We start from the raw sequence: 144,179 nt of genomic DNA, 5'->3' as shown, positions 1-144,179 counted from the left end.
AGATACGTTGAAATGCTAGTAAGTTCAGAGTTACAGAATTTTAATTAAATGCGTCTTATAATGTCGTATTATGCGGTTATCTTCTTGCTTGTATCAGTTTGCAGACAGTGTTGACTTTGTTTCCTATTGTTCTGTTTTTTGATCTCTGAGTCCTCCAAGGAGATCTTAGGAAATTAACAGATTAAAGTTGAGCTGTGTGTGGGGTTTGGGGTGGGACTTTGGGCGGTTTGAAACCTCTTAGCTAGCTCTCTCTTCTAAGACTCCGGATGCCCTGGTTGTTTATTAGTGACCATTTCCTCAGGTACTTCGTAAGTGTTCCAGGTCATCCGTCCTAGGCTGGACCAGAGCTCACACCACAGAGGTGGGGGTGGGGCGAGCTCAGGGTAGATGTAGGCTGGGGATGAGTTAAGCACTGTTGTATGGTCATTCTGTCTTGGAAAAGATTTTAGAACCATACCAATATGGTGGTTTTGTATTTAATATAGTTTTTAATTCACCTGCCTTTGCCTATTAACTAGTTTGACTAGTCAGTACCTTTTCTGATGGATGCGTCCAAAAAAAAAAATTAGAGTTACTATTTTGTTTTGTTTTGAGACAGAGTCTCAGTGTAGTCCTGGCTGTCCTGGAACTCACTATGTAGACCAGACAGACCTGGAATTCACAGAGATCTTCCTGCTTCTGCCTTCGGAGTGCTGGAATTAAAGGCATGTGCTACTACACCCAGCTAAACACCGAATTTTTAACAGTGCTTTTATGTTTAAATGATTATTAGAGTGGGTTAAGCTGTATGTACCTGTGATCCTATCTACCTGAGATTACTACCTGCAGGAGGATTGCAGTCTGGAGTCATAGAGAGCCCCTCTGAAAAATTGCAGAAAAAGGGGCGTGGAGGTTCAGTAGTAGAGTACTTGCCTAGCGTGCATAAGACCCTTGGTTTAATATCCAATATTAAATCTTAATGTTTTCCTAGAATATTATGAAGTACGGTGTATTTTGAAAATGCTGACTAGTATGCACATGGTATTTTTTTTTATTATTTATTATGTATACAATAGTCTATCTGTGTGTAGGCCCAAGGCCAGAAGAGGGCACCAGACCCCATTACAGATGGTTGTGAGCCACCATGTGGTTGCTGGGAATTGAACTCAGGACCTTTGGAAGAGCAGGCAATGCTCTTAACCACTGAGCCATCTCTCCAGCCCTGCACATGGTATTTTTAAAATAAAAATTAGGTTAAGCTTTAACCTTTACATAACGTCTGGTTAGGGAAGCCTTTGCAAGTGTAACATCACAATAAGGCTCTAAGGAAAAGGCTGGGTGTGGTGGTGGTCCATGTCTTAAATTCCAGCACGCCAGTGGCAGAGGCATGCGGATCTCTGATCTAGTTCCAGGACAGCACAGTAAGGCCCTTTGGAGTGGCTGGCCAAAGAGTGGAGGAGAAGCAATTGCTTCCTCTGACCAGGCCCGGCTGCTTTTTTTTCCTTCACAGTCTGGCTGCTTTGAGGGCTTTCTAATTATTGTTTATATCCTACTACTACTTTAACTTGAAAACTTGAGCATATTTCAGCCTGTTGTCATGAACATGCTCTTTCCTGAGAAACAAATTATCTAATACCCACTACGCCTGGCTGTAATACTACAGTAAACTAAGAAACAAGAGAATTGCTTGACTCATTGCTAAGTCTCCTCAGGAAGGAAGACTGTTACAAGTCTCTTCTTGCGCATCCCTGCTCTCTAGATATACCAAGACCCCTTCTAGGAAGTTGGCCGGTCGCTGGGATCTGAGAGCCAGCTAAACTTCCAGTTCCATACTGGAGTGCTTCATTTGGGGGATCTTCAGTTGCCCTGCTAGTGTGCTCCAGGAAGCCCCTATGTGCTAATGCCTGCAATTCTCAAGCCACTTAGGCGGGATGGAAAGGAACAGGGTTTCTTGACCTCAGCACAAATGACGTTTGGGCTGGGTCTATCTCTGTACTGAATGCTTCTAATGTGCACTATAGGACAGTTTCCCTGGCTTCTGCCCACGAGGTGCCAGAGCATGTCAGCTGTTGACTGTCAAAATGTTTTGTATTGCCAAAAGACCTCTTAGGGGCAAATCGCCGGTTGAGAACTGTTAAGCTAAATTGTCTCACTGTCTTCACCAATATTTCTTCACAAAATAAAAGGGACTTTTGAATAGGAATTTATATGTAGAGTTATCTTTGCAATAAGAAGTTGAGCTAGTCTGAAGAGGCTCTCCCTCTAGCCTCTTTATTGAATTTGGTGAATGGTTGTAGTTTAACTGGTTTTTTTTTCCTTCATTTTTTTCTGTAGCTGACGCATATGGGTGTAAATCCGCTAGAAGCTGAAGAAGTCATCCGTGATGAAGACAGAACTGACATTGAATTAATTGTCTATGACTCCTGGAAAATATCAGGCAAAACAGCAGAAAACACCTTTAATAAAACCCATACATTCCACTTTCTGTAAGATTGTTTTCAAAATTCAACAGACCAGCCATTTGTAAACCTTAAACCGTTTTTTTTTTGTTTGTTTGTTTTTTTGTTTTTTTAATTGTAGGGACAAAGATTGTTAAGTAGTAAAGAGGTCACTGTCCTGAGGCCGTTGTTCAGAGACCACCCAAACTTGAACATTCTTCCCTAAATGTCAACATACCCGGAGGCAGTGGATCTCTTTCTTCCCTTAGCAGGGAGGCTGTGGCCAGGACCCTCCCTAGAAGCCCTCTCTGCTTGTTTGCTTCCCACCTCAGGAACTTGGGGTCTGTAGCAGGTTTCTGATTCTGTTAGACCCCTGCTGGCTCCCTACTGAGAGTATTTTGAGCTTATGGCCGTTTAGGTCTGGGGCTGTTTATTACAGCATCCTTTACACGAACACTTACTTGCTGTTGGCTAATCTAGTCCCAGTTCTGTGGGTCTGCAGCCAACAGGGGTGGCTCATGCCGTTTCTTTGGAAACAGCATTTAATTGTCCAGCCCTTCTTCCCCAGTAGGTGCTTTCCCTGGGGCAGCTGTCCAAAGTGTTCCCTGTCCTTTCTTCCCATAGCTCCAGGCTACTGGTTTCAGATCCCTTTAAGCCTGAGATTGGTAGAGTCTATGTTAGAATGCTTTGGAGCTTGGGTTGTAGCAGGGCTGTGTCCTGGCCCAGCATCTTTAACATGCCTTCTGGCAACTCAGATGCCCAGAATGATCGTGGAAACTGTAAAGACCACTCTTTCCTTAATTATGTGATAAAATCCAAGTCTGTTTTTGGTTCAGTGTTAATCTCTAAGTCATTGTCCAGCTCAGTTTCTAGACACAGGGAATGTTCACAACTCTCTCCCCATACTTGTGTTTCCCTCTTTCTCTGACGTCCTTTCCCTCATCTTTCTGGTGAGCTTTACTCACCCACTGCTCCCAACCTGGAGGCCTCTAGTAACTTTTCCAGAGGGAATACCAGTAAATGATCAGCTTTCGCAACCAGATCTCGTCTGCGTTTGGGTAGATATTTCCGCCCAAAGGCTCTCATAACAGCATACTGTAGGAGCCGTCACATTGAGATGATGTGCGCATTAAGCTTGCTCCATCTATATTATATGCTCTATACTGTATCCTACATCTATACTATATCTCAAGCTTGCTCCATCTATATTATATGCTCTATACTGTATCCTACATCTATACTGTATCTCAAGTATAACAAGAAAATGGAACTAGATTCCAGGGGCCTTGAGCTCTTCATGATACACCTATTACTGCTGCTTAAGGCTGTATTAGGGTTAGTTTCTGTTGTTGGTTGCAGTTTTTTGTTTTTGTTTTTGAGAATAGAGCCTTAAAAACAAAGACTCCTGTCACGATGGGTGTGTTCAGTAGTCCTTAGCTGTGAACTGCTACCCTGACATACCTAGGCCCACGTGCTCATCTTTCTGACCTTAAAAGTTGCCTTTGAGTGACAGGTAAGAGGCTAGGTGCATTCAGGGGCTTACGGCAGTCCAAGTGGGAGAGAAGGTATCTGGCTGACAAAGCTCAAGGCGTTCTGGTAAGAATACAGACGGATGTGAGACGTCACAGCCCGCATCTCATCTGATGCCTGGTTTGAATTTGACTGAACTTACACCAACTGCTGTTAGTCCGTGGCATGGGTTCTTTTTTAAAGGAAACAGTGAGGACATGAAAGCATATTTTTCATTAGGTTGGGTTCAATCCATGGAGACTTTCCTGTGCCAAAGCCACGAAGTGATCGTCCAAGACAGCCTCGCATGATAGAAGAGCAGCGGGCAATGCCTGCTCAGGTTTGATTTCCAAACACTGCCTTTGAGACTAACCTATACCTAATATACATGCAGTTGGGTGTGGTGGTATAGAGCTTTAAGGCGCGGGGGGGGGGTGGGGGGGGGCTCTGGGAGGTGGAGGTCAGCTTGACTTCCACAGCAAGTTCTAGGCCAGGCTAGCCGGAGCTACATAGTAACACCCTGACTCCATAAAAAAAAAAAAGTCATAAATATCTAAGTGTTAGGGTCTAGAGTCAGGTTCTGGTCATTTAAATATTTTATTTAAAATGTCTCAAACATTTTGTGGATTGATCATTTTAACTCGTTTTCTATGTTTTTAATAAGTTCTCCTAAACCGGAGTTTCTCACCCTTAGTGCCCTCAGCATTTAGGGCTGTAATTCTTACCGTGAGGGGATTGTCCTGGGCACTGTAAGATGTTTAGACTTCATATCTCCAATATTGGCAAGTGACCCCTGTGGGGACCCCGCTGGGGCAAGATCGGGTCCAGTCAAGAACTACTGTCCTAAACTATATATTGTGACTTTATGTATCATCTAAAGACAGGATATAGCGGTTTGGTAACATCCTTCTACTAATAAGAATATAAGAATGGGGGGCTGGAGAGATGGCTCAGAGGTTAAGGACACTGACCGCTCTTCCAGAGGTCCTGAGTTCAATTCCCAGCTACCACATGGTGGCTCACAACCATCTACAATGAGATATGGTGCCCTCTTCTGACATGGAGGCAGAACACTGTATTGTATATGTAATAAATAAAATCTTAAAAAAAAAAAAGAATATAAGAATGTTACTGAGGTGAGAAGACTTTGAAACTAAATTTTAAGGCCTGTAAAAAAGCTGGCAAGCCTAAGCGAAACTTGGAAGCTCGGGTGTGCAAACAGAGAAGGGAAGGTCAGTGATGACACGTGAGGGTGAGCCGGTTTGATGATGCCTTTCTTTCCCAGTTGAAATGCATGGAGGAATCCCATCAAGAAGCAACTGAGAAGGAAGTAGAAAGGATCTTGGGGTTGTTGCAGACCTACTTCAGAGAAGACCGTAAGTATGGCACCGAGTTAAAGGGTGCGGCCGTTTGTGTTGATCGAATGTGCACTTTCTGCAAGGTTATTTCGGCTAAAAGGCATTTCAGTTTTATATACTTGATATTGTGATTCCCCCACTTCCCCTTCTCTTCTAAGTAGTCTGTTGCCCAGGCTGGCTTCCAACTCATGGTAATCTCCCTGCCTTAGAGTCCTGAGTGCTGAAATTACAGGTTTACGAAACAACACCTGTCTCATTTTGATTCTTTTTTTTTTCTGTCATATGTATTTATTGAATCTTTTCCCCCCTTAATACCTCACATGAGGATGTTGATAAAATTACTTATTTTAAGCCGAGCGATGGTGGCGCACGCCTTTAATCCCAACACTCAGGAGGCAGAGGCAGGCGGATCTCTTTGAGTTCGAGACCAGCCTGGTCTACAGAGCTAGTTCCAGGACAGGCTCCAAAGCCACAGAGAAAACCTGTCTCGAAAAACCAAAAAAAAATTACTTATTTAAAAAAAATCATTGTTTTTTTAAAAAGATTATTTTATGTGTACTGGTGTTTTGCCTGCTTATGTGCTTTTATTCAACATACATGACTGGTGCCTATGGAGGCCAGAGAGGGTATTGGATCTTCTGGAAGCAGAGTTATAGGTAGTTGTGAGCAGCCATGTGGGATGCTGAGAGTCCAACCCTGGTCCTCTGGAAATGCAATAAGGAATGACTTTTAACTGCTAAGCCATCTTTCTAGTTCCTAAATTTTTTTAGACAGGCTTATGTATATGAGTGTCTGCTGGCATGTATGTAAGTGTACCAGGTTCATGCAGTGCCCTAAAAGGCCAGAAGAGGGTGTCAAATCCTTTGGAACTGGAAACTGCCTCTTATGGGTGCTAGGACCAAACCCTGGTTCCTCTGCAAGAGCAGCCAGTGTTCTTAACCTCTGAGCCATGTCTCCAGCCCCGATAAAATCAAAGTATCATCTGCCTTCCTCTTGTTTCCCATGAGGGTCCCTTGTCAAACACGAGATGCCTGTTTTTATAGTGTTTTCTGCTGGTTTTGGGGGTTATTTTCATTTTCCTTTTCATTTTTCCAAGCTAATCATGATACACGCTTTCTGCACTGTGACCTTTTCCTATAGACCTTCTCTATCATACAACTTTTCCTGATTTTCAGGGATTCCCATGGTTTGGCTCAATCATAAATAGTGTTAATAATCCTTATCACTAGGGGCTGGAGAGATGGCTCAGAGGTTAAGAGCATTGCCTGCTCTTCCAAAGGTCCTGAGTTCAATTCCCAGCAACCACATGGTGGCTCACAACCATCTGTAATGGGATCAGGTGCCCTCTTCTGGCCTGCAGACATACACACAGACAGAACATTGTATATATAATAAATAAACAAAAAAAAATAATCCTTATCACTAGAAAGACTCTGTTGCATTTTACTATTGTACAAACTGCTGAGGTGAAAATCTTTGTGTAACTTGGTATGTCTGGGCCCTTATTCTTTTTTTTGTGTTTTGAAGATTATTATTTTTTCTTTTTTTCTATAGCTGATACGCCAATGTCCTTTTTTGATTTTGTGGTTGATCCACATTCTTTCCCCCGCACAGTGGAAAACATCTTTCATGTTTCCTTCATTATACGGGTAAGCTTTTACAGTTCTCTAATATCGTTTTAAATTTAAAAAAAAAACCCTTCTATTTACCGAAGTACTTTCTTAAACAAGGGCATGTTTGCCAGTGGCCCCAATGATAGACTTATGTGTAATAAAATGTGGGCGGCATATGATAGACTATGAATAAATGGTTAAGAACAAGGCACTTGTTCCTAAGAGTCTCTCAGGATTGAGGGCTGATGCACTGGCACAGCGGGTAAGAGCTCTTGCCAGTTCTGACCTGAGTTTGATCCCCAGGACCTACAAGGTGGAATGAAAGAACCAACATTTACGAATTGTTCTCTGACTTCCATGGGTGCACCATAGTGCCACTCCATTCCCCAAAAGAATAAATGGAGGAATAGTAATAAAGTCAGTATGGAATCTTGTAGTGATGAGGGGGCCGGCTTGTTGGGGTTTCTGCCCTGCCCTGTTCCCCACAGCCGGCAAGCCCCAAAGAAAATCACACAGTCTCTACATTAGGTTATAAACTGATTGGCCCATTAGCTCAGGCTACTTATTAGCTCTTGTAACTTATATTAACCCATTATTCTGATCTATGTTAGCCATGTGGCTCAGTACCTTTTCACAGCGGGGGCAGATCACATGTTGCTTCTTCAGAGTAGGGGCAGGAGTGGGAGGAATGGGCTTCCTCCTTTCCAGAATGCTCCTGTTCTTATTGCCCGCCTCTACTTCCTGTCTGGTGACCTGCCTATACTTCCTGCCTGGCCAATCAGCATTTTGTTAAAAATACATGATTGACAGAATACAGATAATTCTCCCACACCAGAATCTGTGTCCAGTAAAAGTTCATTCGGAACCTGAGCAGTAATCTTTTGTGAAGAAAGATGTGAGAAAAGTCTTGTTTGGAAGTTAGGATTCATTGTGGCTGTTTGAAGTATAGATTTTCTGACTGATGAAGCTTTTTCATGCAGTAGATTTTTTTTTTTTTTGGTTTTTTCGAGACAGGGTTTCTCTGTGGCTTTGGAGCCTGTCCTGAAACTAGCTCTGTAGACCAGGCTGGTCTCGAACTCACAGAGATCCGCCTGCCTCTGCCTCCCGAGTGCTGGGATTAAAAGCGTGCGCCACCACCGCCCGGCTATGCAGTAGATTTTGGTGTTTGTTTCAAACCATGTTTTTATTCTAGGATGGTTTTGCGAGAATAAGACTTGACCAAGACCGACTACCAATAATAGGTAAACTATACTATGTTCATAGAAGTTAGTTTTAGAAAATATTAAGAGTTTATGAGATGTATTTTATATTTTATTTGACTAAATGTAAGGTTTTCAGTTGTTTTTGTGTGTGTGTGTGTGTGTGTGTGTGTGTGTGTGTGTGTCAGTGTGAGATGATCATACTCCATGGCTCAGGCTAGTCTGGAATTTGTTATGTAGTCCAGGCTTGCGTTTGAACTCCCAATCCTCCTGCCCCAATCAATCATGGTGCTGGAATTACAAGCTTCTGTTTTTTTTATTATTTTCTTTTTTTGAGACAGGCTCTCTAAGTATAGCTCTGGCTGTCTAGGAACTTGATTTGTAAACCACACTGACCTCGAACTCACAGAAATCTACCTGCCCCTACCTTCCGAGTTTGGGGATTAAAGACTCATGCCACCATGCCTGCTTTTATTATTTTAAACCGCAGAAGTTGTGTGGCTGAGACAGTCTCACCATATATCCCTGGCTTGCCTGGAACTCTCTATGTAGAACATGATGGCTTTGAATTTAGAGAGCCACCCGTCTCTGTCTCCTAGGTACTGGGATTAAAAGCATGTGCTACCATGCCTAATAACTTCCCATTTTATTTTTGGTTGTTAGCCTAGCCTTTTATGGCTGAGCCATCTCTCCAGCCCAAGTTCCCATTTTAAATAAGATTTATACAAACAAAAATTCAGTCTATCCCTCCTGGTTGACTGAAAATATAAGCATGGTTTAAAACTGATGGATTAATCGGTATCATTAATTCACTATCTGATGTAAAGATTGATAAATGCCCCTACATTTCAGTAGTGTTTGTAGTGGCAATCATTTGTGTGGCTTCCTTCTTTCTGACCGGCGCTCTCCATTGAGGTTCTGTGCCGTTTCATTCTTACCTACACACGACCTCTCTCTTACTCATGCCCTTGCAAAGTCTTGTGGAGCATGAAGGACTTTGATGGCAGTTACTTATCACATGTTTCCTGTTGGGCTGAGTTTTAACTGAGTGGAACAGTTGTGCATGGGATTCTAGGAAAGACATACAAGTCTCTTCTCAGTAGAAACTTCACACCTATTATCAGTTGCTCTTCAAGTTACCTGTTCCGATTGATCGTGTTGGAAACTGTCTTTCAAACAGAGCCAGTGATTAATGAAGAAAATGAGGGAATTGAACAGAACACGCAAATGAGGAGCCAAGGAATTATAGCCCTGAGTTACCATGACTGGGAGGTAAGGCCCTGCAGGCTGCCCAGTGCAGTTCTGTGACTTCGTCTGCTGTAAACCCACTGCCTGAATGTTCCTGTTTCCGACCAGGAGATTGTGAAGACCTTTGAGATTTCTGAGCCTGTGATCTCTATGAGTCAGAGCCAGCAGCGCCTAAGTGCCTGATGCCAGCTGAAGGTAACATTTCCTACACCATAGCCACACAGTTGTGTTAAAATTTTATTAGGCAGCTTAAACCATAGTGTTTTCTCATTCCCATGAAATTTGAGGTTTGCCTCCCTCTAGTGTTATTCCTAGAACTGTGCACCTAGGAAGGAAGGCAGAAGGCAGGAGGCCGATGGCTGTCCCTCAGGATTCCTTACTTTGGTGTGCTTAAAAGATCTGTAGATAAAAGTAGGACAACTCTTAATTGGTTTGTTTTCACCTAACGGCAGACGAGTGCTCGGGACGCCTCCCCAGTGTAGTTGACTGTTCTGGTCCGTATCTTTAATAGACATAAAGCAGAGATGAGTATAGAGTTGTCTTGGAGCGATGCGAGTAAATGGACATTTCTTTTTTTTTTAAATTTATTTATTATCTATATAGTGTTCTGGGCACCAGATCTAATTATAGATGGTGTGAGCCATCATGTGGTTGCTGGGAATTGAACTCAGGACCTTCAGAACAGCAGTCAGTTCTTTTAACCTCTGAGCCATCTCTCCAGCCCAAATGGAAATTTCTAAAAATGAGTTATGCTATGCAAAATTTGATTTATACAAAGGGGAAGAGCTCTGGAAGGAAACTGTAACAATGATATGGTGATATTCTGTACTGAAGACAGCAGCGGGTGGAAAGGACCAAGTACTGTGTATAAACTCAGTATGTGTTTCTATCAACGGAACTTATTTTGTTTCAAGATAGCTTACCTCTGTCAGACTCTTGAGGGAAAGGGAACTCCATGAGGAGTCGAGTGGCTTACCTGGCCCTGCGCTGACAAGGGGCTAGTCACTAGCTGTATGTGTGTATAACATGTCAACATGTCAGCTATTAACCAGCTATCTTCCTTTCATTTTTTTTCTTTTTTTTTTAGAACTGGAGGCAATAGTGAAATCCTGAAAAGAAAGAAGCATATACTGTATATATGTATGATTAAATGTTTTTTAAAGATGAAGATTGTTTTTTGTAAAATGTAGCTTTTGATAGTTAATAGATTTGTCCTGGTTGTCTTTAATTAAAAGGAAATTCACTGCCATATTCACAAATGATTGTTTTTATTGTCTCTTGGGATATGGTCCTTCTTTTTTCTAGTTTTAATTAGGTTGTCAGTGTGTAATTATTATAGTTTTTAAAAAATGTTTCTTTAGTTGTAAAATTAGCTGGCCAAGCTAACAGACAGCTTGTGCCAAATGAAACTGGTTTTTTGTAGATTAAAAACAATCAAATAAAGCCGTACGGTGGTGGCGCATACCTTTAATCTCAGCAATCCGGAGGCAGAGGCAGGCGGATCTCTGTGAGTTCGAGGCCAGCCTGGTCTACAAGAGTTAGTCCCAGGAGAGGCTTCAAAGCTACAGAGAAACCATCTCGAAAAAAAAAAAAACCGATCAAATATTTTTTATTTTTTTGGATTTTCGAGACAGGGTTTCTCCGTAGCTTTTGGTTCTTGTCCTGGAACTAGCTTTTCTAGACCAGGCTGGCCTCGAACTCACAGGGATCCGCTTGCCTCTGCCTCCTGAGTGCTGGGATTAAAGGAGTGCGCCACCACCGCCCGGCCCGATCAAATATTTTTAATGTGACTTGGCCTATGCTTCTTTATACCTAGGAAGCTGTTCTATCTTCTGGCAAGTGAAGCTGTACTGTGCTCCTGGCAGCAGCACCAAGGGTGGGCTTTTCATAAAAACTAAGTCTTTCCTCTTTAAATAAGAATCACTTATTTAAGTGTGGGGTGTGGTGGTGCACGCCTTTAATTCCTGCACCCGGAGGCAGAGGCTGATGGATTTTTGTGAGTTCACGAGGCCAGCCTGGTCTACAGAGTGAGTTCCAGGATAGCCAGAGCTGTTATACAGAGAAACCCTGCTTCAAAACAACAACAACAAAAAAGTCACTTGGTGGCTGGTGAGATGGCTCAGGGAATGTATGTTTCATACTCGTGTAAAGGAAGGAGAGAATCAACTCTACAACTCTGACCTCCACATGTGTGTTGTGTGGCATGCCCCCTTCCCATGATAGGCACACGCAGTAATACCTAAGAATTTAGTAAGAGCTGGGCGGTGGTGGTGCACACCTTTAATTCCAGCACTCGGGAGGCAGAGGCAGGCTAGTTCCAGGATAGGCACCAAAGCTACAGAGAGACTTTGTCTCAAGAAAACAAAACAAAAAAACAAACAAACAAACAAACAAACAAAAAGAATTTAGTAAGAATCACGTGGAAATCTGTTTCAAAACCCTGGCAGAGTAGCTCCTTTCCCACCAATCTTCGGAGTTATGCCACTTTTCCCAGTTCCTTTCCGAATTGACTCCAATGGATAATACTGTGTATTTGATGTGAACTTCTATACTCTAAATCTACATTCTTGGTGTTTGTCTCCCTGGCTCCCTTGTTATTTTACTCCTTTGGTTTTTTTGTTTGTTTGTTTTTTTTTTTTTTTTGATTTTTTTTCGAGACAGGGTTTCTCTGTAGTTTTTGGTTCCTGTCCTGGCACTAGCTCTGTAGACCACGCTGGCCTCGAACTCACAGAGATCCGCCTGCCTCTGCCTCCCGAGTGCTGGGATTAAAGGCGTGCGCCACCACGGCCCAGCTTTTCCTCCTTTGTTTTATACTATAATGTGTTTATATTGGGAATAGTTTCAAAACTTTGTGTTTACACTTAAAAAGACTAGATCTATGTTAAGTCTTTGGTCATTTAAAAACACAAACTATTTCTCAAGTCTTAAATATCTGTAGCAATATTATTTTTGTAAGCCCCTCCCCTTCCCCCATCCTTAACCAGTCACTACCTTTCCTGATAGTCTTTCTGTCCATCTTGATCAGGCTGTTGTCTGTACCCGTGTCGTAGCCATTTTGTCTGTTCAAACCACTTGCTGTTTCCTAGTGATTATCGCTGCTTTCAAGATTTTATTTACGTTTGTGTATGCGTGTATATGATGCATGTGTGTATACACGTGCATGTTTGTGTTAGGAGCACGCATGTGCCACTGCACATCTGGTGGTTAGAAGGTGGTCTTTGGTCCCGGTCCTCTCCTGCCACCTGTTTAAGGCAGTGTCTTTTTTGTTAGCTGCTGCACTGTGTACTACTTACTGTCTCTGTGTTTCTGGGGACTTCATTTCCACCTTCCATCTTGCTATAAGAGTACTGGGATTACAGACATGTGCACCCATGTCTGGCTTTACATGAGTTCTGGGGATCTGAACTCAGGTCACCAGGCTTTGTAACTGCCCAAACCTCTCCCCTGCCCTGCCTTCAGGCCTTTAAAAATGTAAACCTTCTAAGGATGTTCAGAACCTTGCAGGACATTTGGCCCTTTATCTACATTCTCAGGATTACTTCTCTGAACACTAGCAACCCTTCCTTTTTGTCGGAACAGCTTTGCCGCGAGTTCACCCACAGTCCAGCTCATCCAATTAGGGTATGATTCAGTGCCTTAAAATCAATGGGGCATGCAATCATGACCAAAAAATACTATAGAGCACCCCTCCCCCATCCTATGCCATCAGGGCCATTCTGTCCTCATTTAACTTTTCTACTCCTTAGCCCTAAACTCAACACCATGATTTTTCAAGTACATATGTCTAGAGCTTCTGTTTTCCCCTTTGATGTCTGTTTTCTATGACCTTATTGTACTAATTACTATAAATTATGCCAATTAGGAAGAAATACAATAATCAAGAAAATAACTTAAGCTTTTTTTTCCTTGCTAGTTGACTTTTCAAAAACGGTGGTTTACTCAAGAGCTCTCTTTGGCGTGGTTTTTGCACTTTATCCACTTTCGACTTTTCCATCAGAATAGTCACCTTGATAAGTTTTTCCTTGGAAGGCTGGATGATGGGGTACGCTGTTACCCTTTCAAGCTCTTTCTCTTCCTCCTCCTTCACTTGGGGTTTTAAGAGTGGACGGATGCGGCTGGTGAATGTTTGAGTCTTTCTTTGCTCTTTCTTCTGCTCTGTGAGTTCCCTCACTTGCATCATGCGGTCTTTATGTCGCTTCATCTGTTCCTTTGCCCATGCGACTTTGGGCTTTTGGGGTACAGTTTTATGTGTTTTCTGGATAGTTTTATTCTTTTCATCTTCTGGTATTAGTGGTTTTGGGGAAAGGGTTTCATTTGGAATTCTCTGAGGCAGTAGTCTGTATTTGCTGTCCCTGAGGCCTCTTGCCCGTTCGGCTCTCTTTATGTGTTTTTCTATATGATCCATTTCCCTCTTAGACACTAGATAATCCCATTTTTTAGTGTTGTCTGGTATTTTGCTTCTTGACTTCTTCTCTTCCTCTGGGTTACTGGCCCATTCTGAATCTGGTATATAATTCCATGCCTCTTTGATCATTTCCTTATGTTGCTGATAGTAGTAGGAATCTGCCTTAGCAAACCGGAAGTCAAAAGACCTGGTCTTAAGTTTATCAACTGTTTCACTCTCCTGTTGGAACTCCTGGACTAACAGTTTTCTCACTCGTGAAGAATGGGTGCCACCTAAACTCTTGTCAGAGGGAGTAATCAGAACTTTTAAGTTGGATGTCCTGTATTCTAGTTCCATAGTAGAGCCCTCAGTGGGCTATTAACCCTGTCTGGCACACCTATACCACACCCAGTTTAGATCTAAGTTTCTCTCCCTTTAAGCCTCCTACACTTCTCCCCTGGACCATGATCTGTCCTAGGACTCCCTTGAGAAAATGGAAGCACACAATAGACACCCCCACCACCACCACCAGAGCCACCACCCATCTATCCCAGACTCTACCTTCCTGCTTTTATCCTATCAAAACCTAATTCTTCACCTGTGCTTGTTGAACTTCAAGGATTTCACTTCTCTATCATCAAAGCTGCCTGCCGGGTCACTTAAATAGGCATAAAGTACACCTCAGCACAAATGATCTTCAAACAAAAGAGGCTCTTCCTTACTTTTACCCCTCTGCAATCTCATTTGCTGAATACCCCTAGGATTCTCCCCCCCCCCCCTCCACGCACACACCGTATGGCTACCCTTATATCTGCCTTACTAGTCTGTCCTTAAGATACAGAGTGCTCATACTGAGCCCTTCTTATGTGGATGCTCATTCAACAGGGTCCTCTTCCTTGGGTTGGTCCATCACTGATTTAGGCTGAACAGGATTTATAAGCCACAGTGATGATCATATGGAGTACTTCCCTGCTCTCACCTCTCAACTTCAGTCCTGGTTTAATTCATTTATTTACTGTTTTTCTTTTCCAAAACAGGGTAGCCCTGGCTGTCCTTGAATAAGGCTGGCCTTAGCTCAAATATCCACTTGCCTCTGCCTCCCAAGTGCTGGGATTAAAGGTGTGCACCACCACTGCCTGGGAGACTTGGTTTACTTGACATCTCTGCTTGCTTCTTTCTCCAGTTTTTACCTTTTCAATCCTATCACTTCCAGCTTTCATCATGTTTTCCTTTAATTCTCCTGCCTCTACCACAAGGTGTTCGCCCAGTTAGCTCCGTCTACACAGTTGTCCTGTCTTCCCAAGCCCGTCAAACTAATCACTGTAGGCAGAGTTACCTTTGTATTACATAAATCTGAGCATGCCATTTCATAAACCTTCCTGCATAAACCTTGGGAAGGAAGCTCCTACATTTAGGAGAGAATCTCACTTTCCGGTATAGTGTGCACAGCCTCTTATTAATCCTCAAACCATGTTTTCGGTTCACTGTATATTCACTAAGCTTCAGCCACACTGAATTCTGTTCCCTAAGACAGTATTCTCTGTCCCATGTGAATACACCCCCCAAATACACATCAGTAACTCTGATAAACATTTTTACAGACTTTAAAATCTTGGCTGGCATACCACTTCCTTCAGCCTTCTCAGAGAAAACCCAGTCAGTCCTTTAGTGACATCACAGTTTGTGGGAACTATTTCTGTGTTGTCTCTTACTTGTACAAGTCCTGTGAGTACAAGTAGCTGTCTGTTCAATGCTGTCCAGCCAGCACTGCTGAGAACCAAATTCAGAACTAAGCACGGGTCAGGACATTCTCCCCTAAAATGCTGGGGCCCTCTTACCTCCAATAAACTTTATGACCTTATTACAGAATCCAAAGTTCATGGCAAATGCATTTCCTCACCTTAATTTTCTTTTCTAGTGGGGAATAGGAACCTACTGCAATCCGAGGGTCTTGAGAACTCCTAGCCCAGGCCAATCTAGGAGAGAAGAGAAATTACACTGGGACCGGAGAAGGATGTCAGGGAACGAGCTCTGGAATGAGCTGCAGAAGGGAGTTGATTGGGGACCTGCTTTTCATAGGTAGCAGAAGGCCCTTCTCTCTGTCAACAGGTGGAACTCTGTGTATGTTTAGCTTCTGTCTTCACCAAAATGAAGGCATGTTTGTACTTTTGATTAAAGTCTACACAAGGAGCCATATTTTGCTAGGGGTTGTAACTGTCAGAAACAACCTTAACGCTGGAAAGACTGAGTTGCTGTTGCTGTTTCAATTACCACAAAGCACTGTACATATTTTAAGTAGAAAAAAATGTTTTGATATGAAAAATTTCAAATATAACTTTATTTTAATTGAAGCTGTATGTAAATATATAATAGATTTCCCACAATAGTTACCTAACTATAATATTTCGTGATTCTTACCATTTAAAAATAAATTATTTTGGTTGTGAATCTTGCCTTTAATGGCTGAGCCATCTCTCTAGCCCATCTTTCTCTCTGTCTGCCTCCTGCCTCCCTCCCTCTCTGCTCTCTTTCTCTCTTTCTGTCCCTCCCTCCCTCTCTTTTTTCCCTCTCTCTCCTCCCTGCTCCCCCCCCCCCCCCCCCCGTTCCTTCAGACAGGTTTGTAAAGAAATGGCTCCTTTAGAGGCAACTTTCTGGCTTAGTCCTAGTGGCAAACACAGGCGCGGGCAGCTCTTTTAAGAGGCCTTGCTACTCAACACTTGAATGGGGTTCATGAGCAATGGGTGGTTTGCTACTTGGTGGCAGTGTGAACCCAACAACTTCTGCTAGCTGGGCGGTAAACATGGCTCCCGTGGTTGATACCTCCATAAGGCTAAGCAAGGTGGGAGGAGCCAGGCCAACCACCACGTGCACCGCCATACACTAAGTTGAGCAGTGCCAGTGACTAACATACCAGTTTAACATTCATTCGTCTCATGCCATCCAAAACCAACACGGATGCTCAGTAAAGATAGAGCCCTCTAACTGGGTTACAGTGTGATTAAAAATGTACACAGGCTTGGGAGAGAAAAGAGAAATGGTGTAGACAGTCACAGAAAAAAAATAGTTTAAAAATAATAAAGTGTTTAAAGAAAGAATAAAGTAATATAACTTAAAAAAGCCACATAAAGATGGAAAATATATGAGGAGTCTGAATCCTGTATGTTCTTGTGTTGTCTTAGGATCTTCTGTTTGCTGATGAAGGAACAATAGCTGCTAAGATACAATGGACTATGAAAACTGCTGGATTAAATCAGTTTATTTCTTTTAAAAATATCTTGACTTCAAAGTGGAAGTCAAATGTGTGTTGCTTTGGGAGAACGTTTATGCTTTTATTTCCACAGAAAACAAAAGACTATGTATTCATTCAAGGTTAAAGATGATCAGGCTTGATCAAGGAAGTTCCCCCCACTGAAAATCCTGACTACAGACATAAAGAAATAGAAGAACTACAAGATATGTGATGTATATTTTACCTGCTCAAACAAAATGAAAATCATTTTTGGCTAACTTGTGTACAACACACAGTCTATACCTGTATTAATGCAGACATGTATGTTACCTATAAAAGTTTATCTATTTTCAGAACAAGGGGACCAGGTACCAGTGAAAATGGATGGCCCAGGTGATTCAGCATCTCGAAATACTTCTGTTACAGTCTCCTCAGAATCCAAAACAGCTTCAAGGCTGCTGGCTGATATGGTCGAGCCTCACAGCCTTCTCCAAGACTTAGTCATTATCCTGATTTTCTCAAGGTTCCCCCAAAGATGCCGCACCCCCAAACGACAGGAAGCAATCTAGAAAAAAACTATGTCCACATTCCCAAAAGATGGATTATGGATATTTGTTATCATTTAAGGGGGTTGGTTTCAACTTGTTATTGGTCATAGGAAAAAAAAACTAGACAAAGAGGTTAAATTCAAAGATCTCTTTCTAAAGGAAAAAAAGGGGGGATATGCTATAGGAATGACAGGAAAAGGTAGATTATTGAATCTAATCCAAAAAGGAGCTATTAATTTATTTTACACTGGTATGGATTTTGATTTATTGATACACATTTAAAATCAATTTTGTTATACTATATATGTTTCTACTCTTATTTGGGGTATTATGTGCAGATAAATAGTCATTTATAATAGTCAAACTTAATAGTCATGTTAGGTATGTTTTCAAGGTCATACACAGATATGGCAGTGAGACATATCTGCTTCTGACAGCACCTTCAAAAAAAAAAAGATGATGGGCATCAAAGAACCTCCATATGAGTTTAATTTCTTTATGGCAAAAGCTAGCCATTTGGGCAAAGAAACCGCCCTTGCCTCAAGTGCTGATAGTATACTGTTAAAACTGGACCAGCAGGATGCAAAAGAAGTGACTGCCAAACTTTGCTATGACAAAATTCTCTGCTTCTCGCTGGGCGATGGTGGCGCACGCCTTTAATCCCAGGACTCGGGAGGCAGAGGCAAGCGGATCTCTGTGAGTTCGAGACCAGCCTGGTCTACAGCGCTAGTTCCAGGACAGGCTCCAAAGCCACAGAGAAACCCTGTCTTGAAAAACCAAAAAAAAAAAAAAAAAAAAAAAAAAAAATTCTCTGCTTCTCAGAAATGTCTGTCAGATATACTAGGCCTGTTGGCCAAAGTTGGATGCCTCATTGTTATAGAAGAACTTTGGGTGACTGTCCCAGTCATTAGGTAACATTACACCCTTCTGGGGTCTTTTGAGGGAATTAGAAACTAAATAAAGTTTTCCTTAATTATGATAAAAAGCAAATTAGGTATAAAACTTTAGACTCACAAAGATAGATAATAGAGTGTTTCCTCTAATTTTGTCATATACAAACAGACTGGATAGTGTAACTAATTCTTACTTGAGAATTGTTTTTGTTATATATAATTTTACTGTGTTAAAGTTAAAACCTTCCTTTTTATTTAGACAAAAAGGGGGAAATTGGCCAATAGCTAGGCAGGGTTTTCAGGGCAGAGAGAATTCTAGGAAGAAGGGCAGAGTCTGAAGAGTCACAAGCCAGACACAGAAGAAACAACATGGAAAAGATGAATAGAAATGGGTTAATTTAACTTGTAAGAGCTGCCTAAGCTATCAGTCAGTCGGCTTTTTATTAACAATGAGAGGAACGTATTTTCATAGTGTACAGAAGGGGTATTCCACAGCACAGGTTCTCACTAGGTAGTCCTGTAACTCAGAGAGCTGCCTACTTCTGCCTCTACTATGCCTATTAATTTTTAAATAGATTATAAAACAATTGGAAGACACATTTTAAAACTTAATGAAGGAAAATATAGCAGGAAAGATTGTTCTTTAGGATGGAGTAAAGTCACACTAACCAGACGAGTAAGCAAATTAGTGCTATGTTTGTCAATTTACACATAAACACTGTTGTTTATTAGCGACAGAAAGTTTTTATAACAATTGTACAAAACCTTCGTATCTGTCTTTAATTTCATTTCCACTACTTCTTTAAGAGTTTGTTTCCATAGCAACATTCCTTGAATTTACACTAGGTATTGTTATAGAAGCCTACATGGAGTTATTTAATCTTCCAAACAATCTTAAGAGATTAGTATTCATTATTCACTGTATGTGGCAAGGAGAATGGAAGCCATGAAAGTTGATGACTCGTTAGTGGTCCTCGTGTTAGTTTCTTAGGCCCGTGAATCCCATGGGGCTCCATTTGTAACCATACATAGACATATATTCTTTTGCCTATATCCCAAATGGAGGGAACACTTACTGGTCCTCTGCGCTCATACCGAACCATTCTGAGTCTGTCACCATGGGTGGCTGTGAGGTGACAGCCCTCAGTGTTTCTCCGTTCTGCTGTAGGAGACTTGCACTGCATGTTCTCCACGAAGCCCTTGTGTTCCCTTGTGCTGACTCTGTGGTTTGGTGTGCTTTCTCCGCAGCGTTCTTGGCTTCAGCCATTGCCCTGCTCTTTGCTAGCTTCATGAACAGCATCTTTGCTCTCCACCTCGCCTCTCACGCTCTTGTCCCCCGAGCTCTTAATTTCTCATTCTCTAGTCTACAAAGAACTGCTCTCTAGCCACTGACTTTCTGCCCTCAGTTCATATTTTCAGCTGCCCCCTGTTGATCATGGAGGATGCCTTGGGTTGATTTCTAAGGTAACGCAAAGCAGTCACAGGTTTCTGTGTCATCACTACCCCAGAAGGAGCCCACTATGAGGTGGTGTATGACAGAATAGTCTGTAGGCAGGAAATGGACCATCCTTTGGGTGAGCTGGTCAGCAACCAGAAGGAACCATTCCTTAAGACAGGGACTCAACTACAGAATATGTGGTCAAAACCAATCTCTAATAGCACTGAAGGCATCTTTTCACTTTTTGTGCTTTATAACATAAACCGTACACACTCCATGTGAATGGATCATACCTATCTGTGCTGTTGAAGGCTAGATATGTACGCTGATTGTGCAGTCATGTGGTCTCATTTAGCAGTTATATCACTCAGCTAAATACTGCTTTGATAGTTTGATAGAGGTTTTTTTGTTTTAGTTTTATTTTTTGGTTTTTTAAAGACAGGGTTTCTCTGTAGCTTTGGTGCCTGTCCTGGAACTAGCTCTTGTAGACCAGGCTGGCCTCAAACTCACAGAGATCCACCTGCCTCTGCCTCCCCCGTGTTGGCACTAAAGGTGTGCACCACCCCCCCCGGCTCACAGTATTTAATTTATACTCATAACTGACCAGCTATGAAACCTTGAGAACAATGTATTCACTCTGCTCTCATTGGATGGATAATTTATAGGTGTCAATTAAGTCCAATTGATTGATTATAACATTCAATCCGAGTACATCTTTACTGATTTTCTTCTACCTATTCTCTTCTGGATCTGTCAGCCACTGAGAGGCAAATACATCTCCCACAGAAAAGTGGATTCATGTGTTTCTCCTTGCAGTTCTGTCAGTATATACTTCATGTACTTGGGCATTCCTTTGTTGTGTGCACACACGTTTAAGACTGTTATGCCTTCTTGAAGAATTGGTCATTTTATCATTCTGTAATATTTCTCTTTATCCCTAATTTGTATTGCTATTGAGCCTGGTCTATGAAACTGATTTAGTTTAAAGTTTCTCAGAGCAAGACGTTTTTACTCATCGTTTCTATCCACCTATTTTTGTTCGGAGTGAGTCACCTGTGGAGAACATTTGTTATTATTTTGACAAGGTCTCACTATGTAGACCAGACAGGCCTCTTAGCTTGATTTCCTCCTGCTTCCACTTTCCAATGGATGGGATTCCTCGTATGTATCACACCCAGTACTGGGTTTATTTTTGGTGGGGGTGAGTAGTATATCCAGAATTGAATTTAGAGCCTCTTGTATCCTAGGTAAGAACTCTGTCATGAAGCTGTGTCTGCTCAGGGACAGTTTGTTTTTTCAATTGGTGTACTGAGGTCACTGACATCTAAAGTAATTATTGGTTGGATTGGTGTCATATTTATTTGTTTTCTATAAGCTTTTTTATTTTTATAAAGCTAGTTTTTTTCTTATGTAGCACTGACAGGCTTTGACCTCTCAGTGTGGGTCAGGCAGGCCTTGAGCTCACAAACAATGCCTGGGCTTCCTGAGTACTGGGATTAAAGGCATAAGCCACCATAGAAATATATGTTTATCATCTTTCTTTTCCTGCATTTTTAAGTTTTATTACTTAATGATTTCATTTTCTTCTTAGCATATCGACTACACTTATTTTTTAAATAGTTACCCTTGAATTTATAGTATATGTCTACAATTAATACAAGTTCTCTTTCCAATTCAATATACTACTTTGCAGGTTATACAGTACCTCATGATGGAGAATCTGCAGTTCCTGTCTCTCATCCTCATAACCCTACTGCCGTTCATTTCCAAAGCTGTAATTATCAGATTACTTATCCACAAACTATAATTACTGAATACAAGTTGCTATTATTTCAAATCAGTCATTGTGTCTGAGCAATTAAGATTTAAAAACAAGTTATTTTACATCCATTTTTCTTTGTCTAGGGTTTTTTCTTTCTTTAGAACATCTGAATTACTTGTTTTCCTTTTCCTGAAGAATTTACATTTGATGCAAAACAGGCAGACTAGAAACACACTTCTTTATGGGAAAGTCTCGATTTTTCTTCCAGTTTTGAAGGGTAAATTCTCTGGACAGAATTCTAGGTTTTGTTTTTCTTAGAATACTTAGAATATGTCATTCTTGTTTTCATGGTTTTTGAAGAGAATTTAGATATATAGGATATAGTTTTTCTTTTCACTTTCTGTATTATTCCATTATTTTCACGGATTTTCTGCATTTTGAGTATGAAAAACCTCTGGGTTGCTTTGAAAAAAAATATTTTATATGTGCTTGTGTACACAAGAGGGTACTTTTTTTTTTTAACCACTGTGCAAGTGTGGAGACCAGGGGATTACTAGTGGGAGTCAGTTCTCTCCTTCTACCATGTGTGTCCAGGGATGGATCTGTGGAAGATGAGACTTTGCAGTAAATGCCTGCACCTTCTGAGACATCTCACCAGCCCTATGTGTAGCTTTTTGGAGGCATTTCCCTGCTTGGTATTTGATAACTCTGTTCGGAAAATTCAGATTTAAATAAAACTAAAAATTTTGTTCCTCAGTGATATAAGCTTTATTTTAGGTGGTCAGTTGCCTCATGTAGCTAGTTAGTACATGCCAGCCTGAAGAGCCAGGTCTTGACAAGATGGAGTTCAGTCTAGGTCTCCTGCGAGTGGTGCACAGAGGAAAGCGTCTTCTAGGAGTCTACTGCTACCAGCCCTCTTTCCTTTCCCACCTTGTTGAGTCCACTTCCCCTGGAGAATGCTTTCCTTCTCCACCCTCAAGTTAGCTGTTTCTGTCTCTGGCTTTCCTTAGGTCGCATCTACTCACAGAATCCTCTAGGGTTCAAGGAGAATGCTTCACTTATGTCCCTTTAATTGCACTCTGGGCCTGCTACTACCATGCACAAATCCTTCACTGTATCAGTGCGCAGCGCTTCACAGACCAGATGCCACACCTGTGTGCTGAGCTACTGAAACTGAGCGGCACAACTTGACTGCTGTGTCCTGTCAAGAAAGAAAGTTAAAAGCAAAGACAACTCTTCCTTACTCCTTTAATAGAGGGAACAAATTGAGCTTTGCTTTTCCCTCCCCTCATTTGGGTCTAGAATAGAAAACAACAACAAAGAAACTGCCTTTGGCTTTTTAGCAAAATAGTCATCCAGAAACCACTGATTCACACAGGTCTACGTTAGGACCTATTGGTTTTTTTGTTTTGTTTTGTTTTTCTTGATAGGATCTCATTGTGTAACCCTGACTGGCTGGAATTCCTTACGTAGATCAGGCCTCAAATTCAAAACAATCCATCCTGCCTCTGCCTCCTCACTGCTAAGATTAAAGGCATTCACTCCATATGGGGCTTACTGGTTTCTTTTCATTACTGTTACCCCTCTTGTATGCCCCTTACTAGTTGTATACATTCAGCGAGTTATTCCGCCTCTCTGGCTGCTGTCATTCATCTGGTGATGTTGCTGTAATCAAGGTGAATTAACATACATGCCCAGGATTTTGGACATTCTCATTATTATTGTTCAAGGTTGGAATATTCTAGAGCTCACTGGCTAAGGCTGAGGCGAAGTGACAGAAGAGTTTAGTAGTTTCCTCTTATCTGCTGTTATATCTACATTTTCATGAACTCAAGACTCCCAGTAGGTTTTGGGAACTGTAGATGACAGAAGTTGAAGGGACCCTACCAGCTTGAGCTTGGCAAACATGGCTCTGGCAGGCCTTGCCCTTCTCCCTGGCTCCATCTGCCTTGCTAAAAACTGTTAGATCACACTCCTAAAACTACTCCCTGCCGTCTATTCCCTGTTTGCCCACCCCTCCTCTTGAGGCTGACTGCTCAGATCCAGCTGTGAGTACTGAAGTCCACTATTTAAAAGTCCTGTCTTGGCTCACCTAATTAACACGTCCAATTAAAATTAAACACCTCACCCTAATTTCCCCTTTTACCATTATAAACGACCATTTTCCTATAGGCTATGTTTGTCTCCTCTCCATCCAGAGGCAGTCCTTTGTCATGTCCCAGACTCCCCTCTCCCTCTGCCCCCCTCCCCTCGGACAAATAACCCCCCCTTCCTTAAGTCACCAGGTCATGAACTTTCAACCTTAACTAGACACATAGCCAGCACAAACAACCTTAGGTCCTAAGGTCAAAAATATTAAAATTTACTTGTTTATATATTTAATATACATTTAACTGCAGGTGCAGGGGTGCACACCTGCACAGTGGACCCTGGGGCAGGAGTGTCCAGGGTTCTAGGCCATCCTGAGCTCCATTAACAGTCTAAAAATAGTTTATTCACGGGCAGGAGAGATAGGGCTCAGTGGCAGAAGACGCAGGGCTTTGCTCCCAGCAGCACTTATGGTAGCTCAGGACGGTCTGCCAGTAGGGTTTCAGCGGACCCAATGCCTTCTGGCCTCCTCTGCCATGGGATGAAGGGGGGACCTATCTCTGCTATTCGCAAACAGGACAGGCGCAAACAGAATTTTTCAGAGATGTTTCATGATTTTATTTTCTCGACACTGCACAAAGGTATTATTAACGTTATGGTTGCCTATGGAAATTACGGTGCCACGGACTAAAAAAACTGTTGCACCCAGAGGGAAAGGCTCAGGCGCATTCCCTTGGCAGATGTTATCACGCTCTCATTCCCTAAAACATGCTCTTTAAAACTGGTCGCAAATTGGAGACCCATGGGATAAGTTCAGCCTATATAAGTGTTTGGCTTTTTATAGAGTTAGACGCCCTTTCTCAGTGATATTTAAAGATTTTGCGCATACACCACCACCTGGGTTTCTACCTTCCCTCTTAAAAAACAGGTGGCACTTCATCACTAGCCAATTAGCTCCCTCGCTGCCCGGGATGTTGCCCTCTTCTACCTCTACCATTTAAGCCAGCTCGTTTGGAAAAGACTCCGGCGGCTCATGACTTACAGGCGGCCTGGCGCAGCCGTTGTGAGAGGGTAACTGACTTCCATCCAACCGGAGTCCTGCGGGAAGAGGCTGGGTCAATCACTGGAGCCTCAGTTTCCCTAGCCATAAAACCGGCCGATAACTCAGCGTAAGCGATCAGGAATGTTGATTGAGCAATCAAACGGCTGGGCACGAACACGGGGCCCCGAGGCGCACCCCTGCGACCGAGGCCGGCGTCCGGAGGCCCCTCCAGGCATCCGGCGGGGAGTCCCGAACCCGGCACCCGCCGCGCTCTCGGCCCTCCCGTCGGGGGCCCCCGCGCCCTGCCGAGGTTGGCCCCTGCCTGGCGCAGAGAGGCGTGGCCGGCCCTCGAGCCCGCGGCGGCGGCCATGGCCTCGGTGGTGGAATACAAGGGCCTGAAGGCCGGCTACCACTGCGGCTACTGCGCGTCCAGGGAGGGCAAGACGTCGTGTGGTGAGTGTCCCGCCGTCCGGGTGGCCGTAACCGCCTCTCACCAGGCCCTCGCCATGTCCCGGCGGGTCCCTGGCCGGGGGGGGGGGGCGGTTTAAGGCCGTAGGTCACCCGATTCCAGCTTCCCGGGCTCATTCGTCTAAGCCCAGCCTGCCCCCTCCTTCCCGGCTGGGTCTTCCCGTTTCACCCTCACCGTTGATAGCCGCCCCTCACAGAGGAGGAACGGAAATAGCGAAAGGCTGCCCTCAGTCAATATGGCGCGGGCGGCGTCAGTCACGCAGGTTGCCAGGTCTTTCCGGCCCGCGAGCTCCCGAGTGGCTTCGCGCGGTCTTCGGAGGCGCGCGCGCTGCATTGTGGGGTGGTGGAGGCGGCGACGGCGGCGGCTGCGGCTGGCTGGGTGGCGCTGAGCCGGCGGGGGCCGTAGCGATGGCTTCCTGGAGCGCGCCTACTTTCAGCCTCGTAGAGTATTTTGAGAGCCAGACCGCGTTCCAGTGTGGCTATTGCAAGAATGTGGCGTGCAGTGTCTCCAACGGTGAGCGAGCCGGGCCGGCGGGCGTGGGAAGCCGGCAGCCGCGGCTTTGGGGTGGGGTGGGGGGTCTGGGTGGTGACGCTTGAGGAACTTGGGCGCCCACTGCCTGTGGAGCAGCGGGAAAAACCCCGGGGGTGCTCCGCCCGCCCTAGCTGCAGTCCACCAACAGCTGCTGGTCTGTGCGAGAGGGAAAGGAGGAAGGAGATTGGGGGCTCCTAAGAGCTGACCGCGGTGGGTGCTGGACAGCCGGGGATCCCCGCTGCTGGTGTGGAGGGGCGTGTGCGTGAACACCTGCGCACTGTCAACCTTGGATAAGAGTGTCTGGGAGAACATCCTAGAAAACAGGGTCTCTAGACTGATTGTCCCCATCTGCTTGATATTCTTTTATCTGGGGTTCGTACCATGCCATTCTGTCAACCCACCTCTAGGACCACAACAAAATCAACACACAGTGTTCTGTGTTGTCAGGATTCAGGTTTCCTTCCTTCCCTGTTTCCTCTCTTGTTTCCCCTCCCTCCTTCCTTTCGTTTTTCGAGACAGGGTTTCTCTGTGTAGCCCTGGCTGTCCTGGAACTCACTCTGTAGACCAGGCTGGCCTCTGCCTCTCAAGTGCTGGGATTAAAGGCATGAGCCACCACCGCTTGGCTAAGATTCAGATACCTTAAGATTTGTTTGTTAACTGAACATCGTACTGTCTGATGTGTCATGATTGACAAATCCAACAGGTGGGAAACAAGATAACTGTGAAAATATAAATTTAGGTTAGACGTTTGTGCAGTTTCAAAGACTGTTAGTGATTTGGCCGAGTATGATTGTACTGGTTTACAGATTTTCATTAAATGTGTTTGTTAGGTAGCCGGGCATGGTGGCACTTGCCTTTAGTCCTAGCACTTGGGAGGCAGAAGCAGGTGTATCTAAGGCCATCCTGGTCTACAAAGCGAGTTCCAGGACAGCCAGGGCTACACAGAAAAACCCTGTCTTGAAAAACAAACAAAAAAAGTGTTTATTAGGCGAGCTGTGGTCTTAAGTAGACAGTTACACAATCATTAAAAGTACCGTTGTGAAGAACCGTTAAGTGGAAAAATGCTTACAGCATAGAGTTAAATAAAATAAACAGGATGCAGATGTTCTATTCCTCCCAGTGACAGCTGGGAGGAATAAGGCCCAAAGAGAAGTATATCAGATAGTGACAGTGGGTGCCTTTGAGTGACAGAGAATTGGATAAGAGAAAATTGCCCACTATAAATGTTTTGTGTTTGAAGATTTGTGGAAGAACAGTCGTTTCATGTAGAGAAATAACTATGAGTTTTTAATGTTTCGGTTTTAATATTCACTGTAGGGCACCCTTCTGTTGGGTGACTGATATTCTACTGCAGGTCTGAGTGGCCACAAACTCAGAGGATTCTTGTGAGCGTCAGATGATTAGCTTGTTGGTATTAGTGAGTGACTACCATTTGAAAGTTGCTGTTCGTTTGTCTTCTATTGCTGTGATGAACACCTTGACCAAATGCAGGTTGGGGAGGACAGGGTTCATTTCATCTTCCAGTGTACAGTCCCTCATGAAGGGAGGTCAGGACAGGAAGTGGAGGCAGGTGCCTCGAGGCAGGAATTTGGGGGCAGGAAGTGGAGGCAGGTACCTTGAGTCAGGAACTTGGGGGCAGGAAGTGGAGGCAGGTACCTTGAGGCAGGAACTTGGGGGCAGGAAGTGGAGGCAGGTACCTTGAGGCAGGAACTTGGGGGCAGGAAGTGGAGGCAGGTACCTTGAGGCAGGAACTTGGGGGCAGGTAGTGGAGGCAGGTACCTTGAGGCAGGAACTTGGGAGCAGGTAGTGGAGGCAGGTACCTTGAGGCAGGAACTTGGGGGCAGGAACTGGAGCAAGGAAGAACTGGTTTACTCACAATACTATTGAACCCTGACATACAGGGGATTGTGGGGAAGAGGCACATACAGTGGGACGTGCCTAAAGGCAGAGCTGGCCAGTGGTGAGGGACTAACCCTGTCAACTTCAGTATTTGGAGTTCAAATGTCTGTGAGTTTGCTTCAGAGAGGCTACAACAGAAAAATCACAGACTCATTCACAGGGCTTGGGGTAAAAAAAAAAAGAGTGAGAAAGAAAGAAAACTAGTCCTTAGGCGGTGACTTTGGCCATGCGCAGCTCTGGCCTGTACTGGTGGCTACAAAGCCACGGGCAAGCAGCTTTTTCATGAATTTGTGCCCCAGAGTTAGATGCCAGATGAAGTGCGATCCTAATTAGTCTTAATAATAAAATCCCAGAGCCGGGTGGTGGTGGCGCACGCCTTTAATCCCAGCTCTCGGGAGGCAGAGGCAGGCGGATCTCTGTGAGTTCGAGACCAGCCTGGTCTACAAGAGCTAGTTCCAGGACAGGCTCCAAAACCACAGAGAAAGCCTGTCTCGAAAAACCAAAAAAAAAAAAAAAAAATCACAACAGTTTTATTGTTGAAGCCTATGCTGTACATATTATGCATATCAATGATTAGAATTGTTAGTTTTGTAGAATTGTTAGTTTTGTAGAGTTGCTAGTTTTGTAGAGTTGTTAGTTTTGTCAGCTTGACATATGCTAGAGTCATCTGGGAAGAAGAAACCTCAACTGAGAAAATGCCTCCATCAGATTGGCCTGTGGGCAAGTGCGTTGTAGCATTTTCTTGATTAGTAATTGATGTAGGAGGGCCAAGCTCTCTGTGGCTGATGCCACCTCTGGGCAGGTGGTACTAGGGTTTACAAGAAAGCAGTCTAAGCAAGCTGTGGAAAGCAAGCCAGTAAGCAGAGTTCTTCCATGCCCTCTGCTTCAGTTCCTGCCTCCAGATTCCTACCTCGAGTTATCTGCCTGTAGGTTCCTGCCTTGAGATGCTGCCTCTTGAGTTCCTTCCTCCAGTTCCTGCCAGACCTCCCTTCAGGAGTGTTCTAAACTGTAAGGTGAATAAACCCTTTCTGCCCCAAACTGCATTTGGTCATGGTATTTATCACAGTAACAGAAAGAAAACAAATGGCAACTCTCAAATAGGTGAGACCAGTGTGTTCCTCATTGGAGATATTAATGAAAGTTTGTGTCATAATTGTCCAATCCCAATGAAAATCTAGATTTTTGTCATAGATACTGTTTATTAATCTTGAATTAAATTTGAATCACTTTTGATGTATTTGATTCTTTAGTTCGAGTAGATTTTGTTGGTTTATTTTGAGACAAGGTTTCTCTTATGTATCCCTGGCTAGCCAGGTCATCCCCACGTAACCAAGGATGGCCTTGAACTTAGAGAGATCTCACCGCCTCTGCCTCTTTGAGTGCTGGGTCAAAGACATTGTGCCACCACACCTGACTTGACTTTTTTTGGATAAAAGGTCTTATGTTACCCAAACTGTCTTCAAATTTATTATATAGTTGAGGCTAGTCTCTCTCTTCTCCACCTGCCTTTACTCACTAAGTTCTGGGATACAGGTTTGTGTCACTACTTTTATCTTAGAATAATATATCTTATTTTCATTTGTGTTGTCTGTATTATGTTCAGGATGAAGTACGTATAAACTTTATTATTCCAGTATGAATGTTTTAGAATTTTTGTCTAAATTTGCCATTTTCATTTTTATTAATTTTTTACATAGGGCCTGGCTGGCTTGGAATGCACAGAGATCCACAGAGATCCCTCTGCCTCTGGAGTACTGGAATTAAAAGTGTGCATTAGCGCACACCTGGCCTAATTTACCTTTTTTTTTTTTTGAGCACTTAGAATTGTAAAAAGAAGACCATAGGACAATGCAGAGTTCTGGAATTAACGTGTTACTTACTTTTTCAGGCATGTGGGCACACTCTTTGACAGTACAGGATTATCAGGATCTCATAGACCGAGGATGGAGAAGGTAAAGCTCTTTAGCACAGATTCTTTTTGCTATTGTTCAGTTGTGTCTTATAACTGCACAATGAAATCACCTTCAGAATACCTGAGGTTGTAAGAAAGTTTAAGAAAATGTTTATTATATTTTTTTTGTGTACTTTGTTCTCAGAAATTTATTTGGGAAGGTAAAAATGATGCATAAAGCCAAATACATTATAACCAACCTTGTGTGCTTATTAGTAACCTTTGACAGCTACTGGAATTGTTCTAGTCTTTCACTAATTCTCTATGCTGTCTGGCCTCTGCAAAATATTTGACAGCAAATTACATGCTAATTATTGTAGAAAGCATATTGGTAAAGCTAAGGTAAGGAGAGATGGTTTTCCTTTTAACTTATCTACCATACCTTTATCTTACAAAATTAATACTAATTTTTCTGCTGAGTGTGGTATGTCATGCCTGTAATTCCAGCACTGGGAAGCAGAGGTAGGTGAATATCTGTAAGTTTGCGACTAGCCTGGTCTACGTAGTGAGCTCTAGGCCAGCCAGGGCTACATGGTGAGACCCTGTTTCAAAGAAATAAAACAAAAACCAAAAATTAATATAATTTTTTGATGGTACTTGGCACTCATTTAAAAAATTGTTTTCAACAGATCTTATTACTTTGTGTGTATATGTGTGTGTGTGTGTGTGTGTGTGTGTGTGTGTGTGTGAGAGAGAGAGAGAGAGAGAGAGAGAGAGAGAGAGAGAGAGAGAATATGCAAAAGCTCATGAGCTTGTGCGTGGTTGGCAGCAAGAGCCTTTACCTGATGACCTGTTTTGCTGGCTTCTTCCTAAGTTTTGATTGTTTTCTGTTTCTGTGTGTTTTGCTGGCTTCTTCCTAAGTTTTGATTGTTTTCTGTTTCTGTGTGTTGTATGGGTGTATCTGTGTAGAGGCTGGACTGAGACGTTCCCCTTGATTGCTCATCACCTTATATACTGTAGCAGGGTCTCTCTTTAACTCCAGAGTTAGTGCAATTTTGACTAGTTGGGCTAGCCAGCCTAATTCCAGGGATTCCCTGTCTGTGCTTCCGGCAAGCCAGTATTATAGATAGCTGCCTGGTTTGGGGGAATCTGTACTCCAGCCTTATGCTCACACAGCTAGGGCTTTTATTACTGAGCCATCTTTCCTAGATTGCCTTTTAAAAAAATTCATTTTTTTCAAAACATTTACTTGTGTTTGGGTATTGGCTTCTGTGTGCTGCAATGTCTATGGAGTCAGAGGACAAGCTGTGGGAGGTTGATCTTTCCTTCTGTGTGGGCTCTGGGGAGCAGAGCAGGTCTTCAGTCTAGGCAGCAAATGCCTTCGTCCACAAAGCTATCTCGCTGACCCAAGATTGACACACACATGCACACAGATACACATTCACACGCATATACACACACACACACACAGTTGATCAGTTGATTCTGTAATTGTTCATACATTGTGTTTTCTTGGTAGTTTTTGTTGTTTTTTGAGATAGTCTTTGCTATGTACCCCTGACTGGTCTGGAACTCTTTATGTAGATCTGGGTCTGCTTCTTGAGTACTGGTGTTAAAGGTGACGGGATAACTATTTCTAAGTAACTTTTAGGAAAGTTTCTTTTTTTTTTTTTGGTTTTTCGAGACAGGGTTTCTCTGTGGTTTTGGAGCCTGTCCTGGAACTAGCTCTTGTAGACCAGGCTGGTCTCGAACTCACAGAGATCCGCCTGCCTCTGCCTCCCAAGTGCTGGGATTAAAGGCATGCGCCACCACCGCCCGGCGAAAGTTTCTTATGTAAATGTAAGCAACATGAAGCATTAAGTACTAAATGCCAGTATTTAGCGGAAATTGAGCATGCCAATTAAAATGTTAACACCTATTAAATTTAATGAGTCTCAAAATGTAGATGCAAGTCAGATGTAGGGTTTTAGATGATGTCATAAGGATCCCCGTTACAGGGGTTTTATATGAGAGCAATGTGAGGAAATTGTTTTAGAATGGTTCATTTATAAGTCAGAGGTATTTGAGAGGGCACTCCTGGAGGCAGGAAGAAGAGGACAAAAATGTAAGATATATTTAACAAGTAGAAATCTTTCTGGTAGGTTGTGGAGGTGAGTTTGAGACATGATGTCCTCAGTATACAATAAGGTAATAATAGTCTAAACGGACTCTCAGGTTCCTGACCTGAGAAATGAATCCGTGGTTCTGCCAACAGGTCTACAGTGCCTATAAACGAGGCTTGTGAAGTGGTACTTTAAGCTCGTATGTGTGTCACCGTGAGGAAGTCCGTCTGTCCAACAACATCATGGGCATTTTTTTTAATGTTATAAAGAATTTTATTGTTTTTAAAATTATGTGTATGCATATGTACCTGTATGGTGCCATGTACATGAGTATTGGGGCCTCTGGAGCTGAAGGAATGGGGTTTTGAGTGCTGGGAACTGAACTCAGGTCCCCAGGAAAAGCGGTGCATGCCCATAGCCACTGAGCCAATGCTCCAGCCTCGTCACACACAGGTTTATTACTTTCTCTCGTGCTGATGTGGTAGCAGATGGAGACACTGAAGGAGTGGAAGGTACTGATGAGAATGTGGTGCATCTGTTGAGGTTTAGGAAAGGAAAAGTTGGTTTTTTATGCTATTGATTAGATTTTACCCTTAGTTTTTCTAATCTATTTTGGTACATGTGAAAGTATATAAGAAACTAACAAACTGTTTTTATAATTTTAGAAGTGGGAAATACTTGTATAAACCTGTCATGAATAAAACATGCTGTCCTCAGTACACAATAAGGTAAGGATCTACAGTACAAAGATTGTGTGTATTTAAAGTAGAATCTTAGGATTTTAAAATACTGTTTCTACTTTAGACAGACATTATAAGGAAAGTAAATAAATTGTCTTTTCTATGTACTGATTTGAAATCCACATATTGATAAGTGGATTCTTATATTGTTTAGTTAGTCCTGGTATGAAGATGATATGAAAGATACTTTGTTAGCTAGTGGAAATTACTTTTTTTTTTTTTTTCAAGACAGGATTTCTCTGTGTAGCCCTGGCTGTCCTGGAACTGGACTAGGCTGGCCTCAGGATTTGCCTGCCTCTGCCTCCCAAGTGCTGGGTTTAAAGATGCACACCACCACTGTCTGGCAGAGTCTAGGTCTTCTCCCCACCCAAGATAGGGTCCTCTGTAACTTTAAAACCTGTTCCAGAACTCACTCATAGACTAGGCTGGCCTCAAACTTGTAGAGATCCTCCTGTCTCTGCCTCCCCAGTGTGTGCCACCACTGCCTGGCTAGCTTTTTTGTTTGTTTTGTTTTTTAATGAAAAAAGTAAACTAATTTTTTTCTTTGAAAGTGGATGTCAGTTGCACATAGCTTCTTGGTTAGGGGTGGGAGTTCATGTCCACTTTTCCTTCTGGGTGCTGGGACCCTGTTTTAGTAAGGGTTTCTATTGCTACAGTGAAACACCATGACCAAAAGCAAGCTGGGGAGAACAGGGTTTATTTGGTTTATACTTTCAGATCATAGTCTGCCAATGGAGGAAGTCAGGACAGGAAATGAAGCAGTGATGGGACCCAGAGGCAGGAGCTGATGCAGAGGTCATGGAGGGGTGCTGCTTCCTGGCTTGCTCCTCATGGCTTGCCCAGCCTGCTTTCTTACAGAAACCAGGACTACCAGCCCAGGGATGGTGCCACCTACAATAGGTTGACTCCTCTTCCATCAATCACTAATTAAGGCAATGCCCTACAGCTGGATCTAATGGAAGCATTTTCTCAATTGAGGCTCTCTCCGTTCAGACAACTCTAGCTTGTGTCAAGTTTACATAAGACTGCCCAGCACAAGTGACGCCTTGACAGCATGACACAAACACATTACTGTTAAGCCACAACCTTTCTTTCTTATTCATCCCAAGATTATACATTAAAATCCAAATTCTCTGTAAATACCTGAGGTCTCTGTCTCTCTCTCTCTCTCTCTCTCTTTTTTTTTTTTTTTTTAAGAAAAAAAGTTTATTCTCTCAACTGTGGGCTCTTGTAAAATAAAAAAAAAAATAAAGTCCATTCTTGAAGAGGGAAAAACCAGTGCACAGTCACTATCTGAATCAGCCTCCAAAAGTGTAAATGACTCAGTGAGCAGTATCTGTGATTCGCTCACAGCCTTGTGGGCTCCTCTAAAGGGCTTGGGTCACTTTCCAGGGTCTGCTCTCTATAGTACACACGACCTGTCTTCTAGGCTCCGGCTGGCTCTACTCCACTGCTGCTGCTGTTCTTGGTGGTCTTCATGATACTGGCTTCTGCAAAATGCTGGCGTCTTCTGCTGCAACTAGCCTGCACTTTCTCTAATAGCTTCTGCTAAGCTCTCTTCATGGTGCCAGGCCTCAGCTTTTCTGCATGACCCTTTCAGTCCTGGGTCTTGAGCGGCCTCTGAGGCTGTTCCTTCACCCCTTCTGGCATTTCACAGTGCCAAGCCTCAGCTGTTCTTCATGACCTCGTGCCTTCAACACCAGTACCACTTGGATGACTTTACACTACCAAGTTTGGCTCAGTGTGAGGTACAACCTTGGCTGCCTCTGTAACACAGCTTGTGCATTGACTCCCACGAAACACTTCAGATTTCACCTCAGTCAGTCATCTCTAATATCTCGGCACTGCTGAGCAGCACTGGCTGACCAGCAGAGCAAAGGTTTTACTTTTAGCCGTTCTGGTGTCTTGTTAATCACAGCTGATTCTTCAGCCTCAGTGAACCAGAACCACATAATTTTTTCTCTTCCCCCCTCCTCTTTCTTTGAGACAGGGTTTCTTTGTATAGTCCTGGTTCTGGAGCTTGCTTTGTAGACCAGGCTGGCCTCAAACTCACAGAGATCTGCCTCTCTCTGCCTTCCGAGTGCTGGGACTGTAGGCGTGCGATAACTCCGTCTGGCAAGAACCACAGAATCTTAATTCAGAATAACAAATGGCCCTGACAGAATCTTTAAACTTCCCTCTGGAACGTCACAAGTCAGGCTTCCATCTTCTGCATTGCCTTCAACATTACTACCTTCCAGGCTCCTACAGAGCAGCTCACCAAGCATTGAACACTCAGTGACTTTCCTTGACCACAGTTCCAAAATTACATGGTCAGGCCTGTCACAGCAATACCCCACAGACTTTGTGTGGCCTGAACCTGTGCAGGCCTGGCGGGTGCTGCCACAGTCTGTGAATTCATATGTGTATTAGTTCTGTTATATTTAGAAGACACTGTTTCCTTGGCTCCATCCCCCTTTGGCTCTTAGATTCTTTCTGCCTCCTTTTTGGCATAGTTCCTGAGCCCTCAGGGGAGGGATTTAATAAAGACTTCTTATTTGGGACTAAGTGTCCCCAAATCCCTCAGTCTCTGCACATTGTCCAGTTGTGGGTTTTATAGAGTGGCCTTCAGGTCACAGTGACTGGAAGTGAGATGCAGAGTTGGTGAGAAGAGCACACAGACTGCTTTCCTGAGGGAGGAAAGCTTCTTGTTTCTTTGTTTTTCACACAGTGTTCTTATATTCCCCACATCAAGTCCATTTCAAAGAGGAGGATTTTTCCCATAACTACAAGTTTCACAGTTACTAATAATCACAGCCAAAACATTTTTTCTGGAACAAGCTCACCCTAATACATTTGTTTGTTTGTCTTTTTGATACAGGGTTTCTCTGTGTATCTCTGGCTGTCCTGAAACTCACGCTGTAGACTAGGCTGGCCTTGAACTTGAAGAGATTGGCTTGTCTCTGCCTCCCTGAGTGCTGGGATTAAAGGCACGTGTCACCATCACCCAGCTCCCACTATATTTCTTAATCAGATCTTTATACATTTTCTGAGAAACTCCTTTTACACTTCTCACAGACCAGGCAGGACCTTTCCGCCATAACCGTTCACATAGGCAGTAGTTTTATAATTGCCAGAAAAACAGGTTACTTGTTTCATTTTTTATATTTTAGAGTTCTGCCCAATTATCTTAACTGACCATCCAATTCTTTGTTTTCTAGTTACATGAAGTCAATTGTTTAAAGCTTTGTTTCAGCTGTTATGTACACTGAAACCTGTGAACACATTTCCCAACATCAAAAAGAACTTGAGCTAGCCTAATTCTTGAGACTCAGTTGTTTTCCTTAATCATTAACCTAACCCATAGTCTATATAGCTTCTCAAGTGAAACACAGAAGTCCTAGCCCTGTGATACTTCCTTGTTCCTGTTTTCTATCCTCTCCAGTCCCTGCTTTCTACCTTTGTTTATATTAATTTTCCCACTAAACTAATCTCTATCATAATTCCTTACTATATTTGTTAGAAGTTCTTAATTGTTAAAATTCTGTTTTGTATTCTATTATTGTATAAACTCATTACTTCAGTTAAACAGTACAGCTTAAGAATAAATCATCTTCATAATGATCCACAGGTAAAAATCCCCAGTAGAATGGAGTATTTCCATGAGATAGTCACACAACATTAAAGGCAATGGGAATCCTCCCACACCCATTCACACCATGCCAGATACAAGAGGAAAATGGCAGTGGCAAACATTTAAAGGCACAGCAGTAGTAAGAGACATTCTGAAGCCAAAGCCCTTGGGGCCTTGCCTATCTGAGATTCACTCACAGAGCCTGGTGGGCTGAACTCCTGAAGCTCAAGTGCCACCTGTTGGTCGTTCTTCTGACATGACCACTGGGAGAGTCTGCTCATTTATCATATATTGCAAGAGGAAGCTTCTCTGATAATGGCTCACTGTGACATTGATTTATGGGGATAGCAGAATGTTGTTAGGACTCAGTTTATCGATATGTTCTTTCAGCAGAACAAAACTATTTGATTTTCCCTTAGCCCATGACCTATCCAGTCAGATTCATGACCACATGAGCAGTGTCAGACGTTCCGTCTCATGGAGTGGGTCTTCTATCCAAGCAGAGAGTGGTTGGTTACTCCAACAGTGTTTGTGCCACAGTTTCACCGGCATAGCTTGCAGGCAGGTCACTGTTGTGGGTCACAGGGTTTGTAGTTGGGTTAATGGCTACCTTTCTCCTCTGGTAGTGTGCAGAGTACTTTCCAGAACCATGAACACTAGTCAGTAGATGTGAAGGCTCTAGGTAGGCACCAGCTTGACTTCTCTGCCTTCAGTGAGATATGTAAGTGTTATCGTCAGCAAAGAGGCCTTAGCATTGGTTTGTGGAGAGCAGCCAATAGCCTTGGCAACAGCTGGGATGTTTGGGGGCCTCTGTGGAACATGTCTGGTCAGTGACTCAACTCATGTAACCCACTCCCTGGCCTTGGATGTTTCACTTGGTGGCAACAGATACTGGTTGAGACTTTGTCTCTTCCATTATTTTTATTTCTTTTGTCCATCTATCTATCTACTTGTCTGTCTATCTATCTCTATAAATATACATAAATATATGTAAGTATATTAATATATTTAGGAAACTTCTAGAGTAGGAGTTTTCCATATGACCTCTCCAATGGCCCTTAATGTTAGTTGTTCCCCCACATTCCCTTTCTTAACCTTATTATCCACCCTCTTTTCTACTTAATCCTATTCCAGTATCCCCACTGTCTCTCCATAAGTATTTATTCTATTTCTCTTTTGGGGGGGGGAGACTCTCTTCCCTTTGTAGTCTGTTTCTTGATACCTAACCTCTGTAGTTATATGGATGATAGCATGCCTATCGAAGGCTTAAAAGCTAGCATTCATGTATAAGAGAACACACACACACAACACAGTCGAAAACCAGCTTTGACAAAATTTGAACATTCCAGGGTAGGAACGTGAGCATTAGAATTATTAAGCAAAAGGAACAGAGATAGAAATAAGAAACAAAAACACAGAACAACATCAGGAGGGATGTTGAGTGAATAACTGATTCACCTTGTTTATTTTTCACACACTTGTATACTTCACTCCAAAAGGGGGGGGGTGTGGAACAGACTTCATTAGCATGACATAAGGAATAAACTTAAATTTTCTGACCTTTGGTCCAGGTGGGGTGGATCCACCTCTACACTCAAAATAGTAATTAATCACACCCTAGGTCAGAATGTCTCGTTTGTAGCCACACCTGCTGTCAACAACTTTGAGAGAGCAAAAATAAGCTCAAATTCTGACCTCCAGTCAATTGTCCCACAGGCTTCCAACTGTGGGAACAACACACACACAGAGGAGAGACAGACTTCAGTGAATCAGCTCCACTTTATTTGGGGAGTCTGGGGATAAGTCCTGATTTGTATTAAGTGGCATGCTCTTATCACAAGACTTAGTACGCGACAGTAGGGTCCTATTGCAGAACTCCTAGCACAAGTCGTCTTAGCAGAGATCTGTGCCAAGGGTCAAGCTAAAGAGGAGTCAGGCACCTGGTTTAGAGATTGCTTTTAGATAAGGTGCGTCCTCCAGGCCCAGGGACACCCTCCATGTAAGGGCAGACAGAGAGCAGGAAGCCTTGCTCAAGAGAGAGGGAGGTTCCCATATTCTGGTGCGTAGAGAGAAAGGTGCTAGGGCACGGCAGACTGCAATCAATGTATTCCAAAATTTCTCTCCTTTTTTCTTTTCAGTTTTTCATCTATTTTTTTTTTTTGTTTTGTTTTGTTTTTCGAGACAGGGTTTCTCTGTGGTTTTTGGAGCCTGTCCTGGAACTAGCTCTGTAGACCAGGCTGGCCTCAAACTCACAGAGATCCGCCTGCCTCTGCCTCCCGAGTGCTGGGATTAAAGGCGTGCACCACCACCGCCCGGCTTTCATCTTTTTTTTTTTATTGACTCTTTTGAGAAGTTGCCCCGTCCCGCTTTTTTTAAACTCTCCTACTTAAAAATTTTTACCATCAGACTTTACTACTGAAAACAGTTCTTTCCCTTGTCTTTTTTGGGAGCGGGTAGGGGTGCTGCTGTAGTTGTCAAAATTTTAGAGCTGGGGTGGTGGCGCACGCCTTTAATCCCAGCACTCGGGAGGCAGAGGCAGGCGGATCTCTGTGAGTTTGAGGCCAGCCTGGGCTACAAGAGCTAGTGCTAGGACAGGCTCCAAAGCTACAGAGAAACCCTGTCTCGAAAAACCAAAAAAAAAAGAAAAAAAAAGAAAAAAAAAAGAACTAGTTCCAGGACAGACTCCAAAACTGCAGAGAAACCCTGTCTCGAAAAACAAAACAAAAAAATTTAGAGATTTTTTTTCCAAAGAAATTTTCAATCTTTTCTTCTTGTAGAGTCTGTTCTTTTTGCAGTTTGTTTGGCACCCATCTTTGTAGGAGAGACTAAGAGTGTGGTGATTCCAGTTTTCAGTGTCCCAATAAAAATGTTATGCATCCAAAGAATGGGTCGTTTTTTTTCTGTAGCTTTTAGGTAAATTGCTTTGGCTTGGCTATTGTGTTGGAGATTCTGTGAGGTAAATATTTTTAGGTCTGAGCACTGTTTTGAGAGAAAACACACAATGCTGGTGGTCAGGGGTGAGATGGAGTTGTCAGCATTCAGTATAGACTTCTTTAGCTCCCTGATTTAACTGTTTAACTGGAGGTTTCTCATTCTTCCTGGTGCCACAGCCACTTTAAAAACAACCACTCAGAGGCTTAATATTAATTACATACTGTCTGGCCTATTACTTAAGCTTTTACAACTTAAATTAACCCATTTCTGTTAGTGTATGTTTTACCACAAGGCTTGTGACTTGTTACCTCACATCTTGCTCTTTTGGCAGCTGCTTGTGTCTCCCTCGACTCTGCCTTTTTTATTTTATTTATTTCTTTATTTTTTTTTTCCTGCAGCTTTGGAACCTGTCCTGGAACTAGCTTTTGTAGACCAGGCTGGTCTTGAACTCACAGAGATTCGCCTGCCTCTGCCTTCCCCTCCCAAGTGCTGGGATTAAAGGCGTGCGCCACCACGCCTGGCCAACTCCGCCTTCTTTCTTTCTGTATTCAGTTTGGTTTTCCCGCCATAGGCTAAAGCAGCTTCTTTATTAACCAATGATAATAAAAACACATTCCCAGCATACTGGGGGCATCCCACATCATATGTATATGTGACATGCAGAAGACTGTCTTTTGCTCTTCTCTAACAGCTGCATTGTATGAGGAATCAACTATATGGGGTTGAGAAGGCGGTCTGACGTGGGACTGTCTTGAAAACAGATTTCGAAGGTGTCCTCCTAATTTTAGATGCAGCTTTGCTTAGACTTTCAGATATAGCCACATGTCAGCAGTAGCTGGATTGTTAGGGATAAGAAAGAGCAGTGATCTCACCCTTCTTATCGCTGTGGCACTTTAATACGATTCCTCATGCTGTGCTGACCCCAACCATAAAATTGTTTTCCTTGCTACTTCATAAGTGTAATTTTGCTACTGTTGTGAATCATAATGTAAATGTCTGTGTTTTCTGATGGTCTTAGGTGATCCTTGGGAAAGGGCCGTTTGACTCCCAAAGGGGTCACAACCCACAGGTTGAGAACCACTGATAGAGAGGAAATTGAATACCTTACTGGGTTTTTCATTGTTTAGTTAGGATTCATACCTCAGTCAGTTAACTATTTATAAATCTGTTCCCTACCTTCCAATATTTTTGCCTTTTCTTTTTCCTCTGGTTTATGTGTTTTTCTCTTCCTCATCTTCTTTCTTCCTTTTCTTAAAATCTCTTAACTATAACTGTACTTACAGTGAATTTTAGTTTTGGAGTAGGATTAGAGGCTGCTTTAAATCACATCTTACAAAAAAAACCCAGACATGAAATTTGCTGCAGTCTACAATGTACTATCCTAAACTGACCTCATTAAAAGCTTTTAAAATATTTGCTTGCTTTTCTAGGTGTCGCCCTTTACAGTTTCAACCATCAAAATCTCACAAGAAAGTTTTGAAAAAAATGCTGAAGTTTCTGGCTAAAGGGGAGATTTCGAAAGGCAGTTGTGAGGGTAAGAAAAGATCTGGTCTGGAAAGTATTTTCTCTAATGTTTCTCTCCAAGGCTCCCATTTTCACATGCCTCACTCAGGTCAGGTGGGGAAGGAGACTGGTACAACGTAATCCTGTAAAGCTAATGACACTGGTGACACTGGCATTTGTCTCACTGGACCCTTCAGGTGTAGGAGTACAGACTAGGAGAGTCTGTCTTTGAGAGAAAATTGAGGATCCATGGGAAAGATGTTGTGACTTTTTAAACTGAAATATTTGTTATTCAGATGCTTTGACAACACATCTGACTTGCTTCTAGTGATGTCCTTGTGACAGATGTAGCATGAATTCTGATTGGTCTTAATAGTAATAAAAATTCAGAGTCAGCTATTGGGTGAAAACTGAAGGATCAGAGGAGCAGAGCAGCCAACCACTAGAGAATTCTTACCTCTACCAGTGCTCAGTCTGAAGGGCGATCCTGCCTCTACGAATCCTCAGACTGAATTTTCAGACTGCATCTGTTTCCACAAAACCTCAGAGTGCACTGAGCTCCTGTCTCCTCCTGCTTTATATTTCTCTCTCTGCTCAGCCATATCATTCCTGTCTCTACTTCCCTAGTGCTGGGATTAAAGATGTGGCATCCCAAGTGCTGGGATCACCTTTGTGTGAGCTGTTTCTCTTTTAGACAGATTCAATCTCATGTAGCCCAGGGTGGACTTGAATTCCCAGAGGTCTGCCTGCCTCTGTCTCCTGAGTGCTGGGATTAAAGGTGTGTGTGCCCTCACTACGTGGCCTTTATGGCTAACTAGTGGCTTAGGTTTGCACTCTTCAAGCTTTATTTGTTAGAAACCAAACAAAATGTCACTAGAGAAGCTTCTAATCCTGGGAATCTTAGCTATTCATTCATTCTTAGCTTATTCATTCATTCCACAAGTAGGTTTTTTTTTTTAATTTATTTATTATGTATATAGTGTTCTGGGCACCAGATCTCATTATAGATGGGTATGAGCCATCATGTGGTTGCTGGGAATTGAACTCAGTACCTCTGGAACAGCAGTCAGTTCTCTTAACCTCTGAGCCTTCTCTCCAGCCCCACAAGTAGGTTTTGAATATGTCATGGTCATGATCTTAATCACTGGAGAGACGATGGTTGGTCTAGCAGGTAAATTCTTTGGCGTCATGCATTGTCCTGATTAGACAATTTAGAGTAGAATTGGCTTAGCTGGGGTCAACAAAGAGGCTAGAAGGCTTGGTTTTAGAGGTTAAGAGCTGATTAGAGCCTTGGAAATAGTTTTGGTATATCTCTGGTGGAATATTATATGTACCTTATTATAAGAAATATTTTGGTGTCTAGAAATTACAGTCCATATGTAAATTGATGATTGCCTATGTTTTCATGTGACCTATACATTTGGCTCTTTGTTTAACTTGTTATGTGCTTCTGACTTGTATCTAAAACTGATTTCATAGGAGGTGACATAATCACCAGGCCAAGGGGAAAGGGTTGAAATTTTAGGTCACAATTTTCTTAAAGACAAAATTAGGTAGCCCAGTTGGATATCCAGCATTGGGAGCTTGACCACAGCTGGCACAATTCCTGGAGGTACATTCTTCTGCTAGAGTAGTTTGTCTCAGGTGTAGCTCCCTTGCTTTGGAAGGCACGAGAGTGGATTTGGCAGACACACTGCAGCAACCCAGTTACTTAACAGTTATACTAATCTAAAATGTGTTAAATATTGTAGCTGATGATGGGCTTTCATTTTTTTCTCCTTTGTAGATGAACCCATGGATTCTACAATGGAGGATGCTGTTGCTGGTGACTTTGCATTAGTAAACAAGTTGGATATAAAGTGTGATCTTAAAACACTCAGCAGTGACCTCAAAGGAGGCATAGAGAGTGAAGAGAAGAAGAAGGAAAATAGTTTAAAGAAGGAAGGATCTAAGGAATTAATTCATCCACAAGCTATAGAGGAGAAGTTGGGTTCTGGTGAACCATCACATTCAATCAAAGTTCATATTGGTCCTAAGCCAGGTAGTGTATATTTTGTATAAGTTGGTAGTTATGCCTAGAGACCAATTAGGTTTTCTTGTGTTGTTTTGGGGGAGGTGGGCAGTATATAAGAGTAGTCCTATGAATATATTAGTGTGAAGATGACATATATGGTCATTCATAAAAACCTGAAAAGAAATACAAAACCCTAAAAATTGGTTTCAGCTTATTCTCTTTTCTTGTTTTTATTCTTTGAGGATTTTTTTACACTGCATTTTGATCATACTCACTCCTCCCCTCCTCTTCCTCAACTCACTCAACTGTGCCTCCCCTCTTTTAAACCCACCCAATCCAATTTGTGCTGCCTATATATTCTTGGATGTGTGCCTTTCACTGGAGGTGATCAACCCAACAGATGCACATACCTTAAAAGCGACTTTCCCACTCCCAGCAGCTATCAGTTGCCAATAGCTCCTTAGCTTAGGATGAGACTTTGTGTCCACCTCCCTTCCCTATGTGGAAATTCTCGTGTGGCCTGAGCTTGGATCGGTCATGCACATGTTGTCTCATCTGCTGTGCATTCCCCTGTGTAACTGCCCTGCTATGTCTGGAAAACAGTTTTCTTGTAGTCATCCACAGCCACTGGCTTTTTAATGTTTCCAGCCTCTTCCCAAGGATTTGTAGGCCTTAGGAGAAGAGGGTGTGCTATGGAATTCTCCTTTATGGATCAGCATTCCACTGTCTTTTATTATACCTTGATAGTAGTGGGTTCTTCCTCTACCCCTTTTCAGACATGGTCTGACCATGTAGTCCTGGTTAGAACCCACCATGAAGAAGGGGCTGGCCTGGAGCTAACATATCCACCATGTCAGCCTCCCAGGTGCTGGACTTAAATAAGGGGTGAACTATACCCAGATAGTTTTAAAGAGCTATCAGTTAATTACATGTTCTTTTAATTAGAACAAAATTCATTAACCTGAACTTGTGAGCACTATTTGGAGTTACAAATATGTTACAATGAGCAAGGACTCTTCTTAATTAAAAGAAACAACATGCCCATCACTCACCAGAATTTGTTCTAGATTAAAAAATGTCCCTAGAAATGTCCCAGCGAGGCAGAAGATCCTTCACGTAGTGATACCTATTGCAGAAGCAGAAAAATGGGCAGATACTTACAATATGAAAATAGATGGAGGAGTGAATGAACAAATGCCTTTACTAACAGAGCTGTGCTGAGAAGTTTGTAGACTGTTCTCCCTTTTTGACTGCCCCAGTCTCTAGGGTAGAGTTTTAATGATCCTGGGAAACTTCAGTGTGAACTCTGGACCATGTAGTCTATAAGACGGGAAAAAACTTTTCTAGGGTCAAGTGTATTGCCCTAATATTTTGGCATTCTTTTTAGGTAAAGGGGCTGATTTGAGTAAGCCTCCGTGCCGAAAAGCAAAAGAAATGCGGAAAGAAAGGAAAAGGTTAAAACTCATGCAGCAAAACTCAGCTGGAGCCTTTGAGGGTTTCCAGGCTCAAGGTCAGCCAGCATCTTTGTTACCAAAGGCTAAATCCAATCAGCCCAAGTCACTTGAAGATTTAATTTTTGAATCTTTACCAGAGAATGCGTCACACAAGTTAGAGGTACTTGGAGGGGTTTGTGGCTGTTGTGTTGTGTTGAATATTTATTTTCTTTGTACTGATAGTTACCTGTTGAGATTTTATTATTTAGCATTTGTGTTACAGTAAATCAACTGCTATTTGAGAAAAATTCTTTAAGACCTTTAGAAAATATTTTAGGCAACTATTATTAAAATTGTTTAAAAAAATTTCAGTTGTAGCATGTTATTAATCAGGGTACTCTGGTCTTTTGTGTTGTTACTTGGTTGCAGTTAAGTAGTTTAAAAATACAAAAGCATTTTAAAATTAATTTTATTTTAGAAGTTAAAATGGTAAAAGTTTCTATCATAATAAGTAAATGAATTTTATTATAATATTCCAACCTAGGTCTTGATCCAAGGTAGCACCAGTGTCACCCCTGTAAACCTGAACCTACTGACACTACTGTCTTAGTTAGGGTTTCCATTGCTGCGGAAAACACCATGACCTAAGAGCAAGCTGGGGGGAAAGGGTTTGTGTGGCTTACCCTGTTCATAATCTCTGTTCATAATCAAAGGAAGTCAAGATAAGAGCTCAAACAGGGCAGGAACCTGGAGGCAGGAGCTGACATGGAGGTAATGGAGGGGTGCGGCTACTGGCTTGCTCCCCATGGCTTACTCAGCCTGCTTTTTTATAGAACTCCAGGGAAGGCACAACCTGCAATGGGCTGTATCCTCCCTCATCAATCACTAATTTAGAAAATGCCCTACAGCCAGATCTTTAGAAGCATTTTTCTCAATTGGGGTTCCCTCCTTTCAGATAACTTATGTCAAGTTGACATAAAACTAGCCAACACAACTACCAGATCCTTTCTCATTAAGAAATCCCAGCCAGCCTGGCTATAAAGTGAGTTCCAGGACAGCTAGATCTGGTACACAGAGAAACCCTGTCTCAAAAAACCAAACCAAACCAAACAAACAAAAATCCTAGCTTTAAAAATTTTTTATGCTGTACTCCCATTTTTCCCAGATTGTTTCATATTTCAACAACAAATTGGAACTTTTAATATTAATTATATGTAATAGAATTATTTTCTAAGACATTAACCATGATATTAAAATATTATTATTAATATTTTAATTTAAAATACCCTTATACTTGATTGAATTTTTAGCTTAATGTTATCTAAGGATATTAATGCTAATCTTGATGGGCTGGAGAGATGGCTCAGTGGGGAAGAGTGAAGACCTGAGTTCAAATGTCTAGCACCCTTGTAAAAAGAATGGCTGTGTATGCCTGTAACCCCAGTTTTGCGGGGTTTAGGCAGGCAGAACCCCAGAGCTTGTTGGCTAGCCAACCTACCTAGCCAAAGTGGTGAGCTTCTGGTTTAGTGAGAGGCATTAAGATGTGCAGCAACGGAGCTGCATTTGGCCTGCCAAACATAGGCATGCACTGCACACGCACAGACACACAGAAATTTCAAACCGTTCACTGTAGATGTATTTCAGACAAATTTTAACAGCTTTGATTATTACAACTGCTTGCTACTTTGATATAGGTTTTGAATTTCCTCCTCCCTGAATTGTAGAGAATTGATTGTACTACTTAAAATACTTTAAGAAGAGGTTTTAATCATTTGATCATAAACAGTTTATTCAGGGAGCCAACCACACCTCAAAAATAGTTCTGCAGGTATCAGTATTTACATTTTTAACATGGTAGTACCCAGGGTGTGAGGAGTTTGTTATTTGCTGGGCATCACTCTTCCCTTTGCCAACATGAAGTGCCCAGTTATGCCCTTATTGTAGTACATTTAGTTTCCTTTTGTTACTGTTTTATTAGTAACAAATTTTCCCAAATTTTGGTTAGTAATTAATAAGATAAATGTCAGCTAGTCTTGTGCACAGTTCCCATTTTTAACTTATTTAAGGCCCAGAAAGTTTTATTTTTGACATGATTACAGCATAAAGGAAACCTAAGAGAGTCTACGTATACTAACTGTATAGTGAAGTACACACACTTTGTGAAAGTTGCCTCTCATAGTTATAGGGTTAGTTGTAGGTTTATAGTTTATAATGATGAATAAACTTGCCCTAAGGTCTAGTTACAGTTCTTAGTAATTCTGACTGATTGACTTTTATTAAGTTGTGGACAACTAAAATTAAAGAGTGCTTGTGTTGTCAGTGCTAGAAGGACCTGTCAGTTCACAGAAGAGATAGACATATGTAATTAGTCAGAGATGAGACTTAAATATACAGGATATCCTCTGTTGCTTCCTTTAAGTAGACTGGATATTGTAGCAGTAACTTTTTCTTCATTTACTAACAGTTGATTTTTAATGTTAAAATATATGTTTATGCTTTAATATTTGTTGAAACATAGTTTTCTGATTGGGAGTTTCTGTTACTTCATATTCTGCAGAAGTGAATCAATGAATGAATTAATAAACATTGTTTTTTAACCCCTTCTGAAGGTGAGGGTGGTGAGATCTTCTCCACCAAGTCCTCAGTTCACAGCCACATTTCAGGAGTCTTACCAGGTCTATAAGCGTTACCAGATGGTTATTCACAAGGACCCACCTGATAAACCAACTGTGAGCCAGGTCAGCGGGCCAAGTGTGAGGTCTTGGTTTAATTATACTTTATTTCTGTTTATATCCAGTTTGTAGCTCATCTGCACAAAGATAAGACTGAGTGAGTGGACATTCTGTAAATGTGAATTCGCTGTTGTCATGTTAAGTACCAGTTATACATAATTTCAAAGTGGAAAGTCACATGTGAGGTTGCTTTTATTCAAAGCTGCTGTGTATGAACACATTTATCTATAAATAGTGGTGGAGTTTCAAGTTCAAGACGTAGGAGAAAAGGTGTACTTGGCCTGGTGTGTTATTATGCTTAATCCATGTTAGAAAGTTCTAGAAAGAATTCATAGCAGCTCAGTTATTCTTTCTTAATGGAATACCTTACATAAAAGATGTGTAGGAAAAGGAAGACTGTAGAGACGTTTAGGAGGATCCTTGTCCACTTTTAATTTTATATAACAGATGATTAAAAAAAGTGTGGGGGATGAAAAAAAGCCTAAAGCACTTCATTCAGAAGAGGTGGCAGAAGTACTGGCTAAGACCAGTTGGTAACAGTAGCGACTAGTGTATGTGACAGCGCAGCTGATTGGTAGAGGAAAACCAAAGCAGAAACAAATTGGCTCTTAGGAGTTTAAGGTTTTTCCATGAATGTTGGTCGAAAGTTGGCACTCAGGCCTAGTTCCACTTAGCTCCATTCCTGCTATTTCATGGCAAATCCTGGGCTGAACTTTGGAGGTGGTTTGTGGAGATCTTCCTCTAGCCTCATCTTCAGAAGCGTGTCGACAGGTAGCGTTGGTTCAATAGCATTGGCTTCTATTTCCCTTGCTCTGAAGGTGAGGCTAGTACCCGCCTCCTTTGAGGATCCAGAGTTCAAGTCATCCTTCAACCAGTCCCATTCTTTATATATCAAGTACCAAGTGGCCATTCACAAGGAGACACCTGTTGAATGTGGAAAGTCTGAGGTACTGTCTCTTAACCATTTTCCTTGTATTGACAGATTGTAAAGAAAGACAATGTATTTTAGCTGCCAAGTAGAGCTGATAACTCTTAAGTGTCTTTTATTGAGCTTTTGTGGAAAGGATTCAGACCTTGCATTTTTAATCCTTTATAAAAAAAAATTGTAAATTCAAGAAGTTTTCTTACACAGTTTTCTCACTAGAAACCTGAAAACAGGGCTGGAGAGATGGCTCAGAGGTTAAGAGCATTGTCTGCTCTTCCAAAGGTCCTGAGTTCAATTCCCAGCAACCACATGGTGGTGGCTCACAACCATCTGTAATGAGATCTGGTGCCCTCTTCTGGCCTGCAGACATACACACAGACAGAACATTGTATACATAATAAATAAATATTAAAAAAAAAAAAGAAACCTGAAAACAGGGTTATTAGGGGTTTGTTTTCCAGTCTAAGTCAGCAGGCATTTACTGCTTATCCCTTCGAGATTATTGCAGATAGCATCATCTAACAAGCACTTGTTGAGAGAGGCTCCATTTCTCAGGCTGTGGGTATTAAATGAGAGAGAATCTACAGTGTCGCAGTGGAACAGTGACGTGTTGGAATAAAGGCACAAACAGGTGCAGAAGTGACATTGAACCAAGCTCCGGCAGATGAGTAGGAGTGTATCTGGACTGAGAGAGGAGAGAGAAGGGTGTTCTTGGCAACAGTTCGAGCATGATCAACTACCAGGGTGCCTGAGGACCCACTACTTAGCTTGGTATGGTCAGAGCATTGGCTGTGTGTCAGGTGACAGAACGAATGAGCTGTGTAGATTTAGTTAGGAGCCAGACTTCTTTTAAAAGTAATTTTGGAAGCACTAAACACCCTAATGCCATTCTCCATTGCAGCGGTTCTCAGCGTGCTGCCGTCTTTATTTTTGTCTCCCTTTCATGCCTTTGCTGTTCGTTTTGTTTTGTATTATTTTGTTCCAGATCTCAGCCATTGTGCCATTTTGTCTGTCAGTGCTTTACTATGTATGTGTCTTGACTTACTAAAAAGTTTGATAATGAGCTAAGACAATCTAGGAAGAATTAAAAATATGTATAGAGTAATTTAGCTACTTAGAAAAATCAGCTTGGTAGGCAACAGAAAACAAAGCCCAGAAGGCTTGATAGAGCTGACCTGCATTTTTCATCTCTTTCCATCTCTGTCATTTTGTTCCTCTAATTCATTATTGTTTTCTTTTGTAATGCATGATTATTTTCTTGTATAACATTTAATCCTTTTAAGATTTTCAACTTAAATTTCTGAGTCATAAAAATATCTTGAAAGTGCCTAATCTAGAACTTATTCTGTGGATTTTACTTTACAGGGTCTATTTCAGATTTATACTATCTTCGTTCCTTGTAGATACAAAAAAAGTATTACCTCTGTGTATCTCTAGTTTCTCTTGTCTATTCCCTTTTTGTGCAGTTACGTTACTGTTAAAACATATTTTATGTGTGTTATAAATCAGTCATATTTTATATGATTTTGTGTCTTGGGGCTGAAGGGATAGCTCAGTGGTTAGGAGTAAGTGGTCTTCCAGAGGACCTGAGTTCAGTTCCTAGCATCCATATAAGGTAGTTCAGATGGAACTGTAGCTTTAGCTACAGAGGATCCAATATTCTCTTCTGACCTCCTTAGACAAGCACATGCAGCAAACTTTCATGTAGATAATTAAAAATAAGAATAATAAACCTTTAAAAATGTTTGTCTTTTATAAGCTGAGAAAAAGGATAAGAGTAAATAAATATTGGGGCTTGAGAAATGGCTCAGCAATTAAAAGCCCTGGCTTCTTTTCCATAGGACCTAGGTTTGATTCCCAGCAACTGCATGGCAGCTCACAAACATCTTTACCTCTAGTAGAGGAATTTGATGCCCTCTTCTGGTCTCTGTAGGCTCTGCATGCATCTGGTACACAGACATGCATGCAGGCAAAACACCTGTAGACATAAAAACAAATGTTTAAAAAAATAGCTATTTATAATTTGTCTTATTAAACTTACTTGCTTCTTCTGGCTTTTGTTTGTTCCTGCTGATTTATGATCACTTAGACTGGTATCACCTCCTGACTCTAGTACAGTTTTCCCTGTCCACTTCATTACAGCCTCACTGTCACTGCATTCATTTTCTATGTGTTACCGCCCCCCAAAAAACAAGTATGCACTCACCGTTTTTACAGTTGCTTTTTTTGGTTTTTCGAGACAGGGTTTCTCTGTAGCTTTGGAGCCTATCCTAGCACTAGCTCTTGTAGACCAGGCTGGCCTCGAACTCACAGAGATCCACCTGCCTCTGCCTCCCGAGTGCTGGGATTAAAGGCGTGCGCCACCACCGCCTGGCTTTACAGTTGCTTTTTAAAATCAATGAAGCAGAGAAAGGCGAGTATGCTCTAGTAGTTGAGAAGCCTCTGTGCCATCTCTTTAGAGGCCCAGCCTTGGAGAATGCGATGCTGGCTTCAGTAGTATTCTGTCTCTTCCCTCGATCTTCCCAAACGTTTGCTTCTGTTGGCTTCACGTGCAGCCTTCTGTGCTCTGCTGGTGGTTTGTTTTCAGCAGCACTCGGGTGTTTGTTTCTCTGTAGTCAGATGTAATTAAATCTCGATTTTGTGGGGGGGGCAGTTTTTGAGGGCAGTCATTGCGATTTGCTCTGATCTGAGAAGATTCTTTCTCCCTTTGTCTCCCTTTCTGCTTTTCTCTGGTAAGTCCCTGGCCCACAGTCTAGCTGTTGCTCAGAAGGAACTTCTGTATCTTCTTAATTGCTTACCACTATACTCTCCGCTGTTGTCAAGAGAATTAGAATTCATGCTTGGACTCCCCCATAATTCGTTCCAAATATAGCCAGTTCTTTGGGCAAGTAAAGCATCTCCCTTCTTCTTTTCTCAACATTCATTTGGCCTGTGTAGAGTTGTTCTGGGTTTTTTTTTTTGGTTTTTCGAGACAGGGTTTTTCTGTGGCTTTGGAGCCTGTCCTGGAACTAGCTCTTGTAGACCAGGCTGGTCTCGAACTCACAGAGATCCGCCTGCCTCTGCCTCCCGTGTGCTGGGATTAAAGGCGTGCGCCACCACCGCCCGGCTGTTCTGGGGTTTTGTGTTTTTATTTTTTGTGACTTTCCTGCATAATTTATCTTAAGGGTGCTGTACATAGTTCAAACCTTTGATCTTCTTCTCCTAAGATAAATAAATTGGAACTCCTGACTCCCAGGACCTTCCCACTTCCTCCATGATAGTTCTGTGTCAGGGGTGGTTTCTGCTGTACAAGTGACCCTTCGCCTGCTGTGCTCCCATCCTTGTCGTCCCCTGTCTGTGGGGCATCTGCTCAGAGACAGGGACTTGGGCACGCTGCTTTGTTCTTCCCAGTTGTGAAGTGTGTTTTATATGAGGGGGTGGGGATTAATTTTGATATGGACTTCAAGAGAAATTCTCCCTATATGATTTTCAGTTTTCTCCATGAACAAATAGTTAGTGTTCTTATGCTACATGAGACAAAAAGAAAAGCCAAAGGTGTTGTTTTTTTGAAAAGCTTCTCTTGCCCTGACTTGGTTTTTGAGACTATAGTAGCACATTGTAGTGTGTAGTTTTGTCAGTGTACAAAATTCATTTTGGCTATGTCATTAATCATAAAATAATCCTTTACATTCCTTAAGGTTTTTTTTTGAGAAATTTGAAAAAAAGGATATGTATAGACACCTTAGACATTCTTGATAGCAAGTCAGTATTTTTTTTTTTCAGTAACATTTTGAGGAAAGTATCGTGTAGTTACACATAAAAAGAGTATATAGGATTTACAGAGTACTCTAGTATGTATTTCCAGTATGATTTTCATTCAGGCAGGTGTCAGATTTTTCAGAAAATAATATTTATAAATCAATAGGTGATTTGTGGGTTACTTCATGTATAATACAGCGTAAAGGCAACATTTAAGAATATTTGCTTTCTAAAAGGCAATAGTTTTTTTTTGTTTTTTGTTTTTTTAAAATTTGGTTTCTTTTTATTTTTTTTAATTTTTTTAAACATTTATTTATTATGTATACAATATTCTGTCTGTGTGTATGTCTGCAGGCCAGAAGAGGGCACCAAACCTAATTACAGATGGTTGTGAGCCACCATGTGGTTGCGGGAATTGAACTCAGGACCTTTGGAAGAGCAGGCATTGCTCTTAACCACTGAGCCATCTCTCCAGCCCCAGCAATAGTTTTATATAAATATAAATGTGATATTTTGCTGAAAATTTGATGTTGAATTCTAGAAAAATGCTATTGTTTAATAAAAATTATTACACGCCAGTTTCTTAAAATAATTGCAAGAACCCTCTAGCTCTAAATTGTCTAACAAGCTATAGTTGTATCCCTGACAGCCTCAGATTTTGTGCTTGCTGATTGTTTTCAGAGTTTGTTAGCATTATCTGACACAAAAGCTGAAAGAATGGTGGCCTCATACTTGTGTGTGCGTGCTCTAAGTTGAACCATGTTAGTTTTTTCTTTGCTTTATCTTTTCAGGGTGAAGCATTCTAACTTACACATCTGACATTTCACTCCTAAATTCTTCAGTATGTATTTTCAAAAAGGGAGATATGTTTCTTTCTTTTCTTTTTTTAAAATTTTATTTATTATATATATAGTGCTCTACCTGCATGACAGAAGAGGGCACCAGATCTCATTACTGATAATTGTGAGCCAAATTTTGAGCCACCATGTGGGTGCTGGGAATTGAACTCAGGATCTCTGGAAGAGCAGCCAGTTGCTCTTAACCTCTGAGCCATCTTGCTAGCCCGGGAGATATGTTTCTATGTAACACAATATTATTATAAACCTAAGAAAATTTACTTTCATTTTTAGGAGTGTAGGTGTATGCCTGTAATTCCAGTATTTGTGAGGCAGAGGCAGGAGGATTGTCTTGAGTTTGAGGTTAGTTTGGTCTAGAGCTCTTAACTGAGCCTTTTCATTCTTCTCCGTACTGCAATCTAGGAGACCAGTTCCCAGGTCTGCACCGGGTAGCATAAAGAATGTCTCAGAGCATGCGGGTTAGGAAAGTTTCTTCTGAGGACTAGACTATATCTGAGGGTAAATAAACATATTGTTTCTTTTTTTATAATCATTTATTTATTATGTATACAATATTTTGTCTGTGTGTATGCCTGCAGGCCAGAAGAGGGCACCAGACCCCTCTACAGATGTTTGTGAGCCACCATGTGGTTGCTAGGAATTGAACTCAGGACCTTTGGAAGAGCAGGCAATGCTCTTAACCTCTGAGCCATCTCTTCAGCTCAAACACATTGTTTCTGATGGTAACTTAAGAAAAAGAACAAGCACGCGCTTTCCTAATGGCAACCTTTTCTTTTACTTTATCTTGAATAGTCTTTCTTTCTTGATAATCTCTCTACACAGTTACATTTCTTTACATACAGTTACATATCTCTCTCCTGCATAGCCGTAACATGCTTACATACAGTCACATCTCTGTTCCCAGCTACATCTACCTTTCAGGATACACACAAGTCCTTCTCTCACATTTCTCCCTCTTCTCCTCTTAAAGCAAAGCCTCTGGACAAATATGATTCACATTTTCAGGGTCACAGAGCTCTTCTTGAGTAAGCAGTAAGAAACAGAGCCAAACTGACCACACAGTTTCTCTCAGGCTGGGGGATGTCACACTGATCAGCCAGTGAGTAACGCTTGACCGTCCACGTAGCTTTAAAGTGGTCAGAGTTCCCAGACAGAAAGAGGACTTAATTTAGGACTTAATTTAGGACTTAAACAAAAAAACAGTTAGTTGGCTGAGCCTTGAGGTTGGGAGTATGTGCAGAAAGTCTGTCGCTGAGAAAGTTATATCTACTTAAGTTGCTTTATGCCTGACCTTGAGTCAGCAATAAACACCTGGGAAATTGTTTTTGTGTATCCATTTCCAGCTGGAACCAGTTTGCTTCGAATTTATTCTGAAGTCTAAAATTAGCTGTCTCTGTGACTGAGAATACTATTACTTTATTGTGTCAATCTGAGTAATGAAAAATATCCTAGTATTTCTATTCATCAGAATTATAGGGTGTAATCAGAAGTCATCTTCCTGACCATCCACAGCTGAATGTGTGCCCAGTGGATGGAATTTATACATGAGATAAACAAGCGGGCAGTGGGGACAATACCATAGCTGTGGCTCATGAGAAAACTTATAGACAGAGACAAAATTATACATAGGCAATGGTCTCAGAAGTCTTGCTTCACAAAACTGTCCTCATCAGCTAGTTGCTTGTCTGCTGGGTCTACCTTGTGTATATCAATTGTCATCTGCTGTATATTCTCGGTGGCCTCTGGTAAAGCCATTGGTACCAGCAGCTCTCAGCACCTCCATTATGTTGCTTTTTAAAAATTGTGGGTTTGATGACTTTGACATTAAAAAAAAAAAACCGGTCTGAGTATTAGCTGCTCTTGCAAAGGATCTGGGTTCTATTCCCAGCACCCACACAGTGGCTCACGACTGTCTGTAACTCCAATTCTAGGGGATCTAATGCCCTCTGCTGGCCTCCATAGGCACCAGGCACCCATGTGGTGCATAGACTTAGATGCAGGCAAAAAAAAAAAAAAAAAAAAAAAGCTCAAACACATAAAAGTTTAAAAAGTGTCTAAGCCAATCGATCTTTTTTAGAGTTCTGTATTTAGGATTTATTTACGAGTAATCATAGTCTTCATATTAAATGTTCTTATGCGTTAAACTGTCATTAGTGAATTTATTTAATTATTTAATTTAATTGAGAAAGGATATCATGTATCCCAGGCTGGCCACAACTTGCAGTGTAGCTAAGGCCAATCTTCAGTTTGTCATTGTCCTGCTGCTGTCTCCTGATTATAAGATTATAGGTGTTAACCCCCCCCCCCATTCCTCATTTGTGTGGTTTTGGGACTTGAACTCAGAGCTGTGTACATTCTAGGCAAGTCCTCTACCAACTGAGCTGCATCTCCAGCCCCTGTAGGTGTCTTGAAAATATTGAAACATGTATATACAGAAAAGTACACATAAGTGCATACACATTGAACTCTTATGAAATTGGTTACTAGGTCTGGGTGTGGTGGCTCACGCCTTTAATCTGAGCACTTAGAGGCAGAGGCAGGCAGATCTCTGTGAGTTTAAGGCCAGCCTGGTCTATATAGTGAGTTCCAGGCCATTCCATGGCTATGTAGAGAGTTTCTTTCTCAAAAACACAAAAAAAAACTAAACAAAAAACAAAAATATCAGCCAACCAACCAACCAAACAAGAAACTAAAAAGACATGGATTACTTCTGGCTCATCAGCAGCCCTTCTCCTTCCAGTACAGTACTTGTTTTCAGAGATTTGTTTTGTATTTAAGTTATGTGTGTGAAGGGGAGGGGATATGTACTGTAATTTCAGGTGCCTGCAGAGGACAGAGGTATTGGATCTCCCTGGAGCTGTTGTTATAGGCAGTTGTTCCATCCAGGTCTAGGAAAGTGAGTATCCAAACAGACTAGGTTCCCACAAAGCCAGTACGTGCAGTAGAATCAAAACCCAGTGCCCTTGTCCTTGGCTTCTCAGTCAGCCCTCGTTGTCAGTCAGCCACGTTCAGAGAGTCCGGTTTGATCACATGCTCCATCAGTCCCAGTCCAGCTGGCCTTGGTGAGTTCCCATTAGATCAGCCCCACCGTCACAGTGGGTGGGTGCACCCCCACGGTCCTGACTTCCTTGCTCGTGTTCTTCGTCCTTCTGCTCCTCATTTGGACCTTGGGAGCTCAGTCCAGTGCTCCAGTGTGGGTCTCTGTCTCTATCTCCATCCATCGCCAAATAAAGGTTCTATGGTGTGGGAATACTTTCTTAAGGAAAAGTTATTTATATTCAAGTACACGTGATTGGGCAGCCAGTGTGCAAAAGGGGATCAGTCCCTCTAGTCCCTTTCTAACCATCAGAGACGCTGATGGCGCTGCAAAAGGGCTGGCTGGTGGAGTGTTGATTTGCTGCCTGACTCCGCCACCAGGTGGTGGTCTAGGTCTGAGTCACGTTTGCTCTTCCCTTTGTGCTCAGTGCTCTTCCTGTGTGATGTGCACTTGATGTTTGCAGCACAAGTATGGAAAATGCTGTTCGTGTTTGTTAGAGTTAGACACACTTGCTTTGACTAAAGTGCAAGCACAAGTGGTTCATCACATGTGAATGGTTTAAATGTCTTGATGTTATTTAACTCAGAAGCTTTCAGCTTTCTTTTCTCCTGGTAGTTCTACTCTATTATATTTAGAAAATTACCCAAGGTATCAAAGTAATGCAGAGACAGTCACATGGAGTCACATATTACATTATAGAGACTGTGCTCTACCTTATAATTAGCTGAATTTGAATGATGGAGGATCTGAGGGTTCTGAATTTGGGGGAGGTATTGGGATTGAATGTACCCTATGCATGTACCCTACCATTGAATTATATCCATGGCTTCTAGAAAAACACTTAAAACCCGAGTTAGCTTGAATACAGTAGAAGTCTTAGGTAATTTAATTAAACATTGCTTTTTATGAGCAATTTCAGAGTTAGGATTCAATGGTATATTATAGTCGATCATAAACTCTGTAAGAATTTAGAATTTGAAAGTTGTTGAAGTTTCCAAAGGGTTTAATTCATTTACTGAAATTCTTTAGTGCAAAGGTAGTGTTGAATTCCATCTTAATGTTATTAGTTATCGGGGGGAGAAACGAGGAAGGGGAGTTCAGGCTAGTTCAGGGGAAATTTTTGCTTACAGTTTTGTTTCTGTTGCTTAAAATTTCCTGAACGTTGTTTCAGATTACAAGTTAGCATCACATATAACATTAGTGATAAGAGGATCTTTATATGTAGCTTAACTTTTTCTTTCTTTCTTTCCTTCCTCCCTCCCTCCCTCCCTCCCTCCCTCCCTCCCTCCCTCCCTCCCTCCCTCCCTTCCTCCCCCACCCCCCTTTCTCTCTCTCTTTCCTTTTTTGTTTTTTGAGATAGAGTATCAGCCCTGGCTAGCTTGGAACTCTGTAGACCAGGCTGACCTGGGACTCACAGAGATCTACCTGTCTCTGCCTCCCGAGTGCTGGGAGTAAAGGTGTGCGCCACCACTGCTCAGCCAAACTTTTCTTATATAATAGAGAATTACAGAATTTGTCCAAAGAAACATAAGTGGTTAGTGCAGGGCAACATGTAGAAAAGTTAAGTACTTTTCATATCAGATCATGGGACTACCATATTGGAGGGCTGAAGTTGGCCTAAATAATTAATATAGAATAACATCAGTGAAGGGAAGTATTGAAATAAACAGATTTTTCGAAGAAATTTTTTCCACATTCTCAGAAAATTTAAAATGACAACCGTTCCACAGTGCATTTTGTTAATGTCTATTCTCAAACAGGACTCTCGGCAGAACTTGTCTGTTGTACTGGCTTTTGTGTGTCCTCGGGAATATTATTTTGTTCTTGCTGTATTTCAGCATCCCCTGTCCTCACCATTGTCTTTCCCACAGAGTTGCTGGTCTCTGTCACCTCTCCTGTTTCTTACTTTTAGTACTTGTATTAGTTTGTCTAGTATTCAAATTTGTTCCCTTTTTAATTTTGTGTTATATTTGTTAAGACACATAAGGTACTGTTTCAGAGGCCTTAGTACAGTTAGCAACCCAGTGAATAGATGAAAGATCCTTTGGTTTTGTGGAGCTTCCATTGGGGGAATAGGACTGGAAATGGCTAGAGGCAGTCATTAAATAGCAAGCATAATGGAGTAGTAGTTTGCAGGTTAGTAGGTGTTATTATAGAAAAGGCAGATAGAAAGGTGGTTTAGAAATATTGGTCATTACTGGAAAGCCAGGTTACCAGGTTTATTGTAATAATTTAGAAAATGGAAAAAGACGCTTGAGAGATGCTTTGGTAAAATAATTTAAAATTTTTATTCTCTTTTAAATTATGTGTGTGTGTGCCTTTGTGTGGATATGTGAGCACAGTGCCAGCTGAGGCCAGAGGTTTCAGATCCCCTGGAGCTGGAGGTAGATTCATTTGTGAGCTGTGTAATGTGGGCTTTGAGAATTTGAACTCTGGTCTTCTTCAAATGCAGTACATGCTCTTAAGCTATGAGCTGTTTCTCTAGCACCCAGGCACTTTTTGTTTCTCATGTTAACCATCATTGTTTTCTTCAGGGACTTTGATTGAGATCCTGAAGTTCTGGAATAGGTTTGTGCCTGAGCTCTATCTAGTTAGGTATAACTTACCTAAGTACAGTAACTATTGCAAGTAGTTGTACATGCTTCTGTTGTTTTCTGAAAGTTGAGGAAAGAAATGAAATGAAAGATGTGAAATAGCTTGTTTGATAGATGATAATTCTGTTTTTCAAATTTATTACATTTATTCATTTATTAGAGGCAGGTGGGAAAGAGGAGAGGATAGATTGTAGTGCATGAACTGTGATGTTTAAGTAGAGTTCAGAGGACAACTTGTGGGAGCCAGTTCTGTTTTCTTTTAGATTTGTTCATTTTATCTTATGTGAGTGTTTTGCAGGCCTGCATGTATGTGTGTGCGTAATTGGTGCTCATGAAGGTCAGAAGAGGGTATCAGATCCTCTGAATTGAAGTTATGCATGGTTGTGAACCACCATGTGGGTACTGGGAATTGAACCTGGGTCCTCTGCAAGAACCTTCCCAGCCCCTGATAGTAATTCTTTTTTTTTTTTTAAATATTCATTCATTCATTTATTATGCCTACAATATTCTGTCTGTGTGTATACCTGCAGGCCAGAAGAGGGCATCAGACCCCATTATAGATGGTTGTGAGCCACCATGTGGTTGCTGGGAATTGAACTCAGGACCTTTGGAAGAGCAGGCAATGCTCTTAACCTCTGAGCCATCTCTCCAGCCCCTGTTAGTAATTCTTGATGAACCATGTTGTCTGAGAGTAAATGTGTTCCGTGAAAACTTGTTTGGGTTGGTGGTATGAGGTGGTATCAGTTATAATTCCATGTGTTTGGGTTAACATGTTGATGAGCTGAGGAACACCGAGGGTAAGGTGTAAACTGCTCAGTTTTTTGACAACACTGACTAAACCATAGCCTCCACTCATTTCCCACGTGGCTCTAAGAGATTTCCCAATCCTTGAGCTGTGTTTACTTTAAGTTCCCTCCTTGTGCAGTGTGGAGGAGGGAGTTCTGCAACAGTGTTTATTGTGAGGGGTAAAATAAGATCGTCCCTGTAAAGCTGTGGATAGATGATGACGTACATCTGTACTAGAAGGAGTCATCGGGATGTCACAAATATCAGGACCACTGTTTTCTCCCTGAGTGCTTTACAACTTGGCAACCACCGGTTTTTCCTCTCTCCAGTTGTTTCTTAAAAACGGTCTGCTCTGCTGCTTACTCATTTGACAGGAGCTCACTGGCCTTCTCAGTAAGGTCAGGAGCAAATAAATGAGGCTTCTGGTCAGTTCAGTCAGCATTGGCAAGTAGAATTAATTTCTTGTTGTTTTGTTTTTCCATTTACATTAATGTATTCATTTGAATTGAAAGGTCACTTGTTTTATTTTATTTGATTACTTATTTTGTTGTAGTGTTGAGAATTGAACCCAGGACCTCATGGAATTTAGCTAAACCCTCAGCCCTAGTTTTGAGTTTTAGTATTAAATTATTTGTTCTGGGGGGGTATGATTCATCACAGGTAATTTTGATCTTTAATTTTTATGCTATTTTGACTCATCCTGTTATAGCACATGAAACATGTAAATAGCACCATTTGTGAGCTTTATTTGTGTATTATTTTTCTTTCCTTGGTCTGGAGGAGGAAGAATAGGCATCTCTGGGTGTCCACTAGTGGCTGAACTTGCTTAGACTTGTACTAGTTTTTTCCTTTTGATAAATTAGCTCTACTAGGTTACTAAAGTCTGTCACATACTTTGTGTTTGTTATTCCAGTTTAGAAAATTGTTTTGCCAGTCTGAAGAAAGGCACAGTATTGAAGGCCAGGGAACTTTGGCCAATGAATGAGCCTCAGAGTTGACAGTTTTTAAGAAACATTGGAGAGAGAATTTAGTTGTCAAATTGTAAACTACTCAGGAAGAAAAAGGAAAATTTTAATGATGTCAAAAGCTCTTGACAGTTGTCTTCCTATAATAAATAAACTCTGCTTTTAATTTTCTGAGCCAGCATTAAGATATTTACCTATAATGAGTTAAGCACATTTTAGCAAGTGCAAAACCCATGCAATAGGAATACTCACTCTTGTTGCAAGTACCAAAGATAAAATCTTCAGGCTTTCTGTTTAGATCACTTTTCTTATCAAATCTGAGGAACTTATCAAGTGAACATCACTACCTACTGATTCCTAGTCTAAACAGGGAATGCTTGTGTTTTTGCTGTTCATTGTGTATGCCAAATAATTTTAGGCAAGTGCTTGCATGATTTATAGTAGTTGATTTTTTATAGTTTTTAATTAAAAAAGTAAAGAAATATCCAGAGAGTAATTCTGCCCTAAGTATGTCCAAATACAGAATATTTGTGTTGGTTTATAAATATTTGTGCATATTTTCTGTACTCTTACATAACAGTTGTTCTAGAAACAGCTCAAAAATTTACAGTTAGGATAACTTCCATATTTCTTTTCCTGGCTTATAGAAGAATGTGATTCCTTTATTTACCAAATCATAGGAACGTTTTAATTTCCTGTGTGTTTCTGTTCTTATGGTATAAGATGCTCAGTGAGTAAGGCAGAGTCTTGCACATTCTAGCTAGGAAATAAGAAAAATGAACTTTAAAATGGTGTTGCAGTAAATGCTGATACCTAAGTGTCTTTGCCATATGTTTCTTCGGAGTCCCTAACATAAATGTGATGTATTTCTTGTGGGTTTGTTGTTGTTGTTTTTCACAGGCAGGGTTTCTCTGTGTAGCCCTGACTGTCCTGAAACTCACTCTGTAGATCAGGCTACCCTTGAACCCAGAGATCTGCCAGCCCCTGCCTCCCAAGTGCTAGGATTAAAGGCATGTGCCACCATGTGTGACTCTTTATTTCTAGTTTTTTTGAGAAATGTCCATACTAATTTCCACAGAAACTGGACTAGTTTTCATTTCTACCAGCATAGAAAGACCACTACAGCTTTAAAATGTTGGTGACAGAAACTGAAGAAGGTACTATGAATCAGAAAGGCCTCCTGTTCATTGGTTGGAAGAATTAAAATAGTGAAAGTATCTGTATTAACCAAAAGCAGCCTACAGATTCAGTGCAATCTCCATCAAAATTCCAGTGCCATTATTCACAGAAATAGGAAAATAAATCTTCAAATTCATTTGGAAGCATAATGATAGCCAAAGCAGTCCTAAGGAAAAAGAATACTGATGATTTCAAATTATATTATAGAGGCATAGTAAGTAAACAGCATGATACTGGCACAAAAATAGGTCAAGTTGGTCTGTGGAACAGAACAAAAGGTCCACATACATCAGCACAAGCTCAAATCGTCTGATTTTTGACAAAGATCCGAAAATGCATATTGGAGAAATGATAGCTTTGTTGTTAACAGTGTTGTTGGCAATTGGATATCCCTAATAGAAGAAAGAAATTAGTGTGTTACCTCTCACCCTTCACAACAGTCAACTTCAAATGTCAGAGACTTCAGTGTAAGACTTGGAACTCCAAAAGTGTTATAAGAAAATATAGAGAAAATACTTCCAGATAGAGGCAGAGGTAAGGACTTTCTGAACAGAATCCTAGTTGCCTTGGAAGTAAGGCCATCAATTGACAAATGGGACTTCATGATAAAAAGCTTCTGTACAGGAACGGAAGTAGTTAATTGAGTGAAGAGGCAGCTCATAGAGTTGGAGGAAGTCTTTGTCAGATATCCATCTGACAGAGAATTAATATCTAGAATATACAAAAAAGACCTCTAAACAATATGGAAACAAACAACCTAATCAAAACATGGGCTGAGGAGCTGACAATTTGTGAAAAAAGAAACACAAATGGCCAGTTAACATGAAAAAATGTTCCAACCTCACTATCCATCAGAGAAATGTAAATAAAAACTATATTGAGATTTCTTACTCCAGTCAGACTGTCAGTCATTAAGAAAATAAATAATAACAAATGCTAATTTTGATTTGTAGGTTTTGTGGTATTTTCTGGTTTTCCTCAATTTATTCTGATTTTTGGAAGGTATCTCATTTTTCAAGGTTAATTTGAATTTTGTGTGTGATTGTACATGTGTGTGGAGGAGCAGTTGGTGTAGGGCATCCTCATTCACACCAGCAGGTGGTTTGAATTCTCTCTCTGTGTACGTGTGTGTTACCTGTGTGTGGAGGAGCAGTTGGCGTGTGGTCCTCACACTGCAGCAGGTGGTTTGAATTCTCTCTCTGTGTACGTGTGTGTTACATGTGTGTGGAGGAGCAGTTGGTGTGTGGTCCTCACACTGCAGCAGGTGGTTTGAATTCTGTGTGTGTGTTACCTGTGTGTGGAGGAGCAGTTGGCGTGTGGTCCTTACATTCCAGCAGGTGGTTCTGAGATAGGATCTCTCGTCTGTGGTTTTCATGATTTATTTGGAGCCTCTCTAGGAGGAATTTAGAAGTAATTTTCCTTGTAAAAATTAACATAAATCTGACAGATGTGGTTGCACAGATCTTTAATCCCAGCACTTAGGAGGCAGAGGCAGGTAGATTTCTGTGAGTCTGAGGCCAGCCTGGCCTAAAGAGTGAGTTCCAGAACAGCCAGGGACAAGACAGGGACAAGAAACCCTGTCTTGAAAAACAAACAAAAGAAACAAAAAAAGAACAAAAACAAAACATAAATTTGAGCTGTATAACATGCTCTGTGCAGTGTTGATAGGGCTTACATGAAATTTAAGCAAATACAAGTTCCTTATGTAACTTTGCAAACACTATCTTAAATGAAAGTCAACTTTTTGTAAACGTGAGAGTCGGAAGAGTCCTTTGTCTGTACTCCTTGTAGTTCTGGTAAGGCAAAGGGGAGGTTAGGCGGCTGTAGCTTACAGCATTACTAAGCGTATTTGGACCTGAAATCACAGAAGTAAGTGTCTTTAGGACTTGGCATTCATGAGGCACAGCTTGGGAAAGTGGTGGGCTGAAGTTGGTTTACAGATTAAAAAGAAAAGAGGCACAATGACTTAAGTGACTCATGAGTATGTAGAGTCAATGAGATCCCAGACTACTCAACTCCCAGCTGACTGAAGTGGAACACCTTCACACTGATGGAGAGGAAGCATTTTTGAAATCTTTTTCATGTCCTAGGAATAGTATGTATGTGTCTTGTGGTTTATTATTCAGTTTTTACTGCTTTAAGGTTGAAAACTTACACATTTCATATTTTGGCAGTTTAACCATGATGAGCATTTCAGGTTTCTTATTTTGAAAACTGGGCATCACTAATGTTAACTGTACTTGTTACAAATACACATGCTAGGGTGTGTGTGTAAATTGTTGGGCCTCAAGAAGACATTAGCTTCCTTAAACAGCCTTTACATAGTTCTTGTTTGTTATTTAAACTGACTGCTATCTTGGTTGATGCATCAGTTGCTACTACACTTGGGTGGGGTTGCTTACAAATTGCCAAAATATGCATATAGCATAGTTCTTATAAACAGAACTTGGTCTACATTTAGGATCAGAAAGATTGTTGATTCCTTTCTTACTGGTTATTTTTGTTTGTTTTATGTTCAGAGGTTGTGAGATAAAACTTAAAAATGAAACCATTTTAGGACTAATTGTCCTGTATTTGCTTTGACACAGATATTTAGGGTTGTTTATGGAAACTAATTCAAATAGTTGAGTACTTTTTATGGGCTGAGTTGAACTATCTGTGCTCTGGATGGGTTATACATTATGGAAAATATTACCTTTGTACAGACTTTGGCTTCAAATGCTCTTACTGGAAAATTGTATGATGTTTTTTCTTTTTGTGTTCTTTCTTATTGCCCCTTTCCTGGACGAAATTGATCCTGTTCATACTGGACTCTGCAGTTCACAAGATTCCTTATTGACTCACCATTGGAGGTAAGAGACTGCTCTCAGGTCTGCACGTTAGCATCGTCAGTAGAGTAGCTCTGCTTGGTCTTCCATCAGGCATTTATTTGATAATTTAGGAGTGATTTTCTAAAGCAATACATTTTTTCAGTAATAGTAATGGGATGAGCATAGCCATTTTTTTTGGTAAGAACTATTCACCTTTGTAACTAGTTACTGTCCCTTTAGGTACATTTTCTTTCTCAGTAAATAGAGAGGATTCAGCCCTAGATTCTATTTCTATGATCCCTGTGTTGCTTCATCCCTGCTTAAATCACTGTCATGCTTCAGCAGAGGTGGGTATGCAAGAGCTGTCATCAAGGAGGCTTCACCTGGATAAGAGACCAGAGGAGCAGAGGACCCTCCCTGGCACTGAGCACTCGTTTTGTTGCAGGCATTGTTCTTGGTGCTTGCTTTGCTTCTCATTTAGTCTTCATCCTGGTTCTCATTTGGAACTCAGACAGGGATAAATTGTGACATTAAAAAAAAGTTACTAGATGTACAGAGAACCAGAATCATGTGAGCTGTGGTTGCAAAAAAGCTTGTAGATGATTGTGGAGACTTAGAAAAGGCAGAGCAGAAAAAGCAGAGCACTATGAGTTGAGGCTGGCCTTGAAGCCAAGCCAGTATTTACTATGTATCTTTACTTACTAGCCACACTATAATTAACAATCAACTTTCCAAAGCCATCCTTTCAGATAAGGCAACAGATTTCTGAAGAGAATTGTGCTGTTCAAATCCTGCAATATTTTTTAATCTTCTTTTAAGATAGACTTTTCTTTTTGCTCCAATCTTAGTATTTTTTTTTCTTTTTGGTCTTACGCTTGTCTTTCTCTTTGCTTCTGTTGTTTGTTTCACTTTAAGAGCCCCCTTTCTCAGTTCCCAGTCTCAGATCATACTCTTCCATTTTTTCAGAGTTGAGCCACTGCCTTAATTTTTTGTTTGTTTGTTTGTTGTTTTTCTAGATAGAGTTTCTCTGTGTAATGCGCTGACTGTCAGGGAACTCCCATTGTAGATTAGACCAGGCCGGCCTCGAACTCACAGAGATCCACCTGCCTCTGCCTCCTGAGTGCTGGGAGAGCCATAGTGCTGAGTGCCGTAGCCTTATATTCTTTATGAGACCATCTCTGATCTCCTTATACACTGAGAGTTGTTCTTTTTTTAATGGTTTTATAATAATGATTTCATTTAATTATTGAAATTATTCTTCTTAATGATGAGTGATGGCCTATGACTAGTTTGAATCATCACTAGGGGAAATGAACCAGACCAGAGAAGCCTGTGTTAACCTGGTTTGGCCACGTTTTCTAATCGCTCAGTCTTAAAATGGAGACAGAGAATAACAGTGGAAGGGTGCTGTGCTGTGAGTGAGAGGGACATGAGGGGCCTGCGGGCAAGTCATTTAATTCTGGGCTGCAGCCGCCAAATCTGAAAATGGCAATAACACTTACAAGGTTATTATAATTAAATGAAGTGATTTGTGGCCAACACTGAGCATAGTTCAGGAAATTTTAAATAATAAAGTAGAAATCAAAAATCAATAAGAAACTTAGAGACAATATTCATTTTTTTATCTGCTGAAGTTGAGGAAGTACCCTTTGGTCATAGAAATGAGAAGTATGAGCCAGAAAAGGCTAGAAAATTTTGTTTGGCTATGTAAAGAGACATAGTTTTGTATATGAAAACATAGTTAAAGGTAATTCAGGGCCTAGAGAGATAGCTTACTTGCTGCTCTTACAGACAACCTGGGTTTGTTTCCTAGCATTTGCATGGTGCTCCCAAACCTGTAACTCGAATTCCAGGGCATCAATTATCCTTTTCTGTCCTCTTTGGACCACAGGCATGCATGAAGTACACATACATACATGCACACAAAACACTCGTACACATAAAAATGAATAAATCTTTGAAAACTAAGGCAGTTTGGAGAAAGTAAAAGATTTATTTAAGATATTAAATCTCTTTGAATAGATAAACTATCTTTTCTATTTCTTTTGCAAAAAATTGTGTTAAGTGCTGTAAGTAGTTGATAAAATAAGTGTAAGTGATACAAGATAATGCAATTGTGTATTAGTAATGTTAGAGATGCAGCTTAAAGCAGTAGCATTAGGTCGAGCTGCTTCCATGTGGAGTGTTAGTAAGGAAGATAGAGTTAGAGGTCCACATCACTAACCAAATAGCATTTAGAGCAGTGGTTCTCAACCTTCCTAATGCTGTGACCCTTTCACACAGTTCCTCATGTTGTAGGGATCTCCAACCATAAAATTATTTCATTGATACTTTATATTTGCTACTGTTATGAATTGTAATGTAAATATTTGATACATAGGATATCTGATATGCGACCCCTGCGAAAGGGACGGTCAGCCCTCAAAAGGATCATGACCCACATGTTGAAAACCACTGATTTACGAGTAAATTTCTATTTAATTTAAGTTCAGTGAGAAGAGGACCTTATTTTCCCATGTTACTATTTTTAGTGCAGTAAATTGTACATACATAGTAGGCACCACTTTAATAAATATTTTTTGGGTAGATGCGTTGGTGGGTGAATGGATGGAGAGATTACTGAATAAACTTGATGGGGCTGAGGTTAGGGGTAGAGGTCTTTTATTCATAATTTGACAGGGCTCAAGCGACAGGAAATAAAGCTTACTGTTTGTGTTTTAATGTGCTCAACAGTCTTCCTAGTTTGACCGAACCCACTTAAGGTGGAAAGCTTTGTTTTTGCACCTTTGAATGCTATCAGTTGTAGAAATGGCTTAGAGTTTACTAACTACTCTGGTTAAATATTGGGGCTGAGTGTATGGAATCTGTCATCTTTGGTGAAAAGTTTAAAGGAAGAATATCATGATCAAAACTGAGTGATTGTTATTTTCTGTTAGTTTTTTTCACTCAGTGATTTGAAGTTGTGTTGTATCTTGGCCAACTTTATTTTTAAAACAATTTTATTATTAAGCTTATTGATATAAGGAGATAAAATAATTAAAGATGGTCACTACCCCTTTTTCTGGTAGGAAATACCAGGAGGGTTTCTGTTGATTTTCTTTTAGGTTGGAATACCACAAGTGCTGCCTGATGGTTTGCTGAATGGCAGCCATTCCCAAATCTCCTTCTGTAGGTCAGAGCTCAGTCAGTTTCATTTCACTACACACTGCCTGAGAGGCAAAGCAAAGCCAAGGCAGGAGGGTGCTGGAAGCATCTGCATGTTTAATTTTACTATGAAGCTTATGTTTTAGCCAGAGATAGGTATGTCACCTTCCAAATTTTAGGAACAGAAAAATAATTTTAGTAGAGACAGTAAGATATGGGAGACTTGCAGTTGACAAAGCTGAGTTTAAACTTCACTTTTCCCGTAATAAGTCCCATGAATGAGCCGGGTCCCTTTGTTGTAAGTTTTAGCCATTTAACTGCCACATGAATCTAATGAAATTGTCAGGTTATAGTAATTACGTCAGTAATCTGATATGTTGTCACTGAGTGGACCATGTGTGCAGAGTCGGTTACTTCTCTCTGTGGGGCTGACCCCTTTTCATTCCTGAAGACTAATAGCACTCATTAAGCTTTATGGGAAAAGAACTTTTATCACTTGTCAAGCCAGGCAGCGTATTTCTATTATATTTCTAATTTTGTGTGGCTCTGTGTAGCTGCTGATGTATATATACTTCCCTGCTAGGTTTAGTGCTACTTCTGCCTTAGAGACATTTTTATTGACATTTCTGAGTCTGAGTTACATTTTGTGTGGCACCACTTACAGATGTCTTCAATTAAATGCAGGTAAATAAACGGGATTATGTATCAGAGGTCAAAAGATTCCTGACATTCTCTTTAGAGTCAAACTTTGCCAGCCAGTCCAGTAGGCTGTGGTCTCCTTGTCATGTTTGGAGAACAGAGGCAGCTGCAGCACAAGTTAATAGATATCAGATCATGTGTCAGTGTGGGGACTTGGGCTTCTCTTTAGGTGTGTCCTTCTGTGCCTTCATTTTAGATTAAATCCTTTGTCTTAGGAGTTATAATAATTACCTACTGAGAAGCTAGCATCTCTAATATCCAGGGTTATGCCTATCCCACTTCCTGTATTAATTGTCACAGAATATCTACCTCTTACAATGAAAACTGAGCCCAGAGAGAGAGATCTGACTAGGTAGATGCTGGGAACCACAGCCAACAATATGGGACAAGAAAAGCAAGGTAGGAAGGATGAGATAGGATGGCACTGCTATGAGATGCTCACATTCGAGGATCTTACTTGAAGGAAGCTGGCAATCAGAGGTGGATTTAGTGAAGTTCAGAACAGGATTTATGAACCTTTGCATTGTGGGCATCTTGTGAGGATTGGCTCTAACCATGGTTGGGAGCTCAGCTGCATCTCTAGCCTCTGCCCACTAGATGCCAGTAGCACCCTCTTCACCAACATGGAAAAACAGAGCCTTAGATGAGACTTTGCCAAATGTCCCTAAGAGGCAAAATTGTTCACTCTTGAAAACCATTATGGGATGTGTATAGGGAGAGAAGAGTTAATGAGCCAATGGTGGAGATAAGATATAGTGGTAAAATGTTTTCAGTTCAGTAAAAATAAGAAAAGGTAGGAAAAGTGAAACAAAAAGGTTAACAGGACAAATACATAATACTATAAGACCAATGGCAATATGGGTTTCTTAAATCTTACTGATTATTGCATTAAATATAAAAGTCTAAATCAAACTTGCCTGCATGGGCATTTTTATCTTTGCAATGTTCCAAACTATCCAGTGACTATACATGGCCATGGTATTACATTTGAATTGTTCAGAGTTTTGTTTTCATTAAATACCAATAGCTACACTTGGGCAGTGTTTATACTGTTATACACTGTCGGGCTACATATTCCTGTTAAAAATTAGAAATTGTCAGACTAGGTAAAAGAATACAAGCAACTTTACCCTTAATGTATGAAGATGTGCTTGACTTAGAGGTAAAAGACTACAGTAAGATGTTCCCATGAATATTTACTGTAAACACATTTGATAGGCTGTCTTTAAATCAGACAAAATAGTCTTCAGGATGGAAACTGAGGACAGAGGATGCTTCATAATGAGAAAAAATGTCAATTATATTCTAAAATGTGATCCACTCACAAATAAAAGCCTCAAAATAAAAATTAATAGAAGTGACGGGAGAAATAGTTAAATTCAGTAACAGTTGAAGATTTTAGTATAATTTCTCGATACTTTGAGAAAACATTTAGACAAAATTAGAAGTAGTCTGGAAGACTTATATGTTGTGGTCACAGTTTTATTTAATGGATGTCTATTGGTATTATATCCTTCAGTGACAAAAAGTCATGTTTTGAAGTCAACCAAGACATAAACTAGATAGCATAGATAGCATGGTTCATTTGTAAAGCTTTCCCTGCTTTAGCTGGCTTCCCAGCTGCTCCTATTGTTTTTGTTTTGCCCAGTACTGAGACTAGACCCAGGGCATGGAATAGCTTAGCCCAGTAGTCCATTACAGAGCTATAGCCCCTTTGTTGCTCAGATTTAAAGTTTTAAGATAGCATACAAAGTGATGGGTTTCATTGTAACATTTTAAAATGGTTGTATTTTTCAAGTACATAAGGATATTCACCAAACCAGAGCATATTTTGGATTATTTTACAAAGTTCACTAAATTGAAAAAGAGTTGAAATTATAATTAAATTAGTATTAAGAACCAGCAGCATGCTTATAGCACTTTAATAATAACAGGAGAGCTGAGTTAAAAGTGGGTAAGTGGCGCTTCTCCAGAGCAGATCTGTCTAGAAAACTAAGGGAAAATGTCCATTGATACTCACGTTTGAAATGGAAGTTAAAACCACAGTGAGAAATCACCATGAACTCATTTAATGGCTGCAGTGAAAAGATCGATGGAGATCGGCATGATGTGGAGAAATCAGAACTCTTTTACTTTGCTGGAGGGAAGGTGAAATGTAGAACCATGGTTTGGCTGTTTTTTCAAAACATTACAGTTACTATATGGACCAGAAACTCACTCTTTATGATTATGCCTAAGTGAAATCAAACTATTTATCCTCATAAAGAACCATGCATGAATTAACACAGCATAATTATTCATCATAGCCAGAAACTAGAAAAATTCAAACTCTGTCAGCTGGTGAATAAATACAATGGAATAGTAGTCAGCCATAAAAAGGGACATGGATGAATCTTAAGGAGATTTTAAAGGATGACATAAGTCAGACACAGACTATATTGTGTTCCCTTTATGTGACTTATACAAAGGAAATTATAGTCAGAAAGCAGGTCAGTGGTTGTCTGATATTGGTAACACGTGTGGAAGGCTGACTGCAGGTAGGCTTGGGAATTTTGCAGGGTTATAAAAAAGTACTAGGATGCTGGAGAGAAGGCCCAATGAGGAAGCACTAACTTTAGTTCTCAAACCATTGTTCCAGCTTCAAGGGATACAACACCCGCTTCTGGCTTCTGTGCACAGCTGCCTTCATGTTCACATATCCACGCAGACAGACAGATACATACACACACACACACACACACACACACAAACACAGACACACACACACACACACACACAGTTTAAAAAACAAGTCTTAAAAAGTTCTAAAGTCAGATTATGGTTATTGTTTCAGTTTCATAAATTTGCTGCAAGTTCATAGAATTTTGTACTTAAAGTGGCTAGTATGATACACAAAGGTATCAGTAGAAGTAGATGTATCATTTTTGAATTCTCAAAGTATTAAAGAAAGATCATGTCACATGACTGGGCATGGTGGCACACCCCTGTAATCCTAGCAAATTGCAAGTGGAGTTAAGAGGATCAGAAGAAGTTCAAAGTCATCCCCAGGTAAGTAGTGAGTTCAGGGTCAGCCTGGGCTACATGAAAACAGAGAAGAAGAGTAGATTTAACTCAGTTTGGTATCCTCCCTATTATATCCTTCAATGTGGAATGTTATTTACAGTTTTAGTGTTCTTTAATATAGTAGTATTGGCATCAAAATCAGGCACTAAGATAGTGTTTTCTGGCTCTACTATCAGCAAAGGCCTTCCCTGATAAAATAGTTTCATCATGGTTATTACCTAAATAAAAAATTAAAATATAACATAGTAAATACTACAGCTTTAATTTTTAAAGAAAAGAAACCTGTTTTGGAGAATGGTTAGTAGATAATGTCGTGAGGTGTAGTCTACACAGTGAGATTCAGGGGGCTTCAGACATGTATACTTCTTGTGAGGCATTGTACCACTTTTGGAATATGGCAGCTAGAGCACCATCTTCGGGCAAGGCCCATCTATCCTGCACTTCCATAGCTGTGAGCCACAGTAAGTCTTCTCAGAAAACACCTCGTCTGCTGAGCCAGCAACCTCTGTAGGAGCAGGTATGAGGGAGCGACCTCTGAGGGACCAGGCCTGAACCAGCGACCTCTGTGGGACTGGACCTGAGCCAGGGACATCTGGTGGAGCTGGCCCAAGAGAGCAACTTCTGCTGCCTCAGACCCAAGCCAGTGACCTCTGCAGGAGCAGGCCCAAGCAAGCAAACCCTGTGGGGGCAGACCTGACTGGCCTCCAGGATTGCAGAGCGACCTCTGGGAGAGCCTAACAACCTCCAAAAACACTTGAGTGACCTTTGGCTTGAGTGGAACCATGGCCCCGACTGCATCACAAGGAACAACCATCTGAGCTTTGGATCCACTGGCACCTGGAAGAGTTAGCATCAGAGTCATAACCCCAGCTATGCCAATCAGAGGAAAAGATGAGTAGACAAGTAAAGAATACACTCAGCGCCGGGCGGTGGTGGCGCACGCCTTTAATCCCAGCACTCGGGAGGCAGAGGCAGGCGGATCTCTGTGAGTTCGAGACCAGCCTGGTCTACAAGAGCTAGTGCCAGGACAGGCTCCAAAGCTACAGAGAAACCCTGTCTCGAAAAACTAAAAAAAAAAAAAAAAAAAAAAAAGAATACACTCAGCACTACAAAGAATAACATGATACTATCAAAGACTAGTGACTCGAACAGCAAGACTTGAACACCTCAATACACATGACACAGAAGAAAATGACCTAAAAAATAACTTTAGGAGAATGTTTTAGGCCCTTAAAGAGGAAATGAAAACTTCTCTCAAAAAAATGGAGGAAAAGACAAACAAAAAATTGGAAGAAATCAACAAACCCCTTAAAGAAAACCAAGAAAAAGCAAACAGGTGAAAGAAATGATTCAAGACTTGAAAACCAATATAGAAACAATTAAAAAAAACCACAAACTGAAGGAATTCTGGAAACAGAAAATATGGAAAAACAGGAACCACAAGTACAAGCATAAACAGCAAAATACAAGAGATTGAAGAGAGAATCTCAAGTGTTGAAGATACAATAGAGGAATTAGGCTCATTGGTCAGAGGAAATTAAATCTAACAGAAGTTTAATACAAAATATCCAGGAAATAGGGCTGGAGAGATGGCTCAGTGGTTAAGAGCATTGCCTGCTCTTCCAAAGGTCCTGAGTTCAATTCCCGGCAACCACATGGTGGCTCACAACCATCTGGAATGAGGTCTGGTGCCCTCTTCTGGCCTGCAGGCATACACACAGACAGAATATTGTATACATAATTAGTAAACAAATATTTAAAAAAATATCCAGGAAATATGGGACACCATGAAAAGACCAAACCTAAGGATAATAGAGATAGAAGAAAAAGAAGTCCAACCCAAAAGCACAGAAAATATATTCAATAAAATCATAAAAAAAGATTTTCCCAACCTAAAGATATGAATATGAAGATATAAGAAGCTTACAGAACACCAAATAAATTAAACCAAAAAAAGTCCCCCTGCCACATAATAATCAAATACTAAACATACAGAATAAAGAAACAACATTAAGAGCTGCAAAGGAAAAAGACCAAGTAACATATAAAGGCAGACCTATCAGAATTATACCTGACTTCTCAATGGAGACAGTGAAAGCCGAAGGTCAATCAAATGAGCCTAAGAAACAAGTTGGTGTAGGTATCTTAATATCTCATAAAATAGACTTCATACTAAATCAATCAAAAGAAACAAGGATATTTCATATTAGTGGAGAAATCCATGAAGAGGAAGTCTCAATACTGAGCATCTGTCTATACCCCAAATACAAAGGCACCCTCATTTGTGAAAGAAACAGTACTAAAGCTTAAATCACACATTAAACCCCACACACTAATAGTGGGGGACTTCAACATCCCACTCTCATCACTGGACAGGTCTGCCAGACAGAAACTTAACAGAGAAATAAGGGAACTAACAGATGGTATGACTCAAATGGATGTAACAGACATCTGTAGAACATTCCATCCAAACATAAAAGAATTTCCTTTCTTCTCAGGACCTCATGGAACCCTCTCAACAATTGATCACATACTAGATAGCAAAGCAAACCTCAATAGATAAAAAAAAAAATTAGAATAACCCCATGCATCTTATTGGATCACCATGGCTTAAAACTAGAATTCAACAATACTAATTTCAGAAAGCCCACAAACACATGGAAATTAAACAGTGCTCCCCCGAATCACCAATGGGTCAAGGATGAAATAAAGGAAGAAATTAAAGACTTCCTAAACTTCAATGAAAATTACCATACAACATGCCCAAATTTATGGGAAACAATAAAAGCAGTGTTAGGAAAGTTCATAGCACTACATATGCCTACATAAAGCTGAAAAAATTTCACACTAATGAGTTGACAGAACACCTGAAAACTCTAGAACAAAAAGAAGCAAACTCACCCAGGAGAACTAGAAGGCAGGAAATAATCAAATTGAAAGCTGGTAGCAACAAAATAGGAACAAATAAAATGATACAAAGAATCAGTGAGACAAAGAGTTGGTTCTTTGAGACAATCAACAAAATAGACAAACCTTAATCTAAACTAATCAAAAGGCAGAGAGAGAATATCCAAATTAACAAAATCAGAAATGAAAAGGGTGACATCACAACAAACATGGAAGAAATCCAGAGAATCATGAACTTCAAAAACCTGTACTCCGCAAAATTGGAAAGCTTAAAGGAAATGGACAATTTCCTGGAAAAGTACCATTTGCCAAAATTAAATCAAGACCAGAAAAGCAAATTAAATAGACCTAAACTGAATAGAAACTGTTTTCAAACATCTCCCAACCAAAAAAAGCCCAGGACCAGATGGTTTTAGCAGAGTTATACAAGATTTTCAATGAAGAACTAATACCAATACTTCTCAAATTGTTATACTCATTAGAAACAGAAGAAACATTTCCAAACTCTCTTTATGAGGCTACAATTACCCTGATACCCAAACCACACAAAGACATTACTAAGAGAATTATAGACCAATCTCACTCATGAATATTGATGCAGAAGTACTCTATAAAATACTGGCAAACTGAATCCAAGAATACATCAGAAAAATCATTCACTCTGACCAAGTAGGTAGACTTCATCCCAGAGGTGCAGGAATGATTCAACATACGAACATCTGTCAATGTAATTCACTACATAAACTAAAAAGAGAAACCCATGTGATCATCTCATTAGATGCTGAAAAAGCCTTCAACAAAATACAACATCCATTCATGATAAAGGTCGTGGGGAGAGTAGGGATACAGGGAACATACCTAAGCATAATGAAGGTAATATACAGCAAGCTAGCATCAAACTAATTGGAGAGAAACTCAAAGTGATCCCACTGAAATCAGGAACAAGACAAGGTTGTCCACTCTCTCCATATCTATTCAATATTGTACTTGAAGTTCTAGCTGGAGATATAAAACAACAAAAGGAGATCAAGGGGATACAAATGGAAGTTGAATGTTATTGCTCAAAGGCGCCAACTAGAAACCTGGAACAAAATCATCAGGATTGTCATTTATCTACTCTCCCCTTCCCGTGGTTGTAAGGGCTGTTGGACAATTGTGGCTCAGGCAGAGCTTCTAGCAAGGCCAAACGGTTGAACTGAAGGCATCGTTTCTTTTCTTAAGTTCACTTTGCTGAGTACAATGTAAGCAAGTTGCATATGTAGCCAGACAGTACTCCCCAAACTCATTAGTCAGGACAGGAGTATACTTCAGTTAGGTTTCCAACATCACATGATTATTGAGACAGTGTAAATTGAAAATGTGTATTTATAAGTGTAATGACAACTACCGAAGTCTTAGTCTGGAAAGAACCTCAGGAGACTAAAATGTAAAGGTTGATTGTGAGATTAAAGGAAGCATGGCTTAATGTAGAAATTTAAACACTAAGTAGAAAAATGCCACAAATTTGACTTGTTCAAGTTTTTTTTTCTGCACAAACTTGAGTTAGTTTAAGGATATTAAATATTCAGGATATTTTCTTGCTGGGCTAGCTAGCTTTCCTTCAGAAGTAAAGTATTCATCATTACTCCCAAGACCTTTTTAAACTGTGTTCAAAATCAGGGTCATCTTCCCTGACAGTTTTCATTGCCCATTAGTTGTGCATGAATGCTTCAGAAAAGCCTTGAATAGTAAATCCTGGGGTGGATTAGTTTCCATGGGGACATCAGTCTTGTTTGATCTTGGCATTCATTGAGTTCTCAGTCTGATGTCACCATGGAATATATTTTTCTGTAAGAAGGACTGGGGAAGCAAGATACCAGTTGTACAGCTTTAACCAAAGTTTACCGTGCAGTCCAAGGTGTGCTGTAGAGCTCAGTAAATACTGTCGAGATAGTCAGGCTTCAGGATCCTGTTACTTTTTGTAAGCCCTTTGGAAGATGCCTTATTTTGTAAAATCTTTTTATTGGGAAAGTTAGGATTTAATACACAAGAATCAGATTAAGGCAAAGCATTTAGTATTAACAATTTAATTTTTAAAACCTATAAATTCTGTGGTAAAAATGCTTAATTTTTTCTCTCACTTCTGAACACTTACTAAAACCATTTATGGTAAGTCCTTCATCATTTACTAAGCTTTGTACAGTTCAGTTAATTTATGTCTATTGATGTGTTTGATTTTAAGTTGTGGATAAGTAAACCTTTTTTGCTTTTTTTGGGGGGGGCATTTAAATTCCTAAGAAATTTATTTGTTTGCTCATCCGTTGGTTTTGCAAATTGCTAAGGTGTCTTAGCTCTTTGTATTACACAGCACACCTGAGTCTGTTGTGACTGTAGCATGGTGTACCGCAGGAGCTGTGTCCACTCAGAAATACTGACCTGATATGCAAGTCGAGACTTTTGTTCCTTCCCAACTTGTCCCTAAATTGGCTTAGTGACCTTGGGCAAATCTCTTAGCACCTTGTTTTCCTTAGCCTTGTAAGAGTGTCCAGAGGAACATCTCTCAAGACTGAGCAGGTTAAGCAGTGTTTTAGCAGATCTTATTGCTTGTTTTCAGGCTTGGGCATTATAAACATACATGTAAAGTCCACTCCCTTCTACAGCCTGCTATTCTCCATGATCAGCTCCACGTTCTGTCTTCTTCACTATTCTTTTATGATCTGGCACAAGTTGCTACTTTACTTTAAACCTACTCAGCTTTTTTCCTACAAAACAAATGTTATTCCATCTTGCATATTCAGATGTATATATCTTATTTTTAAATATTGCTTTTTTATCTTATATTGATAAATAACCTTTTTGGGTGAAGTAATTTCTCTTTCATAAAGAGAAATGGGCAGTCAGAAATCTTGAGAACTATTTGTTACATACAGGCAGTGTGGCCAGTGGGAGAGTACATAAATACAAATGCCATCACTTCCTTGGACATCCTTTACATTTGTTGAAACGGCAATGATGAGCATGCTGGTGTGACCCAATGATGCAAGAATTTTGTAGAGAGTATCAGTAAAAAGGAAAGGAATGTTACATGCTTGCTTGCTTATTTATTTATTTATTTTACTTGGAGACTATGGGTATCTAATGAGGGATCATTATATTTCTTTATCTATATTTAAAATTATTAAAGGGTTTTAGATTTGTTTAAGCTGAAACAAAGTATAACACACAAAATGTCAGTTATTAAACACCAGTAATCATTAGAGAATTGTCTATCAAAACCACAAAGTATCACTTGGTACCCAGTGGGTTAACTTTGAACAAAAATGGAGAAATAGTATTACTCTGGCTGTGGAGAAATTGCAGCTTTTGTGTGTATTGGAAGGAATATAAAATGTAGTTGTTACAGGGGAGGAACGTTCCTTTAAAAACTATATTAAGCTCGGTGGGTGGTGTACATTTTTGGTCTCAGCACTCTGGGGGCAAGGGCAGCTATATCTCTTTGAGTTGGAGGCCAGCCTGGTTTTCAGAACAGTCAGGGCCACATAGTGAGAGGTTATTTTTAAAAATAAACAACAAACCCAAACAAAAAAAAATAGAGAATTGCCTATGACGCAACAGTTATACAGAAAAGAAGGGAACGTGAGCAGTGTAGCATGATTGTAGCAGCGTGTTCATGGCAGGCAAAAGGGAGATCAGCCCAGGTATTTGTTGATACATGGTGACCAGTAAAGTGTTACAATGACCTGCAGAATACTGTTCACCCTTCAAGAAGAGAGAAATTATTCACATTCGATTGAACTTGAAAACACACAAATCACAAGAGGACAAACACTGTAATGTTCTCCTTCATGAGGCACACATCGTAGCTCACCAGGACATCACTTTACTTAGTTTTCTACTCAATGCATTGAAAGTGGTACACTTATGTATATTTTACCACAGCTAAAACAATAGTTCAAAACATTTAAACATGCTAGAATGTTCAGTGTAGTTGAATACAAAGTTATGCTTACAAATTGTAAGCATTCTGCATGATTAATGTTAATATATGAGTGTGTGTGCACATGTGTGTGTGAATTTATGAAGCTCAGAGGACAACCTCTCAAGTGTTGTTCCATACGAGCCATCCACCTTACTTTTTGAGACAGTCTCTCATGTGGCCTAGAATGTACAGGTTAGGCTAGCTTGGCTAGCCAGTGAGCCCCAGGGCCTATCTCTATCCCCCAAAGCCTGGGACTATAAGCCTGGGCCACCATGCCTGACTTTTCTCTGTGGGCTCTGGGCATGTAACTCAGGTCCTATGCTTGCATAGCAAGCACTTTTTGTAGCTGCAATTGCTGCCACCCATTGCTAACTACTTTGATGTAAACGAAGGTGTAGTTTTAGAAGTTCAGTTAAATTGTTCTCACTGGGGGGCTGGAGAGATGGCTCAGCGGTTAAGAGCTTTGCCTGCTCTTCCAAAGGTCCTGAGTTCAATTCCCAGCAACCACATGTGCTCACAACCATCTGTAATGAGCTTTGGTGCCCTCTTCTGGCCTGCAGGGATAACATGCAGGCAGAACACTGAATACATAATAAATCTTTTAAAAAAAATTGTTCTCACTGGAAATATAGCCGTATATTATTTAAAATCTAGTGTTATTGCTTACAAATTTGAGAAGATACTGCTTTTTCCTTAAACTAAGAATTTCGTGCTAGTAGATTTATCTAAAGAGTCACCTTAGTTCTATATATCTGGATTCTTAAAATTTGTTTCTAAGCTGTTAGTTTCTATTAGGAGCTTTTTTTTCCTGTGAATTTGAAGACTTTGATTTATGTACTTGCTTATCTCAGTAAATCAGTTCCACAGAGCTCATACTTGAGTGTAATTTAATATCACCTGTAAATGGAAACTATTTCACATAGAAATAGAAAAAAGAGCTTTTTTGATTATGGACAGACATGTAGAAAACTTTTAGTTCTATAACTAGCCATATGTCAAACACAGGGGTTTCAGGTCACAAAGAACTGTTTTATTAATTGATTGAATTTACAAGTACACAAATAAAACACATACAAAACCAGATTCTCCATTTTCAGTTCATCAACCATCCAACATGACATCAGGTCCAGCTCTTAGTACAGCAGTGGGGATACAGTCCTGGTCCTGGAAATGGAAACAGACGCAGGAAAGAAAGACGTGAGGCAAAGAATGGGCAGTGTTAGCACTGCACGGGAACCACTTTGGGATGTAAGAACAAGCGCTTCTCATGTATCCTCCATCCAGTGAGGTCACTCGAGCTTCTCGGGAGATGACCTCTAGGCTCCTAACTGATCTTACCTGGACAGCGTAAATACAGGTCTGATTTAATCAACTTGTTATTTGATACAAAACCAGTCAACATTAAAACTGCTTCAAAGAGCATTTGCAGATATAATTTAATAAAATATAAGATTGAGATTAGATTCCTACATAGATTAAAGCAACTACTAATTATCAGATAGGTGGTAGACTAACATTTGGAATTATTTGTTCCCTTTTTAAAAATTATTTTTTTACTTTTTAATTAATTTTTTTAAAAAAGAAAACAGACTATCCTATTTTCATTTTACATACCAATCCCAATTCCCACTCTCTCCCCTCCTCCCATTCCCTACACCTATCTCCCCACCCCACCCACCATCCACTGCTTAGAGAGGGTAAGGCACATTGCTTTGGGGGAGGTCCAAGGCCCTCCTTACTACATTGAGGCTGAGCAAGGTATCCATTCGTGGGAGGAGTGAGAATATAGCAAAGAGGTCAAAACCATGATGGGGACACCCACTGAAACAGTTTACCTGAGCTAATGGGAGCTTACCAACTCCAGCTGGACAGGGAAGGAAACAGCATAGGTCCATACTAGTCCCTTTGAATGTGGGTGACAGGTGTATTCATTCCTTTCTAAGAACGCTACAGGTTAACGTCTGTTCCTACAGAGTTGTAAAATAAGGTACAAGAAAACTAACAAGATTTTTGTGTCCTAGAGGAAGCATTTGGGAGAGGTGGTTTGGGTGTTTGTAAGGGAGGGAGCACAGGCTCTGTTCTCTGCAGTCTTTATCCTTACCCTCTTCTGAAAATCCTCTCAAATGACTTCCTCTCTGCTAGTTACTCTCAGCCTAGCTGAGTTTGGGGCATCACTGAGGCACAGGAATCAGGTGGGTGAGGAGACAGGTGTACTTTGTTAGAATAAATAAGCACCCATTTGGGGAACAGTTTGGCTGGAAGTGAGAATTGGCCTATTAATATTCTTGTCATCTCTACATGGTGCTTTGGAAATGGATACTCACAGCATAGCTCATTAATCACCACTGGTAGGCCATCTTTCCCCTGAATTCAAGGTGAATTTTCTTTTGTATAGCAGAGAGGAGCTTTATTATTTTTTCCTTTTATCAGCTAAATCCTTGAAATGGAGGAATTTATGAAAATTTTCTGATTAATTCCTTTACACATCCTAAACTGCAAACTGCAGACTAAGAACGAAATATTAAGTATTGCTAATCCCATCACTGACTGATTTATGAGGACCTAACTATGTAATTCTGTAAACACTGGCTTTGGGAATGTACCATTCATAGTGAAGAAAAACTGACCTAAGCTTGCTCACTGGTCTCCTTTTATTTGTATCTTATCTCTGTTCCTCACAACTTGGATGGAAAGCACTAGTATCAATCCTGTTATTTTTAATTTTGTTCCTTATAGTTTATAGGCGCCTCTTACTTTAATGATGCAGGATGTTTTCATAGTGCGGGGATGCCATTAGCCTTCCTGGCTCTCACTCTCGTGAGCGTGCAGTCTGTTTCCCAGAGGCTCCATGATGGCAGGAGATTAGATGCAGGCTGACATGAGAATCAGGTGATCTTCTAATTAGATTTGTAAAAAAATCCACAACACTGCAACTTTCCATTTGTATTGATTTTTGATTTGGAAAGTGCAGTGCTTTTTGTTTGTTTTTAATCACAGAATGAATGAAATTTATTTAATTTATTGTTATTTTTAAATGATTTATTAGATCTGCTTTTTAAATTTCACTGATTTCTAATTGGTAAGTATCTGTATGTATTCCATTAGACATGAACTCTTGGGTGTTCTCTCTCCTTTTCTAAGTATAAAGGAGTTCGAGGCCATGAAGTTTCAGACCTGTCAATTTACATGATGTCTTTCTTTGGCTTTAAGGCAAATAGCCCTTTACTTTCTTTTTTCCCCCAAATAGTGTACTTTTCTGCGTAATACACTGTGCTTGTGACAGTTGAGCATTGTTGACAGAAGACCTTAACTAATAAGGTTTAAGGCATGTAATAGCCACACATAAATTAAGTGGAATTCTCAAGTCAGTAAGCACTGGTGACTTGGGGATGCTTCTCAAGCAAGAGTTCCTGAGCTTCTAGGGGAAAAATAAAAGGGCTATTCTAAGACTTAGCTCTTTCTGACCTAGTTGAAATGATAGCAGAAGAGGAGAGTAATGTCTAACCTTTTGTTATTGTGACATGATTGTGTCACCTATAGAGTTTACAGTAGAGAACCATGCAATTCAATTACCAATAAATAAAAATAAAACCAAAAGAATAATGTTCTGGGCCTGCTTTATGCACATCTATGTTCTCTTCACATCAGGGCAGAATACCTATGTAAATTTGATATTTTTCTGCACGGGAGATTTCCCTCTGTTCTTTTAGTTTTTTCAATGATATATAGTAGTATGGGTGCATGGATTTTTATACTTGAGATTATAGATCACTGTTATTTTTTTGCTTAACGTGGTCTAATAATGAATTAGGTATTTCAGTTAGCTCCATGCCTCTTTGAGTGTGGACTGGTTCAGTACTACCTCTCTCACACTGAGATCTAGTAAGCTCATATTTCCTGCCCAGTCCTAATGTCAACCACATCTCCCAGCACTGCTTCCTTTGATTGCAGGAAATATACCAAGATCTTGCCAGCAAGGTGTCTTTGGGTGTTTCTCTTGGGTGTTTCTTTCAGGCCCTCTCAGCTGACAGAAAAAGAAATGTGTGTGTCTAGTAACTCACGAGTATGTACATACTTCTAGTGTGCACATTTCTGTGTGGAACCATCTGTGTTTGCAGCACACCAAGAATCAGTTCTCACATTTTCAACTGTAATCCATCATCACTTGGATCATGCTAGTCACAGCAGTGAGAACCCTACCATATGCTCTCTGCTTGCTTGTTACACATACCGCAGTGTCAGAATTGTTGACCTGGCCCCTGTGGGAAGCCGCTTTATCAGAGTACAGTGCTTATGTGCACTCTCTTTTTTTTTTTTTTTTTTGGTTTTTTTCGAGACAGGGTTTCTCTGTGGTTTTGGAGCCTGTCCTGAAACTAGCTCTTGTAGACCAGGCTGGTCTCGAACTCACAGAGATCTGCCTGCCTCTGCCTCCCGAGTGCTGGGATTAAAGGCGTGCGCCACCACGGCCCGGCGACCCCTTTCATTTACCCTTTGCTTATTTCACCTTTTTTCTCTGTCCAACTCTGTTTGTAAGAATGTTCCATACATTTGTGCTACAGTCATATTTTATTGTTAAAAGTCTGTATATTGTCATAAGACCTAAAGGATTTGCAAAATTTTCATAATTAAGATTTACTTTTTTTGTTTAAAGTGCTGAGTTTTAGCTGGGCAGTGGATGCTCACACCTTTAATCCCAGCACTTGGGAGGCAGAGGCAGGTGGATCTCTGAGTTTGAGGCTAGGCTGGTCTACAGAGCGAGTTCTAGGACAGCCAGGGCTACCCAGAGAAACCCTGTTTTGGAAAACCAAAATAAATAATAAAGTGCTGAGTTTTGATTAAAAGGCATATAGTATGGTGTCTTTGCTGTTATATAATGTCATAGAGAACAGTCTCAACTCTTAAAGGGCTGGTGTTTCATCTATTAATCCCTTGCCTAGACCTCTCAACCTCCTGATAACATGGAGTAAACTCTGCATACTGTTGCCTTTTACTTAATGTATTTGTAACTATATAGGACACAGAATTTCAGACTGGCATTTTACACTTAGCAATATGCATTTAAAGTGCTCTCTGTCTCTGTTTCTTTGTGTATGTGTGTGTGAGAAAGAATTTTTTTATTAATTAATGATAATACCTTATATATAGGGATGAACCACAGTTTATCCATCTATGTATTGAAAAATGTCTGGGTTGTTCTGGTTTTGGTCAGTTAGGAATACATGATATAAACAATATGTGAGGTTTTGTCTTTAGGTAAGTTTCCAAACCAAATGAATAAGTGCAGAGTATGATTGCATTTTTTTAATGCTCAGAGTATGTTTAGTTTTGTGAGAAGTTCCTAAAGTGCCTATAACTGTTTTACCTTCCCACCATCAGAGCAGGACTTCCTGTTTCCTTGCATGTCTCCTGGCATATGATGTCCAGCTTGTGGGGATCAATATTCCGATACATAGGACTGCTTCGTGTTGTGTGTGCCGATCTATAGTGATAGCATTGTTGCTTATGGTTAGGTGCTGTCTTTCTGCTTCTTCAGTAAAGCTCATATTTAGATCTTTGGTCCATTTTTAATTTGGTTGTTTAGTGTCTTATGGTTGAATCTTAAAACTTTACATGTTTCATTAAGTATGTCCTATATATAGTATATATGTTCTGTGGCTTGACTTTGTTTTCTTTTTTTTTTTTTTTTTTAGTTTTTCGAGACAGGGTTTCTCTGTAGCTTTGGAGCCTGTCCTGGAACTAGCTCTTGTAGACCAGGCTGGCCTCAAACTCACAGAGATCCGCTTGCCTCTGCCTCCCCAGTGCTGGGATTAAAGGCGTGCGCCACCACCACCTGGCAAATATTTATTTATTATGTAAATATTCTGTCTGCGCGTATGCCTGCAGGCCAGAAGAGGGCACCAGACCTCATTACAGATGGCTGTGAGCCACCATGTGGTTGCTGGGAATTGAACTCAGGACCTTTGAAAGAGCAGGCAGTGCTCTTAATTGCTGAGCCATCTCTCCAGCCCCTGACTTTGTTTTCTTAACAACATTTCTTGTAAAGCAGAAGTTTTAAATTAATTTAATAAGGTACAAACAAGTTTTTTCTTTCATGGATTTTGTTTTTGGTGATGTATCTGAAAACTCATTAACCAAGCCATGATCACCCAGATTTTCTCTTCCAAATGCCAAGTTCTCTAGTATTGATTTTGACATTTGGGTCTGTGATCCATTTTGAGCTCAGTATTATGAAAGGTGTCAGGTTTGTCTTGAGTTTTGGTTTACATGTGGTTGTCCAACTGTTGAGCACTTACCTTTTCCTATTGAATTGCCGTTTTTCTTTGTCAAAGGTTATTGTGTTTGTGTGGATTTGTTTCATCTGATTTGTCCATTTATTGTTCTGTCAAGACAACCACATTGTCCTCATTTCTTAGTAGGGTTAGGTGTCCTGAGCCTTTTGTCTCTCATGTCCAACTTCAGAATGAATTTGTCGATACTCATAAGACAGCTTCTTGCAGTTCTGATTAGGATTCTACTGTCTGTGCAGCAACTTGAAAAGAACTGGCATTGTAACCATTCTAGTCAAGAAAAATGTGGGTCTTCTTTGATTCCCTTCATAGATATGCTTTCCTATGTATCGATTGTATACATGTAAGCTTTAAACTTACCTTTTTTTCATTGTGTTTTAAATTTTTTATTCTAGTCATTATTATAAAGGAGAATCATTTCATATCTTAACCTTTTATTCTAGGCTTACTATAGTTACAGTTTTTCTTGGTTCTTTTGGATTTCTACTGTCGTGTCATCCATAAAGAAGACGCTGAGTTTTGTGTTCTTTTCTCTGAACTAATTTCTCCTCCATCTCTTTTCTCCTCCTCTCCTTTCCTCCCCTTCTTCCTCTCCTTTCTCCACTCCCTCTCCCTCAGGACTTGCGCATGCTAGGCAAGCACCCTATCACTGATCTACTCCTGTAGCTCCCTTTGTTCCGTTCCTCTGTCTTACTATATTAGCTGGGATTTCAAATCTGATACTAAGTAGAGTTGGCTGTGTTCATAATCCTGAGTGGGGAAGGAGAGGGAACCATCCAGTTTATTAATGTTAACTGTGCTTCTAACAATGGTTTTTGTATATGTTACTAATCTGCTCAAGAAGTCTCTCTCTTCCCTGTCACTTGGTAGAAGTGTTGGCCAGCTGTTGGAATGCGTCCTATATTTCCTGAACTGATTAATATATTACAATGGTTTTTTTTTGTTATGGATGAGGTGGATCATGTTATTTGCCTTCCTCTCTTGATTTTTCCCCTTCTTTCACTCTTTTCCTCTCCTTCACTTTCTCTTCATTTTTCCTTTCTTTTCATCTCTCTTTCATTTCCATCCTTCTCTTTTAAAAAAATTGAGTTTTTCATGCTAAAGCACTCATTATCTGGAAGGTGGTCACAATGAAGCAAAGTTTTAAAACGTAATAACATGAATAAAATAAGATTATTTAGATTAAGAGATTTTTAATATAAAGAAAATGACTCCGTTAATGTTTCTGTGCCTGCTTTTTCATAGGCAGAGTACCCTGCTAATGGACCGGAGTGTGGTTATGGCTCCTTTCACCAGCAGTACTGGCTTGATGGGAAGATTATTGCTGTTGGTGTGATCGACATCCTCCCATACTGTGTGTCTTCTGTGTATCTGTACTATGATCCTGACTACTCATTTCTGTCTTTGGGTGTCTATTCAGCATTAAGGTGAGACTGTAAGACTGCTTTGTACAGTTGTAATGAGTTCATGGAGGTTCAAGTAATTACTCATCTTGTGTATATTTCATTATGTAACAGTAGGAATCTGTTTTATAGTATAATAATTTGCTGCTGCAGTAGTTCCCTTAGCTGTATATTAATATTTAAAAGTAACAGTTTTAGGAGGCTAGAGAGATGGCTCAGCAGTTAAAAGTACTTCCTGTCTTTTCAGAAGATAGGAATTCAGTTGACAGCACCCACATCTAGCTGCTGACAGCTCCAGGGAATTCTGCTGGTCCTCTTCTGGCTTCTATAGGAATTTGCATGTAACATGTGTATATACACATACATACATACACACACACACACACACGGTGGGGGGGCAGATAGTTGGGGGATAGAATAAAATAAACCCTTCTCTGTAGCGATATTTTAACAAATAAAACTTGCTTGAAGATCAGAGTATAAAGCTAGCCACACTAGTCAGCCATGCAGGCCAGGCTGTGGTGGCACACACCTTTAATCCCAGCAGCCACTAGTTAGCCATAGAGGTTGGTCAGTGGTGGCGGGCACCTTTATTCCCAGCACTAGAGAGGAATCTAAGGTGGGATGAGACAGGAACTCACTTTCTTTCAGTCTGAAAATTTTGTAGAGGTGTGAGCTCTCTAGTAGTTGTCTGTTTTGCTTCTCTGATCTTTCAGAGAAGATTTCTGTCTCTGAGTTTTTATTAGTCGTGCTACATCTCTCAAAAAAATAACAGCTTTAGAAATGATACCATAGTTTGATGTTCATTTTTTAGCTTTTAATGTTTCTGTATACTCTAGAGCGAATATGAGAAATCATTGTGGGCTTCTCTGAGAGGGCTTAGGATGTAAAATGCTTTCTGGGTAAGCCCAATGTATGAAAGTTTATCTCCAGGACTCATATGAAGGTGTAGGATAGAAATAACTCTAAAAAGACCATAGTATGTCCATTACCTCCACTTCCACCATACACAAAATATTTTTCAAAAGGAAACCACATGTTTGGAGAAGTTTATTGTTTGATGTATATATTTTCTAAGCTCCCCTGTCATTTATGCTCTATAAATGTAACATCTATATTGTTATCACTAGCATATATGTTCTCTCAGTGTTAAAGATGCAGCTAATGTGGTGTGAATGAATTAAAGGCATGTGCATCTGCTCAAAGAAAAAAAGACTTACACCACTTACATAGTTTTATGAACATATGGATTTGTATATATCCACAAACTAAGGAGGCATGGTATCATTAGGCAATCTTGTGGGACCACTTACATATTTGGTCTGCTACTGATTTGCAAAAGTGTCAAGAAACATGTGGTTATGTAGGCATGCAAATCAGCAATGGGGAGACCTGACTGTCTGCTGGTGACTGTGAAATGACTCCTCAGAAAATGATTTCCCGTTTGTGGCCATAGCTGCATATACATGTCACATAGCACAAATATCTTTAATGGTGAGAAGGTTTGGTTGGGAGTGTCTTCTCTGGAATATTTGTTTCTGTTCTATTTCCTACTTATATGTGTATACAGTACAATAAAAGAAAGAGGTTTGGAAACTGTTTTGCTCTTGTTTTTCAAGTAGCATAAGTTTCTTTTCCCTCTGTGCTTTTCTCATTGTGTTCCCTAGTATTTGTGTCTTTACTCACATTCTTACACCATTATGAAGTATATTGCCAGGTTATCATAGTTTACCTTGTATATTTAGTATTTTCCTGAATTACCAAAGTAGAAAGAAGCATTGATACTTTTCTTTAAATTATCAATTTGAGTTTTACAAATTGGGCTGATTTTTTTTTTTGCCTATGTCTCAGTGCCCATCTTGACATTTCCTGCCTGACTTTTCTCCTGACATTAATGTGTCAAAAACGAGTTTACAATTATACAGTATTTTTAACTGATCTCTGACAATCCTTTTTTTTTGTGTATTGAATTGTACTTTATATAAACTAATTTAAAGACTAGAATATCGTAGATAGAGGTAGTGAGAGGTGGTCAAATTCAGGCTGCATTTTGAAGATAGAGTCCAGGAGCTTGTTGGAGCATTGGACATGGGTGTAGAGGAGTAGTTGAGACTGGCTCACGGACTTGAGTACGTGGTGGTGCGGTGATTCCAAATATGCAGGTCCAAAGTAAGAGGTGCCATCTAGACTAGCTGCGGTGCAGTCAAGAGTTATTGCGTATGGGTGGATGTTGAGGCTTTTGCATTTACTTGATTCTTTCCTCAGTTTGAATCTTTTTTTAAAGATTTATTTATTTATTTATTTATTCATTCATTCATTCATTCATTCATTCATTCATTCATTCATTCATATCTTATGTATACAACATTCTGCCTCCATGTATGCCCGCATGCCAGAAGAGGGCACCAGATCTCATTACAGATGGTGGTGAGCCACCATGTGGTTGCTGGGAATTGAACTCAGGACCTCTGGAAGAGCAGCCAGTGCTCTTAACCACCGAGCCATCTCTCCAGCCCCTCAGTTTGAATCTTGAAAATAGATTAGTCCTAGTAATAGTAACATTTAGTCTGTTATAGAAACATTTTAAATAAGTTTTAGATAACTTTACAAAGATTTTAAATTTGTGCTGGAGAAATGAATAGAGTAGTTCTTTAAACCTGGACTTCCTCTACTGGACAAGGTGGCCTATGCCTGTCATCTCAGCACTCAGGAGGCTGAGATAGGAGTCTGAGTTCAGCATGGGCTATACAGCAAGTTCTGGGGTAGGCTATACTGCATAAAGCAAGCCTCTCTAACAGAATAAACAGAACCTCTTGAATTTTATATATCCATTGCTGCTACTAAAAAAAAAAATAGAACAAGGAAACTCAAAAGACAAAACCACCATTCTTCTTGCTTTAGAAATTAAAATTTATTGAAACTCTCATATACAGCCTGCTCATTTAGCTGGACAAGTAGGGGAAATTTTGTACCAAGATTTATCTTAATACAAATTAGAACTACTTTACACATAAGCATTTCAGTGAAGATTGAACTTCTTTGTTTCAGCAGCCCTCATCCCTGCTAACAAGGCATGGAGCGAGAATGTGGTAATGTCCCTCTCATTTAGGGAAACGGTGTAGAAACTATGCTTCTAGCTATACAATAAATTGTGAATCAAATACATTCGAAAGAGTTCTGTGTAAATGCATATATAATTTTTCCTGACATGTATCAGCTATTAAGTTTTTTTAAAAAAATTGTTGTGCTGTTAAAACAGCCTAAATTCCTTGGACATTCTAGAACATGCTGAATAATATTATACATATCTTTATTTTCATCTTCTGTTGGTTGTAGATCGGCTCTTTTGCCCAGTAAAGTATAAAATCTGAATTTAGATGTATTTATTCAAAATAATTTTGAGATTTTGGCGCTGTTTGTTTAGTAATTATAATCTTGTGTTTTAAAAATCATTTGTCTTCAAGATCTCCTGAGTAAACTGGGAAAATGGGGACCATGGAAGAGGGTAGAAGGGGAGGGGAAAGAAAGCAGGGGAGCGGGGAGAAATATATAGTTCAATAAAAACAATTTAAAAAAAAAAACATTTGTCTTGCTGGGTGTGGTAGTGCACACCTTTGGTACCAGCACTTAGGAGGCAGAAGGAGGCCAATCTCTGAGTTCAAAGCCAGCCTGGACTATCGAGCAAGTCCCAAGACAGGGCTACACAGAGAAACCCTGTCTCAAACAAACACACAAAATCATTTTTCTTTTAAGAGTTGGGTATTTTGATATTTTCCATTAGATTTTATTGCATAGATTTTTTTAAAAATTGAAACCAGAATTAACTGTACGGTTCCCCCCCTTTTTTTTTTGCAGAGAAATTGCTTTTACTAAACAACTGCATGAGAGAGCATCACAACTCAGCTATTACTACATGGGCTTCTACATTCATTCCTGTCCCAAGATGAGATACAAGGTAATGTCAGTTTCATGCCTGTGTCTGTTTTCATTATAGAAGATAAACTTTCACTAAGATTTGCATCTCGGGGCAGAGGATTTGAGGTGTGTAGCGGTGGGGATGGGTTATTAAGGAGGCCTTTTGCGCATTCATAAGGAGTTCTTTCTGAAGTGAGAATCCCAGCCTCCCTGTGCTCACAGAGATCTCTTACTAACGTTAGTATTAAGTATATTTTGTTACAATTTCCTTTTTAAAGAAGTTGTCAGAGTCTCTTTAGTGAAGGCCGTTGATTTTTCCCAAGTGCTTTATGGAACTGCAGAGGACCAGACTTCCCTGCCACTGTGACCACCACTTCTGTCTGTTTCACTGTATGGTGCTTAGCTCTGAGGTGCGTGGAGATAGAGACAGATCTCCCTCTTAAGATATGTAATGCGAGTGATGCTGGGGGAATCTTAGCATAAAACTGGGTCATAAAGTGGTTGATAGATGGCCTACAAGGATGTGGGGTTTTCTTCCAGAGTGGAGGAGAAAGGAAGGGCTCAAATAAAGGGTAGATGTGATGGAGACACACAGAGTTCAGGGAGAAATGCTGGTAAGTTAGGGGTCAGAGTGCCAAACCCCTGAGGCGTTCATAGGAGAAAGAACAGACACTCCTGTAGAAGGAGCTGCGGACCGCTTCCCGCTGCCCGGCTCCCGGCCACTGGCTAGCTTTACCCAAAATAATTACACAGAAACTGTATTCATTTAAACACTGCTTGTCCCATTAGCTCTAGCCTCTTACTGGCTAACTCTCACATCTTGGTTAACCCATTTTTATTAATCTGTGTACTACTTACCAGGAAGATTCTAACCTGCGTCCATCTTGGAGAGGAGAGCTATGGCGTCTGCCTCACTGCCTTCTTCCTCCCAGCATTCTGTTCTGTCTTCCCTGCCTACCTATGTTCTGACATATCAGGCCAAGCAGTTTTCTTTATTAACTAGCCAATGAAAGCAACAGATAGATAGAAGACCCACCTATATCACACTCCTGTCCTGGTTATAAGCAAGATTTATTTATTTATTTTAAAAACAATGTGAAACAGCTTAAAAACATGCAAAAACAAAAAGTGTCCCCCTGGACTCCCTGTGTGTCCTCTGCTCTGCAGTTGTTCACCTGTCTTCTCTTCCCTGTCCCCTGGACTCCCTGTGTGTCCTCCGCTCTGCAGTTGTTCACCTGTCTTCTCTTCCCTGTCCCCTGGACTCCCTGTGTGTCCTCTGCTCTGCAGTTGTTCACCTGTTTCTCTTACCGTGCTTTCACTCCACTCCCATCCTTATTTCCTTTAGAATTATTCTGGAACATAATGAGGATATCCAGTTTTTGGAAGACAGAGTCTAATACAGCCATAGCTGGCCTGGAATTTGATACGTAGACCAGGTTGGCCTCAAATTCTAATTGACCTGCTTCGGCCTCCCAGGTGCTGAGATTAAAGATTTGAGCTACCATGTCAGACAGCTATGATACCTTTTTAACTGAAGAATCCAGGACTGCTTTTTTTTTCTCCCTCTTGTATTTTGAGGTGCTGGGAATCAAACCCAAGAACTTGCAACTAACACTTCCTAGTTTTTATTGCATTTAAGAATATTGCTCTTGGACTTTATTATTTTTAAAAAACTACCCTAGTGGATGGAGATATAGCGGAGTGGTTAAGAGCACAGGCTGCTCTTTCAGAGGACCCAGGTTTGATTCTCAGCACCCACATGGAGGCTCACAACCATCTATAACTCTAGTACCGGAGGATTTAGTATTTTCTTTGTCCTTTCCAGGGACCAGGTGTGCACATGGTGCATGTGTACACATGTAGACAGAACATTTGTGCACATGAAATAAAATAAGTCTTTAAAAACCCCTAAATTCATTCATCCTTTCTTCCTTTCTTCCTTTCTTCCTTTCTTCCTTCCTTTCTTTCTTTCTTTCTTTCTTTGAGCAAAGGTAACATTGAAGACTAGTATTTACATATGGGAATTTCTTCCTGGCCTTTTTGGTATGTTTTTGAAATCATGAATCCTGAGGAAAGTCTTTTGAAAAGTCAGGAAATTGGGGAAAATATGTAATTCTTCCATAAAGTTAAAACTGAAAAATCTACATTAAAATGTTACTATTTTGTGAGGCAGGCATGGTGGTATACATCTTTAATCCTAGCACTCAGGATCTCTGTGAGTTCGAGGCCAGCCTGATATACAGAGTGAATTCCAGAACAATCAGGGCTACACAGAGAAACTCTGTCTTGAAAAACCAAAAGAAAAAAAAAAAAGGAAAAAGACGTTACTGGTTTGAGGTATCCTGTGTCAAATGGAAGGAAGATCTAGTAGAGACATGACTGAGGGAGCTGACAGCTGATATGACATTGGAGGAAGAAGGACAGGATTATGGTAGAGGAAGCTGTTGGGTCTAATCAAAGAGTCTTGCTTATCGTTGCTGCCATTAAAAGTAGGGCATGGAGCTATTTGTTGTTAACAGTGTAGATAGTGTTATAACTATAATAAGAATTTTAAAATGTATACAGTTAGGTATGATGGTGCCCAGCTGTAATCCTAGCAACTTGGGAACAGAAGAATACTGTCAGTTTGAGGCCAGTGTGGGCTACACATTGAATATGTCCCAGGCCATCTAGGGATAAATGGGAAGACAATGCCTTAAAAGACAAAATGAAAAGAAAAAAGAGGACCAGTGGGAGAGAGTTCAGCAGATAAAGACACTTAACTCTCTCATGCTGTCTTAGAGTTCAGTCCTTAGGACCCACATAGCAGAAGGAAAGAACCAACTCCTGCAAGTAGTACTCTGACCTCTACATGCACACACACACACACACACACACAGACACACACACACATATACAGTAGATAAAATATTCTTTAAAAAAGAAAAGTATATATACTAAGTACCTGAGTAATGTTTCAAAAAGTAATAAGTTTTGGAAGCAAGTAACTTTATAAATTGGCAGTTTGAACTTACAGTTTTGTGTAATACTGCTGACCTACTACATTCCAAATGTTAGGTTATCATAATAGTACCAAATAAGATTTACTGGCAGTTTCCATTATTTCAATACTTGTAAATAGTATTAAACTTAGTATTTCTTATGTGTTAACTGCTTTTAAAGGTATCTGTAATAGTGAGTGAAAATGTAACTTGAAATTCCAGGAATTTTCCATCTCCAGAACCTCCAAGTCAGTATCTTCAGAATTTGGAAACATCATCAAAACTGTAACATAGAATAGATGACAAGAGAATGATTGGACGTCAAATACACCTTTAACTTTTTGTCCAGTTTATTTGTGTCCTCATTTTACCTTCTAGGGCATGATGTATCATTGACTAACGATACATGTTGTATCATTAGTGACTTTGTAGATCCTCTGTGATGATAATATTAATCTATTTTGTAAAGCCAGCATTTGCCTGGAATCACTGAGTTTTAGCACGTAGGTTTTCAAGAACATATTGATTTTAATTTTATGTTGTTAGTTTATATTGTTTCTTAGGAGGGCTGGGGTGATTGTTCAGTGTGTAAAGCTCTTGCCACATGAGCATGAGGACCTGACTTTGGTACCCCAGCACCTATGTAAAGAGATAGGTGTGGTGGCACATGTTTAACCCAGTGCTGGAGCGTAGGGATAGGCAGATAGGGCTTGCGGGCTAACCAGTCTAGCCAGTCTAGCCAAACCAGTGAGCTCCAAATTCAAAGAGAGACTGCGTCTCAAAAAATAAGATAGAGGAAAACATCTAAATTTAACCTCTGTCATACACTAAGGAAATTTAGTGCATAAAGCAGTACCAAGTGCCGTATGCTCAAAGATACATTAATGTTTCATTTGGATTTTCTTGTATGGATTGGTTCAGATTAAGTTAGCAGTCTTTACTATATATATTTGCTATATAAAATATATTACATGTACAAAAGTAGGTCTGATATTGACAAAGCAGCTTATTTTACCTGTGTTGTGTTACTGACTAAGAAACTGTTGTAAAGTCATGCTTAAATGATGATTCTTTTTTTTCCATGCAGAGATGACTAGAGGTTTTTATGATCACTGCCTTTCCTTGCCCATCAGAGCTGGTGTCCACTTGCCTTTTCTAGGTGGGACTTTTCATGGTTAGTGGATACTGTGTATATAATTGTTTAGGATTTCTAGGCTACAGTCTTATAGGACTGTTAATTTTCACTTCCATCTTTGGAGCCAGATGTAATGTAAAAGATTCAACTGTTCTACTGTAGAAAGAGGCCTGAAACCACCTTGAATATTTTAGTGCAGCTGCATGATTGAACCCAAGAGACCAATGGCAAAACACCAACTGAATAGTCTGCCCAGAGTCCTGAACTACGAATTACTGTTTTAGGCTGCTGAGTGTTGGAATGGTTTGCAATTCAGCAGTGGATGAGGGATATAGAAGTCATACTTCATCCTGTGTTGATTGTGCAGGCTCATGTCTTAGAATAAGCTGATCTGGCAGTTGTTATGGTGGTTCAAAGTAAGAGAGGTTTTGCAATGCCATTGAATTTCTCTGTGGTTGTACCAGAAATGCTGTGTGGTTTATGAGAGTTCATCTTACAAGGTTTTTGTTGAATGTTCTTATTTAGCTTGCAAGTTGTCTTCACATGTCACCAAATTTAATTTTTTCTTGAGTTGCGAATGATGACCCACCACAAGATGAAATCATCTATGTTATCCTCATAGTTATATAAGCAGCATGTGTTACAGTAACTTCTCCTTTCTGCTTATGGTTTCTTCGTTTACAGCATTTAGGTTATCTAAGATGGTTTTGGTTAAAGATTGGTGTGTATGGGTGTCTTACACCACTTGTGTACCTAATGCCTGAGGAGACTAGAAGAGGGCATTAGATCCCCTGGAACTGGAGTTACAGGCAGTTGTGAGTTGTCGTGTGGGTGCTGGGAATTGAACCCGGGTCTTCTGGAAGAGCAGCTAGTGCTCTTAACCACTGACCCATTTCTGTAGCCCTTATATTTTATTTTTAATAGTGCCATTGGTATAAATGTGTTCTGTGGTCATCGGCTACCTTTGTAACTTCTAGTGATATGGAGTAAGCCTTTACTAAAACCATACCCTTTCAGCTTTTTTTTCAGATTTTTGCTTTGTGCATAGTGAACCTATTTTTTTCTTTCGTTTTTTCTTTTCATTATTACATCTTTGCTGTGTTATTCTCTCAATTTTCTATATTAATTCACATCTCAATATTTAATCCTTATCAATCAATCAATCAATACACTTTTTCTATATGTGATAAAAAGGATTTTTTACTTAAAATATTTTACTTACTTTGCTAAAGCTTAAAAAAGCATTTTTCCAATGCTTTCCAAATGCTCATCATTTACATATAAAGCTTACTTTATTTTCTTTTCACCCACTTCGATATATTTAAAAACGGCTTGATTACTTTTGAAAGTGGAAGTTGGAGTATCCTGAAGTGTTGTTAGGCGTAATTTAGAATGCTGTGCTCTCTGTGTTATCTCTCAGTGCTGCTAAGAGGCTGTGTTATTCTGAAAGGGGTGTTTTGATGAAGTCCTTTAAGCAGACCTGTATGCAGGCCAGAGTAAACAGTGATTTCAAGCAGCCTGCTTTGGTGTCATGACATGGCCAGACATCAGTGGAAACATCAGGAAGGATTCTGAAATAGCAGAAAAGAAACAAAGACTAATTCATCTTTGAGCAATCCCTATACTGAGTGCCTCAGCTGGACTGTGGGCAGACAGAACCCTGAAATTCTGTAGGACTTTGTCCACAAAAAGACTTTTGGCATTACTGGTACAAAAACACCTATAAAAATGTTAATTGGCATTAGTAGCGCTGTGCTAGCAAAATTGTGTGCTACTGAAACCCCTGAGCTTCAAGGTTTCCTGACCAAACAGACCAGCAAATGTTATTTTTTTACAGTCTAACAGCCTGGGGTCTTGCATGTGGGTCCATATGGTAGTGACTTTACTATTGCTGGGCTGAAAGGAATACAGATGATCTCATCAGTTACTCACAGCACTGAACCAAATACTGAGTTTTTTTGATTCAGCATCTGTTTTTTTGATGCCAACTGTCCAGTGGATTAGACATAGTCAGTAAAACAAACCACCACAGAATAATTTTAGTAAGGGATTTTGATGCCTCCTAGAGGCAGGGGGAAGTAAAAGAATCTGCTACTCATCGCAAAAATCATGTTTCTAAAATTGTCTCAAGCAAAGACATGTGGTACATTGGAACCACAAATAATTTCCTTGAGGGTCATCTGTTCTAAGCTTCTCATTACAATGAGAAAATTAACGTCAAGGTGGTTGACTTTCCCAGTGTTTGCATTAACTCACATTTATTTTTAGTAACATAAAGGAGCATCTAAACTAAGTAGTTAGAGCCAGGGACTTCAGAGCATTTGTTGCTCTTGTGGAGAATGTGAGTATAGTTCCCCAGTGTCCACACACAACCACCTGCAGCTGCTGGAAGGGATGGGTGCCCTTTCTGGCTTACTCAGCCAGACACACACACACACATACATACTTACATACACACACACACACACAAATGCGTCATCTTTGAGGATCTAACGTAATTCATTTTTACAGGCCAACATCTAGGTGACTTCTAAAATAAGAAACAGCATGGCTAGTACATAAGGCTCCCACTGAGTACTATGCCACTTCCAGAGATTACCACTGCTTTCTGACCTTGTTCTAGTTTAGCCTGATTTTGTACTTTATGCAAATGGAATATGGAATATGGAATATTTTGAATGGCTTTTACCTAAACATTGTGTCTGTGAGATTTATCCATCTGGTTGTGTGTAATGTAGATTGTCTATTTAATGAATATATTGTATTTCATATTCCCATTCTATGGTGGATAGACTGCTTCTCTTTTTTTGACTAATGCAAGTGCAGCTGCGAACATTGACTTGCACATTCACATTTCTATGTATTCTAGTGAATATAGACCTAGATTGCCAGATCACAGGATATATGTATATTTGTTTATTTCATACTGCTTTTTTTAAGAGGCTATACAAATTCATAGCCCTCTTCCCAATATCCTTTCAATATATTGACAAATATATAAGGAATGGTGATGTGTTATCGTTTCATCTTCCATTTTGATTTGTGTGATCAATGTTAAACACCTTGTCATAAGATTGTTGGCTTTTTGTCATGTGTCCGGGTTCTATGCCCACTTACCATTTGGGTGACTTGTCTTACTTATTTGTAGGTATTCTTTTTTAAAAATTCTTCTCTCATATAATACATCCTGACCTCAGTGTCCCCTTCTTCTACTGCTGCTCCATTTCCCTTCAGAAAAAAGCAGGTGCCTCGGTGTTATCAACCAAACCAATATCTTACAGCACAAGATGCAATAAGACAAGGCATAAACCCTCATAACAAGACTGGACAAGGCAACCTAGTAGGGGTAGTCATTGGTTAAACACTCTCACAAGCTCTGATTGCCCCAGCACATCTTGCAGGCCGGACAGGCATGAGTCGAAAGTTTTGAGGCTTTTGTTGATATCCTAGTCCCACTGCTAGGAGCCTTGCCAGATTATCAAAGATGGCCGGTTCAGGCTCTGTATTCTCTGTAGCACAAGTTTTTTTTTTTTAATTTTTAAAATTTTTTAATTTTTAATTTTTTTTAGATTTATTTCCTTTAGTGTTCTGTCTGCATGTGTGCCTGCAGGCCAGAAGAGGGCACCAGATTTCTTTACAGATGGTTGTGAGCCACCAAGTGGTTGCTGGGAATTGAACTCAGGACCCCTGGAGAACAATCAGTATTCTTAACCTCTGAGCCATCTCTCTAGCCCTGTAGCACAAGTTCTAATGGTTCTTAATAATAAAAGCCTGGAGTCAGATATTGGGGAAAATGCTGAGAGATCAGAGAGATGAAGGAGCAAAACCACAGCCACCTTACCTACTCAACTTCCCAGCTAAAAAGAAACTGAGCTCACGTCTCCTTCCACCTTATCATAATAAACATGACATAACTGTTTCAAATTTTCGTTTTAAAAATTAAAAATAAAATCTAAAACAAAACAAAAATTTAAAAAATACAAGTGTAGAAGAAGGCCGCTTGTTCGTTCCGACTGCAAAGAACCAAAATAACCACACAGAAACTGCATTAATTAAATCACTGCTTTGGCCCATTAGCTCTAGCTTCTTATTGGCTAGCACTTATATTAATTTAACCCATTTCTATTAATCTGTATACCACCACAAGGTCGTGGCTTACCAGCAACGTTATAACACTTCTATCTTCAGTGGCTCCATGGCTTCTTCCTGACTCTGCCCTCTTCCTCCTATCCTATAGGCCAAGTCAGTTCTTTATTCATTAACCAAAGCAACACATAGATAGAAGGATCTCTCACACCATTTCCCCTTTTCTGTGTGAACAAAAAGGAAGGCTTTAACTTTAACATAGTAAAATTACACATAACAGTTATCAAGCAAGAATTACAGTTACTTTATCTTTTATCATAACTAAGGAAAACTATAACTATAAATTCGTCAATCCATCAAAGACTCCAGGAGGATATAAAATTACCTAAGTAAACAGAAAATGCATTGTAAGTAACTTCCAAAACTCTAGAAATGACAGAGACATCTCGCTGCCTGGACAGTCACTCAAAGTTCTTTCGTACCATTGAGGCATCTATCTTCAGTCTACAGGCCCATAGTATCCAACAGATTTTTCCATGAAGCAAGAATTTTCAAAGACAGTTCAGTCACTTTCTTCTGTATCCTGCAGAATGTCTTGCAGACTTTTTGATGAAGCAGGAACCCTGAAGGATCATCTCATCTTTAGGCAAGTTTAGCAGTCATTTCTCTGTGGGTCCTTCCTGCATGTCCAGTTAAGCAGTCCAGGCAAGAGCAGTTTCTTGCCCAAATGGCTAACCAACTCCATAAGGAGCCTCTTTGATGCCCATCTTCCAGTAGCTTGGTGCTGCCAGGATGTCTCATCATCATGAAAAGTCTTAGGTTTTTAAACATTTTAAATGCTATATTCTGAAGGTCTCTGAAAGATTTGAAGAATACCTATCTAACTGAAATATATCTCTATACATCTAGAAAATCTAACATGACTACAAACTTGGCTATTATATGATTATCTATTAACCTATATTTCTTAATTATACATTACATTTTTAAATGAGCTACACAATCACGATACTTTAATCAAGAGCAGAAATATACGTATAACAAGATTGACCTTAAATTTGTACCAATAAACCACAATCTATACCAATGCAAATCTATATAGCATATCCCCCTTTAAATGTAAACAAACATTTATAAACAATATTTGAGAATATGGGCATAGTTTTTCCAAACTGCTTCCTGCTGTTTATTTGGGTGAAATATTTTCTTTGTGGGGGTGTTCACAGCAACCTTTTAGGGGGTCTTGTTCTATCAAACCATATTGGTCTGATAGCAATCCACAGGTTCTCATCTTAGTGAAATATTTTCTTTGTGGGGGTGTTCACAGCAACCTTTTAGGGGGTCTTGTTCTATCAAACCATATTGGTCTGATAGCAATCCACAGGTTCTCATCTGCTATGAAATGAAAAGAACCTCTTTTCCAAAGCAACATATCCTTAGACACAAATTTTGAAGTCAAGATACCTATAATAGACATGTTGGTTTAGCTTAGCAGCCTATACAGTGAAATGTCTCTCTGTACCTAGCTCCTTCACAGTCAAAAATTTTAAGAAACACAATAATATACACATTTCAGGCTTTCTCTGTATTGTCCATCTTTACATGGCTTATTTTTACTCTATTACTTTTTCTATAAGTTTTATTTTATTTATTTAATTTATTTATTTTAATATCTTTACTCCTTTAATCTATGACTGTCTGTACTCTATCTCTTTAAAGACTGTTTTTTTTAAACATTTACTTTTTTTCAAACTCCCTTTTTCTTTTCCCTCTCAAGCCTATGTACGTTTATCCAACACTATGACTCATCTGGATTTGTCTTTATTGCATATCTGTAATTCTTTTTTTTTACAGATTTATTTATTTATTAATTATGTATACAGCATTCTGTCTGCAGGGATATCTGCAGGTCAGAAGAGGGCACCAGATCTCATTACAGATGGTTGTGAGCCACCATGTGGTTGCTAGGAATTGAACTCAGGACCTTTGAAAGAGCAGCCAGTGCTCTTAACCTGTGAGCCATCTCTCCAGCCCCATATCTATAATTCTTTATTGTCCAGGATCACTTTTTAAAATGCTAAGTGCTTATTAAAGCTTAAGTTGCGTCATTACTGTGGTATATATGGTACTTCCTGCTTGCCTGCCCAGTCTGAAACTTAAGCTGCACCATTAGTATGATATATATGGGACTTCCTGCTTGCTCTGCACAGTCCAGCATGGTGGAGCTGTTTGCCGCCTCTGAGAGCCATGCCCACAGCCCCATTCTTAGGCACACTGCCCAGCCCATGCTGCCATTAAGCTAGCTGCAGCATGCTGCTCACAAATCCCATCCAAATGTTCTGTAGCTGGACCTCCTGCCTGAAAGAGTCATAGTTCACGCTGGCAGCACAGCCTAGAAAACTGTGCGACTTTTCTGCTATTGCTGAGTAAGGAAAACCTCTCTTAAAGGAACTGCTGCATGCTGCCAGCAAACAGCAAGAAGCTGTGTTAAACTCTGTATTTTTGTGTCTAGAATTCCTTTTCAAGCTCTCTCACCTTTTTAAGTGGATTTTAGTTTACCCCACGTTGGGCGCCAATTTGTAGGAAGAGGCTGCTTGTTTGTCTCAGCTGCCAAGAACCAAAATAACCACACAGAAACTGTCTTAGTTAAATCACTGCTTGGTCCATTAGCTCTAGCTTCTTATTGGCTAACTCTTATATTAATTTAACCCATTTCTATTAATCTGTATATCACCACGAGGTTGTGGCCTACCAGCAAAGTTTCAGCACGTCTATATCCAGTGGCTCCATGGCTTCTTCCTGTCTTCGCCCTCCTACCCACATGCTCTAGTCTAAGCCAGTTCTTTATTTCATTAACCAATAAAAGCAGCACATAGACAGAAGGACCTCTCACACCATACAAGTGATTTATTTCTTACATCCCTGGAGTCTGGGAAGTCTGAGATCCAGGCACTGGTAGTTTCTGTCTGGTGAGGGCTGTTCTCTCTGCTGTCAAGATGACACCCTGAACTCTGTCTCATATAGAAGGGACAGAAGGACATAGAGAACCAATGCTTTGCCTAAGGGAAAAACAAAAGGGAGTGAAAGTTTCCTTCCTTTAAAACACCACCACTCCATTCATCAGGATGGAGTCCTTCTGACTCAATCACTTCTTAAAACTCACCTCTAATGCCATCACCTTGAGGAATGAGTTTCAACATGAATTTTGGAGGGAGACATTTGGACCTCAGCAGCATCTAATTATGACTGTTTGTAAGTAAAACCCTTGAAATAATCAACTAGGATATAGCATAAAGTAACTTTCTGGGGAGTATGATAATAAACTATGTATAATTGTATAATATAACCTTAAGTGTAATCATTTTATCAAAGTTGCATTAACTTGTTTCATGCTTTAAAATATTAAGTTAGGGAAGGACAATGAAGTGAACTAAACAGACTTACTCTGTATCCCTCTTCCTACTTGGAATAGTGCTTTTCTTTTGGGAGTGCCTTTAATGTCTACGGATATTATTGATGCCACAGCTGAGATGGTCTGAGAAGGCCGTGTACTACTGGCTTCTAATGAAGTAGAAGCCAGTGGTGCTGAGAAACGTTCTGCAGTGCACAGGATAGTCCAAATAACAGGGAATTACCTGACCCAAAATGTCAGAAGTACCAAGGTTGAAGGACCTTGTTTAAAATGTTACTGTCTTGCCATTTAGATCCCTAGGCTGGCCTTAAGCTTGTGATCCTCTCTTCTAGCCTTCCAAGTTGTAACACTAAAAGTTTGTACCCATCACATCTACATCTAACACATTCAAATGCCTTACTAGCAAACTTTGAGACACATCATCATCTTGGCTCTGCAGCAGAAAGTTAGCAGTGAAAGTGCTGAGGAACAGGGTTCCCATTGCTAGGAGGACCTTCACCGATTTCTACTAGTCTCCTGACTCCTGTCATTTGTGTGGGCCTGAGTCATGTGTTATCTAAAAATGTCTTATGTGGTATGTAGAAATCATTTTGCCAGAAATCTGTATTTCACCTGGTTCTCTTAAATCTAAGTTTGTTTGCTTGGCCTTTGAGGGTTCCCTTCCAAATTCTTCACTGTTTGCCTTGAGGCATGGCATTGTCATGCAGGTGTGATTCCTTCTACTCTTTTTCTAGCAGTGCATACAGTTAATCTGTGACCCATTTAATTTTCTGTAATCTTTCAGTTTTTTAACCCTGTTTTATTCGCCCTTTCATTCAGATGTTTGCTGTGTCCACATGTCTTTTCTGAGGAAAATGCTGCCTTTGACTCTGTACCAGCATACTTAGTGCTGTGTGACCCTGCCATCTTAGTGGGGTGCCTGACCTGAAGGCAACCAGCTCTTGTAGGGTAGATGAGTATGTAAAAGACTCAGCAGCAAAACTTTGTCTCCTGAAGCAAACCCATCAGATCCTCTTCTTTAAGGGTAAGGCTAGGATTAGACTGTGGAGACGAGTCATAGTTACAGTGAAGACTTTCATAATAAGACACAGCGAGCAAAAAACAGATAAGGAGAGGCAGACGGATCTCTGTGAGTTCGAGGCCAGCTACAGAGCTAATTCCAGGACAGCTAGAGCTGTTACACAGTGAAACCCTATCTCGATAAAACCAGAACCAAAACAAAACAAAAACAGATTAGGTTTTCTGACCATGGAGCAGCCAAGTTGGACATTGTAAAAATTTTTATTAGAAAACATATTATCTAGAGAGTAGAGACCTGGAGTTTTTTTTTTTTTTTATCTGGTTTTCAAAGGGCTCAGTGGATCAAAAGATATCAAAATGAGAGAACCTGAGATGGCAGGGGAAGAAAAAGCTGAGAGTTAGTAACAGATGAAAACACAGATTGGAGCCTCCTACTGCTGGGGGGACATAAATAACTTCTTGCCAACTTTTGACTATGATCTAGGATCCATGAAGCTTTGTCTAACCTAGTTTCCTCTTGCTAGATAGCCTGGAACTTTCTAGGGGCCTGACTCTACGTAGCTAGTATTTCTGCCGCTGTCTCTATAAGTACCTATTTTTAATGTTGTGGACCGTTTCACTTCTTGTGAGGATCATGGTTGAATTTATGTCCTCAAACAGAAGGCCACTGTTACAACCTTGTCTACCAGCAGCATGTGTGCATTAAGGAGAATGGCAACTTAAGGCAGGTTTCCCAGGATGCTACGTAGGTATTTGTGACCTATAGTCCCACTTAATCTGCCCAAGGTTGAGATGAATAGTGGGAGGAGAGAACTTGTGAAGCAATGAAAATTCTGATTCCCTCTCCCAGCTATTCCATTGCAAAATGGGTAGCACACAGCGAGCACTCCTGGTGTGTTCTAGAGGACAGACGCTGACCAGGAAAGACATTCTCGGAGTTACACGGCGCGCCAATAAAGGGCCCTTTAATTTGCATGCTTTATTTTATTTTGTTTTATTTTAACCAGAAACAGACTTTTTTTTGACTATTCAGACTTGATTGTTTGATAGATGTTTTCTCAAAGTGAATGATAAGAGCTTGTTATTTCAAAGAGAACTGTTGCTTTTACTTTAATGGAGTAGAAAATGTCCATATCTATGACTGTGGAATATACCTTGTGAATACATTTTAAATAAATGGTAACTTGTGAAACCACTAGTGGAATGTCGGGTATTATCAGCGAAGGATGAATGCCTCTTTTCCAAGGTGGCAAGCAGGCCATGCCCACCTCAGTCTTCTCCACACTGCTGCCTCCATTTCTTCTGTTCCACCTTTCCCACAGCACATGAGCCATTTTGCTGCTTTTTCTCTCCCACTTCTTCACCACACCCACCTGCCTGAGCCAAAAGACATCAGGTGGGCCTGTGGGTGTCTTCCTGCCAGCCCAGGCCTTGAGGACCCAGGCTGACCTGTGGGATGGCTAGCACCCGCCTGAGCCTAAAGGCATCAGGCAGGCCTTGCCTTTCTTTTTAATAACCTTCCAGACAATTTAAGATTACTAAAATTTTTAAGGATTGCATAGTATATTTTATTAGTATGAATAGTTGTTTGGAATCATTTAAATGCTTTTAAAATGTTTAATTCAACTAATTGTTTACTGCGGTGTGGTGAGTGAAGACCCTGGAATTGATGGCTTGGATATAGGCATTTTATCAGCATACTTTCGGAGAGGAGAAACAGTCAAAATATCTTGCAAGGTCAAATATGTTGAGTTCTGGAAAGGACAGAAATAGGGAGAGAATTGAGGAGGGAAGGAAAGGAGGAGAGGAAGGGAAAACACACCTAGGCAAGGTATAGGTCCAAAGGACACAACTTCCTTCATATAACTAGGTCTTACTTCTGAAAGTATGTATCATCTCCTAGTAATGCTATCAGGCTCTGAGCCCACCAATGGGTTAATCCATTGAGAGTCCTCGAAGTCCCGTCACCTCTCAATAATTGCATCTACTAGCTGGGGACCAAACTTTCAACATATGATCCTTTGTGGGGTATGCTTTATATCCAAACCATGGCAGAAATTTAGTACTCTAAGAACACACATGCATGTTGGAGATAGAGTAGAAAGAAGTGTGTGTTTGAATTTGCCCCTGCCCATGATGAATCTTTCAGAGCTACAGGAAAGGTGAACACTGAACACATGGCACATGTGTTTTATGAAAGCGAGTTTGAAAGATTGTGTTTTACTCCAAGTACTTGAGCATGGATCACATAAACAAGCATACTTTTCTGTTAACTACAGCACCCACTATTACCCCTTTGAATGAATGTAATATGCTTAGAGTAATACGGGCTGGGCTAATAGCCCAGTCAGACTTCCCAATCGTCATGTTGTCTTTTACTTTTCTTCAATCCTGGATCCAGTCAAGATATGCAGATTTCTCTTCATTTTATGCCCCTCCCAGTGCTGGGGATTAATCTCAGGGCTGTGTATACTTTAGGCAACTAACTGCTCTACCATTGAGCTGCACCCCCAGATCCCTAGCCCATGTTTCATTGTAGCATGTGGGCCTGCAAGTTGGGGGTTTCTGTCCTGCCCAGTTCCCATAGCTGGTAAGCCCCAAAGAAAATCACACAGAGCAGAGAGTCTACATAAGTTATAAACCGATTGGCCCACTAGTTCAGGCTTCGTATTAGCTCTTATAACGTATATTAGCCCATTATTCTAGCATATGTTAGCCATATGGCTCAGTACCTTTTTCAGCAGGGTAGGTCCCATCCTGCTTCTTAAGTGTCTGGACAGGACTGCAGGATGAGCTTCCTTCTTCCCAGAATACTCCTGTTCTCATTGCCCTGCCTCTGCTTCCTGTCTGGTTGTCCCACCTATACCTCCTGCCTGGCTTCTGGCCAATCAGCATTTATTTAAAACATGATTGACAGAATACAGACAATTCTCCTGCACCATTTCATAGATCACTTAAATGATGTTTTATATGGAATTGTAGCTTTGCTTTTATGTTTCACAGCTTTGATATTTTTGTCAGTGTCCTGTACTTGAGTTAAATCTCACTTTTTCTGGTTAATCTTATAATGTAGATAGCTACATTTTCATGTAATTATAGACAACATTTTCTATTAAAAATACTTCAACATTTGTGTGCATGTGTATGCATGTTTGTGTGTTCGTGTCCAGATGTAGGTGTGTGTGTGTGTGTGTGTGTGTAGCTGGGAATTGGACCAATCCTGATGTGTTCTGGCAAGTGTTTAACACTGAACTGTATTCCCAGTCCAATAATCTTACTGAGATTAACCACCTTTGACAATGATTTACTCTAGTGATGCTTTGTCAGCCCCAGGCCCTCACGTCCGGAGTCCTTTCCAGGCTGGCTGTTCCAGGATTGGTGATATTGAATTGGCTCTCTTGGTTAAAGTGGCACCTGCTAGAATCTCTACTGGAATGCTGTCTTTTCCCCAAGACACTTATTCATTTGTGGGATCATACTTTGAAACCAAATATTTCTTTACAACCTTTTACCCAGTGGTAAAATCCTTTTTGGTTTCCAACCACTAGTCTATAATCCCTGTAATTTGTGGACATTTGACAGGTATTTACATAGTCTTTTTTTTTTTCTTTTCTTTTCTTTTTTGGTTTTTCGAGAGAAGGTTTCTCTGTTGCTTTGGAGCCTGTCCTGGAACTAGCTCTTGTAGACCAGGCTGGCCTCAAACTCACAAAGATCCACCTGCCTCTGCTTCCCAAGTGCTGGGATTAAAGGTGTATGCCACCACTGCCCAGCCTTTATTGCCATTGAATCTCTAATTTACATTCTTATAAAATTTAAGCATTTTAATTTACCAGAGATATTCAGAGTAAAGATGTAGTTCCCAAAGACATCTTTGTCTCAAGCTTTAGTTTCATGTCTTACTGTATGTACAGCCTTTCTGAGCTCTAGATGATACTTACAAATGAAGACAATAGCCACTTCTGTATAGAGAGCCATTGGGAAGATTAATGCGGTAGCATGTGGGTAGCAGGCTGTATACTGGTCAATTCATCGTAGCTAGTGTTAGTGGATATTAGCTTTTTATTTTTACTAATATAAAATTAATTATATATGATCACCAAAATTTCATAACTGTTACAGAAAGAAAAATTAAACGCTTCTTTATTTAATGCTTTTGTATTCCATACTTGTACCCCATTGCCTCATTCTGGATTTTAGATTTTCGTTTTTATTTGTCTTCTCTTAAGGCTAGATATTTAATAGAAGAGCTTTGGAAGGCTTTCTTGATTTTGTCTTGTGTGATTCTTTGTAGCTGTAGTGTAAGTGCTTCCTGCTGTTTCTGCAGAAAGTAGCTACTCCAGTGCTCGTAGATCACTGTGTTGGCCAAGATTAAGTAGCTGGGTGCAAGCTTGGCTTATTTGGTGATAGATCTTCAGATCCATAGCTCACAAACACACGGTCAGATCTGAGGATTGCTAAGATGCTTTTAATAAATAGTCTCTGAAGATAAAAAGAAGTCAGCAAGCATGGAAGCTATCATAAACTACTAGGGCTATGTTGGAAACACTCACGAGACAGCTTAAATTGTCTCCCACTGGCCAGAATGTGTACAGATTGAGTATCAAAAAGGGGTAACTGCAGTGGATTCCAACACATTGAGCATCTTCAGATCTGTGAGTTCATGATGATACAAAAAGGGTTGCTGGAGTGTGCTTGGTACCACTTTGAGTTACTTAGTTGCTGCATCACCAAAACCAGTAGATAGCAGCTGATGGGTCTTTGACTTGTATTATCAGCAGCTTCCAAACATCCCAGACTTCTGAGTTCAAAACAGTAATCATCTTTCTGAAAAATAACATGGGTTCAGGCTCTGTAATAGTAACTTGTCAGGAGTACACTTTCTCACATCTGGAAGTTGTAGATTTCAGATTCAATTGTGTCCATGCTTTCCCCACAAATTTCCAATGTGATAAAATGATAATTATGCTGTTTTTATTTCTGCAAACTGTCACTGGCTCTTTAAATTTTAGGAAAATGTTTTTGGTATGTGAAGTCCAAGGTGGGTATCATTATAGACAGGCAGTCATTGAAGTTTTACTTTTTTATGCATATTTGAGATCTAAGCCCTAAATGATAGTTAGAAACCACATATGAAAATATTTAAAATAAAATTTAAAGATTTGTCTTCAATGTGTGTGTGATTCTTTAATGGATTAGTATAATAGGTATAATTCTATCGTTTGTGGAGGTAGTGATTACTAACTCTGCTCTTAAGGGCTTCAAACACTGAATTCTATCTGTGTTGTTGGGGTTGCTAATTGAGTTTGGATGTATGGATACTAAGTTGTGTGTGTAACACAGTGTATACTGAAATTTACTAAAATCTAAGACTCTGAAGTTTGTGTCATAGTTCATGCTTTTATATTTATTTAACTAATATTCCATGAAAATGACTTGATTTGTTCATCTTATGAATAAAAGTGACTATGATTAATAGTTAATTGATCACTTGAAGGGTATCATCCATGAGGTATCTTTTGAATGTGCTAAATACATTCTACAAAAGCTGTTGCTGTCCCAACCTCACAGAATACTGGTGTCATCCAAAGGGATAGAATGTCAGTGCTTGCTGCTGGTACCCCTCTCACCGCACAGTTGAGGCAAAGAAGGTTATCCTAAAACCTGAATTACTTCAGTCATTTGTGATGAATTTTCCCTCAGGTGGGGTTGGGGAATGATTAGCAAAGATCACACCCATGGGATGAATACAGGTTTATAGATAGCCTGCGTCTCGTTTTCCTCAGTTATGTAGTAAACAGACCTTTATAACTTAAGGGCCTATATTTTTATTTTCTGGAAAAATAACAATTACACTTAGAGAGTTGACTGACTTTATTAAAGCTATATATTTGTTGGGAACTTAAACTTTTTTTTTTTTTTTTTGCTTGACTTGGGACTTGGTGCTTTTTAAAAGAATATGGAAAAGTTAAACCAGGAATCTGTTCCTATGAAACCAGCTCAGAAGTGTCACTAGCTGGCCAGTTTTCATAAGCACAGACGGAGGGCACTGCTGACATGGTGTAGGTGTTTGTACTTCCACTGGTGTTTCCTGGAGAAGCTGAGTAGAAAAAGAACACGCTAAGTTTCTAAGTTTGGTTTCACTAATAACTAGCCTTTTCTGGCTCACTTAATTTTTTTATTCCTACCTCTTCTTTTCCAAAATATTAAAAGGAAACAGAATACTAACTAGGAAGATGAGAGGCTCATTTCTTTTTAAGATTCTCTTTAAGAAATATAATTGGACACAATTTATCTTAATTCAAAAAGTGTTTCATATTTATTGAAAACTTAGTCCATAAAAGCTTTTTTAGGCACAAGATATATAAAAACTGATATATATTTAGGAAATAGTACACTGGAGGTTGGGGGAGAAAGGGATGATGTTGTAGGCAAAACAGCTTGTAGACGGAGACTCCAACAGACTGTTGAGTTGTGCTACTTTGTAGAAATTCAGTTGATGTTCTCAGAACAGTGGCCCCCACCTTAGGCTTCCCTGTTGTTCTGCTATGGTTTCGCTGGGTAGCATTTACCATACTTATTTACAAAGTATGAGTTTATGTTTCTGTATGGTAATCAGCATCAATTTTGCCCTCCCTCATTGAGACTCCAAACTGGCAGAGTTCATCATGGCATGCCCAAGTTCTTAGTGTGAAGTCTAGTAGCTGGTAGGCATTTAACAGTGACCCATTTAGTGCAAGAATGGCGAGGCAGAACGTGGTTCAGTGGGGGTTTGTACAGGACTGTTTGCAGAAGCAAACAGTTGCCATCTTGAGGAGTTTGGCTGTGCCTGTTCACAAAAAATAATACGCACTCAGCTTGTTGAGTGTTTACATCCCCTCATTGAAGGGCAGGGGCGGTCATGAGACCCTGATCTGAGTGTCCTGCCAACTCTTGTGCACAACTCTGCCTTAATTGCATGTGGCCTCAAGGGGGGTGTGCTAGGTTTTATGTGAACTTTAACACAAGCTAGAATCATCTGAAAGGAATGAACCTCAATTGAGGAAGCGTTTTCATAAGTGGGGGGAAGTGTAGTTGATATGTAAAATGGAAAGGAAACCTTATAAATAAAAAATTTTTAAAAACAACAACAAAAAAAAAGAGTCTGGCTGTAGGGTGTTATCTTTTCTTCTTTTTTTTATTAACTCCTTTATTTATTTTTCACCCCATTCTCCTCTCCTCCCAGCCATCCCCCTTCCCACAGCACCTCTGTTCCTACCCCAGTTCACTCTTCCTCTGTTCCTGTTTAGGAAAGGGCATGAATATCAACAAAATACGGTATATCAAGTTGTTGTAAGACTAACCGTCTCCCCATGTATTAAGGCTGGGAAGGACCCAGAATGAGGAGTAGGGTTCCAAAAGCCAGTAAAAGAGTTGGAGACAGCCCTTATTCCTACTATTAGGAGTTCATTAAAGGACTAAGCTACACAAATGTAACATACATGCTTAGTGCCCAGGTCAGTCCCATGCAGGCTCCCTGGTTGTTGGTTCAGTCTCTGTGAGCTCTTATGAGCCCAGGTTAGTTGATTCTGTGAGTTTTCTCGTGATATCCTTGACCACTCTGGCTCTTACAATTCCCCCCCACACACACACACAACCAACAAAAACCACACACGTTTGCAGGATTCTCTGGATCTACCTAATGTTGGGCTGTGGGTCTGCATCTGTTTCCATCAGTTGCTGGATGACGCTACTATAATAATGACAGTTGGGCACCAGCCTGGTCACAGGAGACAGTTCAGGCTACATATTGCATATTGTTAGGTGTCTTAGCTAGGGTCATCTTTGTAGATTTCCTTGTGCTAGGTTTTTACCTGTCCTTGAATGCTCCCCTTTTTCAGTAGTCTCTTTCAGTATTCTCTCCCTTTGCGCTGCCCAGCTTGGTTAGGTGTTTTCTTAATTAGTGATGGATGAGGAGAGCCTTGCTTATGGTACGTGGTGCTCTCTCTGGGCTGGTGGTCCTAGGTTTCGTATGAAAGCAGGCTGAGCAAGCCATGATGACTAAATCAGTAAGCAGCACCCCTTCATGGCCTTTGTCTCAGCTCCTGCCTCCTGGTTCTTGCCTTGTTTGTGTCCTGCTCTAACTTCCTTCAGTGATGGACTGTGTTGTGAAAATATAAACCAGATAAACTCTCCTCATAACTTGCTTTTGGTCGTGGTGTTTCATTGGAGCAATATAAACCCTTAACTAGGGTAGAGAAGCTAGGGTAAATAAAGGAGCAGGGAAAGGCTAGAAAAGACTGGTGGGAGAGCCCATCTGTGTGGATATGGGAAAGGCATCATCTTTACTGGGTAAGGACTTCGTGGTGCTCCCTTTGTGAGGTGGTAGGCAGTGTACGTGAGTAAATACTTACTGGAGTATACAGATCCTCCTCACCTATACTCTGAAAGTAACTCAGGGGTTACCTGTAGCAAGCTTTCTTGTTAGACTTCCTTGAACCACTGGCCACCAAATAATGACACAGAGACATATTAATAATTTTGAAAACATAATAAATAATTTTTTAGCTTAGACTTGTTTCGAACTAGTTCTTAAAACCTTTAACCCATTTATATTAATCTATATTCTGTCACATGGTTTTTTACCTCTCCTTCATTCTGTATGTCCAACTTCCTCAGTGTCTTGCTGGTGTCTCCTGTGCTTCTAGATTCCTCTCTAATTCCTCTCTCCCTAGGAAATCCCGCCTATTCTTTCCTGCCTAGCTATTGACCATTTTTATTAAACTAATCACAGCTATACATATTCACACAGTGTACAAATATCCCACATTTCCCCTTTTTGTCTAAATGAAAAGAGTTTGACTCTAACACAATAAAACTATATAAAATAGGAACAATTATCAAGTAAGAATTCACAATGTCCAGTCTATTAGTATTTGGCAAATCAAAGAGAATACTCTATTATCTATTCTATCTTGATGAATCCAGTGTTTTTTTTATTTAAACCAGTTTCTATCATAACTTGTATTATTATCCTAAAGATATTCTTTTAGAGCTTAAAACATTCTTAGATAAACAACTTAAGCTTTTATATTTCTTAACTTTATAAACTTTACATCTCTTATATAAGTGTCCTTTCTGAATTTGGTAGCAAGGTAGACTGTAAAATTATAACTATATATTTTTCAACTCCATCAGATACTTGATAAGGATAAAATATTACCTGAGTAGACAGGAAGTATAGAGCAAACAACTTCCAAAAATAAAATGACAGAAACAGTTGACTGCCTAGACAGTCACCCAAGGTTCTTCTGTAACATTGGGGCTTCCATCTTTGGCCTACAGATCTAGAATAGCTTACAAACTTTTCTGTGAAGCAGGAATTTTGAAGGACTGTCCTACCTTGTCTTGGCAAAGTTCTGCAGTCAACTTCTTTTGCATCCTGCTTAGCCAATTTGGACAGCATACTGTCAGCACTTGAGGCAAGGAGAGTTTCTTCCCAGTGTTAATTTTGCCACGATAAAAGCAAAAAAAAAAAAAAGCAAAACCCATATGGACATTCTTCAATGTCTCTTATCCTTTTTTTGAAGTAAATTGGTGTTGCTGGTAGCGGATGTATTTCACTTTTATGGAAAGAAAGCCTTTTGTTATTAAAACATCTTAAATTCCATATTCTGTAAGTCTCTGAAATGTTTGAATACCTCTATCTAAAATATATCTCTATCCTTGAAAACACTGATATGGCCACAAATTTGATTGTTATAGGTGACTAACTACTAACCTGCATTTCTTCATTATCCTAAGCAATTTGTAATAATAGCTTTCAAGGATTAAAACTTTATATTACAGTTTTAAATGAGCTACATAGGCACAATACCTTAAACAAGAGTAGAAATATATATATATGGTTTAACAAAAATAACCTTAAATTTGTATCAGTATACAAAAATCCATTCCAATATAAAATATTTGAGATTAATAGTTGCCTTTTAGTTTAAAAGTAGATTCAATAATCTACCTTTTTATCATTTCTATATTCTCCATTTTTTTATATTTTTAAAAAAAGATCCCTGAATCTAACCTTTTTTGCTTAGTTTCTTCCCTGACCATGACCATTAACAACTTGCAGCTCCCCAACCCCGCAAAAAACAACAACAACAAAAACAGTGGCAAACATTCGTGACCCACAAAACAGCCAAAAGCCATCCACCTGTATCTCCTGGGAAAATGGCATTGTGTTCTCTAGACTGCTGTTTATTGTCTGGGGCAATGGCATCTTTAGGGGACCCTGAGAAAATTGAAATAATATTCAAGTTCTGGGAGAGCAAGCTGTATCATTTGTTGCCCAGTGTTTCTGTAATGGGAAAGTGCAGGGCTTATTTGAAGTCTTGGCTCATATAGTCTGTGAGGCTGGACCATCTCAGCTAGCTACTTTGAAGTTGTTCTGGATACACATTGTTGGGGAAATTGCAACAGAAGCATTCTGAGAGGCTGGATTACCTGGACTACCTACTTCTCTTCACTGATGTCTGCCCCCCCCCCAAAAAAAAACCCCACACAAACTTTAAAGGTAACATATCTGCAGTCACTCAAGTATGGAATGAGTGGTGTGCACAAATGAGCTCAAGATAGTTCTCTGCTCTGTGTTTGAGCAGGTTAAAAGGCATCTGTGTACTTTATAAGTCTGTTTAGACTGCATAACAGAACAGTAATGTAAACCATGTAATAATCAGTCCTGTAGCTAACAAGGCCTACCATGTCTCATCCAGTCTCAGAGCTGTTCCCATAGTAGAGGGATCAGCATATACATCACCTGTTTGTAGTTTTTTCTTGATTTCTTCTTTCACATATGTATCCAAGATTTTCAAGAAGTCTTCCTCAGTCAAATCTGACCTTTATTAATTTTGAAGGAATTCATAGTTTTTTGTTTCCTGTGAAAACAAAAGTATAACCACTCCCCCAATGCAACACATTTTCTGACTTCCGTTCTAAAGTTAAGACATCTATAAAATATATAGGTTGGTTTGATTCAGTAGTTTTTTCTATAATCCATTATCTCTTGGTTTTTTTCCTTCGCTCATCAGCATTCAGTCATTCCAAGTAAACAAAGCATCTACAGGATCCAGATGTGCTGTGCACTTCCCATCCTTATGTGGCTTATTCTTTTTATATTACTTTACTCTTTGTTTAAGGATTTTATTTTTAAACTATTCATTTTTTCTATAACTGTCTATACCTGATGGAGGAGGGTCATCTTTCTATCTGTTGTTTCATTGGTTAAGTAATAAAGAAACTGCTTGGCCTCTGATAGGACAGAAAATTAGGTAGGTGGAGTAGACAGAACAGAATGCTGGGAGAAAGAAGCTGAGTCAAGGAATCGCCATGATTCTCCCACTCCAGACAGACGCAGATTAAGATCTTCCCTGGTAAGCCACCTCATGGGCTACACAGAATATTAGAAATGGGTTAGATCAATATGTAAGAGCTAGCCAATAAGAGGCTGGAACTAATGGGCCAGGTAGTATTTAAAAGAATACAGTTTCCGTGTAATTATTTCGGGGCATAAACTAGCCATGTGGGCGGCCAGGTGCCGGGGACGCAGCCCCGCCGCTCTTATTACAACATATACCCATTTTTCTTTTCTTTTTTATTAAGCACATTTTCAAGCATAGTATATCTGTTGAAAGGTTTTCTTGGTCTGGACCTGGCTTTCTGTATGTCTTCAGTGTTTGTCTGACTTCATGAGCCAGACCTGAAAACTGCTAGGCTACTGTCATGCTGCTAGCTTAGCACTTGGCGCTGGCGGTTGGCTCCACCCCCTTCCAGTCAGCAAGGTGCAGCAGAAACCATGCCTAACTGTCCCTCTGTGCCTAATCACCCCAGCTCCGGGAAGCTGCTGTGTCAGTGGTGCCTCTGCTGCAGGCAGTGTTTGTCCTCAGTTCTATAGCCACTCCAGTGCTCAGGTGCACAGCAAGGCCCCTTAAAGGAGCCATGCCTCTGTACTCCACCAGTATTTGGCTCTGTGTTTAGAACTTTTTTTTAACTTCTCAGGGCCTATGTGGATTTATGTGCTGCACATTGGGCACCAACTGTAACAAACTTTCTTGGACCACTGTCCCCAAATAATGATACGGAAACTTATTCTTAATTATAAAAGGTTGTCCTTTAGCTTAGGTTTGTTCCCAACTAGCTCTTATAACTTAATTAACCAGTTTCTATTAGTCTGTGTTCTGCCACATGGCCTTTTGGCCTCTCCTTCATTCTGTATGTTTGACTTCTCAGTGTCTTGCTTGGTGACGTCTATAAGCCTAGATTCTTCTCCAGTTCCTCTCTCCCCCCAGAAATCCTGCCTATTCTCTCTTGCCTATCTATCGATCATTCAGCTCTTTATTAAACCAATCACAGCAATACATATTCAACAAATATCCCGCAACAGTTTCCTAGAGTGAACTGTGGCAGAATTGAACCTTGGTTTGTTGTTGGGACCTTAGGAAGAAGGGGGATAAGCATTGTCTGTGTCTCTGCCATGGAAGGGATTTTATTAACAGCAGCGAAAGGGGAGAATCCAAAGAAGTCTTAGTAAAGAAAAAGTAAGCAGTAGTTGGATTTGGTTTCAGAAGTATTGGCATTCATACTAACCGGGAAGGCACCAGATAACAGTTGATACCCAACTGTGAGTGCCCTGGGGCAGGTGTGTTCCAAGTGAGAGGCTAGTTGGAAACCTATCTCATGCTATGTACTCAGTTACATCTCTGATTTATGTGAGGAGCTCTGACTGGAGGTGTGGATCCATATGCACCACATGGGTGGATGTAGATATGTTCCTTAGGGAGTATGTGTGAGTTCCTTAGGGAGCATGTGAATAGTACAAATCACTTTATAGACATCTAGGCAGATTGTGTTGAGACAAATAAAATTCAGGCCCTTAGTTTGTGGTGGGATTTCATATTGTACAATTTCTTACCAGCTTTAATTAAAATCACAGTTTTCACATAAACACCTTCAAATACTTAACTTTAAAAACAAATTGTTCCACTTTGCTTTGGATACTAGGGGAGCCAATAAAAGACTCTAGGCAAGGACTCCCATAACCTGGTCCTATTGGTTGCAGTAGGAGAATGTGTCTCTTCACTACTGGCCATGTGACTGCTTTGAGATAGTGGAGACCAAGGGTCACTGAGTGCTATTTCTGAAGCCTCAAAAAGCAGATAAACACCTGAATGAAGTCTATTCCTCAGCATGGTGAATAACCAACCCCCCATGCACCTTTAAAAGAAATTAAAGCTTTGAATTTTACTTTTTTCTCTGAATATTATTTGCTTTGTCCTGATTCATTAGTTTTTTCCCTTATCCTTTTCAACTTGTGACCCTTCAGTTGAAATTAAATTTGCACTGTAAGTTGATTCTCTGAATCTTTTCTTCACAAGCTTTCTTTGTATTTTCCAGAAGAAAAAGGATTAACTCAGGGTTTCCAAAGTAAAAGCAAAGATTGTGATTAAAACTGAATTAAAATCTTTATTCTCTATTATTTGCCAATAGCAAAATAAATAGCCCAGTCTTAAAGAAGCTTTAAAGTAAGTCCCGGAGCTTCTGAGAACCCTTGGATTTTAATTAAAGAAATACAGAATACCATTACTTTCTGTTTGTCAGTGGAAAAAAATATGTATTTTTAAAATTTCAAAGCTTAGCCTAGCAGCACATGGAGCCCATCTGTTGGTGTTGAGGATGGGTGCACAATGGGTTCAGATGTTCAGGCCTTTTGTCTTTACTGCCCGGCTCACCAGCTGAGTGTGGCACAGCCACAGTTCATGAAAACAGAGCGGCTCGAGTTACTTCTAAAGCACTCTCTTGGGGCCTGATAAGTCAATCTCTGTTTATGTAACGGAGTCAGGAGCAAGGGTCTGCTGCCGTGCTCTGGTGCTCTGCGGATGGGCTTCCCCTGGTGTTGTCTTTCAGGGAAGGGACTGGGTTTAATAAGCCTGAATTCTGACCTGAGTGGCGGGCTGTGCAGTACAGCCCACTCTGGTGCATCATTTTGAAATATTTTTGCTTAGGTAGTGTTAGAGCAATTGGTTTTAGTAAAATCAACAGGTTTATTGTGGAAAGTGGGTTCCCGATACCAGTTTTACCTGATAACAGACTAGAATGTCTGAGCCTCCTTTGTGTGCCTTGCTTCTGTTATTCAGTCAGGGGCAGGGAGTGAGTGGTCTGTGCGTGTTTCACTGATTTCATCTCTTTTTATATAACATTTCAATTTAACTTGAACTTTCAAGACAGACTCTGCTAGTTTAGCTTGTTCTCAAATACTCATGAAATCCTTCCCATTTTACAAAATATTTACAAAGTATTCTTGAAAGTAAAATCTCATAAAGGTCTTTGGTTTGGGACCAGAGTTCAAAGGAAAGTCCGTTTGGTTTTGATTTGAAAACTGTAAAAACAAAATACCCTCAAAATGGCAGGGTGTGAATTGGTAACTTCAATTTTATTACAATCTGCCAAGCCCATCCCCAGATGTTTCCAATTAAAAGCCAAGAATGTAACTTGGGTGAATATCATATGAAAGTATTTCTTTACTTTTCTCTGATTTTTTTTCAAAAAAAAAATCAAAGTCTTAAATCCTTTAACTTTAGTTAAAGAAATAACTTTTCATTTAAATGTTTCAGAAAGAAAAATGCAATATTCAAAGAGGACTTTTACATTTCAGTTTTGCAAGCACTTGTGACCCCCAAATATAGAAGGGTTCACATACTTCATCTTCCAAAGGGCAAAAATAAAAATTTAAAAAGATGTTAAAGCCATTAGAAATTACAATCCTGTATTTCTAGATTTAGTCCAGAGAGTAGTTCTTTTAACACTGTAAATTGTTTAAAGAGTGGTGTTTACTCATTTTATTGCTTTTTTTTGGATTACTTAGAGCATTTCCCATTATAATGTAAAGACTACAACTTTCTTTTATTTTTGATCTATTGTGTATTCAGTTGTAAGCAGTGCTTTGATGGGAATCTGGGAAGACAGGAGATGAAACAAGATGAAAGAAACCATAAGTCATCTTAAAGCCCCGAATTCCATGATATTTTCCCCAGATAATATCAGATTATATATGGATCCATTCATAGTTTTAAAACTTGCTTCAAATATGTCATTCTGTGTTAAGAGGAAAGATAGTGGCAAGGAAGTTGACTATATGAAAATTTTTATATTTTTCAGAAAGAAGATTGAGTTACTCTTTGTAACCAACTCAACGTTAACATTTTAAATGCAAAGCTAATAATCAATTTGTTTTTGAAGCTTGCTCAAACCACGAAGACACAGGATCGCATACCTAACTGTAAAGATGAAACCGTTGTTTCACTTTCCATTTCCTGTGTGCTGGAAGTTTGATGTACATAGATTTGGAGTGCCAGTGGGAGACAGTGATGTAGGTCTGTGATCTGTATTTGCTGTTGGTGAGGGCTTGCCACTCCACCTCTTCTTCCCAGGATGCTACTTAGCCTTTAAGACATCATTCTAGGGGCCTTTGCTGCTGCTCCAGAGAAAACTGGTTCTTTGGCCTTTGAGTTTCACCAGCAGCTTATGGATAGTCCTCATTCTTTTCAGTACTACTGTTGGGCCACTGTCCAGCAAGTCACCACACACGGCTGCCTCCTCTTCCTTCATAGGTAGTGAGCTTATGGGAAGGCATAACTTGTCTTCTCTTGTTGGATGCCAAGTGCATGTATTGAACTGGCTTTGAGTTTTAAGACCTCGAGGTTATTTTGTAAATATGGGGAAATTGTGAATAATTTTAGATTACGCTGTGGAATGACAGAGGAAATGTAGACTAGTTCATAGCTCATCACTGACATTGGATGATTTTTCTGTTTTATCTCTTCAGTAGAAATGTCTGAGATCTGGGAAGGTAGCTCAGGGGTAGAGTATTTGTCTTAGCAGTACACAGGTCCTGGGTTTAGTCCCTTGTACCCTGCCTCCACCACCAAAAAGAAAGAATACCATTATCACTACTTTTAAATTGTCACAAGATTTCATTTAGATAATAGGAGGATTATGCTCTTTAAATTTTATTATATTATGTGTATAGGTGTTTGCCTGCATGTATGTGTATGCACCATGTGTGTGCCTGGGGCCTTTGGAGGTCAGAAAAGGATGTTGGATCCTCTGGAAATGGAGGTCTGGACCGTCATGAGCTTTCATGTATGTGCTGAGAATTGAACCCGGGTCCTCTGGAATTGCAGCAAGTGCTCTTAACCTATCTATTTAGCCTGAGGACTGTGTGTGCTCTTAAAAACACAGGGAGAGATATTATTATCTTTACCATCTTTACCAGCAAAAGTGAAGAGGCCCTTTCTCAAGCTGCACTCTCCTCCTCCCTCTGCTTTCTTCATTTAAGTGAAGCTTAGTAGGAAAAGCCGTGCTCTTCTTTGAAAAGAAAGTGCAAGGTTTTTAAAAATAAGTGCTTTGAGAGAAAAAGTAAAATTGACATAACTGGGCAGTTTCTTACTTTGTTGAGTATGAAACCTCTTTAATTTCAGTGACGCTTGTAGACTCTGTCATGATGGTGAGCTTGGCCTTCCAGCATTTGTGCTTCCCCAAGGAGAAGAAGCTAGTTTTATACAATGCAGGAATAGTAGAGCTGCATCCAGTATGATGAATTCAACAGACTGATTGACCCCTGCATGTCATATTAGTACATAAAGCAGGACACCACTGTGTTTATAAAAAAGAAGCAAAGGTAGAATGTGGTACTAGATTCATTTTGATTCATCTACCATTTGTTTACTTACTGAATATCAGTGACAAGCTCAGGCTGAAAATAAAATCTCTGACCCTGCATTACAACAAAAGTTTCAGATAGGTACAATTGACAAAAACAAACAAGGGTGTTGATATGGCCTGCAGGTGAAGAATAGTTGATGGGCTTCATTGAGAGTATGACATCAAGAAAAACTTAAAAGTAGGAAATAAGACTGGGCCTGTAATTCCAGCTGTTCAAGAGCATGAGACAGGAGGGTTCCAAGTTTAAGTCTTCTCAGGACAACTTAGTGAGACCCTCCCTGTTGTGTAATTTGAAAAGTTATAAAAATAAAGAAAAAAGGAGGCCAGGGATTTAATGTAGTCCCATGGTATAGGGTTTGTATAACATGCATAAAGGTCTTGGGTTCAGTCTGCTGTACTAGATACACACAGACAAAATACAGGCATAAGAGTGACTCAGTCCAGTGTGCTCAGCTATGTTTATAGCAGCATTGTTTGTCATAGCCAGAACCTGGAAACAATCTAAATGTCCCTCGAACGAAGAATGGATAAGGAAAATGTGGTACATTTACACAATGGAGTACTACACAGCAGAAAAAATAACGACATCTTGAAATTTGCAGGCAAATGGAAGGAGCTAGAAAACATTGTTTTGGGTGAGGTAACCCAGACCCAGAAAGACAATTTTTATATGTAATCACTCATAAGTGGTTTTTAAACATAAAGCAAAGAAAACCAGCCTACAAATCACAATCTCTGTAGACCTAGACAACAATGAGGACTCTCAGAGAGACTTACATAATCTGCATGGGAAGTAGAAAAAGATAAGATCTCCTGAATAAATTGGGAGCATGGGGACCTGGGAGAGGGTAGAAGGGGAGGGGAAAGGCGTGGAGGGGAGCAGAGAAAAATGTAGAGCTCAGTAAAGATCAATTAAAAAAAAAAAAGAATGACTCAGTCCAGAGAGAGACATATTGAGAAGCCCTGAGATGTGCACAGACCTGGCATGTTCCAGGTACTACAAAGAAACCTGTTAGCCAAATTGACATGATGGAAGAGGGGACAGTTGCAGAAAACCCAGATGAAAGGGTAGTGGCTGAATCATCTAGGGCCTTGTAGGCTGTGCTGCAAATCAAGCATGCATGGAAGTCAAATATTGCCTAGCAATATAAGGAAATACTATGCTATTTTTTTCCCCTTTTTCTTTTTCTCTCTCTTTTTTTGTCTATGAGGCTACATTTTCTCCACCAGTTGCCTTGAATCTGTTTTGGATGTTGGATCGCCTGGGCCATTGTTTCCATTAGAGACTTTTGGGAGTGGGTCTTACTTGATCAAACTGTATTAGCCTGGAAGGAATCCACAGCTTCTGATCTTCTGTGGAAACAAAAGCAGAACCTCTTTTCCAACAGCAGCATATTCTTAGACCCAAATTTTGAAGTCAGGATACCTTTATATTGGTATTAGCCTGGAAGGAATCCACAGCTTCTGATCTTCTGTGGAAACAAAAGCAGAACCTCTTTTCCAACAGCAACATATCCTTAGACCCAAATTTTGAAGTCAGGATACCTTTATATTGGTTTAGCTTAGCAGCCCCCACAATCAAATATCTCTCTGTAGTTAGCTAATTAACAGTCAAAAAAAATTTAAAGAAAACACAATAGTATACAAAATCTAGACTCTCTGTGTATTTTCCATCTTTACATGGCTTATTATAATTTTTATTACTCTATTTTTTATTGATATTTATTGAGCGCTACATTTTTCTCTGATCCCCTCCCTGCCTTTCCCCTTCCTTCTATCTCCCCTCAAGTTCCCCATGCTCCCAATTTATTCAGGAGATCTTGTCTTTTTCTACTTTCTACTTCCCGTGTAGATTAGATCTATGTAAGTCTCTCTTAGGGTCCTCATTGTTCTCTAAGTTCTCTGGGATTGTGGTTTGTAGGGTGGCTTTCTTTGCTTTATGTTTAAAAACCACCTATGAGTGAGTAAATGTGATAATTGTCTTTCTGAGTCTGGGTTACCTCACTCAAAATAATGTTTTCTAGTTCCATCCATTTTCCTGCAAAATTCAAGCTGTTGTTATTTTTTCTGCTGTGTAGTACTCCATTGTGTAAATGTACCACATTTTCCTAATCCATTCTTCGTTCGAGGGGCATTTAGGTTGTTTCCAGGTTTTGGCTATGACAAACAAAACTGCTATGAACATAGTTGAGCAAATGCCCTTGTGGCACAATTGAGCATCCTTTGGATATATACCCAAAAGTGGTATTATTGGGTCTTGAGGAAGGTTGTTTCCTAATTTTCTGAGAAATCGCCACACTGACATCAAAGGGGTTGTACCAGCTTGTATTCCCACCAGCAATGCAGTAGTGTTCCCCTTTCCCCACAACCTCTCCAGCATAAGTTGTCATCAGTGTTTTTGATTTTGGCCATTCTTACAGGTATAAGATGGAATCTCAGAGTTGTTTTGATATGCATTTCTCTGATGACTAAGGATATTGAACATTTCCTTAAGTGTCTTTCAGCCATTTTAGATTCCTCTGTTGAGAGTTCTCTGTTTCTGTACTCCATTTTTTTTTAATTGGATTATGTGATCTTTTGATGTCCAACTCCTTGAGTTCTTTGTATATTTTGGAGATCAGACTTCTGTCTGATGTGGGGCTAGTGAAGATCTTTTCCCATTCTGTAGGCTGTTGTTTTGTCTTGTTGACCATGTCCTTTGCTTTACAGAAGCTTCTCAGTTTCAGGAGGTCCCATTTATTAATTGTTTCTCAGTGTCTGTGCTGCTGTGGCTATATTTAGGAAGTGGTTCCCTGTGCCTATGCGTTCAAGTGTACTTCCCACTTTCTATAAGGTTCAGTGTGGCTGGTTTTATGTTGAGGTTTTGATCCATTTGGACTTGAGTTTTGTGCATGGTGATAGATATGGGTCTATTTTCATTCTTCTACATGTTGATATCAGTTATGCCAGCACCAGTTGTTAAATATGCTTTCTTTTTCCATTTGATATTTTTTGCTTCTTTATCAAAGATCAGGTGTCAAAGATGTGTGGATTGATATCTGGGTCTTCTGTTCGGTTCCATTGGTCCTCCTGTCTGTTGTTATGCCACTACCAGGCTTTTTTTCAGTACTGTAGCTCTGTAGTAGAGTTTGAAGTCAGGGATTGTGATGCCTCCAGAAGTTCTTTTATTGTACAGGATTGTTTTGGCTATTCTGGGTTTTTGCTTTTCCATATGAAGTTGAGTACAGTTCTTTCGAAGTCTTTTAAGAATTTTGATGGGCATACACTATTTTTAACTACACTTTTTTTCAACAGTTTGGGCAGGGGCTGGTATGGGGCAGGATTCTTGTATATGCCATAGCATGTGTGTAGAAATCAGAGAACAGTTTGTGAAAGTTGGTTGTCTCCTTCCACTATGTGGATTCTAGGGATGCACTAAAGCCACCAGGCTTGGTGGCAAGCTCTATTACCCACTTTTGGGCCTTCCATTTTTAAATGGATTGCCTATATACTATGAGAGGGTAAGGCTGTGAGGGCTCGTGAGTCTAGGTTTCTCTAGGACTTTATAGAAATGTACAGGGATAATGGTTATATAGCTTTGAACAAGCATGGAAACAGTAGGCCGGCCCTGTGCTAATGGGGAGATCTTGCTAGTTTGTGAATTCCATCAGTAATAACATAATAAAACTGATGCTGAGAGCTTGCTAGAACCATTTCTTGTTGTGGCTTCATATGATCAGACACTGATTTTACCTTTGGAAATTTAGATTTGTAACTAGATGTGTCTTGGCTGGAGGAAAATGTCTAAGTGTTGTTTGCTTTGTTTCATTGGAAGCAATCTGTTTTAAAGTCTGCTATCACTGACAATTACTGCCATACTTTATATACTCTTCATATGTATTGAGTAGGATGTGATAGTGAGGTCATTTTTTTAAAATTATTGTGTGTTTGTGCCTGTGGAGGTCAGAGAGGGTTGTTGGACCCCCTGGAACTAGAGTTGCAGATGGCTGTGAGCCACCACATGGGTGCTGGAGATTGAACTCAGGTCCTCTGGAAGAGCAGCAAGTGCTCTTAGCCACCAAACCAAGTCTCCAGCCACAGTGATGAGATATCTCAGCTTCTGGTTATCAAAAATAAATGTAGTTTTTAGGCTAAATTCTGATTATTTTGCTAGACTAATGTATTTTTTATATAACTTATTTGGTGGCTCTTTCATAGGTTGAAAAGTCAGATCAATATGGTAAAGATCTTCAATTATGGCCAAAAGCAGGCAAGTGAGAAGAATGCCTTTGTCAGCATTGCCCAAAACCAAAGCAAACAGCCCCCTGCTGGACGACAGTCTTTTCTGATAGACCAGGATATGTGTTTAGCTAGGGTTTGGAGGTTTGTCCTTGCACAGTGTTTTAGATTTAACTGTAATATTTCCTAAACTCTTACTCTATGACAGCCTAGTAAAATTGACTGAACTGTTATCTGGCCATGTTGTAACCTCTCTCTCTCTCTTTTTTTTTTTTGGTGGCTTTGGGTTTTACAAGTAGCCTTAAGCAGTTTTCATTAAGAAGATAATTACTGAGTATTACAGCTATATTTGGAGTAAAGTAGTAACCCTTCTTTAGCACCATGGACTCTAGCCGCTCCTCTTCTGAACTCTTCATCACTTTGAAAGAACTTCTCAAAAAGCTCTGTGGGATAAGCTGTCAAAGATGTTACATTTTCAAAATTCCGAGTACTCCAGAAATCTGTGGTAACTCATATTTCTCATTTACTCAAAGTCACTGTAGGAAAGAATTAATCTGCTTTTACTTCACTGTTCAATCTGAATGAGTATACTCAGAGGTTGATTAAATATTTTTTCTTTTGACCCTGGGAAAGTATGTCCAAATCCTTAAGTAATTACATTCTTAATACAAACATCTCTGGTTTTCCTACAATAGGGAACAGGCAGGGTAGCTTTCACCTCCCTGTGGTTTTTGTGTGCTGGTGACTCTGAGCTGAGCTCTAAGTACTTCAGTCACATAACTTAACCGCTTAGCTTAGAAAGTACAGCATTTCACAGTGGTTTATTCCGTAAAACCACATTCTTTGATGGCTTGGGAGAAAATCTGAAGTATTGAAAGAAGCCTATACTTTGGAGAAGGGTGTTTAATGTAATTGACAAATTTGATTTCAAGTGATATGAATAAGTCAAAATGTATTTCTGATCTTTTAATGAGGTGAATGTTTAAAGCATCAAAAGTAAGCGCCGAACCTCCCTGTGAGTGAATAGGACATTGAGAGAACTGTGAGGACTCGCGCTCCCACTCATCATGTGCGCCTGAGCTTTGTGCAGCCTCCTCACTCCAGTGGGTTCAGTGCCATTTTCTAAAAGCATGATTTTGTCCATCTTTGTTCCAGGACCTGCTGCCGCACTAAGTCTTTTTGTCAGTATTGTTGTTAGGTGTTTGTTCATGAATCTGTGTGAACTCATGGACTGTTCTGAAAGGGAAAGTCCATTATCTCAACCTTCGGACCTCAGAGATCACCCTCACTCCCAGTGTTTGCCTTGACTTCAACCTTAAATTAGAAAATAGGAGCATTTGGACACTTGGGATTGTAGTTGTTATTAACACACTTTTCACACAGATATTCTTGGGGGTCCTCAAATGTTCTGTCACTACATGAAAATATGCTCTTTATTTTGTACTAGTTTTTAAATTCACATTGGTCATATTTTTATACCAAATTGAGAACTCTAGGATAATAAAGCAAAATGGTAAAGATTCTGCAAATGGAGTGATGAGAGATTAGATTTGTCAAAGAGTAAAATATAACATAAAACTTTAATATTGAATACTATGTGGCACTAGCACATGACAAGCTAAGAACTCAGTCTATATAGGAATTTAACAGGGGATACTTTTACTCAGTAGGGGAAGTAAAGCGTGTTCAAAAAAGTTAGGTTGAAGCCATTAAGTAAATACAAGAGAAATTAGGTTGGATTGTTCCTTATATTGAAATAATTTCTTACACTGGATTGTAAATTTTTTTTTAAAATGACTGCACTAGATTTTAACCTGATATCAAATTTGAATTTTAATATTCAGAGATAAGACATTTAGAATTTTGAATAAGTTCAAAGAATATAAAAGTTATGTTTTTTTCTGAAAAAATTCACTAATGCTTTTTACAGTTTGTATTATTCTTTCTTAACTATGTGTTCATATTCAGTAAATATTGTATAGTGTTGTACACTTGAAGTATGTAACTGATCTACACGTTTTTGTAAACTAGAACTTGTGAAGTTATAGTATCACAGGTTTTGTTAGAATTTTATTGTACATTTACTAGATTGTTATTAGATGTATATTAGTAGGATGCTACTTTTTAAAACATTCGCATGGACTGAATATTATCAGCCTTGAGTTAGACAGTGGTGGCGCACGCCTTTAATCCCAGTACTCGGGAGGCAGAGGCTGGCGAATCTCTGTGAGTTTGAGGCCACTACAGAGCTCGTTTCAGGACAGGCTCCAAAGCTACAGAGAAACCCTGTCTTGAAAAACAAAACAAAGGAGCTTAATCTTGAGTCTATAAACTAAAAAAGTTAGTGATTGGGGACAGTAAAATTCTACTTTTGGAAACAAGTTTGCTTTATATGGCTTTGTATAGTTCTCTGATATATGCAAAGCAGCTTCTCTCTGTTCCTCACTAGCTCTTCAAAGACAACTGGATTTTTTCCAAAAGGGTAAACTCTCAAATTCGGAATCGGTATAACCTGCTAAATGTTGATGTGTCACTTTTAGAGAGCCTTGCATTATATATGTGTTCTCTAAATATGGCAAGGCTTTTTTGGTTGTCATTAAGCCTGTCACCAAACCTTTCCTTGACCCTTGGAGCCTCAGAACCCAGGAGTTAGCGTTTGTAATGCCTATGCCTTTTGTCTTCACTTCTCTTTAGGGTCAGTATAGACCTTCTGATTTGCTGTGTCCTGAGACGTATGTCTGGGTACCCATTGAGCAGTGCCTGCCTTCTCTTGACAACTCCAAATACTGCCGTTTCAACCAGGACCCACAAGCAGGTATGTCTATTGCAGAACCCAGCTTGGCATCTTTATCCTTTTTGTGGCTCTTCATAGTTTTTCATACTTGTACACTGTGTCAAAAACCACACGTGTGTTTCTGTGATAGGGAAGACAAGACAATTAAAAACCACACGTGTGTTTCTGTGATAGGGAAGACAAGACAGATAGACAATTAAGAAATGATGTTACTCTTGCTGCTTGCCGCCTGTGTTTTCCCTGTTGGAGTTTCACATGTTTTGAGGACAGAAACCTTTATTTTTATGTTTTAACAATTATCACAATATAAAAATTGTTTGCTTATTTTACCAGTATAGAGGCAGAAATATTGAGCAATCGAACTGAGGCTGTGGGACAGTGCTATGTAGACAGTTAGTTCACGAAGTTTTTGTGCTGGCACTTTTCGTCTGTCCCCGGTATGTCTCCTTTTCCATGTCCTTTTCGAGGTCCTGCCTAGAATAGCCTCCACCATATTTTGTTCATTATTATTCTCTTATAAGTGTATAGAGACACTAGAAGAGTAGCCACAAGTTAAGATCCTGACTTCATGACAAATAGGTATCTGTGCTTTTAGGCAATTGAGAATCTTCCCTGCTTTCAGATTCCTTACTTAGTGTTAAGATAAAAATAAGTGTCAAGTGTGGTGGGATATGCCTAGAACCCTAGCAATTGTAAGTTAGAGGCAGGAGAATCACCTATTTAGCGTCAGCCTCAGCTGTCTTGTCATGAGTTTGGGGTGAGTCTGAGCAACGTGAGACCCTGTCTGAAACAAAAGAAAATAATAGGACAACCTTTATGTTTGATTGAAGTATTGTATGTATGTATAAAAATGCCATAATGTATGTGTTAATAAAAATATAGTAAGACCTACCTTATTAAGTTATACCAAGAGGAAAATCAGACCCAGATATTAAGAATCGTCCCTATTGTTTTGGTTTTATTGTTCAAGTTAGGTTAGGATGTTGCCTCAGATTTATGCCAGAGGCTTTTGTTGGCATTTATTCCCATTTGTTCTGCCCCTTCTCTCTGAGAGAAAAAAAAGTATGTCCTGTTTAGCTCCTTGGAGTCTAAGTGCCACTGAAAGTGTAAAACACCTCTTGGTCTACAGAGCAGGGCTTTGTTAAACTGGCACACGTTTGATGCTCTCGGCTTATATTATGCCACTGTGTGTGGCTTCCCCGGACTGAAGTCCACTGATGTTCCAAACTGTGCTTTGAGTCTTCACAGTCTACTACTGAGGTGTTACCTGATTCATACCTCATTAGAATACGGAAGGGAGAAAATGCAAGCCTGGCAGAGGGCAACGGTCAGGTGAGAATGAGGGGTGAAGAAAGAAAAGAAACGCATGGACTTCTCAGTTCTGAAATGACCATTTTTTTCTCACCAGCTTTTGTTTGTTTTAGTTTTTCAAGACAGGGTTTCTCTAACTTTGGAGCCTGTCCTGGAACTTGCTCTGTAGACCAGGCTGGCCTCAAACTCACAAAGATCCACCTGCCTCTGCCTCCAGAGTGCTGGGATTAAAGGTGTGCGCCACCACTGCCTGGCCAGTTTGTGGGGTTTTTTGTTTGTTTGTTTGTTTTTGAATGAAATTGGTTTATGTGATACATTTGTTACCCTGAAAAGCTGATATGAAATCATGAATGACACATCTTACCTATAGTAGTACCGTGGAATCTGAAGAGTGGCCACAGTGGGCCCAGCTATCCCATTTGCCAGACGCTCTGGCATCACCCCAGGTTTTCTAGCCAGGACTTAAATCCCATACCTTAAGTTGCTAATCAGAATGGGATTGTTTCATTCTAAGTTATACTGTACTGATCAAACAGATAATGTTGCTTTAAAACACTGACTTTGTCAGTGGGCTTTGGCATCAGGTCCATAGCCAAAGGCAGCCGTGTTCAAGAGGAAAGCCCATAATTACCCACTACCCGTGTCTTAGAAAACACTTCCGCTTTGCCTCCTCTGGGTCAGTAGCTTGTAATGAAAGCTGCGGGCCATCTTTTCGAGTTCTTTCCTTCATAGTACTGTGGTCTTCAGCTTGTTTCTGACTCTTACACGTGAACACAATTTTACTCTCTTTCTTAAATTAGTTTAAAGGTTTCTTGGAGATGCAAGAGACCATAAGTTCCCCATGTTTTGTGAAGCTGAAACATGACCTTCTCATTTCCATGCATGGAATGGGCATGCAAGTAAATACTCATTCAGTTTATTGATTTTAAAATTCCTTTCCAAAACAAGTGCTAATAAGCATTTCATAGCAAAACCAGTTTAGTCTTGCATTGCCTACTGTTATCAAGAAGACAGTCTGTTCTGGCGAGTGATGAACACATAGCATGTTGTTTCCTGTATTCTGCTGGGTTCTGCTCCTCAGGGCAGACACTGGCTGTTAACTATTCATCGTTTAGAATTCATTTACAGTCAGAGTAAACTTGAGAATAGAGTTTCCAAGCACATGAAGATCATTTTCCATGTGTTGTGTCTTTGTAACTTTGAAGAGAATATTGTATAGTTTTATCAATATTGAATATCACAGTCCAGACACTATTTGAAATCACACTTATGTCCTGTGGTTTTAGGAAATTAAAATGCAGTTACATGCTGGAGTGTATTGAGCCTGCTGTGAAACACGGTCATTGGAGGTTTAAATGGCAAACTGTGAGAAACTCTCCTCCTCTCTGGGGCCAGTTTTATTTCTACATGACCCAAACTCTGACTCAGAGAAAACACGGAGCCTGATGTGAGGAGTATTGCTAGCTGGCCTGTTTTTCAATCACGAAGTCTTTGCTCTCCCAGATGTTCTGTGGTTCAAGGGCCTACAGTAGGTGCCTCAGCTGATCTCGTTATGCTCTGTAAAGTGGTTTCATTTTACAGAAAAATCTCATATTCTCCGCACCCTAAGTTGCTATAAGACTCTGAAATACCCACTCCCATGCCCTTGCAATCTGCTCCCAGCACTCCCTCCTCGTCTTGTGTTTTATGAGTGTTTGTTTAACTCTTTAGCCTGGACAGCAAACCCTTTGTATTTACTGTGTTAAGGCACTATGTGGGCAAGAGGTGACTGACTTCTAACAACTGTAAAAGAAATTTACTTGTTGTAAATGGGTATTTTGTTTTCAGTTTAGAACTTCTGTCTATTCCATCAAAATATGTTTAGAAATTTCTCAAATAACTTTGAAGGAAAATAATGTCCCATTGTTTTTAAAATTAGAAATTGGCTATATACAGACAGACTTAAAATAATCCAGTACCACATTTACACTTTACTTTCTTAAGTATTTATATGTTATTGTTGTGTGTGTTGTATGTATGGGGTACAAGGACCATGGCATGTATGTAGAGGTCCGGGAGCAACTTTATAGAGTCAGTTCTCTGACTGTCACTGGAGAGGTCCAGGGAATGAGCACGGGGCAGGCTTTCATGGCAAGCCTGTACCAGCCAGGCCATCGCACTAGCCTTTATTTTACCTTTTTCCTTAAATTACTTCTTTAAAACTATTTTCTGGGAGCCTTTGTAGAAATTTGGCTCAGATGTGGACTGAACATGTCATCCAGTGACAGAACGCTTGTCGCTCGTGCACAAGGCTCCGGAGTTAGTTAGGGAAGGGAGCTAGAGTGCAGTCAGAGGATGCACAGGTGTGCGGCAGCCGCAGCGACAGTGCCTCCTGTTCTCCACTGCTCTTCCTGTGAATGGAGCTGTGGATGCTTTGTGAAGCAGAACAGGGTTGCTTGTGTTACTTTACTTTTGGTTAGATAGAAATCACTTTTGGTAAGGTAAAAACTACTTGGTTGTTAATTTGACCATAAAGAAAACAAATACTACTCTTATAGGGCAGGCACTATCTTAACGTAGACAGTTCTTACACACACTTTGTTGAAACAGTAGCCGGTATTTTGGAGTTGATTTTTAAGCCTTGATAAACAGTGTTGAGCATATAATTTGGTATTACTCAAAGGTATTACAATCCTTGCTTTATTGTTTTCCAGAGCGAAGCTTTATTGAGTATACATTACTTCTCCAGCACCATCCTGTTTCCCCCGTGTTACTCATTTTATATTAACTGTTCAATGTTCATTGCAAAAATACAGCTAAAATTCGTTTTGTCAAAGGATGAAAATATATTTTTTCCAGTTTTTTCTATACTTTTAAAAGTACTTGTTTTTATTTTTAGATAATTTTTATTTCACTTATAATTACAGTAATGGATACCTTTTACCATAGAGTAGTCTAAAGTTGGTTTGCTTCTAAGCAGACTTTGAAATGTTGGTAAGAAATTTTCTCATTTGTCTCTACTGTGACCAAGCCATACACCATTGCTTTTGAACTAAATTTGCTATAAAAATAATGACAATTAATTTGGATCAAGTGCTTTGTGCATTTTCCTGGGGTAGACTGTTTCTAGAACATCTTAACTCTTCCCAGAGTGACTGAAAATCCTAAGCTAATTAAAGAAGCTTCATAGCAGTGCGGTCCCCTGAAGCTTCATTTGTGTTATTTATGTTATTTCAAAGGGAGCCTCTTTTCTTTTCACTCCATTCTTTTTCCTCCCTGGCATGGTTCCCTGACATTTTTTCCTATACTTCTGTAGTTCTCCAGCATGTGTCCATAGAACACCCAGCCTTACTCAGATCTTGAGTGTTTGTGGAGGAGCTGTCCCAGAAAGTCTCTGTCTTGTGTTCACTGATTTGTGTCTGTAGGCCTGGCATTGCTTCCTTCAGAAGGGCATATGAGCCAGCATGTTCTCTTAACCACTGAGACATCTCTTCAACCCATGCAAACATGTTCTCTTAATCTCTAGGAAACAATGCCTAGTAAGAAAGCAAACTTCCCAAAACTTCCTTAGGGCCCTCAGAATCCTCTGCAGTGATGATTCATGACAAAGAGAGGATTGTCCTAACAGGTGCAGGGTCAAGTTGCTGTTCTTTTAGCACTTCTAAAGATAAAATTGTGTTCTTTAGAATGGTAACTTTCTTTAAAAAAAAAACAACTTATTGTAAGTACATGTAAACATATACACACATATATGTTTATATTCACATACATATCACAGTATGTGCGTCTAGCTCACCTATCTTGTGTTCCAGGGATTGAATATAGCACCTTTCTCTACTCAGTGAGCTGCGTCAGTGGCTCCCAGATAGTTTTTAAATTTTTTTATGTCAGTCTAACTATTCAAAGTTATAAACTGAGTAGTATTGCTTGAAGTCTAGTTAATAAATATTCTTATTATCAGTAATGATGATGATGATTAGCTATAGCCAGCTGGAGGGAGAACCAGGTGTACCAGACTACATGTTACAAAGGAGTTGGCATCCAAGCAAGAAAATAACCTGGACATTTGGTTCAAATAGTTGGTAAGTCTGGGGAATTTGTATTGATATGGAAAAAAATAGACTGTTGAAATATTGTGAACAAGCTTTGTTAGATATACAGGTGAACATATTTTTGTCTTTTCACAACGTCAGAATTTATGAATGACAACTAATTCACAAGATTTCAGCGGCAGCATTGTTCCAGATTCTTCCACTTTCCTCAGTGACCATGGCCAAGGCAAACACAGGCTCTTTTAGTACAATCTTAATTACTAATATTAACTCTGACCACATATTACATACAACACAATAGATTTGTCTGTCTGTCTACCCATTCACCCATCTGTCTAGCCAGCCAGCCAGCCAGCCAGCCATGAATGGCTGAAAAATGTTAAACTGCAGTTCAAAATGTTTCAGAAGTCCTGGGATACAGCATCTGAGGAGCACAATAACCAAAAGAAGGTCTTTGGAGAGGCAGCTGTGGCTGCTGTTGTGGAGTCCAGCAGTAAGGCTGGAGCTGAGCTAGAGTTGAGTCCACCTGCAGAGGCGAAAGGATGAGACCAGGTCAGGAGCTGGGTGGTGATGGTGCATGCCTTTAATCTCTGTGAGTTTGAGGTCTGTCTGAACTACAAGAGCTAGTTCCAGGAAACGCTCCAAAACTACAGTGAAACTTTGTCTCAAAACAAAACAAAACAAAATACCAGATCAGATGAATGAATGGGTAGATGAAAATAGCAAGTCTCTATGTGCAAAGTGGATGATGGGCTGATGATAGCAATTCAAGTACATTGCATCAAGGACAGGTAGTCCAGGCCTCCACAGCACCTCACCATCACTGCACTTTCTTCCTCTCCTCACAGAAAGGTAGTTTGTTCTTATCTGAGGCTAATCTTCCCTCCTGTCCTCCATAGTTTTTCATGTTTCAGTACTTCTCAGACACCTTGATGTACTCTGACTTCATAAATTTAGGGAGAACAGAGGAAGCCCTGAGTAAAGTAAGTATAGTCTGCGGCATGTATACTATAAACCTTTCTTGTTTATCTGTATGTCATAACTCCACTTCCTTGTTCAGCTATGTGTGATAGCCCTATCTTTCTGTTCAACTCCATATACTAAATATTCTGAGCGTCTGGGATGCTGTGGTTTCTCTACCAGAGAGCCCAGGCCGTCTGAGTCCAGCTTTTCTGTTAATGTGCCCATCTGCCTGGCTTTTCTTCATTTCTCACCCCCCCCCCCCAGGTCTGTCCCCAGAACTCTGATGGATGCAGCACATAAAAAAAATAACCTTTACTTTCTTCAATTGTTTTTCTTCAGTATCTGGTCACATGGTTGAAAAAAGTCACATGGTCCCCTTCTGACACCAAGGAATAAGCTGCATCAGTTTGCACTGGACACTGAGTTGCTGATTTGAGTTTAATAAACAAAAAAACTAAATGAATTTTGGTTTATAAATGAGACATAATTTTCAGCACTTTTTGAAGTGACCCTAAACATGCTTATGCATTTTGATATATATATGTATATGAAGCTTTTTTGCTAAGCATTGATAATTATAAAATCAAAGTATCCATCAGCTATGGAAAACATTGAAGATGTTTCATCAGATGTTTAGCCAAGATTGAATTCTTTATGTGAAAATAAACAAACACATCTGATTAGCATAGAAACTTCTTTTGCCTTTAATAAATGATAAAATTATATATTTAATTAACAAAGAATGGTTCTAAAATTAGTTTCTTTATGATTTATTATTAAAAATGTCTTGCTTGTGTACCTATTTTATATACCCATGTACCTGGGGCTATATGAACATTCTTAGGTGAAATAATGTTGTGAGTAGCCGCCTAGAATGGCATGGGCCTTGGTTTGGAAACTGCACTTCACTTCCTCAGACCAACTAAGGAAGAAATAACTTACATAGACCATAACTGTTGCTTAAGTGTTGCAGCCAGTAAGTAAATGACTATTCTCTGTAGTGTTGAGGCAAGCAGGCCTGCTTTTTGTCCCACCCGGCTCCGGCATGGCTGTCTTAGCCCCAGAATAATTACACGGAAACTATATTCATTTAAACACTGCCTGACCCATTGCTCTAGCCTCTTACTGGCTAACTCTCACATCTTGATTAATCCATTTCTATTAAAGTGTATCGCCACTTGACTGTGGCTTACCAGCATGAGTAACCACCGTCCGTCCATCTTGGGTAGGAAAAGCATGGCGTCTGCCTGACTCTGCTTTCTTTCTCCCAGCATTCTGTTCAGTCTACTCTGCCTACCTATGTTCTGACCTATCAGGCCAAGTAGTTTTCTTTATTAATTAACCAATGAAAGCAACAGATAGAAGACCCTCCTACATGAATTCTCTGTAGTTTGGAGTTCAGAATGAGTGTTTGAGATAGTAGATAGCTTACCACAAACTTTTACCTTGTTAGTTTTAGGCCAGGAAGGCACAGCTTACTGTATTTATTCCTCACTTGGCGCATTCAACCTCCTCTCTGGTTCATTTCTTCTGAAATAGTACCGTTTGCAAGTTAAGGCTGCCTCCTTGAAAGTCTTGCCCTCTCTGGGCCTGTCTCTCCTCGTCTACCCCAGCACTTGCGTGCAAGTGTGCGGGAAGATTTCAACCTGAAACAGCGTCACTAGGTATCGCACACTGTGTCTTTGCTGCTGTTGGCCGCTGAATTGATTTCACAAATCACGACTGTAGAAAGACCGAGTCAGAGTCTGCATTTTCAAGTTGGTGTGTGCACAGGTATTAAGCCTTAACTCATATTTTAAAGAATGACTTTAATTTATACGAAAGTGGATTCAAAGGTTTCTTCTAGTTTAAAAATTAGTACTCAGTTCATTAATGTAAGTCTATTAAAGAAAGATTTGTCCTGTTTGTCAAATCTGAATGCAGATTACAAATCATATTTTCAATGTATAAGCCTTTAAAATTTTAGCAATTATTTAAAGAAAAAGGGACTTTTGAATAACATTTGATTGTATTTACAAGGCACTAATTCAATTTTTAACTTTTAAAATTTTTATAAATGTATTCAATTTCCCACTTAATTTAATTGTCTGACAAAGTATTCTTAGGAACTTAATTAGATTTGTGGACACAATGAACTAAATATTTACTTAGTTTGAAATCACAGTATAAATCAATTAGTTAATTAAGCATTTCCTGTTGAAGTAATAAATCATTGTTTACATAAAAAAAATCTTCAGGAGTCCTCTGTATAACTACTGGAACTAATAACTGAATTAAATAAGATTGTAGCTTATAAAGTTATTATACAGAAGTCAATTGTACTTTATATATTAGCAGCAAACAAAAATGAATTGCGAAAGAATCCTCTTAGAATAACAAAAGAGTATTCATTATTTAGAATTACATGTATCAAAAGACACTCAAGACCACTACATTGAGAACTACCAATCACTGCTCAGAGAACTAAACCATGTTCTGAGTCTTGAAGACTCAATGTTGTTAACATGACAACTGAAGTCTTGAGAGTAGGACCTCTTACTGCTCTGATGGTCCAGTTCTATCTAATTGTATTAGTATACAGTAGTCTTCCGTTCGTTGACACCATCATGTGTTTATTCTCGTCATCATTTCATAATGCTTTTACCAGGTTAAAGCCATTTACAGTGGCTTTCCATTGGTCCCCATATCCTGGAGGAGGTGGGTCATTGATTGTTTATAGCCAAGTGCTTCCCTGTTTAATTAGTGGACGAGCCCAGAGAAGCCTGCATTTGTTAAGCCCATGAGGTTATGTCTTGACCAGTGTTTACGTTTCTTTAGCACTTAAGATTGTTTATTCTCATCTAACTTTAAAGAGCTTTGAACCTGGTAGAATCCTGCATTGTACCAAATTCATAAAATTATTCAAATTTTAGCAATATTCAAATTGTTTGAATTTCAGGTTCCTCTCATTGCATTTTCCATTAATAACATCCAAACTCATTTTATTTGCATTCGCATTGCTTATTCCTAATACCTAACTGTTGTTCTGCAAGAACAGGTAACTGCTAGCTCATGGAGTCATGCTAATTTAGTGCTTCAGCTAGAAACCCAAAGACAAAGGGTCTTTAGACTTCACTAGATTTGTCTCTTTCCACAGTTCACTGACTACCAGGCTGTTTGATTATCGGTGAAATGAGAAACTCAAACTACATGATGTTCAGGTCCTACTGTGTTTTGTAACCTTTGGATAGTTAAAAATTTGTTGAGGATCAAGCTGCTTTCAAACTTGGACATATTATACAAACGCAAGATGGGTGATTCTGAATTACATCAAATGTGTATGTCAAAGGGTGACATCAAGTCTTTTTCTCAGTCACTGTCCACCTTAGTTTTTGAGACAAGAGCTCTCTCTGAACCTGGAGTTCACCAGTGCAGTTAGACTGCCCTGTCAGCGATCCCCTAGCACTGCAACTGCAGACAGGCACTCTCTCTATACTTTGCCTTTTATGTGAGTACTGGGGGTCTGAACTCATATCCTGATATTTGCCTGGCAAGCATTTAGCCAGCTGAACTATCCTCAAGCTCTGCATTTAAGAAACATTTGTGTATCTAGTATGGCTTCCAGATAATGTTTTTTATGAGCTTCTCAGGTGTATGAACAAGTGGGTCTGTTTCTTGTGCCCTCTTTTTATTTTATATACATATACATACACACACATATATATGTATATATATGTGCTCTATCTGCATATACAACTTTATGCCAGAAGAGGGCAGCAGATACCACAAGAGGTAGTTGTGAGCCACCGTCTGGTTGCTGGGAATTGAATTCAGGTCCTCTGGAAAAACAGCCAGTGCTCTTAACTTCTGAGCCATCTCTCCAACCCCTTCTTGTGCCTTCTATTGGACTTGTTTCTTTCTGTTTGTTTTGCACAATTCTGATATGTTAGTGTTTGTTTTATTTCATTTTACTGTTTAATAAAAAAATTACTTAGTGACCATTATTTGAATGTGTTAGGGAAACTTTAAGTGAATTTTATGGGGGATTTGTTCACTTTTGGTTCACTTCACACATTCAGTAGTCTGAGCTTTGGTGTAGAGAGCTGTGGATTTGCAGTTCCAGCTTTTTTTCTTAGTGAAAAAAAAAAGCATATTCTGTGGCCTCCAAAGTGTAAGCTGTGGGGTGCTGGCCACACAACTGTGATGCATGTGCCAGCTCCTCAGGCTGCCTCAGCAGCGGTTTCCTTGGCAGCCCTTAAGTTCCACAGTAAATTGTTGCTTACATGGGAGCTCTGATTTGCATTTTAAATTAATGTCACCTAATTCCCCAAACCTAAATTAAACCAATCTTTTTTCAGGTTACTGAGTACTTAATTATTTACTCTTGACCTGTGTACCTTGTAAACTAGGGGATATTAGGTGGCTGTCATGTGTGGACTAACCATAGACCTGTTTATTATTGAAACCCACTATTTTGCCATTTAAAGTGTGTGTTTTAAAAGTTTCACTCTGAACTGAAGTTTTAGCATTTCCTTGAAATACTTTGTTAACCCATTGTTGTGAATCTTTGATTAAAAACAAAGATTCGTGTGCAGCACACTTCATTTCTTAAATGTTTTCTTAAAGCATTCCAGCTGCACCCAGGAAGGCAGCAAAAGAAGGAGCCCGTTACTGCATTGGCACTTTTTGAATGGGTCAGTGCTACTAGAGTTTGCTTTTGGGCATAGTTCTGGCTTTAAACTGCAAACTACAGGCATTTCTTTGATATAACTACATGCTTTCAAAGTATGTCTGAAAACAAATAGTGCTTTTGGAAAAGTCTTTTGGAGGAGGAAGGGGCACACAGGAAAAGTCTTTTGGAGGAGGAAGGGGCACACAGGAAAAGCATTTGCTTTATAGCTGTGCTGTGTCGCTGTTACACTACTTGTTTTTACTCTCCAAAGTCCACTAAAGAATCTGCTTTTCTGCTTTCAGAAGCTTAACAGAAGCATCTTTGCTGTCTAGAAGGGCCCTCTGCTTTTGCAGAGTCCTCTTGCTGTTTGAGACTTACAAGGTTTTGCTAAGGGAAGAGTTCTGAAAGACTTGAATTTAGGAAGTCTTGACTTTGGAGGACTTGTGAGCCCTGTAGGAGCTGAGCTTTGTGAGCATACAGCTGCTTTTACTGCTCATGTTGGCCACCCCAGCTGACATGGCTGCTGCTTCGCTGTGTGTTTAAGAAGCTTACATGGCCTCCTGTACCTTCTCATAGTGAAAATCTTTTGCTTTGAAGCAGGTATTAAAAAGTGGAAAGTGTAAAGTAAAAATGAAAGCCAAGAGCAGTGGGTCATTTGGGGAGATGCCAGTTGAGACGTGGCAAGTGGATTTTGGCATAAACAAAAGTAATTGCCAAGAGCACATAGAACTCTGAAGTACACAGATCGTACCCCCGAACTGCTACACACAAGAACAGTGTGGAAGGGCATTATAAATATTAATGACCAGCCATCAAACCTACACAGCTCGAGACGTTTTTGAGAGAACATTTCTTCTCTGAGCAGAAAGGTATTTCACCAGGAACAAAGCAAAACTTGTTCTCTGCAGAGCACTTCGTTTATCCCTTTGTGAATAGAAGCCGCTCTGTTGAGGCAGATTGTGAGTCCCAGCCTCATCTCCAGACGTAACAGAGTCACCACTCCTAGTTATGTGCACCGAATATGAGGTGATTGCCAGAAATGGAGAGTTCACCACAGTTACATATGCTGGGGAAATCAAGGTCCTCTCTTGGGTTCTTCGTTTTGTTAGTAAAAGAGTTTAAGAATAGACTCAAAAGGAAGCTCAAGGGCAGCTTTATTAGAGTTTAAAAGAAAAATGGAAGGGCAGCAAGCTGTGAGTCTCAGCAGCTGCCTGGAGGAGGAAGAGGTTGCAGAGAAAGAGGAAAGGCCTACCTTTTGAGTCAACTGTATGGAATATCGTGTCTCGTTCTTTTGTCTGGCTTGATCTTGTGCAGCTCTTGTGTGGGCAGCTGTGGCTGCTGTGAGTCCGTCGGCGCAATAGCATTTTGTGTACAGAAGAGAGTATTACACAGCACTTCATCTCATCCCCTGGCTCTTCATCTTCTTTCTGCCCCCTCTACCTCAGTGTCCCCGAGCTGTGATGAGGGTGGTCGTAGTGGTGATAAAGATGACCGTGACATTTTATTAAGGATACAGTCCAGCTACTTTGTAGACTATTCCTTACTTGGTGTTCATCATAGGTTTCTCTGTAATCAGTCAAGGTAAGAATATTAGAAATGGTGAATTCATATCAGGAGACCTTTATTGTCACTCATTGATAGCTGTGTCACACACCCGCACTACAGTCAGTATTCTGTATAGGTCAAGTGGTTGATAAATAAGATATCTTCAGATGATATGTAAGTATCCTGTCACATCGAACTTAAAGCTCCTAGTTTTTACACCCTTTGGTAGGACGCTTAGGGTTGGAATACATGGAGTGGGAACTTGAGAGCATGATGACTGCGTGCTGTGCTCAGCGCCCTGTCTCCACGGACACAGCTGCGGGGCTCTCTCGGCCAGGGAATGATACCACTCACCTCCGTTAATAAGGTCAAGATAATCCCCCACAGGTATCCCATACCCTTCTCCCAGTTGGTTCTAGATTCTGTCAGGGTGACCATTAACACGAATATCACATCTCCTGTTATACATTTGCTCAGCATTTTAGCTCTTATATCAATTTATCTGCTGTGTATACGTCTGTATCCTTTAAAAACTATAAAACTTGTTTTCATTTTTATGTAATATTTCTGTAACAATATATTATAAAGATATGCTGATACACTCTTGAATCATTTTTAGAAAAGCCTAGGGAAAAAAAGAAAGCCAGATTGTGGGGGCAGCATGTCCCTTTGATCCCAACACTCAAGAAGCAGAAGCAAGTGGATCTCTGTGAGTTCGAGACCAGCCTGGTCTACAGAGAGAATTCCAGGACAGCCAGGGCTACACAGAGAAACCCTGTCCCTAAATACAAAACAAAAAAGAAAGGCTTAGAAAAGCCTTAGGTCTCTGAGAACAACAAATAATTTACCCCTTCCCCCCAGAGGTACAGCTGTGGTCTGTAGCTTCTCTTGCTTTGGAAGCACCTGTTAAACAGCTCGGCTCCCGTGAGGGAGCAGTTGTGGGGAGAGTGAGCAAGCAGTCCCCGCAGAGTTTTCCTTGATTAAAATGTCATGGAGCTGGCAGTGCATTTGAGTCATTAGTGACCAAATGCTCATCCCTAAGAACTTGCAAGACTCCTTGTGTTTTTATTTTATAAAGTTAAGCTGTGATGCAGCTTTGGGAAAGGAGAAGTAGAAGTTCCTGTATCTTAGTAGGCTGGCAGCTTTCCTTGGGTGCCATGGCAACCGTCTTCATATCAAAATAGCTTGTTCCTGGGTCTCTACAAGGCCCATCAAGGGAAGGTCTTTGGGCTTGTTTAGCACTATAGATTTGTCTGTGAGCATGGATGTCATGTTTATATCTATAAGACGATTCTAAATGGGTCTTGTAAGAATTTGAGCTACATTTTTCCTCCCTGCTAACTAAATCATAATTTTTAGTGTTTTAAGTATCTTACAGAATTTTATGTTTAAGTTACTTTTAATCTTAACTGTGTGGGATGTACATGTCCCATCCTTGAGGATATGACAAGATGATCATAAGCTAGAGGCCATGCAGCCCAACCGACAGAACAGGCAGGCCTGGAGTCTGAGACTGAATGGGCTCCCTCTCCTTCACATGCGTTTGGGCAGATAAATTGTATGCAGTACATTGGTGTTCCCTGTGTCTGGCATCTGAGGAATGGGAGGAATTCTGTTCTTTTCTCTCCTGAAATCTCCTGAGTTTTATTCTGCTTTAGAGCATCAACTTCTGAGAAAGAAGAAACTTTAGATGTTTGTGTCTTAGTTATAAACGCCATTCCTAGCCTTAGGTGGTAGATTACAGCCATGCGTACTTTGTATAAGAAGTTCTGGGTCTGTATTTGATGTGTAGAAAGCATGTGAGTTTCACACTTTGGCTTGGGTTCCTTTCCCAGCACTCTTTACAAGTATACAAATATTCCAGAATTTACTGTCTTGAAGCCCTTGTGTACGTTTTCTTTGGTTGGTGTGTGTGCGCTTGTACGTGTGCGCATGTATGTTGAAGTCTTGCTGTGTAGCCCAGGCTGGCTTAGACCTCTCTACAGCCAGGATGACTTTGAGCTTATGATCTTCCTGCCTCTAATTCCCAAGTGCCAGGACCACAGGCGTACCCCTCCACCCCAGTTCATCCCAGGTATTTTATCCCCAGCATGATAGCTTATTCCATGAAGTCAGGCTGACCACCTTGAGTCTTGTCTTTTCACTAAACCAAAGGCATGCCTCTACCTTCCAGCTCCAAGGTAGAAGTTAGACTCTTGCCCTTATGTTTGTCTGTGTACAGGCTATTGCCTGAAGGAAGGCAGAGATAACTTATTCTCTCAGAAAGGCTCTTGCAGTCCCATAAAGCGCTACTCATGCTGACCAGAACTGAGTCGCGAGACCACGCCCAGCTTCAGGGAAGGCAGGAGCACAGGTGTTCTTGATATAAGCCATGAGTTCTTGTATATGGGAACCAGGAAAGCCCAAAGGAAGCAACAGCACCTTGTACTCTACCTTCTTTTGAAGCTGTGAGAATCTGCCCTGCTGCCCTCCATAAAGAACAGGAGTATGCAAAGCCAGACCTCCTTATGCTGCTCTGTTGACAATAAGTCCGCATGCAGAGCCAGAGCCTCAGGCAGCATGCTAGCTGGAGAGGCACTAAAATTTAATACAGACTCTGGAAAGATTCTGGAACATTATAGATGCCACTGTACCTCAGCAAATCAGAAGGTACAGTATAGCCAGTGGTTTTCAGTTGAGTGTGATTCTTTGACTCTACTTTGTTTTGGCTAGCAAACTAGGGAATGCTTCTTGCCTTTCACTAAGAAACTTCCTGTGTATTCTTAGGAGCATGCTCATGAACATACCGCACAGTGAGGACCTGCGAGGCCATCACGTTTTAGATGATGTACTTTGGCCGTGCACATCTTTGATATACGGCAGTCTTTGATTCGTATTTGTCTCTTTGCAGTGGATGAAGGCCGCAGTAAGGACCTTAACCGACTACGGGTACTGCACAGGCGATCCACCATGCCTTATGCTGTTTATAAGAACTACCAAGAAGACCCGAGTGAGGAGGAGGGTGTTCTGGAGTATGCCAACCTTGTGGGGCAGAAGTGCGCCGAGAGGATGCTGCTGTTCAGAAACTGACAGCCTGCCCCATAGCCCAGCACCAGCCTGGGTACCTGGTCACTGTCCTGCATATCTTGGCTTCTGTAGCCACTCACCAAGTACATTCTTAGAGCTTTTACAAAATATTTTGTGAAATTGTATTTATGAGAATCTTGTGGTTAATATAAAGATTTTAAAATACACTATGATCTAGCCCCTTAATTGGGACTTGTCCTTTTGGAGTTTGCTTCTGGAACAAGGTATGCTAAATGTCTCCAGTAAATATTCTGGGGAGGAAAGTGAAGAAATGAGTCTAAAGAATTTCCTCACACTACTGTTTTTGTCCTGGAAAAAATGCTAATAGAAAAGATGGTTCTCAACCTGTGGGTTGCAACCCCTACAGGGGTTGTATATCAGATATTTACATTACGATTCATAACAGTAGTAAAATTCCAGTTATGAAGTAACAACGAAATAATTTTATGGTTGTGTCACCACAATATGAAGAACCATATTATAGGGCAGCAGAATTAGGAAGGCTGAGAACCACTGACTTAGACTCATACAAGATTTTCCCAGCTCATGCTGGGAAATTTAGGTGGGGTCAAAGGTGACAAACGCATTCCATCGCCAGGAAACATGTCTTCCCCACAAACCAAAGCTCTGTTACTCTGTTCAACATTAAATTCTGCCAGTTTTTCAGTGTGTCATTAATAAACGACCTGAAAAGGCCATGCAAACTTTGCAAAGATCAGATGTTCCCATTGGGTATGTGTCCAGGATGGTCCGGCTATGTCTGTTGTCTTGGCATAGTTATTTGCCTGGCAAATCTTAAGGACCTGAGTTCAGTTCTCGAGAACTCATGTAAAAATGCTGGGTCTGGTAGTGAGTGTGCTCTTGAAATCCCAGCACTGGGGAGTCAGAGGAGCGTCCCTGGAGCACTGGCCAGCAGCCTAACCTACTGAGTAACCTCCAGTACCGAGAGACCCTGTCTGAAAGAAAGTGGACTGTAGTTCTGAGGATGACACCTAGCCCCAGGCCTCCGTACATGCATTTTATGAAGATGTGTGCTTGTCTTTTGAGCTCCTGAGTTGAGTGTGCACCGCAGCTAGTGTAGGGCAGTCAAGGCAAGTATCCCAACTTTGCATTTTGCAAAGTCTGTCTGAGATACCTGATTTTTTTGTCAGTGGCTTTCATCTAAATAAAGACACATGGAGCTTCCAGAGACTGGTTTTCTTTTCTCCAGGCAGGAGCTATGCATGTTCCAGCTCCTTGCTTTAGTCCCTTCTGAGTTCAGGTAGTTTCACACCTCCCTCCATGACAGCACAGATGTCATTTTGGTTCTCGGTGTATTATCTTTATTTAAATTATTTTCAGTTCTTAGAATTTTGTTATTTTTATTATAAATAATCTGAGCACTTTTTATATTCTAAGGTAGAGGATATATTATCAGATAAATATATTCACTCAATTGAAATTATTTAGATAAGAGAAATTATTGTTTATGTTTTCTTTCAAGGAGTTTATCCTATTTTTATCGATTTGCAAATGCCGGTTTTGTGTGGTTTCTTATCATATCAAAATTATTATGTAAAAGAACCTTTCCAGCTTTCTGAACAGCAAATAGTTTGGTTTATAAATATTGTATTATTTCAGTATGAATAAAGGTGAGAGAATATGAACACTTACCCAGAATGATTCTACTGCGGCTGACTTAAAAGAAGGAAATGAAGTGGGAACTTGATATGTTTGAATTACAAGTTATTCAAATGTGTGTTCTTTCCAAAGGAAACCAGTGGCTATAAGACAAAGTAACTTTGATTGCATTTGATAGTTTTGCTCTTCTAAAAAAGACCAAAATGAACAAAATAAAGCTGTTTTTACCTGCAGTGGTTCTTGTCATTCATTTCTTAAAACTATATAGGCCCAGCACCATCTATGCCTGTAATCCCAGCACTCAGTGAGGGCAGGAAGACTAGTCAAGGTCACCTACAACTATATAGCAAGTTTGAGGCCGTCCTGGGATAATGAGACTGCCTCATAATGCATAGCCACTCCCACACATGCACATATACATTCTCAAATACATTACACCTGTAGAAATTTGTAGAAAATGTTGACTATGTGAATTATAAGATTTGTCAATAACCAACTGTAGACCATTTGACTATGTCAATCAAAGTATGGGATGACTTCTCTGGAGAATAAAATAAATCTCTAAGCAAAATGTATATAGATTTTCACATAGTAAATTAGGAGAGGATGAACTTTGGTTTTTTTGAGACAGGGTTTCTCTGTGTAGCCCTGACTGTCCTGAAACTCACTGACCTTGAACTCAGATCCTCCCACCCCTGCCTCCCGAGTGCTGGGATTGAAGGCGCGCGCCACCGCTGCCCAGCTACTGTGGCTATCTTAAAAGAGAATGGTCTTAATGCTTGCATAGTATCCCAGTGTGTACTTATGTTTGCACAAGAAGGCTTTTGGCCCTGAGCCCTCTTTATGCATAATGGGTATTACCAATAGCATTACCAGGTTTTTTGATACTACTTTGTTTCTCCTAGTTTTGATTTTAGAATGTAAAATAACTAGCATTATTCAAACAAGATAAATGATTACAAAAGGAACATTCTTTATCTTTGTAGTCCTGGGGATCAAACCTTATGACGCGGGCAAGCATTCTACCCCTGAGCTTCTACAAAGGGGAAGGCCACCTCTAGCCTGTTACACAGTTATCAACATGGATTTAGTGTCAGCATTGCAGTTTCTTCTCACTGCACCAAATGGCTTAAGTGAAATAAAAGCTATCTTAGGGGTTTCTGTTGCAGCCACGAAACACCACGGCCAAAAAGCAAGTTGAGGAAAGGGTGTATTTGGCGTACACTTCAGAACTGCTGTTTATCGCTGAAGGAAGTCAGGACAGGAACTCAAGACAGGGCAGGATCCTGGAGGCAGGAACTGATGCAGAGGTTATGGAGGGGAGCTGTTTACTGGCTTGCTTTTTGTAGCTTTCTCTGCTTGCTCAGCCCACCTTCTTATGGAAACCAGGAGTAGCAACTCACGGGATGGCACCACCCACCATGGGCCCCTATTGATCACTAAATGAGAAAACGCCTTCCAGCTGGATCTCATGGAGGCGTTTCCTCAACTGAGGCTCCTTTGATGACTCTAGCTTGTGTCAAGTTGACACACAAAACCACCCAGTACAACTGACCCCTTGTCAACTTGACACACAAACACATCACTATGAAGCCACAACCCTTCCTTTCTTATTCATCCCCAAGATCTTAAATAACTTAAGAAGTCCCACGTCTTTACAGATTCAAACACATTAAAGTTTTGATTCCTTTAAAATAGTCACTTTTAAAAAGTTCAAGTCTTTCATCTGTGGGCGCCTTTA

General features: G+C 40.2%; 3 protein-coding genes across 8 annotated transcripts in view; 2 read left to right on the top strand and 1 right to left on the bottom strand.

Moving 5' to 3' along the window:
- The window catches only part of Nsmce4a (NSE4A component of SMC5/6 complex), a 15,639-nt gene extending 5,044 nt beyond the window's left edge, over positions 1–10,595 (top strand). Inside the window, exons 3-11 of the mRNA XM_075972485.1 lie at positions 1–18; positions 2,314–2,465; positions 4,167–4,266; positions 5,212–5,302; positions 6,839–6,933; positions 8,090–8,138; positions 9,277–9,368; positions 9,453–9,539; positions 10,432–10,595. The exon at positions 1–18 is cut by the window's left edge and continues 113 nt beyond it. Of these exons, the coding sequence (XP_075828600.1) occupies positions 1–18; positions 2,314–2,465; positions 4,167–4,266; positions 5,212–5,302; positions 6,839–6,933; positions 8,090–8,138; positions 9,277–9,368; positions 9,453–9,527 (672 nt within the window). The 3' untranslated portion in view covers positions 9,528–9,539; positions 10,432–10,595. The remainder of the gene's footprint in view (positions 19–2,313; positions 2,466–4,166; positions 4,267–5,211; positions 5,303–6,838; positions 6,934–8,089; positions 8,139–9,276; positions 9,369–9,452; positions 9,540–10,431) is intronic.
- Positions 10,596–13,221: 2,626 nt separating this feature from the next.
- Positions 13,222–19,665, bottom strand: LOC142851342 (uncharacterized). The gene is made up of 3 exons (XM_075975203.1): positions 19,475–19,665; positions 15,629–15,704; positions 13,222–14,028 (listed from the first exon to the last, which is right to left on the bottom strand). The coding sequence occupies exons 1-3, from the start codon at positions 19,663–19,665 to the stop codon at positions 13,222–13,224; spliced, it is 1,074 nt and encodes a 357-aa protein (XP_075831318.1).
- Positions 19,666–24,896: 5,231 nt separating this feature from the next.
- On the top strand, positions 24,897–142,671 carry Ate1 (arginyltransferase 1). 6 transcript variants are annotated; one of them, XM_075972484.1, is made up of 13 exons: positions 24,968–25,181; positions 29,516–29,579; positions 32,286–32,348; positions 40,338–40,441; positions 42,197–42,451; positions 43,812–44,038; positions 46,467–46,595; positions 47,408–47,536; positions 63,490–63,522; positions 84,784–84,965; positions 88,797–88,896; positions 125,152–125,272; positions 140,643–142,470. In XM_075972484.1, the coding sequence occupies exons 1-13, from the start codon at positions 25,097–25,099 to the stop codon at positions 140,819–140,821; spliced, it is 1,671 nt and encodes a 556-aa protein (XP_075828599.1). In that variant the 5' UTR covers positions 24,968–25,096; the 3' UTR covers positions 140,822–142,470. The 6 variants fall into 6 exon arrangements, with proteins under 6 accessions (XP_075828596.1, XP_075828599.1, XP_075828595.1 ...); XM_075972482.1 differs by lacking the exon at positions 24,968–25,181 and adding an exon at positions 25,527–25,710; XM_075972481.1 differs by lacking the exon at positions 46,467–46,595 and having other exon boundaries at positions 24,897–25,181; positions 140,643–142,671.
- The last annotated feature ends 1,508 nt before the right edge of the window (positions 142,672–144,179 follow it).

Source organism: Microtus pennsylvanicus, chromosome 5 (genome assembly GCF_037038515.1).
Source record: "Microtus pennsylvanicus isolate mMicPen1 chromosome 5, mMicPen1.hap1, whole genome shotgun sequence".
Lineage (NCBI taxonomy): Eukaryota > Metazoa > Chordata > Mammalia > Rodentia > Cricetidae > Microtus > Microtus pennsylvanicus.
Note: the sequence above shows the minus strand (reverse complement) of the source record. Positions and strands in the feature narration are given on the sequence as shown.

Coding starts and splice junctions, on each gene's coding strand:
- Ate1 (XM_075972482.1), top strand. CDS start 25,605: ATGGCTTCCTGGAGCGCGCCTACTTTCAGCCTCGTAGAGTATTTTGAG. Junction 42,452..43,811: donor TCATATTGGTCCTAAGCCAG/GTAGTGTATATT, acceptor CATTCTTTTTAG/GTAAAGGGGCTGATTTGAGT. Junction 47,537..63,489: donor TTGAATGTGGAAAGTCTGAG/GTACTGTCTCTT, acceptor TGGACTCTGCAG/TTCACAAGATTCCTTATTGA.
- LOC142851342 (XM_075975203.1), bottom strand. CDS start 19,665: ATGGCTGAAGCCAAGAACGCTGCGGAGAAAGCACACCAAACCACAGAG. Junction 15,705..19,474: donor GGTATGAGCGCAGAGGACCA/GTAAGTGTTCCC, acceptor CTTCTCTCCTAG/ATTGGCCTGGGCTAGGAGTT. Junction 14,029..15,628: donor CACTAGAAAAGAAAATTAAG/GTGAGGAAATGC, acceptor CCCTCTGACAAG/AGTTTAGGTGGCACCCATTC.